This window comes from Psittacula echo, assembly GCF_963264785.1.
Source record: "Psittacula echo genome assembly, chromosome: 14".
In the NCBI taxonomy this organism is placed as follows: Eukaryota; Metazoa; Chordata; class Aves; order Psittaciformes; family Psittacidae; genus Psittacula; species Psittacula echo.
Window position 1 is genome coordinate 10,424,672 of NC_137750.1, and position 137,140 is coordinate 10,561,811.

Sequence of the window (137,140 nt, forward strand, 5' to 3'; positions counted from 1 at the left end):
TGCAAAACCACCCGGCTCACCTCTTGCTAACAGGCAAATGGTCCTCACTTGTCCCCATTAAAATCCCCCTGCTGTGAGCCTGGCCTGTTGCATAATGTGCTTGTTTGCATGGCTATTTATGGCTACCTGAAATCCCACCGCTGCTCTTCAGCATGTAATTGCTCTGAAGAGGGACAGTTTTCATCTACACACACAACTACACCCATTACATATATGTATATTTTATTAGTGGCTGTAAGATGCACAGTAAGGAGATGATGAGAAGCATCACAGTGCTGGGTAGAGCTGTGCTTTGGAGCCTTGAGAAGAACATGGCACCAGTGCCAAAGGGCACCTCCCAGAGGCCTGATCCTGTTCCACAAAGGTACAATTCACCCTGACTACACCAGGAGAGACGCTGGTACCTGGTCCCCAGCTCCAAAAGGAGCTGAATGCCCTGGGGAGCTGTGCTGCAAGCTCCACTCCAGTAATGCTCACAGAGTGAAATCCTTGTGCTGGAGGCACTCGTGTGCTGAGCAAGTGCTGAGCTCATCCCATCTATTCGCCACTTTACGGAGGTCATGGCTTGTGGACACAGATCCGTGCTCCCAGAAGCACATCCCTGTAAACAGCCCTGTAGCCACATGGCACTGGATGGATATTTAAACTGCCTTTTCCCAAGGGCAGGCTGCTATTTTCCCACCCAATGGTCCCTTTTAGCTCTGTTCTGTTCCTTATCCCTGAGGGTGATGCCAAGGAATGCTCAACCACATCAACACGCCACCCTTCTGATTAAAGTGATGCTGTAGCGAGCAATTAAATACTGGTGTCAAGGTCAGGCTGGCCCAGGGGAAGGTGGGCACTGGGAGAGCTTCTTTGCCTGCAGCTCTCTCATTTGGAGGCAGGATAGGAATAGTTTGTACTTCCCATTGCCTAGATCCTGCTGCCTACACCTCAGGATAGCGAAGAAACCGGGCAGGGATGAACAGGCTCCCAGTGCATCCCTCAGCCATGCACCACCTGAATGCCCCAGCCTCATCCCAGCTGCTTCCCAGGGGTTTAGGGCCATTTACAAGGAAGATCCCAGCAGGCCTGAGGAGAGGGGCTCTGCTCCCTCATGGGGTGGTGAATCTTGGAGGTGAGCACGGGCAGATCTCTCTCCTGGTTGCTTTTCCTAAAAGGTGAAAACTTGAAAGGAGAACTGATCCAGCTGAGCAGAGTATCCTCGCATTTCGGATAGGGGGAGGGCAAGAGGGAAAGCACTGCCCTGCAGCTCCTGTTTCCTGCAGCAAAACAGGTCAGGCTAAGGATTCTGGCATTTTCCTGATATTCCAGACAATGCTGCACAGGTGGGGAGACCTAAGGAGCAAAGGATCTGTGGGTAAAGGACAGACAGTGATGGCTGATTTGGCTTCCATCAGCCCTTCACCAGCCAGAGCAGTGGAACCATCTCGAGAAACCATTTCTATTTCAAAATTCCCTGGAGACAGAGGAGGAAAAACCCCTTGGAGTCAATGAAGTAAAATAAAGTCAGTGACCAGGGACATGGGGATGGTGCAGTGCTACCCCCAGTGACTGAGGACACGGGGATGGTGCAGTGCAGCCCCCAATGGTCAGGGACACGGGGATGGTGTGGGGCTACCCTCAGTGACCGTGGACACGTGGATGGTGCAGTGCAGCGCTCAATGACAGGGGACACGGGGATGGTGCAGTGCTACCCCCAGTGACCAGGGGCAGGGGGATGATGCAGTGCTACCCCCGGTGACTGAGGACACGGGGTGATGCAGTGCAACCCTCAGTGACTGAGGATACACGGACGGTGCAGTGCAACTCTCAGTGACTGAGGACACGGGGATGGTGCAGTGCAACCCTCAATGATCGGGAACACCGGGATGGTGCAGTGTAGCCCCCCGATGACTGGGGACACGGGGATGGTGCGGTGCAACCTCCCGGTGACCGAGGACATGGCGCAGTCCAGCCTCCCCCAGTGACAGGGGACATGGTGCAGCCCAACCCCCCCCCCAAGTCCATGTCAGCACCCGCCCCCTCCCGCGCGGTGGGCGTGGTCTGGCGGTGGGCGTGGTCTCTCTTGGCCCCGCCTCCCAGCCCGTTACTTGCGCGCGGCCCGCGCCGCTCCGCCCCTCCCCTCCCCCGCCCGCCGAGGCGGCCGCGCGCTCTGCCGTGACTCCCGGCGCCATGGCGGACCTGCCCGCTGAGGCGGCACCGGCCCCGGCTCCCGCCCTGCCGCTGCCGGCCCCGCCGGGCGGCTCGCAGCGCCTCCTCTTCTCGCACGACCTGGTGTCGGGCCGCTACCGCGGCTCCGTGCGCTTCGGCCTGGTGCGCCTCATCCACGGCGAGGACTCGGAGGAGGACTCCGATGAGGGCGGCCGTGGCACCGGCGGCGGCGCCGCCAGCTCGGGAGGCTCCGAGTCGGGGGGGCCCGGCACCGGCGGCGCGGAGGAGGGCCGCGCCAGCCCGCTGCGGCGGGGCTATGTGCGAGTGCAGTGGTACCCGGAGGGCATCAAGCAGCACGTCAAGGAGACCAAGGTAACCGGGGCGGCCGCGGGCTCCGCCGGCTCCCGCCGACGTGGGGGCTGGCGCGGCCTCTGCGCCCGCGTGTGGCCCGCACTGGGGGGCCAGGCTCCGCCTTGGAGGCCTCCCGGGGCAGGGGCCTGCGCGGGCTGCCGGTGTCTGCTCTCCCCTCCCCTGCTCTTCGGTCCGCGGGCTGTGGTGTCCGCTGCTCCGGAGCCCCCCGCCGAAGGGGGTTTGCGTCTTTCCTTGCTTTACCCCGTCCCTGCCCGGTGTGGAGCCGCGGCCTGAGCAGGGAAGGTGGACGGGGTCCTCCAGAGGTTGAAATCCTGATCCCTTTCCCTTCCTTCATCGCGCTCCTTCTGGAAGGCCGGCGTGAACGCTGCTGCTGCCCTTTGCTGGTGGCAGAGCACGGTTGAGGTGCTGGGATTTAATCATAGAATCGTATCCTAGAATGGTTTAGGTTGGAAGGGACCTTAAAGCTCATCCCGTTCCAACCCCTCTGCCACAGGCAGGGGCACCTTCTGCTGTTTAGTGGCATAGAGAGAGGCCTGCCTGTGAAGGTGGTTAGTGTGAGCTTCCAGACCCCTCATGCTGGGAATGTGGGCCGGTATCTCTGCCTTTATGGATGGTGTCGTCATTGCCTGTTTTCAGGGAGTCAACAGCTGAATAGGGAAACCTCGACGTGGGGTTTCCCCATTCAGATTTCAGCGGGGAGTAATTGTGGTCTGGATCTGCCCTTGTTGACGTGAGCAGGTACCCCCCGCCGCTGAGCCATGCGTAAATCTGTGACCTCTTAATTCCATCTGAAGAGCCACAAGGTGTAGGTGGGTGTGTGTCAGAACATTCCCACTTCCCAAAGTTCGCTTGGTGTACACTGACTGACAGTACAGAGACAAAAGCGAGCGAGGGGGCACTGTAATATAACACAAAGGGGCCTGCCAGGAATGGGCGTTGCACTGAGCAAAACAGGCCTGCACTGTCCTTGCAGTGGGTCCTGGCCCTCGTCTGGGGTGGCAGGCGAGCTGGGAGGCTTCTGGTATGGTGTGTGCTTTGCTGGTGCAGAAATGGCCTTGTGCACTGAAGGAGAGAGGGAAGAGCAAGAGGAAGAAAGGTGTGTTGCAGTCCTACAGGCATCAGTGGGATTGCAAGTGCTAACGGAATGAGCTAAATTTAGGTGGTAGTGTCATTGCACACGTGACCGGTTGGAGATAAGGAAAATGAAAACAGGTATTCAGAAAAGACACTGCCACGTGATGGGTTTCTACCTTGGGAAAAGAAAAGTCTTCTTTCTCTAAAGAGCCACAATTCAGTCACTGCAGCTTTCCAGTGAAATCTTTGTGTGCTGTTGCAGCAAGGATTTGTCCCAGGGTGAGTGTGGTTTAAGCACCTAAACAAAGCCACCTAGGAGTTGTTACTGGGTTCTCAGATCCAGGAGTGTTAGCTCTGACTTCTGTCGCTTGGTAACTGAACCTTTTCCAGTGTTAGGAAAAGCTAGACTGGGAAGGATCAAAAATCAAAGACAGTTATGGGAATAAACTGTCTTTCCTCTTCATGGTAGTTCTCCTCTGGTGTAGGCATCTCTACCACTTTAACCTGCAGAGAAGTCTCCTGAGTGCTTGAGGAATTGAGGTGTACTTGTATTGATTTTTCCATCTGGAAAGCTGCCCGCTAACAAAATTGAGAGGCATTGTGTGCCATCTGCACTGCAGCTTGGGGTTGCTAAAAACAAACCTGATGCCATTGGAAACATGTTATGGGACTTACCATTTTGTGGTTGTAATCAGGGTTTTTGGCTGTCTGCTGACCCAGCCCCCTTTGGGTTACACTGATGTGTAAGAACCAGCCAGGTAAGCCTGATGCGCTGCTTGTTGTCTGTGCCGGAAGGGGTACAGACTGTGGGCACTAAATGGCTGTCCTGAGCCTAAAGTTTGTTGCCTTTTGGGTGCTGTTGCCCGCTGTTACCTGCAGGTGCTTCTTTTAGTGTCTTTGACTCTTAGCATCTTTGACTGTGAGGCTCTTGTTTGACATCCTTAATGTTGACTTGTGGTGGTCACAGCTAAGCCATAGATTCGAGAGGGTGCTTGTTTCATCCTTGTATTTTCCTGAGCGCTTAATTCTGAAATGGGTAGAGGTGCTCGTGGTGCCAGGGCTTCCACTAGCCCCATCTTGTGCCATCGTGTGTGTGGTTTGTGTGTTAGGTTCATTCCCGCCGCTCCCCTGTTTGTCAAGCTCCTGAAGATCTATAAGCCCTGGTGTATGGATTGGATAGAGTTGAGTGTTGTTATTTGAGGGTAGTGAAACACCTTCAGCTTCCAGTGCAAAGGTTAAAAGCAGCTTTCTGTACCCAGTTACAACCCTGAGCTTTCCTGGCTTTAAACTCTGGGCCAGTTACATGTTGTTTTTCAGCTAGGGAATAAGTAGGCCAGTCACTCTTACTGGTGCTTCTAGAAGTTCAGTGCTTGCTGTTGCTCTTTCCTGTTGGAGGTGGTAGGCGCTTAAACCCCAGCACACCATAACTGATGTTAATAGGTAATAAAACTTTGTCTTGAAGAGAGCTCGCGGTCAGTACAAAAGCCCCACCAGCTCCTGCTGTACTAAGTGGTACATCTGAGTGCACTCCTGCCTTTGGTTCCTGTGTTGATAGTCATGAACACTATCATTGACAATAATGTGGATTTACCCTCTGGCTCCTTATGCTCCTTTCTTGCCTTCCATGAGCCCTGTTTAAAACACTGAGAAAGCATTGTTGCTGAATATTGTAAAACCCAAGCAGTCCTGGAAGGAGCAAGCTTCCCTTTACAAGTGTATTTGCCATCCATGTCTTTTCTGACCCAGCAAACCTGAAGAGCAGTTCCTCTGAGTGGTTAAAGCCTTGTCTCTTGTCTTCACGGTACTCTTGGGTGCGATTACAACACAGGTTGTGAAATGCTGTGACCTGGTGTGAGCACTTAGGGCTTTCTCTAACATGCTAGCAGGAGCACTTGAGCCCAGCTGAATGTTAATTCAGGATTTCTCAGCTGCAGGTTAGCTTTCCTGCTGCATGCTTGAGCTGCCTTTGGGAACCTCACAAAGATGCTGGGATGGATTGGGTGTTAGTAATGCTCATAGGGTGCTTTAAAATGCTGCTCCTCTTCCTCCTGCCTCTCACCCGAAAGCGTGTGAGCTCTCTGCCGCCTTTCCTGTTCACAAAGCCTGTGCAAGGCAGCCTCTGCAGCTGGGGAAATGGAGAGTGCAGGTGTTGTGTTTCAGCACCTTATCTACAGGCCTTCAGCCAAGCTCCTGGCCTCCAAGATCCCTGCTCTGTGTCCACCCTGGGAGGGGATGCTGGCACTGGTGGCTTGGTGTGATGCTGTGGTACACACACAGTGCTGATGGGTTTACATGTAGGGACCTTACAGGGCCCCAGGGTTGCTCTAAGTGTCAAAGTACAATTCTGTTGATTTTTTTTAGCAGCCTTTTGTTTTCAAGGTCCAGGATACAGCTTGGTTTGAGTGGCTCTGACTGTGTTCAGCTTTGCTTTGGAGGCAGATTCAGACTGTCAGTGCTCCTCAGACACAACCCAGTGGCTGATGGCTTGTTAGCTGAAATTATCTGATGTTATTTCTGTGGATTCAACTCTGCTTCGTCCCACACAGCCCTTCTGTCCCTTTTTTTTCACTGCTAGAATTTCTTGACCTCAAATACTGAGTCATGAATATAAGATTGCAGAAGTTTCTGAAGACTTTATACTCGCATCATTTCAAGGTTTTCATGAGTAGCTTGTTTCTTGTCTGAGTTGTGCCATGTAGTTACTGCTGTGACCTGGACTTTTCAGCTGTGATCTTCCTGTGCTTATACATAGGAGAAGGAAATAAATCTTTCACTGAAGGTCCGTGTTTTCCTTCTCCGTCCCTTTGCAGACCCTCTCGGCCCTCGTTGCTGAGATCCCAGCCCACACTCTTCAGATGTTAATCCTACCCAGTGAATCTGTGGGAACTATCAGCAGTGGAGGGATGAAAACAGCCCAAAAATCTTCCATTATCCAACCTGGCAAGAGGTTCTCTCTCTGGAAGTACAGTGATGCAGCATGAGTGCTTTGCAGGTCAGGAGAGAGAGCTCTGCCTTGCATAGGCAGGATCCTTTTCAAGAGCCATGAGGAGGTGCTGGTCACAGCCCAGAACTCCAGTTTCATTGCAGCACACAAATTCCATGCTCATAAACTGTTAAGACTGGGGTTTACTGCGTGAGGAAGCTGTATGTAACCCTCTTCTTGCATCTGACATTTCAGTTAGTTTCCCAGGGGGGTTCTTTGGAACCACCTGATGTTTGTAGCCATTAGAGACAGGAGGCAAGAAAAGGCTTACTGGAATTTTTTGCACTTCTGTATAAAATAGAACCACTTTAATGGGTGACCTTTCCATCCTGTGAGTGTCTGTTGCAAGGTTACTTACCCTCGAGTCGATTCCCCATTTTGCTTTGATTTGTTTGACTTTTCCAATATAGACTTGGGGATCATCATGAATATTTTACTGCAAAAGCAGACTCCTGCACAACTCATGGGCTGGAAATCTCAGGAGTACTAAATAGTGTATGAATACAGCACTAAATACTGCAGGGAGGGTTGGTTTGTGTACTGTGTGCAGAGTGAGTTGATCATTCAGGAGTTGCAAGCGGCCACCTGGGCTAAGCAATGAGTTAGAACTGTTCCAAGCCTGGACAGGAGGCTTGTTTTTAGAAGGATAAAACCTGTCCCCAGGCAGCAGGTTTTGTGGCACGATCTCTTCCAATGTGCTTGTATAGCTCCAAAAAAAGAAACCAAAGTAATAATGCTCTTAGGACCAGTAAACAAACTAATGTGCACTAAAAGCTTTAGCAGGAATCGATCAAAGCCCGTGACAGGCTTTGAAATACCTGGTGAGTGAGGCATTTACTGCAGCATTCCCATACAAGCTCTTCCTTCACTGCTGTGCTGCAGCTCCAATGCAGGCTGTTGCAAAGAAGCAGCTTTAAGCAGTTCTATCCAGTTACCTTTTTTTGGCTGAATGTTCTTCATTGCAGTTAAATGCAGAAGCTTGGACAGTTGCTTTTGGGGGCCAGGTTTTTCTTACAGCAGCTGCCTTCAGCTCCTCTCTTCAGAGGAAAGACACTTTGTAATGTTTAGCATCTGTGTTGGTGCTGGGAAATAACTGTGAAGCTAAAAGCCTCTTCTCACTTGAGTCTTTGACTATTTAATTACTTGGGGGATTTCAGAGGCTCAGAAGGTGATGGCACCTTCCTGAATGCTACTAAGGAAAAACCTGCCTCGTTGTTTCCACTCTCCTGTTACCTCCTAGAGGGTTCTGCTGAGTTTTGGACCAAAGGGGTTGTTGTAAGCACAGGAGCTGATGCTTTAATCTGGAAGCTTTGAACTTGCTTTTAAGGTTGTCAGTCCTGAGTTTCCTGGTACTGAGAGATGCGAGATGATAGCTTTGCTGTCTTCATTTTATGTAGTGCTCAGAGCACTTGACCTGTAACTCGGTTCAGGCTCTTTGCGTAGCTGGGGCGTGCCACTCCTGAGACCTTTAGAGCTATGGCAAGGTAGGTGAATGCTAACTCCATCTTCTGGAAGAACAAAAACCCTCGCAGGGAGACTCCATGGGAATCTTTGGGCTTTTTTTTCCCATTTGCTGTTGGCTGTTTCATTGCTAAGGAGATCTGTGCATGTTTGTGTCTGAAACCAAGATATTCTGCTGGCTTCATTTGTGAAGTTTCAGTTTCACCTCAACACGAGGAAGAACTTCTTTACGCTGAGGGTGGCAGAGCCCTGGAACAGGCTGCCCGGGAGGGTTGTGGAGTCCTCTTCGGCAGACATTCCGGAGCCACCATGGCCATGTTCCTGTGTGACCTGCTCTGGATAGCCCTGCCTTGGCAGGGGTTGGACTGGATGATCCCCAGAGGTCCCTCTGACCCTGATGGTTCTGGGGTTGTGTGGAGTTAAACTTCAGCAAAAGCCAGTTTCTGTTAATGGCAAGGTCCTGGGACTGGGTAGGGGATTTACCTTTGACAGCTATGGATAAGGTTTCTTCCTCTCTGAATGTTGTGTTTCTGTGAAGGCAGCAGACTACATAGGGGGGGTAGAGCAATAATGAGTGTAAAGGGTGATGAGCAGCATCAAATGCTATGAAAAACATGTGGTTTTGTTAGTGGAGGTGGTGGGGATTACTGATGACTGTAATAGCTGCTTTCAGATGTGCCTAGGTTTCAAGTTGACAGGTATCCTCTTAGTTTTAGAGCTGCTCTTGGTGTGAGCTGAATGAATTGCATGGAGGATCCTGTGCCTGCTGTGGGGAGCCAGAGCACACGCAGCCCGACTTCATGCAGGTTGGGGTGTTGTGTTTCTTGATAGGAAGCATCTCTCATTGTGCACTTCAGGATTAGTCTTGGTTACCTTGTACATTTGACTGCACATCTGGCAAAAAAAGCGAGCTATGGAGTTATGTCTGCTGTGCTTTCTGCTTTGGGAAGTGCTTGGGCTGGGCACTGGAAGTGGCCCAGGTGGAAACTGTGAGCATTTAATGGGCTGAAATCTTGAGAGTGTGGTGTAGATGCAAACAAATACATTGATGGTGGATAGGACTTGAGAGCTTTATGTTGGATGTGTGCTTGTCAGGAGAGGTAAAGGGAAGTACAGGTGATATTACATTTGTCTTCTGCCCTTAATTGTGTAGGGTTTAAAGCAACTCAATGGAGAGAGATCCAATAAGCACTTGCAGATGGAATTCTTCCCTCTTATAGAATGACATGTAGATTGGGGCCAGGAACCTGGGCTGAGAGTAATCAGATTTTAAGACTAAGAAATCTGTACCTTTCTACACTGGATTTTGCTTTTTGAGCTGCTTTTTTAAAGGAATGACATCACCATTATGCTTTGTTCATCCTCTCTGTCAGTTGGGTACGTGCTGCACTAGAGAAGCTCTGTGGTTGTGGAGGAGTTTGCACTGCGGTTCAGGTTATGGGGAAGACTTAAGCTAAACAAGCATTGGTGCCTGTATGCTGTAAGCTACTAACCTGCTGGTCTAAATGGATAGCTGAGATGTGTGGAAGTGTTGTCTAGAGCAGGCTAGTTTTTGGGTTTGTTTTGGGCTTGCTCCATTAGCCTCTGGCATGGGGCAGAAGATGGCTTGGGAGTATAAGGGGAGTAAAAGGAAGCCAAGATACAAACTGCTTGTTTTGCACACATGCCAAGATCACAGAATCCCAGACTGGTTTGGGTTGGAAGGGACCTTAAAGCTCATCCAGTTCCAACCCCTGCCACGGGCAGGGACACCTTCCACTGGAGCAGCTTGCTCCAAGCCCCTGTGTCCAACCTGGCCTTGAACACTGCCAGGGATGGGGCAGCCCCAGCTTCTCTGGGCACCCTGTGCCAGCGCCTCAGCACCCTCACAGGGAAGAGCTTCTGCCTAAGAGCTCATCTCAGTGTCCCCTCTGGCAGGGTTAAAGCCATTCCCCTTGTCCCAAAGGCGGGACACATCAAGCTACGTCTTAAATAATTTGCCCCGTTTTTCAAGGGGGTTGAACAACCAGCTCCCTGCTGGGGAGGTACACTGGGTGCCATAGGTAGGCTGCTTTAATTGCAGAGCCGAATGACTTCCCCCTGCTTTTGCCATTGTCTTTAAAATCATGACCTCTGTTTCTTCCTTCAAGAGCTGGTGCTGTAACTCTTTGTGAAAGGAATGGGCAGTGTGAAGGCTGTTGGTCAGAGGTGAGACCAAGGGCTTGCAGCAAGCAAGGAGAAGCCAGGAGCACTTGCTATCTTACCAAAGCTTTCAGACCAAGGAGAAGCTGAATTCCCAGGAGTAAATTTGAAACAAGGAAACCTTGCTCGGCTTGCATGGTATCACTTCACAGCCTCTGGTTACAGTCTCTCCAGCCTTGCCCTTTGTCCATGAAGCAGCACTGCTTTTGTACAGTAACATTGTACCATATGGTTCTGCATTCAGCACACATCAGACCCAGCCCGGTGGTTTGGCTTTACCACTGGCTGTAAAGCTATTAAGCTTTTCTGCTTGTGAGGGAGGGGTTTGGAGGCTCACAACTGAAGAGGCTGTTTCATCACCAGCTGGGAAGATCAGGAGCTTAAGGCCTTTAACTGTGTTTCTTTGCCCAAAGCTGGGAGTTCCTGGTGCATCATCCCAGTTGAAGTGACTGGGTGCAGTTTTCATTTGTCAGTGATGGTGAAGCCTCTGCTTAGTGGAATGCACTGATACTGGGAGAACTGGAGTTAGTTCTGTCATGATCGATGTATTTTTTTACCTGCTTTTGAAAGGATCTAACTTCTTGGAGAATAAAAGCATTTTGCTTTATGAATCATTTTGGTTGTAAGAAACAGTTATGCTTCTCTGCTGATAAGGACACTTAGCGAGTAAGTAGCAGTTTTCATCTTCAAAGAGATAAAAAGGCTCTGATGTGGCAGTGCCTCTTTGGCTGTAAGTGTTGGAAAGGTGGCAGAAACTTCCCTCTTAGGTTACTCTGGGTAGTGCCAGGCCCTGATGGTGCTTTCCTGGGGTGTGCTCAGTGCTTTCTCTATCTGAGCCTTTCTGATCAGGGCTGGAGAGCATGAGTTGTCTGCTTGGTGGAAAAGCTTTTGACCCTCCTCAGTGGAGTTACGGCTACAGTCTTCTTTCTGGGCAAGCTATTCTCACCTCAAACTATAATGCGTTGGTTATTTGGCATACGTGTAAAGTATGATGCTTGGAAACCAGAAGACATGCTGTATCTCTTTCTATTGAGGAGCTTGAGTTTGATTTGGTTTTACTCGTGTGAATAGCTATCGAGTAATCTAGTATTGGTGAAAGTTGGTTTTTAGGTCTAAATCTAGTGAGCTGTGGGTCTTGGGAGGCAAGGGTAGAAATGTAGTCAGTGAAGACCTGTAGAAGGTGGCTGTTAATTTAGTTCATAGCAGTGTTTCTAGAACTCAGTGGGTGTTGCAGGCCTCTTGGCTCAAGAGAACATTGATAAAGAGCTAGCCCTAGATCTCAGTCCTCAGTGAAATAGTTGGCAGCAGCCACACTGAAACACGGTTGGAATTGAGCAGTGCTATGGTCTCCAAGGAGCCTCTGTATTGCCCTTCATGTAGCTTTACTCCATGTGCACTGATGGCCACTTCTGCCTTACCTGCTGCTGGGGAGGGGTGGGAGGTCTCAGCTCTGCAGTGTGGGGCTTGTCTCTGATGGCTGGTGCTGGTCTCTGCCTTGGCACCTTTGCAGTGCTGGAGGGGAGTGTGCGTGGGGCACTGCTTGCTGTTGCTCGGAGTTGACCAGGCCTCCAGCAAGGCTCTGCTTGTCCTTTGGCTTTGCCCTTCTGTCTGCTGTTGAGGATGACAGTTGGGTTTTCTGCTTGGAAGGTGGGTTATGTGTCTAATCCAAGTGAATAATTCGCATGGCTGTTGCAAGAAAGATTCATGCTTCTGTTCAGCGCCTGAGTCCAAGTTCCTTGAAACAGCTTTAGTCTAGAGGCAAAATAGCCACATCTTCTAAATTTAGAGTTACTACAGTTGTGTAACAGGCTGGAAATGGTACATAATGAGCTGCATCCTCATATCTGTGTCCTTAGCACATGTGGCTTCTGTCAGAAGCCTGTTCTCTCTCCTTGTGCCACAGGTTGTAAAAGCTGCTGGGGTTTCCCATGCTGAAGTACAACCTTGTCTTAGTGAATTGCCTGTGGGTTTCAGTTTAAAGCAGAAAATGGGAGTGGGGGAGAGGCAGGAATCTCCATCCTTCCTGGAAAACCTCTGCGTTTGGTTGTTTCATTTTAGAGCCTGCAGATGTGGATGAGTCATTTGTAAGAGGTGGGCTGGCCAACGCTGTGTGTGGGAAGCTCTTCCTAAGGAGGTGTAGTAGTACATGGTTTCTTCCTTGAGGTATATTTAATGCCGTTTGCGACTGAACATGGATTTACCCTGACTGTGGAAGCGTTCTAAGCTGGAGGAAAGTCCACGGCATGAAGCAAACTGCTTAACGGATGAAGCAAACTGGTTCCTAGACTACGCACCTCTGTATATTCCTGGAATAAGGAAAGAAGAGAGCACCTTGCCGAATTACGGAGCAGGGAAGGTGACACTGCAGAGAAAGAACCAGAATTCCCGGCTGCTTCCATTAGGAAGAAACTTGAGGGGTTTTAAGTCCATCATCCTCGTGTGTCAGTGTTCTGAGGTCTCGCCCTGTGTGTAACAATTGGACAGTCACGTGCAGTGTTACTGCCTCGGTAACTGCCCTTTCACCCCGAACATCCGAGCTGTGGAGCTGACTTGGCTGGTTTGCCCTTTTGCCTCTGGGGCTGGAAACTTCCTCTGTTTGGTTTTGTGTGGGTTTGGGGATTGTGCTGGGACGTGACAGAGAATTTGGTTCACAAACAAAACCTTCCCTGTAATGATAAAGCAAAGTGCTAAGTGCACGGCGCCTCTGCTCTAATGAAATGTGTGCTGGGCAGGCACGACCTGGGATCACTCCTGAGCACTCCTAGGTACTGCTGAGGGCACCCTGAGCAGGCCCCTGCTGTCACATCAGGGAAGGTCTGTCAGAAAGAGTTAACTGTTTGCTTGGATGCCTTGAGTTAGGAAGCTGTCCCACTCTTGAGGAGCAGATGTGTAATTTCCAGCATGAACATGCAGGCAGTTTACACCCTTCTCTTGCTAAAAGCAAACCTGGCTCCTAAGTAGCTTCTTGTCTTTACAAATGTGCTTTTATGTGGTGAAGCACAACCATTTTCTCCCTTTCACATGCTTTCTAGATCAGAATTGGCTCTGACTGCCCTGCTCAGCCTCGAGTACCTTGTTGAATGGTATTAATGTTTCCTTCCTGAGGCTGCTTTTATCTGAGCCCAAGTGTTAGATGAAAACTTAACACTTCCCGTATCATGCACTCTTTGGATTTCACAGGAGGATTAGTGATCTGCTCTCGTGTTTCTTGTTTTGGTGCGGATCTTAGAGCAAGATTAATAATTTATAGGGGGGAAAGAATCACAAATATGGAAACTGATGTGGTCATCGTAATGCATGTGTAAAATCTTCAATTGGAGGAGTCTGTTTTTCCTCCAGTGTTGACACTTTGAGATCTGGAAGAAATCCAGGCTGAGTTGCTGGCTTCCTCCTAGTTGTGCTGTGTGGATGTTTATTTCTGCTATTCTCAGTAATATAATTTCATAGAATCCCAGCCTGGTTTATGTTGGAAAGGACCTTGAAGCTCATCCAGTTCCAGCCCCTGCCACGGGCAGGGACCCCTTCCACTGGAGCAGCTTGCTCCAAGCCCCTGTGTCCAACCTGGCCTTGAACACTGCCAGGGATGGGGCAGCCACAGCTTCTCTGGGCACCCTGTGCCAGCGCCTCAGCACCCTCACAGGGAAGAGCTTCTGCCTTACATCTAACCTGAACTTCCCCTGTTTCAGTTTGAACCCATCACCCCTTGTTCTCTCCCTCCAGTCCCTGGTGAAGAGTCCCTCATTTAATACGAGATCACCATCCACGGATACTGGTTACCATTTAGAATCTATCTTCTCTTGCACAAGGGTTACAATAATTGAGTTGCATTATGTCTTAGTGTAGCGAATGGAGCCTGAGTGTGTGTTGCACTAATTCTGTGTATTCTGCTGTTTAATTGGCATTGGGGTGCAAACACACAATGTGTATTCACACCTAATGTGTGTATCTCACGAGGATGCTTTGGCTTCTTTTGTTTCTGCCCCATGCAGTTGTTTTCAGATTAGCATATGTACAACCATGCAAGCAAGGCAGTTTTGTAGAGAAGATACTCTTATCTGAAGCCTCCCATAGCTGGCACACTTGCTGTGAAATGAGCACACACTGTAAAAGCTGTTTTCTTTTTCCCTTTAGCAGTTGTGGAGATGGTTGGAAGCTGATGGGGAGCCCCTACATGTTGGGCTTGACAGCCTGCATTTGACCTTCTTGGCCACCATCCGTTAGGTAGTCCCATCTCATCACCCGCCCTACCTCTGAGAGTTACTGTTGAGTGCACTTTACTGCCCGTGGTGACTGACATGAACCTAGACTTGTGATAATGGAATGAATCTCTCCTGACCTGCCATTGGTGTTTGCTGTCAGGAGAGCTGTGGTGAGAAATGAAGGGACTGAACAGAGCAGCTTTTAAAGGTGGTGTTTGTAGGACAGATTCCTGGCTTCCAGCTCGTGTACCTGCTTCTCTAAATGACTGTTGTGCCCTTAATGCTGCAGAGGGTGAGCATGCGGAGGGGCAACAAACTCAGGGGGGAAAGCTCTTGCTTTCCACAACTTGGCTCTTTACAACTGCTTAGTAGAGTTTGGCAAGCCATTCTGTAGCAGCACTTCTGAGCAATGCTCTGCACCTCCTGCTCCTGTGGAAGAATCCTGTTGATGCAAAGATGGCAGCGAACCCAACACCCAAGGAGCTGGAGAGTCCAAGGGAGTGGTTTTGGAAAGCAGCTGAAGAAATCCTTATGAAATGCCCTTCGTTCTTGTTGGCGCTGCTAACTTTGCTGCGGTTGGGTTCAGACTGCTGCAGTGCTGGCAGTGGAGGTGTAAAACAGAAGATGAAGGATCAGACACAGAGTGATGTTGGTAGCATCATTGTCCAACCTGTGTGTACTCCTGAGCATGGCAGAAAAGACACCAAATTGCAGTTCTTGAGTGCTGGCTTGGCTCTAGCTAGTCCCTGCTGTGCTGTAAGAGGATGGGGTGCATTACTGCTGCTGTAGGCAGAAGTTTGGTGTGATAACAGGGCTTTCATAGTTCTTTCTTTCAGTTTTATGCCATTTTATTGCTTCAGAGGCCCTTAAGTGTTCATGGCCCTTTAGTGTTAAGTGTAATCTCTTTGATTAAGTTTAGCTTTCTTCTCATACCAGTCTCAGGTGCCTCAAAGATCCTTTCTCCCCACACATTTATCCTCCCATCCCTTATCTTTGCTATTTTCATTTTCCCCTGGGAGTTCAGTTACTCAGAGCAGTAGCATGTTTGTTGTTCTTCAGAGAGTGGTCCATCCCTGTGCTGGGTTGCATCTGACCAGAGGGGTGATGTTGAGCTGGGTTTTAGGTTTTCCTGCCAGTGCACAACCACTGGTATGTGAGCTAAAAGGGCATTTTCCTCACTTAGTTGCTGTAGGGTATTTGAAATGAAGCAGGGTTCTCTGTGTTCTGAGGAAAAGCAAAACAAATGGTGTTTATGTTGCCATGTAGAAATGAGGCTCCAGTGGGAGCACCACAAGGTTAGTAGGGGTATGTGTATAGCTGGTGCTGCTCCTTGCAGCTTAGCCTCATCCCAGCAGTGCTTTTATCTTGTGCTTTCAAGAGGAGAAGGTACCTGTCATGTTCAACTACACCCAGATTTAGCAAAGTGGCAAATCTCCATTAGAGACCAGGAAGAGCTTTTAATCAGAAATGACAGGTGTGGTCTGTGATTTGCACCCAGGCCTCGAGTGCTGGGTGAAATTACCTTTCTTGACACCCACCTTGCTATAAATAGCTGTTTTAACTGGAGGCACATGTCACTTGGGTGAAACCTGAGTGATGGGGGGAATGCATGTCTCTGAGCAGAGGCATTGTCTTGCTTTATCGGAGGTATTGAAAGCTGCACATCTCTGCCAAGCGATGCTGTAATGGTGAGGCAGCTATTGATCAGAGCTGGGCTCTCAAGTGTTTTGAAGCTGTAATAGTGTCTTGAATCATCCTGGTGCTCCATTCACAAAAGCTGCTGCTGCTGTTAGTGTCACACTGATAGATCTGTATTGGTTTTATCCCACCTGACTTCCCCATCATAAGTGATTTATACTTTTTTCCAAGAAACTCCATACTTTTTCAGTTCCCTACTTTTGTGCACATCACAAAGGGGTGGTTTTCCTGTTACTAAGTGTTGTCTGAGTGCCCAGACTGTTGGTAACATGTAGCAATATGCTTTTTGGTGCAGTGTTGGAGTATCTCCACAATCCTCTCTTTATAATTGTCCTCTTTCAGAGGAAGCTGTAGTTACTCCCCTGCTTGAAGCGTTTATCCATCACACGCCATCTCTGCACCGTTGCTGTAGGACTTGGCTTCTGATGCTGAGGTGTTCTGCAAGAGGAAAACTGCAGTTTGTCTTGATGCATTCAAGCCTGGAGTGTTACTTGAACTTTGTGGAGAGGTCTCTGATTGGTGCATGTGAAAGAAGAGAAGTAGGATTCAATTGCAGATCTCACTTGCCATTATCATGATGGCTTTCTGAGATGAAGAACTCTGCCCATCATCAGGTCCTCTTGAAAGGAGAGCAGCAGCTTCTTTTTAAACTTCATTTTCTTTTAAAGCTGCTGTATCAAAATCATCTTTGCTAGATGAAACAGAGCTGGGACTTTTGAATTACAGGCTTTGATTTTGAAGCCCATTTCTGATCTTTGGGCTGTTCCTGTTCAAAAAGCATGTGATGCTTCAAAGCTTTAACACTGAGGTGCTTGGAGGCTTCAGGTGGCTGGGTGGAGAACGTGACTGGAGGGTGTCTATTGCAGTTACCATTACTGCTGAATCTCCAACACCCAGAGCCTGTGGAAGCTATCTCTGTGTTTGTGACTGTTAAGGATGCTTAGTGCTGGTCCCTATGGGTGGTGTAGCTGTGGCAGTGTAATCCTGAAAAGGTTCTGGAACATGGCTGTGGCCGAAGACTCGAGCACTGATGGGCAAGCACGTACCACACCACCACATCAGTGTTTAATAATCCCCATTTTTGTGTTACCATCTCAGTTTGCTGAGCAGACTGAAATCTAGGAAGAACTCTGAATTTGGGGCTGAAACAACATGTATGCTTTGTGCATGGGAGAAGGAAGCGTGGTAAGAATAGAGGTGGAGGCTCCATCCTGAGGGCTCAGGAATTGGGGTGATAAGAGTTGGAGTTCCCTTAAAATCATCTCGCCCAAAAAGGTGGCGTTTGCCTCTTGGGTTGGAAATGGAGATTTATGGAAGGAGAACTGCACACAAATCATCAGTGCGAGCCCTGCAGGCAAGGGATGGCTTCAGAGGTGACTTCTGTTTCTGCTGGGACTCTGCCACAAAGGGTTTGCGTTACTGCTGATCAGGTACCCAGAAGGGGAGACCCTTCTTTTTATCTTTCTAGCTTAAATGTAAGTGGTGGCTTAGGTTACCCTACAAATCTGGGGTTAAACTTTGCTTCTAAAAGAGGTGCTCCGCTGTGGGCTCTTCCTATCTTGAGGTAATTGTGAAGAGTAACCTCATCTTGGTCTGAACATTGACAGAAGTAGAGAGATGAGCTGAGTGGCCCTTGAGGATGTCATACTACAGGCTCCACAAACCCTTCTGTATGGCTTTTCAGTGAGGTTGGTTGTTTCTTGTTGTGTAGAGGATTCAACCCTCATAGGTTGAAGCCTTTGGAGAATCTGCTTGTCTTGCCTCCCCCAGTGGCTTTGGCCCCCAGGCCAGGAGGAGTTAATGGTGGTGTACTCCCAGGTGAAGCCTCACTGGTTGAGATTTGAAAAGAAAACACTTAAAAATGGTGAGAGAAATGACAATTCAGCCAAGGGCTGTGTGAGGAGAGGGAGGAGGATGAGCAGACTTCACATCTTCATCCCTTGCCATGACTGTTATGCTCTGGTAGAGCTCAGTGTGTGCACTTGCACACAGCTGAGTCTGGGATCCTTGGTTCATTTCCTCAAGTCTGGCACACAGGATGGAGCAGTTTGAGAGAGGATGTGATGCTGAACCTCAGGACCCTGAGAGGTGCTGGTGCTGCAGTGGGGGGAATAGGATGTGGCAGCAGCAGTGCTGGTGGTGGGTCCTGCCGCAGCATTAGGCTCTGTCTGCCCTGCGGTAGGTCCCCAGCGTCTGGACATGGTCTGGCTGCTGCCTTAGTGCAGACAAGGCCTTTGTCACCGACATCCCCCAGCCTGTGTGTCAGTAGAGCTGCACTTGGGAAGGAAAGGAGTTTATACCCTAACAAAGGAGAGGGCGTTCTTGCTTCTCTCCAGTTGGAGGGAACTTTAAGCCTGATGTCTCCTCAGTTCTGTTTGGGATGATGTGAACAAAAGGGGGAAAATGGAGGGATTTCTTTTCGTCTGTGGCTTTCTTACCACGCCCCTGGTGATCTCATAGCTGCTTAAATCTCAGCCCTAGCGCAGTGCAACATAATCCTTGTCATTTGGTGACAGCTTATTGTATGCACGTTCTCTGTGCGCCTCCTCATCTGAACTGCTTCATATACCAAAGCAGGAGGCATTTTTATTGCTTCAGTGTTGGTGAGCTTTGCAGTGTTGGGTGTATCCTTTTCTGCATCCTGCATCAACAAAGCTAACAGCCTTTGGAGGGATCGGGGATCTTTATTGCTGGTGGTAATAGAGAGGGCACAAAAATGATGTGAGTCAGCTTGTAGAAACTGCAGGGGGGTTAAACAGCTAAAATAGACACAGGATTGCAGAAGGGTAAATCTGAAATGCTTCATCCTGATGGGGAGAGCACATTGACCTAATGAATGTTTTCCAAAGGCTGTGGCAGTGAGATGTGTTATTCTGTCACTGCTTTTCTGTTCCTGCTTGGTTCCTGTCACAGCCCTGATGCCCTCGGAGGGAGCTGTTGTCCCTGAAGCTGGATGCTCTGTGTCTGTGTCCCTGGTGTGCCAGGGGAAAGCCCTCAAGGAAGGGCCTGCCTCCCTGATATTGTTGCCCAAGAGCAGTTCTGCACAGAACCCTTCTCTGTTGAGCCTTTGAGGGTTCCTTTCTGATTTGGGGGTTTTCTTAGGGTGGGTTTGGGGGTGTGCGTTTTGGGTTGGTGTTTTTGCTGTAGGAGTAGAGGAGAGGTTGCATCTTGGAACCTCTTTGAGTTTCCCAGAACTTTGGGGTAATAAGGGTCAAGTGTAATCCTCACATGTGAGGTCCTGCTTCCTCTTTGTGTTTTAATGCAGCCGGTGAGTCTGGTTGTCTCTGTGCTCTCGTTACCAGTGGCTCATGGGCTCCTTTCTTTGGAGACAAGAGGTAAGGTTGGTGACTGCCCCAAAGACTGCTGGTTTCACCTCCCTCCTCAAACCTGATCTTGGCTTCAGTTTCAGCAGGGGACAACCCCTTGCACAACAAGGTAAAGCATCCGGTCAGGGCCATTGTGTGTGCAGGCTCTGTGTTCATCCATCCCAGGGGTCTCTGGAGCAGAGGGTGCTGGCCAGATCAGGCTGCAGGTACTGTTGCCTTCCTTGAACGTGATGGCTGTCCTACCACTCTCTCCTGGGGCTTCTGTAGCTGTGTGTTATCTGAAGAGATGTGAGGGTGCTCCATCCATCCCTGCTGAACCCTGAAAGACTGCTGGAGCTGATTAAAGAGGCACATTCCCTCTGCAGATTGGCCTCCTCCGAGCACGGGAATGTAGGTCATGGTTAAGTATATAAAATGCAAAAAAGACTCTATTGTAATGGCAGCATTTCTCCCAGATAATCCGGTGAGGTCCTCACACCAATAGCTAACCTGTTCTTCCGTACATGCTATTTAATATGACTCATTAAGCAAACCTAATTAAGTAGCAGCTTCAGCCCTACTAAATGCCATGGCACAAGTGATTCCTAAGGCTTTAGGAATCCTGACCTGTGCATCCTCCTGTCTGCTGGGCTTTCTCCATACAAATCTGTATTCTCAGCCTTCAGTGCCCAAGGCCATGGCAAAGGAAGGAAGCAGCAAGGTGTGGGACACTGTTAAGTACCTGATAGGATAAAGGGAATTTTGCATACATAGCTGGCTGAGCCAGGCACCTAGGTCCAGGGTAATGAGGAATGAATCCAGGCAGATGAATTAAGTGGGATGGAAGCTGGCTCTCTGTGGAGAAGGGGGTGCTCTGTGTTCACTGGGTGGTGGTGTAACATGCAGGAGATCTCCTAAAGCACACTTGAGAAGTGGTGTATCTAAAAAGAAATCCCTCAAAGCCGATCAATGCCCGTTGGGGATGAGTCTGAGGCTCACCTGATGCAGATGTTCCCAGCTGAAGACCTTTCACTACAGGATTCTGTCACTTTAGGTGCTTTCTGATGGTTTTTAGCTTGTGGTAAGAGCATAGCCAGTCATATTCATAGCAAAAGTATCCTTTTTGCTGCTTTCTCTGTATACTCAACATACTTTTTAATCTTGACAGTATCTTGAGTATGTACTGGAGTAGCTGCAGTGTACACCTTCAAATGGAGAAGTACCATGTTCTTGGCTTACTATTGCCCACTTATTTAACAGTGCACTTGCTTTTGCATAGTTACCATGTACGAGCAGTAGCTGCATTTCAGTGGCTGGTAACACAGTGCTTTCACATATGCACAGCCTGCAAAGTTGGCGAATCTTAATTCAGGTACAAAAATCACTGTTGTGAGCCTAGGAGCATCCTGTGCCTGGTCTGACTTGACTTGAGTTGCTGGAGGTTGCGCATTCCACTTGGGAACCTGCCCAATCTGAGGAGTACACAATGGCAATAATGAGCAGGGGCAGCTTTAAGGAAGATCCCAAGTTGTCTAATGAGGAATGACCATCTAATGCAGCCTGAGGCTTTGCAACCCATGGACCTTCTCAGAACACGCCTGGGGCTCAGCATCCTGGGGCAGTTCTGCTTATGGACGTGCTAATGCTCTTCAGTTCATGCCACGTGGCTTTTCAGTGACTGAAATCTGCTGTCCAGTTGCTGCCTTCCACAGTCACCAGCCTCCTGTCTCCTGCCTCCCCATGGCATTTTGGCAGTGCTGGTTGGAGGCAGAGTTCTGTTAACCTCCATTTTAGGGGAAGCAGGGAGGAGAAGGCTGAGCGCTGCTCTGGCTGTCAGGGGAGCAGAGCTCTCTAAATCATCTTGTGAGGGTGCTTTACAGTGTTTGCAAACCTATAACTGTGTTTATGGCTCAATGTTTCACCAGGGCTGTGATGGGCTGAAATCCCGCTATTATAACTGAAGTCATTAAAGCAGAGAACATGTTCTGGATATGGCACATAACAAAGAGCCTGGTATTAAAGCAAAATATGCACTTACCTACTGTATATATGCATCGCAATCTATCCTCAAAAAAAGGTTATTTTAGGAAGCACACATCAAGTGAATTACAGTTCCGGGAAATATGGGCTCCCTGTCAAGGGTAACTGGCTGGGTTTAAGACGAGGCTATTGATTAGTTGTTCACCAGACTGTTTGTATGCTTTGGTGCAAAGATATCCAGATGCACAAAGCACACATTTGGAGTCGTGGCACTGTAGGGACAGGGATCAGTGGCTTTGTACTTGATTAGCTGCATCAGTTGTCCTTAGTGGTTTTCCTTCTTGGTTAAGGTATTCCCAAGAGGCTGTTAGCACAGGTACAATGCAACACCCAGTGTCACATCTGTGCTAAGGGATCTAGTGCCTTTCTGCTGTGAAAGGCAAATGCTTTGTTTTAATGGGGAAAGAAAAAGCCTCACTGACAGCCATGTGTCTGTTTGGAGCAGAACTGCTGACTTGAGGCAAACGAGCTCGTACTGCTTTCTGCTCATGCTCTCTAGAATGAGCACTTACTCCTCTACGGGCATCCTCAGCCGAGCTACTTACATCCAGTCAGGTTATACCTGAGAGAGTCCATGGTGGCAGTGAAGATGCTCAGAGACGAAAGACCTCAGCTCATCTCAGGCCTTGGGCTGAGCTAGCAGCTCTGGGGGGGGGGGGGGGGGGGGGGGGGGGGGCAAGGTTAGGGGGGACCAAATGCACTTTATACCTGTGCAGTATTTGTCATGTGAAAAGGAGGAGATTGTCTCCACCCCTCGTGTTTGTTCTGTCTGTCAGCATCCCAGGGAAGCCAAGACCTTGTGCCCAACCAGTGTGTCAGAGTCCCATTGTAGGGACCCTTTCCTGACCAGTCCTGCTGGACTGGGGGCAATTCCACTGATCAGGGAATCGCAAGGGGACCCCTCAGTGGCTCTTCCCACTTTGTGATCCACTGGCAGGATCACCTCCTTCAAAACAGTCTTAAATCCCAGTTAGGAAAATTCTGAGACTTTAGTCCTTGACATTTCTAGGAAGACAGTGAGCTCTGGGGTGAGTTTGGTAACACCCGATCTTCCCTTGCCTGTAAGAGGTGACCTTTTAGAGTTGTTAGTGAAGGGGCAGTTCCAGGTTTAGAATGGGGTACATCCGGCTGTATTGCTCCTCTGGTTTCAATGCCATTGATACAAGTATTTACTTATAGCTCAGTGACTTGTGTGAGCCATCTATATATGTGCTTTTTGTTGCCAAGGAAGGGAAAGGAAGAGAAAAGAAGATTCCCAGAGCTATAATGCTGGAATTACTGTCACATCAGATGTGCTGCTGAATAACTGAATGGATACCTGTGAAGTGACATGGAGAGGAGAGCAGTGTTTGGATGCAGATGCTGGATGTTCTGCTGGGCAAATACGGTGTTGTTTTAGGTTGCTGGCACAGATCTGGAGAGCTTATGATAGATGATTTAGGTGTCAGCCTAGAAAACACCTGAAGGCAAAAGGATGTAGTAGTGTCGTGTGATCACATTGATGGGGTTTAAATACAATGTTGAAAGCTTTGTGCTCTGGCTGAGATGGTAGGGAAGGAAAAGTCAGTCCACTGGACTTACCTGTGCAAGGGAGTGAAACCGGGCTTTGCTCTGGGTTTATCAAGACAGACTCTGAAGGCGTTTGACATTTCTGTGTCCATATTGCATCATTGCTGTCACCAGCCCTGGTGAGATTGTCTCAGAGTTATTATAAGGAGCTACAGGTTGGTGGGTTTTGTGTTATAGGATGTAGGAGGCAGTGGATTAAACCTGCTCAGGCTGAGGATGTTTCAGTCTTCCCCAGCCATTCCACAAGTGGCAAATTCACCCCTTGAGTAAACAGGCATGTTCCAGTGCAGTGCTTGCAGAAATTCAGTCCTTAAATAACTGGGTTTTGTAGCCTGCTGTATGGATTCAGTAGGGACTGTTGCTGCTTTTTGTAGTGCCCAATACAGCATTTATGTAGGAGGGGGGATAATTGAAACCCTGTCAGTGAATAGAAAATGCAGCTGAGGTTTTTTGGGCAATGATGCAATTGTGCTGCATTGTCCCAGTAGCATTCACACACTTCTGCAGTGTGAGCTGGGGGAGTGGCTTTGCTGTTTGTCTGGAGTGAATGCTCTCATGGGGTACCTACACTGCACTGAATGTGAGGTGGGCTGTCTGTAGCGTTCCAGAGGTTGCTTGAACTGGTTGTAAAGGCTTTGATTACGCTCTCTGAAACCAATACCTGACTTAGGTGGTTCAGGAGGCATGTTATTTAACAGAAGGCTTTCACAGAACGCGTGCTGTGTCTTGCAGCTAGGCACTGTACCTCTTAAACCAGCTCCTGCCTTGGCTCTGTGCAAGGAGGGACTGGAGAGATGACCCTAAAACTGCCCTGGCTGGTCCTGACAAGGAGACAGTGATGATATTGGTGTCCTTGTGAGCTAAATCTGTTTCCCTTGAGTGCTCTTAATCACCAACCATGGAAACTGCCCCCATCTCCAGCCTGAGCATCCCATATTTCTCAGCTCAGTTAGCAGGTTTACCCAGGTCCTCATCTGCTTCATGAACTTCACTGCTCTGCCTCTTCTCCTTGGGCTTCAGCCAGCCTGTCTGTCCATGCAGCATTCCGTATGTAGCAGAGCACTAAGGCACTGCAGCGTGTTTGGGGAGTGTGTTCTGCCTGTGAGACCAGCCAGGACCCTTTCTCCAGGGGGATGCTCTGGTTCAGAGCAGGCAGGACACTCAGGAGCTACGAGAGATCAGTCAGCTCCATGCCCTCGCTGCCCAGGACTGACTTGGCACTGTGGCATGACACAGCATTTGCTGTGCTTTCAGCTCCAGCTATTTATAAATGGCTTTTCAGTGGTATTTTGTCTCCTCTAGGAGACTCTGTACTTGATAAAAGAATTCTGCCTAAGTTTGTTAGATTTGCTACAGTTCCTACACCTCAAGGAGTATTTCGGCTCCATGGCAGGGCTCTGTCTCTGGGTCTAAACATGGTTGAATGCAAGGGAGTTGTTCCTTAAGGTACGTCTGGAGTCAAGGCCCTAAAGTGATTTTGCCCTGCAGGCTGGACTTGCACTGGGTCTTATGTGCAAGCCAAAACTGCCACGCTAGGGATTTAAGGCTAATCTCTTCCCTCTCTCCTAGGAGAGAAGAGTGCAGCCACTGTGGAACATTGCTGTCTGCAGAGAAGGGGCTGCTGTGAGGGTGGTAGAGGAGGCTCTGGGCTGTACCACACTAACCAGCCTGTGTCAGCCTCCCCCTGTTCGGGTGTTGCATGGCTGACATCCTATCAAAGAGCTCTGGCTGTGTCCAGAATCTTAAGCAGCTTTATAAATAGTGTTGCTTAAACTGCCTGTGTGTGCAGAGACTGTGAACGACTGGGGGAGACCAAAATATTATTGCTTCAAGTTGTGAACCAGTCCAAAAACTGGAGCAAGGGAGAGTAGAAACCTTGGTTATCATCCCCTGCAATGCAAAGCACACATCTGGGGGGGCTGGCTGTTAGAGAGGCAGCACTGCTGGAGATTGCAGGCTGTGACACTCAGAAAACATGAATATATGAATCTTCTTAAAGCATCTTAAACCATTCTTTGTCTCTTATTTGCCTGCTGCCTTAAAGCTGCTTGCAGGTTATGCTGTCTCTGAATAACTGTGAACAATTAGAAGCTAATTTAAATGGCTGGTTTGTATTTGCAGCAGCAGCACATGAGCTAACCAGCTGGAGAGCAGACACAGTGATTCTCTGTTGAGATGTCTCCTTCTTGTGTTCCCTGGTGGGTTTGGCAAGGTGGATGTTTGCTGTGGGCTATTAGGAGTTCCTCCCGCACACACTGACCTGATTGCAAGGGGAGAGAGGATGCTTCATTCCCTAGCACACGCTTACCACCAACCCAGCAGAGACCAGCTTTGGCTCAGCAGATGAGCTCTTGCTGGTTTGCTCCAGGAATACTTTTCATGGATCCACTCTTTATTCCTGCTCCCAAAGATGTAGGAAGGTGGGTGCACTGTGCCTCGGGAGGGAGTTGGTCAGCAGTAGTTACACAGGTCCCCTTGTAGCATCCTGTTTAGCCTCTGGAAAGGCAGATGGAGGTTCAAGCAGCCCCACTGCTTCCTCCAGGCCTGGCAGTGTGCTGCAGATGCGACTCAGAGTGGTGAGTGACTAATCTCCACACTACTGATGGTGTCCAGATGGCAACTGCAGCATGGTCCAGCAAGCTGGAAAACCCTGCTGCATTGTAATGCCATCTCCCTCCCAGGGCAACAGCCTGAGGAATCCTTTTGCTTCAGGTAAAGAAAAGAGCTACTGGACAGATCCTTCTTGCCCACAAGGAAGAGCACAGCTTAACTGGCCATGGGTTGTTCGGAATCCCAGGGATCTGCGCTGGTGGCTAAAACGAGCTTCTGTTCTGTCCTTGTCCCACTGGTTGGTGTTAGCATCCAGGTGAGCTTTTTAGGGGAGTCTCTTCTAGTAGGCAAATGCATCTCACTTAGACCTTGTCTAATGTCTAAGGTACTGCAAAAAAGCCCAGCACACCCCTGCTTCCCCCCTGGATGGTGACGTGTTCACCGAGGTTTGCAGGTCCTGCTTAAGCTGCGCCTGGGTGTCCTTAGAGATGATGTGCTCCTCACGGCTGCTTTCTGCTGGCTCTGCCCCGGCTTTCCTGAGGGAGTGCTGAGACAGCCTGTCTGCGACAAGTGTTGCCTGATGTAGATATAGGCAAAATGTTGTCTCCTTTCCTGCTTACTGCTTCCAACCAGCTTCTCCTGTGTCTGTAACCACGGGCTGGTGTATTTTCAGGTAACAGTGCCATCTGGTGCTAGAGCACTGCTCTTACCAAGCTGCTCTCACATTCTTAGGCAGAGGTAGTGGGACTGTATTGCTTTTAATCAGCCATCTTACTCTGAAAAAACGGGAGGAGGGGAGTCCTGTGATTATCTGCTTTTGGGACACTAAAAGGGGAGATGCTTTAGGCCTGGCTTGCCTTTCCTGTTAAGGAACTGATTTTCCTGGAACTGCTACACCCACAAGACTGGGTACACAAAGCAAGAGTATACAATGCACCGAGAAGGAGGATCATAGCTTTTACTATGAACTGCTGCTGAGAAGAAAAATCCAATGTTTGCATTAAATCTTGTCACTGGGGACATCTTTGAAAGATTCCCTGTAGGAGTCTGAGTGGCTTCCTGCTGGAATGACTGCTGAGTAAGTCATAGACTGGTTTGGGCTGGAAAGGACCTTAAGATCATCCAGTTCCAACCCCTGCCACGGGCAGGGACCCCTTCCACTGGAGCAGCTTGCTCCAAGCCCCTGTGTCCAACCTGGCCTTGAACACTGCCAGGGATGGGGCAGCCACAGCTTCTCTGGGCACCCTGTGCCAGTGCCTCAGCACCCTCACAGGGAAGAGCTTCTGCCTAAGAGCTCATCTCAATGTCCCTTCTTTGTGTTTTTGCACATTAGGGTTTGCTTTGCATTCCCAAATGTAGAACCTGTTGATTGATTGATGTAAGTACATGAGATGTAAGCCTGTTAGAACAAGTAGAGCAGCACTTGATGACAAGATTGGACACAGTCAGACTTCTCTGTAACTCTTCCTAGTGGCACTGAAGCTTATTCATGCCTGTTGAGTCTAGAACAGTGTCTCTGGTGAGCAGGCTGCTGAGGTCCTCATCCTTCCAGCCAGAGCTGGCACTTGAGGTACCAGGTTGTCTTTGCTGCTTTGCCCCTTCTTCAGGCATGTAACCCAGGCTGATGTGCAAGTGGGTTCCCTGTTGCTGCATCCCTTTTGTGATGAGTGGTGGTGCTCAGAATGTGAGACTGAAGGTGCTGAGAAGCCAAGTTGATGGTTATAGGTGGGATTTGCCTCCAAGTGAGGGAAAGAACAAGGTGGATTTATGCAGCTCTCCTTGTTCTGCTTCCAGTATCCTCCTCTCACAACTGCATTGCTGCCTCTGCTGGGAAATGATCCTAAACCTACTTTTTCTTCCTTCAGATAATAACCCAGTAACCTTCCTGTTGGCTTGTCTTCCTTCCTGTGAATCACTGCCTTGTACCTTGTCTTCATTTGCAGACCGGTGTGTTCACCAGGCCAGGCAATGTGGCTTGTGGTGTTTCCCAAACCAGCATGCAACTTTGCAGAGCTACAGAAGAGATTTGTTGCCAGTGTAACAAATAATACTTGGCAGCTTTGGACAAGGCAAATCCAAGTGAAAGATTTACTTTTGCTAAGCAAAAGACTCACATTGAAGCCAGATTCCTGTGCTCCGAAGCACAGCATTTGCCCATTATAATTAATCTTGAATTTTTGTTGTATGCAGTGATTTGTTCTGACTCTTTAGCCAAATTCCACTTCTTGGAAAAAGAAAGTGGAGCCTTTCAAGATCTTTCTGCCAGAAGGTTCAAAGGTGGTATTTCGGGATAGGGGGAAGATGCTGCAGCAGCACGTGGCTGTGAGTGAAGGACTGGAAGGAACTGCGCTGTGGTACTTTAAAGGATGGAGAGGTACTGTGCCACCAAGGAACTTTACTGCCCAAAAATAATGGGAGGGGTAAAAAATCCCAGCAGGTATGGTGCTCAGAAGTGCAAACAGGGGCAAGAGTAGCTGCAAATCACTGCAGGTAGGTGTACAGAAAGGAGAGGCTCAGGAAGCTTCAACTCAAAGCTGAAGTTGGAAGGAACTCAGCTGAGTGGCACAACTTCAGGTCTCTGTGTCTCCATAATGAGAGGCAACAACAACTTAGAGCTGTGGGTCCCAGGGACGGACGGCAGTGTTGGGAGGTTATAAGAAGGAATGACACAGCGGGATTTTGAAGCTGGCTGTGTCACAAACCTTCACTGCTAGCAGTGCTGAAAGGGAGCAGGGATGTGCAGCCGGAGATCGGATTCCTGCGTTTCAGGCTGCCTGATCTCCTGTGGGTGCTGGGAAGGTTTCCCTCCTCTGCTGTAAACAATTGGTGTGTAATTTGATCAAGATTCTTGTTCCCTTAGTAAAGGCGCTTTGAAACTGTTGTAGGCATTCAGCTGGTAAATTTAGAGCAGTGTGTGATGGCCTGAGGATGGAAGCTGCTGTATTCATCCCTACCAGCAATGAGATCATCGAGTCATGGAATGGTTTGGGTTGGAAGGGACTGTTGAATCACAGAATGGTTTGGGTTGGAAGGGTCCTTAAAGATCATCCAGTTCTAAATCCTGTGCCGTGGAGGGGGGTTCATTACCAGATCTTCATGAGCTCTTTAGGAAATCCTACTTTAGGCCATGCCTTTTTTTTTCCTGACAAGGTGTTGCATCCACACTCTACCATCAAACTCACAGCAGTTTGCAGGCACCAGGCACTGCTAGGGGTAGGCTTAGTGGTGAATCTGAACTGTGCGCTGCTGGCTGTGCATGTGCTGAATGGTGGCTGATTGACAGATTTAGGGCTGTTGGGTGCATGAACAAAAGAATGGGAATAGGTTAGCAGCTGGCTGCCTGCAGGTAGTGCTGCATGTGATGCCAAGTGGCTTGATTTCATCTTGGATCTGTGCTTTCCTTTAAGCTGTTCATTTGAGTTTTGGGGAGCCTTTTAGCATCTCCCTGCCTCCCTCTGCTCTGTCCTTCCTGCAGCCGAAGGAAGGGTGTTTGGCCCTGCCCACAGCAGCCTCATGAGCAAGCTTTTGGACTCTTGCACTAAATACAGGAAACAGAGATGCCGCTCACTGCCCTTCCCGTGCTTTGACCAATCCAAATGGGGAGCTGGTGGTTCCTGAGTCACTCAAGGGATTTTTGAGTTAAATACAGGCCATGTTGAACTTGTTGGTAACTTTAGATATTTTCTCCTTTAGTAATTCTGAGTGCTTTGAGATGACGTGAGGTCATGTTATGAAAAGGCAGAATGATGTTAAAAAGCAAAGTGGCTAAAACCCAAAATGCATCTAAAGGCATTGGTTATGTGGCAGAGAGGACCACGTTCTGTTGTAGGGTGCTGGGAGCCACACGCCACTGACATCTACTACTTGATCAGGCAGTTCAGACTGTCCCAAATGGGGGTATTTCTTCTGTAAGTAGAGCGGGAGTCTCCACTACCTCCTGTCTCACTTTCTGTCTGCAGGAGCTACGCACGACATATGTTTGCTATGTGGGAGTAGCCAGGAGCCATCACAAGCATGACTTGTGTGCTAATCAGTGCAGAAGACTTATTCTTACAGTTCTGCAGCTGCATCCCTCAAAGGTTGCTTTGAAAACCTTCTGTGTTGTGCAGCTCTTCTGGGTAGTAGAATTCCAGTTCTCAGGAGTTTAGGTTTCTAGTAGCCTGTTTTCTACCCATCTTCCTTCCCATAAAACCCAATGTGGCTGGAAACCTCCAGTTGTTAGAAGTGAAGCAAATCTGAGCTTCCATGGAATTCTCAACTCCTGCTGCTTCATCCCCTCTCCTCCTGCTTTGCTTTTCAGACAGTGTGCAATGCAATATGATCAATGTAGCGCAAGTCTTGCAAGGGAAGTGAACTCTCCACGTGGAACATGTTTTCCCCAAGAGTAGTATGTGATGCCACGGGTAATGTGTTGCTACTGAAATGATATTTAAAATATCTTGGCTTCGGATCTTCCGGGTCTTTGAATTTCTGAACCTTTTGTCGTCTTAATTCTGTGTGTAAGCAGGCTATATTTGGGAGCTCCCGTGCTATTTTAGATGTTTCGTTTGGGTTGAAATAAATGCAGTTTTTGTTGAGATGATTGCTGCACTGCTGTGTTAGCTGAAGTGGATTTGGGGGTGTGAGCAGGCCTTAGAGCTAAAAACAGCACAGTGCCGGGGGACACTGACTTGGGTTGGCTGCTACCATCTCCCTCCTGTCCCACCTCCATGCACGCAACCCCATGGCCACCCCTGCACCAGGGCTGAGCTGCTCTGTGTTATGGTGGCCACAGCCTCATTTTGTTTTCTCCTAGTGCATGGTGCTGGAGCTGCTGGTGGCCAGAAGCTGCTGCTCGTTGTAAGGAAGCTGTCCCTTAACCTCAGGGCCCTGCGGTGGTCCCGGTGCCCAATCAGTGCTGTCTGGTGTAGCTTTTGAATCACAGCTTCCCCATTGGAGAAAGCACCTCCCTACTTTCAGGTTCAGAAGCCAGCTGTGGAAACAGGGTGCACAATGTCCTGCTTCACATGGGCTTCAGGGCATTCAGAAGATGTGTGAGGAGCCTATCTGCCAGCTGAATGAAGCCAAGTTGTATTTTGTCACAGCATCAGGCACTTGGATTTAGCTTTATCTGTTTATGGAGCATCCTCTGAGTGTATCCTGGGGTCTGGAGAGCTTTGTGTGCCCTATATCCTGTTGCTGCAGCAGACTGCATTCCCTATGGTTTGCTCTTCACCTGGAGTTTTCCTTTTCCCTCTGAGTGTTGCTACTGCAGGTTTCCATGGCATCTTCAAAGCCAACACATAGGTGCCTGTCCCTTCAAAACAAAATGTGGTGATTGTAGGACACTGTCCGCTGGAATGGGTGACCTGGAGGGATATCCCATGGACCTTGATATGTGGCACACTAAGATTCTGTTAAATTTGAACAGCAATCAGACCTGGTTCATCTCTCCTCATCACAACATTTGTCCATTGGCACAGAATGGTTTAAATGAGATCAGTTACACAAGGTGTGTGAGGAAAGTGCTGGGGGACCATGTGAGATGGAGGAGCAGCCCAGAATGAAGAGCAGGGGCAGGTCTGTGCAGGTCAGAGCCTGACTTCCCTGCCCTCCAGGTGATGACCACCAAGTACTTGCTTAACTCAAATGGCAGGGCTTCCATAATGGATAGCTTACTTCCAACTCTTAGTGGGATCAGCATCTCGGCCATCATAGAGTTTCATCTCTAGCATTGTGATTCCCTCCATTTCCTTGCAGTGTCTTGTTATTCCCATTTCTATAAGCAGTTACCAAGGGAGGGTAGGTGGGTGTTGCTTTTTCTCCTCCATCCTTATGTGCTTATTCCCAGAGCTCTTGTTTTGGAGGATAAAATCTGGGATGCGTCTGGAATAGAAACTGATGTTCTCACCACAGCGACTGTGTTGGAGGTAGAGGCTATGGGATGGCTCTGGCACCCATGAGCGAATGTTACTCTTTGTTGATCAGACATTGCAGTTACATAGACTCCCAGGATGATTTAGGTTGGAATAGACCTGCAAGATCATTGAGTCCAGCCCAGCACTGCTGACATCACCCTAAGTGCCACAGCTACATGTCTGTTAAACCCCTCCAGGGACGGTGCCTGCAGCCCTGCCCTGGGCAGCCTGTTCCAATGCCTGAGCACCCTTTGGGGCAGGAATTGTTCCTCAGCTCCATCTAAACCTGCCCTGGTGCAGCTTGAGGCCGGTTCCTCTTGTCCCATCCCTTGTTCCTTGGGAGCAGAGCCCAGCCCCTCCTGGCTCCATCCTCCTCTCAGGCACTTGTAGGGAGCGATCAGGTCCCCCCTGAGCCTTCTCCAGACTGAACCCCCCAGGTCCCTCAGTCGCTCCTCATCAAACTCATGCTCCACACACATGAGACAGCACTGACTGAGTGTGAACTTCAACAGTTGAAGCTGGTATTGGCAAGCTTTGTACTGGATCAGGTGTCACCTCCCACAGCCAGGACACACTCCGCATCACTGGGTGGCTGAGCAGAGGTGTGCTTGTAAAGCCGGGGTTGATCCAGGTGAAAGATGTGCTCCCATTGCCCGTAGGAGTTGAAGATCAAGGAGCAGTGATCTGAAGTTCAGCCTTGGGCAGTGGTGAGTCACAGTGACACAGTCTCCTGTCCTTCCTGGTGACCAAGCATAGCTTGAGCCTGACAGAGTAGTCAGCTCCTCCGAAAGGGAGCCCTAGCAAAAGGCGTGTGTTGGTGTGTTTGAGCCTGAGCAACCAGTGTCTGCCTGTGGCTGCATTCAGCATTTAGAACTGTGGATCCCATCTGTGATTTAGCTTGTCCTCAGCTTCTGTTCTGGGGCTGTTCAGAGTAGGGGATGGTTTGTTCATACTCATCTCCTGTTGGCCACGTTGCCCACTTGGAGTGAAGTGTGATTATAACAAAGCAAAATCCTATTTGTAGGCAGAATTCCCTTGTTTTTTTCTCCTAAAGTAAAGTATCAAGACTCCTGCCCCAAGCAGAAACAAGGCCATATGGGAACAGGGAAGGAAGAGATGTGCAGGCAGCGAGTGGGTGCATGTTGTCTTTTCCCCTTTGTAGTTCAAGGAGAGGGATGACACTGGTGGCTGCAGCCTGTGTAGAGGTGTTTCTGTCCACTGTTGGGTACCACTGATGTTACAAGCCAGCCCAACCACCTGATTAGTGAATTTAAGCTCTGCTTTTAACTATGCAGATAGTACCCAGGGATTTATGCCACTACTGCGTGCTTCCAGTACTGGTTTTGTTTGGATGCACACTAACCAGGGCTGCTTGTCCCTATGTCAGTCTCAGCAACTCCTGTGTTAGCTGTCACTAAACTTCAGAAGTAATTGCTGCTTATTTACCTGCCACAGCACTTGGCAATGGTGGCAAGTCCAAATCATCAAAAGAAATTGCTCTGGGTTTGATCTCTTGTCAGAAGGTAGTTTTGGAGAGGAAAATTGGGCTTATGTGTCTCCCATTTGCTTTATGGAGCTGAGAGGTTAAATCCAAAGAGTTAGAGTTCAGCGCAGCCCTGCCCAAGGATGCCTACACCTACCTGCTGAGCTGCTTGCTAAAGTGAGGATCCAGTTATTGTCACAGACATAGCTCCCAACCTCTGCACAAAGATGCTTCAAATGAACAGTTGCTTTCTGATAAAAGGGTAGACAAATGGTTTGAAGCAATGAGATGCCAATTCTTAATGAGCTAGTGCTCAGTAACTAGGCTGAAATCCCGGGCTGCTTTGTATTGGAAGGGACCTTAAAGCTCCTCCAGTTCCAACCCCTGCCACGGGCAGGGACACCTTCCACTGGAGCAGCTTGCTCCAAGCCCCTGTGTCCAACCTGGCCTTGAACACTGCCAGGGATGGGGCAGCCACAGCTTCTCTGGGCACCCTGTGCCAGCGCCTCAGCACCCTCACAGGGAAGAGCTTCTGCCTAAGAGCTCATCTCAGTCTCCCCTCTGGCAGGTTCAAGCCATTCCCCTTGTCCTGTCCCTACAGGCCCGTGTCCCAAGCCCCTCTCCAGGTTTCCTGCAGCCCCTTTAGGTACCGGAGCTGTGCTAAGGTCTCCCTTTAAGGAGCCTTCTCCTCTTCAGGCTGACCCAGCCCAGCTCTCAGCCTGTCTGTTCTTCTTTCCTTGTACATCCAGCTTCAGGTAAGAGCCATGATGTTGCCTTATTTCATTTGAGGCGTGCGGACTCAGCTGGGAAGGGGACTTTACTCCTGTTGATGCTTGTTCTTACGCAGAAATCAAATACTTCTGTACCCCTCCTGCTGCATGTGGTACAAGAGCATCTTCAGATGTATTGAAGTATCAGATGTCTCTAGATTGCAGCTGGTGCCTTTTGGCTGGTAAGTCTACTGTAGAGCTTAGGTATTGATTCCATGCTGGGCACCAAGAGAACATCTGAATAGGGGAGGAAACAAATGGGTGCCAGAGCTCTTTTGCAGTCAGTGTACTCACCAGTGTAACAGAGTCCAGGTGAGTGCATCTCGGGTGTCCCTCTTTACCTGGGTAAAATGAGTGTTCACTGATAAATGTCCTTGGTTTGCCTTATTTAACCTACAGGAATGTAGGTTTATTCCTCATGCCTTGTGTTTGAGGTGTTCGGAGGGTGTGGAGCCCAGTGTGGCTCACAGGAGTGCAGGACTAGCTGAGGGCGTTGCTGGGAACCTGGTATTTATCATTCTTGGGGCTATTATCAAGATGCATGGTTAGACCATCAAACTCATGTTAACATTGCCTTTCATAGGGGTAAATATAGCAACTGAGCTGTAAGTACCTATTTTAAAAGACCTCAGTATTGAGTTCTCTCACTGCTGAGTGAGGAGGCTGACCTGCTGCTGATGATCACATCACTCTGGGTATGACAGGCAAGAGGAGGAATGACTGAAGTGTCATTCTGGCTTCCTCTGGTCGGGGTTCTTCTGGCATTTCACAGTCTTTCGTGTGATGACAGACCTGCCGAGTATTTATTGTTGACGCTGGCATCCTGCCTCCTATGTGGCTTGCTTATCCTGGCAACTTGAGGCAGGTGGGTCTGGCACATGAAGCTGAAAATAGTGGTGCTGCCTTTAAAAATAGTGATCTGAATGTAGGTGAGATGTAGGCCCCCTGCAGAGGAAGCATTGTGCCTTGCTTTGGGAAGGGTTTGTGTGGTTATATCCTTCAGGAAGGATCACAGAATGGGGATGCTGCTCATTTACAACTGGAGTTGGCTGGTGCACAAGTATCACCGCTGTCAGGTAGCATCGGATCACCTTGACAGGCTGGGTTCTTCAGGTACTGTTTAATACAGAGCAGAACGGTATGGCTCAGTGGTATGTTGAAACATAACACATCAATTTAAACACCATGTGTCAGAGATTAAATTGCCCTAATGCATGTTGAAGTGAAAGTATCATTATACACTCGGAGCTCTGCAGGAAGAGAACTTCAGTTCAAATACCCAAACTGCTGCTTGAGCTCGAGTCCTTCCTGGAATGTGAATGTTCTGGTTCTGGATGGTAAGAGGCTATCTATACCGTGCTTATTTTAACAAACAAGTTTAGAAAGCTCTATAAAAATTGATGTGCTCTATATACCCTGGTGGGATGTGAGAGGCAATGAAAACGCTTCCAAAGTCTGGAAATGGGCTGTGGGCTTCAGGTTTCCCACTCTGGTGAAGTTCTGACTGCAGAAGCTGGGTCTAAAAGCCTGGCTGGCTGGCTCCCTTCCTGTCTTACTGAAATATACCATCAAGAAGGCCATAAATACTCAGGTACTTTGGGTTGATTCCGGATCTTGTCCTTGAATTATAGATTTATGTCTAATTTAGTAAAGCAGGCTGGGAGCCAGGGCATGGGTTAGGATGAAACGCTGACAAAGCACAGTAGATTTTAGGCTGGAATCCACAAGAAAAAGCAATGAACGCAGCAGCAGTGGAAAGGTGGATGCTGAAGGTGAGATGTGGAAGAGGCTCTGTCCCTGACACTGCACTCCCAATGTGTAATGAGTGTGTCTGCAGATACGCTCTTGACCACTGAAATGCAGACGGAACTTCTCCCTTCTCCTATTCAGCAGAAGGACATCTCAGCTCAGTTGCTGTGAGGCTGAGCAAGCCTGAAACTGGAGTTGCGGCCTCTCTGTTGGTATGCTCAGGGCATTACTCCTTGTGTAGCATTTTGGTGTTAGTGTATTCAATGGCAATGGCGTGTTGTAGTTTTGAGCTGGTTGATGACACTTGATGGTCTGCAGGTACCCTTGAGGTCACTGAAGCAGCTTGATGAAGGACCACTGTTGGAAGGCTACCATTTAGTTAACTGAATCACTGAAGATTGAACAAGTGATACCTCCCCTTACCAGTAATGACTCCTGGTGCGCCAGCTGTGCATGAACAAATGCAGAACGTGTAATGATGGTCCAGTCACCTCTTGTTGCCAGCTCTAACTCTTTGCCAGCAAGTACTTTAGCAGGAGTACAAGCAGTGCTTTGGCTTTTTCCATGTTCTTACCACCATTTTGTGTTACCTGCATGGACCTGGGGGCTACTGAGTGTTGCTGCACTTACTTGCCTTTTTTCCCCAAGGCAAGTGCTTGCTGCAGTGAATTCAACGCCAATTCCCCTGCTAGCTAAGACTCCTCACCATATAGTACCTTGCTTCAAATGTAGCTGGCCAAACATATCCACAGATATTTGGAGGTATCTTGTGTGCGAGAAGAGACACAGGACTGAGGTGTGATGTGCTGCTTCCTGTGTCATCTTACTTCTCTGGTACGTAGACTGGGTGTGGGTATGAAAGGATGTGTGGTGCAGATGGAGGAAGAGGAGAGGGAGGTTTGAAGTGATGAGCGAGTCAGGATGTCTGCATCCTTTTTGATACATCTGCTGATTTAGAGCACGGTCATGGACAGAGCGCCTGGTTGCTGTGGTTTGGATCTGGCAACTGGATTTCATGCATGTGCCAAGGGGGTTAACTCTGTATGGAAGTGCCTCAGCATCCTCTGCGGAAAACCCTCTGTCTGGAGGATTGGGATATTGTGCATTGTATTTGTCATGTTATTTCTAAGTATCATCTGGGGTCACTAAATTCAGTCTCTCTCTGTTTCCCCTTAGCTGAAGCTTGAAGATCGCTCTGTGGTCCCTCGAGATGTGGTCAGACACATGAGCTCCAGTGTAAGTGCTTTTTTCTTTGTCCTGTTTTGATTGTGATACTGCTGCATAGATTTCCAAGGCTTGCCAAATTGCCCGAGTGGAACTGAACAGGAATGCTTTGAGCATGTTCTATTTTTAGTGTGTTTGATAGACCTAGCTGCATCCTTTGAAAATGAAATGCTGATAAGGCTGCCTCTCTGCTGTTGCATATCTGCAAAGGGCTCCTGAGCAAGCAAGCCTGGTAATGAGACAAGAAGCTCATTTATCCTTCCATCCTTTAAGTATTAAGTCAGTCCGTGCTGGGATGAGGAGCATGGATCTCTCCTGGACCTGACGGGGGGGCTGAAGCAGAGGCAGATCACATCATCACTGCTTTGCTTGCCTTTTGGTGTGCTGCGGTAGAGAATTTGGAGGGAATGTTTTCAGGAAGACCTCTCAACCTGCAATGAGCACCATCCTGTCCAGCATCTCCTGGACAGACCTCAAATCCCAACACTGCTAAAGCATCGGACACAAACTGACACAAAGCAAGCAGCCTCTACTCCTTACCTGTACTCTTTCTGCACACTATTTTGAGTCCTACTCGTTCTGTTGTAGCTGTGCTTAGCAGAGATGTGTGGATTTGGGTTTTGTGTTCAGTCTGGATCATCAGCTGAGTTGTGATCTCTTGAGGGGCTTAGCTGGGCTGGCAGTTTCTTACTGTAGCTCACATCTAACCTGTAACCCCAAGCCATATGGCTTGCCATGTGCCTGCATCTTCTCTTGACTTGCTTCCAGCAACGTGGCTACCAAGGCTGTGATGAAGCAGGCAGCTGGCCACTGGCTGCTGCAGTTGCACCACATGGTGCCCAGCCTGGTGCAGGGATGGGGAAGGCCATTCTCTGACCTGGGTGTTTTGAGGTTTTAAATAAAACCTTTTTTTATCAATTAAAAAGGAGACCCACCCCTTTTTTACCACCAAATGTTCTGAAGAGAAGGGAGGAGGAACTTGAAGGGTAATTTGAAAACTGCTGAAACAAAGCATTTCCTTAAGAAATTGCATTGGTTTTGAAATGGAAATTTAGAGTCAATGGATCTTATTAAAGCTGCAGCTTGATGAAAGCACTTTAATCCCCAATAATGAACAGCAAATTGAAACATCAGCTCTTCACACCACTGTACCTGGCACAGCTGGACTCTGTAGTGTACCCTCCTCACGCAGAGGGGTGCTCTGAGTGCTACCTCTCAACTCTCTGTTCTCTAATGCCGCTTACAGACATTTTAAGCTTTGAGGACAGCAAATTGTTCTCCTCTTGGCAAACACAGATGTGCTGCTTTTGTTTGCAATTTCCATACTCATCTGAGCAGAACTTGGCTTCTGTGGCTTGCTGCACGTGTGTCAGCAGATAAATTACCCAGCAGTTGTTTTGCACGCTCCTTTATTGTCTGTTTGCATGTTTAAACACTGGCTTTTGCTTGACCATTTGTACTGGTGGCTGACAACTTCGTTTTCTTTAATTGAAAGGGTATAACTCAAGTTATTCCCTCTATTCAAAAGCATGGCAAGCCTGAAGATGACTTATATTTCACCTTCCCCTCAAGCGTGTTTTAAATGTCAGTGGTAAACGAAACAAACCCCTTCTATCCCAAAGAAAGCCTTCGCTGTTAAGCAGAATAGAAATGGAAAATAGAAGGTCTGCAGGTGTCAGCGTGCCAAGTGCAGGATGTGGGATGGCTGCCCTGCACCAGTTGGCCTGGCAAATGCACAGGGTGGAACTTATTCTGTATTCACCACACACTCTTAGGGCTTGTTTTTAACCTTGAGCGGGAAGGACTCAATCCTCTGTTCCTCAAGAGAAGAGCTGACTCAAATTCATGTGCTTTGTATTGAGCACTGAGTGTGGGGAAAGGCTGCTTCAGGGGTAATGCAGAAAGTGAGATCATTCTCTCTGGATGCAGTTGGGCCTCTGAGTCTAATCCAGCTGGATGAGAAGTGCTGGAGGTGGCAGAGTTCATTTTTCCAGGTGATAGGCTCATTTGAGGAAAGAGTATATAGAATCATAGAATAGCTGGGGTTGGAAAGGACCTTAAGATCATCCAGTTCCAACCCACCTGCCATGGGCAGGGGCACCCCACACTAAACCATATCACCCAAGGCCTCATCCAACCTGGCCTTGAACACCGCCAAGGATGGAGCATTCACAACCTCCCTGGGCAACCCATTCCAGTGCCTCACCACCCTCTCAGTAAAGAATTTCTTCCTTAGATCCAATCTAAACTTCCCCTGTTTAAGTTTGACCCTGTTACCCCTTGTCCTGTCACTACAGTCCCTGATGAAGAGTCCCTCCCCAGCATCCTTATAGGCCCCCTTCAGACACTGGAAGCTGCTCTGAGGTCTCCACGCAGCTTCTCTTCTCCAGGCTGAACAGCCCCAACTTTCTCAGCCTGTCTTCATACAGGAGGTGCTCCAGCCCCTGATCATCCTCGTGGCCTCCTCTGGACTTGTTCCAACAGTTCTGTGTCCTTTTTATGTTGAGGACACCAGAACTGCACACAATGCTCCAAGTGAGGTCTCATGAGAGCAGAGTAGAGGGGCAGGATCACCTCCTTCGACCTGCTGGTCACGCTCCTCTTGATGCAGCCCAGGATACGGTTGCTTTCTATTCTGCGAGCGCACACTGCAGCCGGCTCATGTTCATTTTCTCATCGACCAACACCCCCAAGTCCTTCTCTGCAGGGCTGCTCTGAATCTCTTCTCTGCCCAACCTGTAGCTGTGCCTGCGATTGCTCTGACCGAGGTGTAGGACCTTGCACTTGGCATGGTTAAACTTCATCAGGTTGGCATCAGCCCACCTCACAAGCGTGTCGAGGTCCCTCTGGATGGCATCCCTTCCCTCCGGCGTATCAACCGAACCACACAGCTTGGTGTCATCGGCAAACTTGCTGAGGGCGCACTCAATCCCACTGTCCATGTCACCAACAAAGATGTTGAACAAGACCAGTCCCAACACCGATCCCTGAGGGACACCACTCGTTACCGGTCTCCAGCCGGACATGGAGCCATTGACCACAACCCTTTATGTGCGGCCATCCAGCCAGTTCTTTATCCACCAAGTGGTCCACCCATCAAATTGATGTCTCTCCAATTTAGAGACAAGGATGTCGTGTGGGACAGTGTCGAACGCTTTGCACAAATCCAGGTAGATGACGTCAACTGCTCTGCCCCTGTCCCTCAGTTTCGTAGCCCCATCATAGAAGGCCACCAAATTGGTCAGGCAGGAGTTCCCCTTAGTGAACCCATGCTGGCTGTCACCAACCACCTCCTTGTTTTTCATGTGCCTTAGCATGCCTTCCAGGAGAATCTGCTCCAAGAGTTTGCCAGGCACAGAGGTGAGACTGACTGGTCTGTAATCTGGATTGTGCTGCTTCAGGGGGTGCTGGGCTATGCTGGCCCTTTTAAATAAAAGAATAAGAGGTTGTTATAAAGACCTCCTTTTTAGAAAAGAGAGTGATGAAGGAAAGAGTAGAATGATGGGAGGTAGAAGATGCAGGATTGAAGCCTGTTATTGCTAAGCCACTGTTCTTTCAGGTTGGAGTTTGCTGCTCTGCCTCAAAGCCTTGTCTCTGGTGAGGAAGGAAGAGGAAGAGTCTTCTCCATTTGCTGCTTAAATATTCAGTATCTCCAGTGTGGTGCATGCTGTCAGGGAGCCAGAAGCAGCAGGAAGGAAGTCTAGGGAGTGCACTTGATTCTGGTTTAAGTGGGACTTGAACCCATCAACTCTTCTTCAGATCAGTCCCTTCCCTTTTCCAGTTCTGTTGTTGGGGTTGATGGACATTGATTTTTTTTTTTTGGATCAGAACTGTGAAATGTCAGCTCCTTCCATCCTTTAATGGGAGCATCTAATGAACAGGCTGGGCCAGCTGTGCTGGAGCAGGCTGCTGGGGAGCCTGCCCTGGAAGACAGGAGACATGGTGGTGACTTCTCGCTCTGGGACTGCATTGCTGAGCTGCTGTAATGGGAATGATTCAGCAGAAGCCCTCAGCTGCGGATCTGCCTCCCGTCGCAGGCTGTGATGCTTCATGTGACAGGGAAGTAAATAAACTCCCAACAAACACAGGTTCAGTGGCAGGTGAGGGAGGAGAGCTGTGACTCAGCAGCTCCCAGCATTGATCTCTGCTTTCCTAACCACAGCCAGGGCTCTCTGCTCACTCAAGTGCCGCTGGATGATGAAGCAAGATGAACTAAGCCCATGGCTAATAGCACCCGACTGTGTTAGATGGGGGGCTGGCTTGTAGGGTGATGCAGGCACCTTCTGCATCTGGAAGCTGTCACTGAAGTATAGGCAGAGGGTGCTGGTGTCACCCCAGTCCTGGGTTTATCACTTTCAGTGTCAATAAAAGAGGGGGTTTAGGCCCAGAGACAAGATGATGCACAGGAACCTCAGGTGTTGGATTGCTTCATGTCTCAAAGCTGCTGTCATGTTGGCTCCTGATAAAGGGAAAAAGAACTCTGAAATCCTCAGCATGGAGCAAGGAATTTTGTTGCTTGAGGGGTTTTTTGGTTTGGACTATTAAGCAACCTAAACCACAGGGCCTGAACTGCAGGGCATGGGCAGAGGATGGACGGGGCATGCTTGATTCAACTTCGTGTGCAGGGGAAGCAGGGTGGTGGCTGTGCTGTAGCCTGCAGGAGCTGTGGGCTTGTGGAGCAGGTGCCACTTCTGAGCTGGCCTGGCTCATCCTGCAGCTCCAATCCTGCTGGCAGCGGTTGTTGTGGATCTGGGGGAGTTCTGGCAACTCCTTTTCAGGTGAGAGATACAGAGCAGCTCTGCTGGGCTCTACCCTGGCAGCCTGTGTGGGCTGTGAGCTGCTGTCTGCCATGGCGGAGCTCCCATCGCTTCCCGGCCTTTCTAGACAGAAATGGGAATGATACATGGACCAGATGGAGGGAATGGTCCCAAGTGCTTCAGGCTCTGCCAGGCCTCCTGGCCGTGCTGGCACAGCTTTGCATGGGCAATGCATGGGGCAGGACCCACTCCTCGTCATCACTGCCTTAGGAGCCAGGAGGCTGCAGAGCTCAGCTTTAATGGGATGTGAGGAAGGAAGGCTTGCAACAGGCAGGTGGAAAGCCAGCCAGCCAAATGGGCTGAGCAATCTGTCCAGGAATTATCCTGGACTGCGGGTGTCTGTAAGGGTGTCTTTGCTCTTAACTACCAGTTCCCAAGATGGGGCTGGATGTGGTGAGCACCAGCAAGCTGCCGAAGTCCCAAAAGGACTGCCTTGGGGCTCAGAGTGAAAGCCTTGAATAAGTATTTAATGTAACAAAAGAGCAGCATGTTTAGAAGTGGGACTGAGCAAACAAATCCACTTCTCACAGGGTTTAAGCCCTTCAAGTGTTTTGCTCGAGTCCTGTTGGAGCTTGACGCTTGAGATAAGGACAGCTTCAGAAGTTCTGATACCAGGGGGTTTGTTATGCTGGCCCTCAGACAGCTTTTATAATGGACTTGTAGTCGTTAATAAATCAGTATTGGTTGTACCAGGAGGCCAGGGCAGCTGCTGCTCTGACAGTGTTTGGGTTAGCAGCCCTTCCTCGCAGGCCTCCACCATATGTGTGAGCAACATGCACATTGTGTGCTCCCTGCCAGACCACTCCCAGGAGGCTCTTGACAGCACGTATCGGTTTCCTGGGGACTAAAAAGGTTAAAACTTTGCTAAGAAATGAGGAAGATAATGACAGCCACCTCCTGATTGGAGCAATTGTGGATGATCTGCCTTGAAACCTGACTAAAGGTGCCAGGTTTAGATTAGTTATTTTTTCAGCATGGCAGCATGTGAAGACCATTTCTCATGTCCTGCAAAATTGAGCTCGACATGAAAAAGGCACAGCTTTAAAGAATTCATAGAACTCCAGTCTGGTTTGGGTTGGAAGGGACCTTAAAGCTCATCCAGCTCCAACCCCTGCCACGGGCAGGGACACCTTCCACTGGAGCAGCTTGCTCCAAGCCCCTGTGTCCAACCTGGCCTTGAACACTGCCAGGGATGGGGCAGCCACAGCTTCTCTGGGCACCCTGTGCCAGCGCCTCAGCACCCTCACAGGGAAGAGCTTCTGCCTAAGAGCTCATCTCAGTCTCCCCTCTGGCAGGTTAAAGCCATTCCCTTGTCCTGTCCCTACAGGCCCTTGTTCAAACCCCCTCTCCACGTTTCCTGTAGCCCCCAAGTAGCTGGAAGGCTGCTCTAAGGTCTCCCCAGAGCCCTCTTTTTTGCACCGAGGTTGATGATCTACCTCTGCCTTTACTGTCTCAGGGCAGTACCTGCAGGAAGGTTCTATGGAGTTGCAGAGGTCTTCTCCCTTGCATAGACCAAGGCGCCAGGCAGGTTTTAAAGCAAGGACCTGACGCTGTGTTCTTATTTGCCCAGATGCAGCATTTTCTGGGCTGCTGCTTCAGCAGCTGTATTAACTGGGAAGGAAACATTACAGGTACTTAACAGTGATCTCACCTTCTGAGTTGCCTTAGGGTCCTCTGAAGTGCCCTTTCAGAATGAGGGCCTGAAGGGTAAGACTGAACAGGCTTGAAAGGCTGCTTGCCTCTGCACTATGTACGCAGAGCACATATATGTGTGTGTGTGTAAGACCTTCCCTAGGTGATGAATTCTTTTTCTCTTTTGCCTTTTCAGGACAGCCAGTGTGGAACTGTAATTGATGTCAACATAGAGTGTGCTGTGAAGTTGGTAGGAACCAACTGCATCCTCTACCCTGTAAACAGCAAAGATCTGCAACATATCTGGGTGAGAACACAGCCCAAATCCACGTGGGAGTCAGGGCCTGGTGGTTTGGAGGGATGCTGCTGTATTCCAAGTAACACATGCAAGGGAAGAATCCATATTGTGCAGAAAGCATCTGCAGCTTGGTTTTATTTTAAACTTACTGCAAGCATCCTCCCTGGAAGAAGATGATGCAGCATCACCTCATCTCCCCATCTGTTCTGTGTTTCTGATCACATTGCTGAGGCCAAATTGACTTGAAGGGCAAGGCTGACATTCAGTTGTGTGAGAACTGAGATGGGCTGCTGTGCCAACCTGATTGGGGCAGCCCCATGGCAGTGGCACAGAGCTTTTGAGCTGTTGGTACTGTTTAAACAGGCTAATAAAATGCTGAAAGGAGTTGAGCATCTTTGTGTTGAGCTGGAACAGTCTGAACCAGATCTGGTTCTCCCCTTGAGTGGGTGGATGGTTTCCAGAGACCAGGCAGGATTTCATCAGTCTTTTTCCTCTGAGATAAAGGTAATTTGGGAGCGAAGAGCTGGAGTGTTGCAGCCTTTCTCAGGACCATAGCCTATGGAAAGGCAGTGGGATACAAGTTTCTCTGAGATGGAAAGTTAGTCTCAGGGATAACAGTTGCTAATATTAACTGAAGGCAAGTGTTAGTATGCATCTACCTTGCAGAGCACCTCCTGAACAGGACACTTAAACTTAAGATGTGAGGGGAAAAAAATCCCAGAGAGAGCCTGAGCTTTTGAACTGGAGAATCCAGGCTCTGTGCTGACTGTGAAACAAACTTTGAATCACCTTAATTCCAGTTTATAGGAAGATCTGCAGTTGCTGTGAGGAGTCCCTTTGAGATTGCTATCTAGTCTGCATGGTGTAAAGACTAATGGCTCAAAGTACAAGGGTTACTATGAGTAAGGTTTTGTTTCCTGTTTTCTTCGCAGCCTTTCATGTATGGTGACTACATAGCCTATGACTGCTGGCTGGGCAAGGTCTATGATTTGAAGAACCAGGTTATCCTCAAGCTTTCCAATGGAGCCAGGTACTTCTTGCTCTTGAAGACTGTCCCCCTGTGGCTTTCACAATCCTGATCTGTTTTAGGACAACCAGCAACAGACTTCATTCGCATACTGATGAGTTATCTGCCTGCTTTGTCATCAGATGTAGAGTAAGAATGCATCTGTCTCTGAAAACATTGACATTCATTGGTCACCCTCTGGAAAAGCTGTTGTCTGGAAGGTGACAGTTTTCTCCAATCCCAGATCAGTGCTTCAGAACTCAAGCATATCGGTCGTTAAACCGCACTTCTCTTCTGGACAATAGCTGTTTAATATGGGCTGCTGTTCCAGACCTGTTCTCAGTAGGAGAGGAAAACTCCACTGAGAGGATTGTTACCTTAAGAAAGGTCTGTGAAAGTGTAGGAACTTGGAGGCTGGTGGGTTTTATGAAACCAGGACCGAACAGCTTTGCTTGTTCACTGTTGTTTGCAACTGTAGTAGGAATGCTTTTTCAATGAAGACCTAATCCAAAGTTATCTCTAGAGAGAGATTTAACCAGAGGTGTTGAAAGAAATGTCTGGTTACTTTCTGCAGAGCCAGCAGAAGGATCTGAATTCTGTTCCTTCTGCATGTTGGACAGTTACTTGGGAGCTAAACCCCTCTGAATTCACTACATTCACTGGCACTGAAGCCTGTTTTGTCCAACAAACTTTACTGATGCAAGGGAAGGAAGGAACCAGTGGAGGGCCAAGAGGCTTATGGGCCTGGAAGCTGGGAAATAGCCCATCTGTCTTGGCAATGGAGTGTTGATGTTTAAAACCCCAAACCCACAATCCTGCAGGCAGCTCTGAGCCTTTCTAAGAGAAGCAATGTGAGAGCTATCACAGATGACTGGTGGATGTGTCTGGTTTTGATTGTTTCAGCATTTGTTTCAGGCTGGAAGTCTCTTATGCATATGCTAAACTGGGAGTGAAAAATAGCTCCACTTCTTTATCTGTATCTCCTGCAATTACTGCTGCAGCTTTAAACCTTCTTGCTGTCTGTTACCAGCTCATACATAGCTATGTGAAATGAGGTAACTGTTTCCAAAGTCTCTTCCTAATGAATCATTTGAAATCCCGTCAGAACTAACTCTGGAAGTGAAGCTGTTGCTGAAGCAAGATACCCCAATTGCCTTGAGGTTCCAGCATCAGTATGGATAACAAATGGGATCTTTAAACCAAATATCTAAGATTCCTTGAATTTATTATTCCTTAGTGATTTTACTTCTTTTTACATGCTGAATGGAAAATTTAGATACCAAGCAGGGCTTTTAGAGCTTGTCTGTAACCAGCTTTGCTCTGGACCATAAAGGCTCAGTGATACACTGCAGGGTGTATGGACAGACCCCCTCAGGCAGTGTCAGTTAATTTGGTGGGGTTTGCTTTTGAGGTGTTTGGCTCTGGAAATGTGACTGTGTCTCCTGTCTGTTTTCCAGGTGTTCTATGAGCACAGAAGATGGAGCCAAGCTGTATGATGTCTGTCCTCATGTCAGTGACTCGGTGAGCTTCTGCTTCTCCTGAGAGTCTTTTTGATCACCTTCATCTTGTAAGCTTTTTGTGCAGGAGGGAGGGAGAAGACAAAAGTGTAGCCATTTATTAATCCTAAAATTAAACGATGCATCACAGCTGAAAAGCACTTCACTAGCTCTTCGCTTGAAGTAATTGTAACAGAATGTAGCTTAAAGGTGATGTTAGTAATGAGCAGGTTTTGTGGAGGTATTACAATTCATGAATCCAACTGCTTCCTTTGCAAGCAACTTGCATAACATGTAGTCAGATGGCTGATGTCAAGGCAGTTCACTGCTCATTAGATCTGTACATGCTTGAAAAGGCTCTTTACTCCATTTAGTGCTTTCAAAATTGTTCCCCTTCTGGAAAAGGGCATGTTGAAAAGGTGTTGTGCTAGAAGCACATTTCCACATCACATAAAGCACTGTCTCTCTTGTTATTGTGGTCCGTCATGTTCTCTGAACATGCCACCATACTGGCATTTTCCAAATCATGTGCTGGGGATGGTTTTGCTAGCTTTTGGGCAGATCAGAATTCCCTGTGTGCTGATGGGATCTAACCTCTGTCACCTTTAAAGGGTGACAGCTTGCTTGTTCTTCCAGTGCCAGCAGCAGGGCCTTGCTGTACTCCTGCAGTGATACTGGGAGTTGACTGAGAACGGTGTTTAATTCTTAGGAGCTAGCAGTGCAGTCAGCCCCTGTCCATGCCAGCCTTCAAATCCAAGGTCCCTTTGAACTAAGACAGCACTTCTGCCAAAATCTGATGCCTGTTTCTTGAAGAGTAAATGGAGTATCAGTTTAATAGGATGTGCTGCTGCTGTTTTCTTGTTCTGTGCAGAAAAGGAGTGGTCTGCTTCTAGCTATTCTCCAGTATCTTCCTCTCTGCTGCTTTGGGTTGTATGATTCCAGTATGTTTGCTGCTTGTAGTAGCATCTGCTTTCTGGTTACCCAATTTTGAGCCCTTGTTTTGAGTCAGGCTGTGTTTGAGTCATACGTAGCCCTCTGGAGACTTGGGGTTTCATCTGAAACAGGAGTTGTCTCCAGTGTTACTCTTGTTCCCATTCTTAGAACTTACCTGACTTAGATCTTGTCACACTGCTCTTACCCTTCCTGATAACTTACAAGACTTGATCTAGGTTTATGTGCTCAGTATTTTATCTGCCCTACACTGCTCTGTCCACTTCCACACTCTGAGTCTAAAGTCACTCTGAATATCAGAGGGAAAGAGCTCTAGGAGAGCAGTTGTTGTGTTTGTGCTGGTTTGCTTTCAAAGAACTGTCATATTAACTAACCAACCCAAGACAACTACTGCTTAGCAATGAATATGAGGAGCAGAGGAATGAAGGCGGGCATCCTCTGGCTCTGAAAGCTATAGGTGCTTGAATCAGGGCATGGAAAAGAGATGGTGCTTGCCCAGGGCTCAGCCCACCTTGGCTACCTTGAACTGAGAGCGTTTGTGTGGAAATACACACCTTTTGTTTCTTGCAAGTTCCTTTGCTTCTCCTCGCCTTGAGTCATAGTCCTGTTCAGATGTGTGACAGAGCAGGTTGCTATAGGAACTGCTATAGGAGAGGAATGAGCTTTAGGAGATGGGCAACTTGCAGACTTTACCCTTATGGTTAATCTTACTGATCACAAATGAGACGCAAGCAATGCTGGAATCATAAATCGTACAGACCTTTATGCTGTTTTTTCCACCTCCTTTCTCCCCACAGGGTCTCTTCTTTGATGATTCATATGGCTTCTATCCTGGGCAAGTCCTCATTGGGCCTTCTAAAGTCTTCTCCAGTGTGCAGTGGCTGTCGGGTGTGAAGCCTGTTCTGAGCACAAAGAGCAAGTTCAGAGTGGTGGTGGAAGAGGTAAGGACGGAGCAGCAGACATAGAACCACCAGCACAGGCCCTGCCTGGCATTTTGGAGCAGTCAGCTTGCTATGGGCACCTTCCACGAGCACATGCACTGTGGCTGTGTTCTCCTGAGGTGACAAAATTCCTCACTGTGGATTGATAGGACTGTTGAGCATGGTTTGGCTTTGCCATCCTGCCAGCACCCTGCAAGGTGATCGTGTGCCAATACACTTAGAAGCTGATCATTAGGACAGTGGAAGCACCTCTTCTATTGGAACTCAAGGTTGCATGCTATCCAGAAAGGGAGGAATGTTGCTGACTCCCAAGAGGGAGCAGCTCCAAGTCCATTAGCATGTCTCTGTGACATTGGGCTGCTGATTTGTATGTATATAGCTTCCTTCCCAAGCCATGTGTCATCTTTCTTGAAGTGAAGAACTCTAGAAGCTCTTGGTGCTGCCAAGAGCCAGGCTATGGGAGCACAGACAGGTTTGCTGCTTTCCTGGGTGCAAGGATTCAGATCCGAGACACTGGTCAAGGAAAGGCTTTGGGAAATTGAATTGCCTTTTCTCTCTTTATGTTGTAGGTACAGGTGGTGGAACTAAAGGTTACCTGGATCACTAAAAGTTTCTGTCCTGGAGGTACTGACAGTGTGAGCCCTCCTCCCTCAGTAATCAGCCAAGAGAAGCTGTCCAGGTGAGAGAACCCTTTTCACTCCCAGCACCCAGTGCCTGCACAGACTATGGGTGACCTGCCTGCTGACTGATCAGACACAATGCTGCTCTTCCTTGATCTGTGCCTGCATATTCCAGAGCTTCAAAATGTCAGAGAATAGCTTCCAAATCAGTTTAGCAGATGCTTGAGTTACCAACACAAGGACTGGCATCTCCAAGTACTCTCCAGCTGACAAGGGAATAGAGGAAAGCAGTGTCTGGCAGGCAACAGGTCACTTCTACCCTCATCCTTCCACTTGTGTCTGGAGCAGGGGGCATCTGTTCTCTGGATGTGTGCAGTAGGCATCTGAGGTGTTCTCTCCGGAGCCAGGCTGGTGCTGAGGGAGCAGCTGGTGCCCTCTGCGGGCCGCAGCTGCAAAACTGGCCTGGACACAACACAGCAGGGAAAGTCAGATGAGTAATAGCTCAATGCAGTGGGGTTCCTGCCTGGAGTTCATAAGCTGGAGGAGAGCAGCTCTCAGATGATAGCAAAAAAAAACCCCAATGCCCACTTCAGATGTCTCTTGGCAGCATCTCTGGGAAGGGGAGCTGGAGGGAAAGGAGTGACTGGTATCCCACCCAGTCCCTGGTGAGATCCTCACTTCTCCTTTAGAACTGTGTGCCTGGGAACAATCTGATGTGGTGTTCAGCTCCTGCCACCCAAGAAGAGCCATTGGTGTGAGCCTTGCTGGGCACTGCTAGGTTCTGCTACTGCTTTTGCACTTTGCTCATGGCTGTTCTCCTGTCCCACCAGGGTAAAGCGGCTGGGGTGCTTTGACCATGCCCAAAGGCAGCTTGGAGAAAGGTGCCTCTATGTGTTCCCAGACAAAGTGGAACCTGCTAAAATCACATGTGAATGTCCCGAGAGGAACTGTGTCCTGGGTGAAGGGTCAGTTGCCAAAAAGGTGAGTTGAGGACTCGAGGGAGTCATTGTCTTCTCAAAGTATTTCTGGTTGCTGTGGCTTTTAAAGCAGAAACCTTCCGTGCTGTCATGCGGCCTGAAATGTGACTCCTGAAGTGGTGGCTGTAAAGAGTAACGGCTCCTTGTTGCCAGCAGCCAAGTCACCTTATGCGGCAGTCTGACTGCAGTGGGTGAAGCATGCAGCTAACGCCATGAGAGAACACAAACAGGACCTTGAACACACTCGACACCTCGCAGGGGTCGAGCTGTGTCAGAGCTGGTGTGCTCTGACAGCCAGGGCCATTAGACACACATTGGTTTCATTAGCATGGCCTCAGGTTTCTCATGGAGCTGTGCTGTTTGGTTAAATCCTTGCTGCAGTGAGACAAGGAAGAAGCCTTTGCATCCTAGGCCAAGTGAGTCATGCTACGGCTTCTACATGCTGGCAGCAGAGCAGCGGTGTTCCTAGAATAACAGGATATCATCAGTGGGGATGGTGACCTCCCTGCATAGCTCTGTCTGCTACATAGATTAACTTGTGACCTTCTGTAACAAAAACTTCAGAAAAAGCTTAAAATAGCCTGCAGGAGCAAAGCTCACTGTCCTTGGCCTAGCCCAGTGCTGCTCTCCTTGGTTTGCAGGACACTCTGGGGCCCGTGAACTGTGCAGAGGCCTGTGGGGTGCTGTGTTCCTCTGTGTGCAAAGCTGGCTGGCAGCTTGTGGGGTGCCCAGGTGTTGTTTGACTCAGCTCTGCTTTCTGTAGGTGAGGCGGCTGCTGAAGAAGCAGATAGTGAAGATCATGTCCTGCTCCCCAGAGTCTCAGGGTAACAGTGAGTCCCCTGACAAAGAGGCTGCTGCAGCTGATGACCAAAAATCAGAAGAGCTTAAGCCTGAATCCAAGTGTGAGCTGGATGACTCCCCCACCAGTGCACCGAGTCCTGGGGAGAGCAAGGAGGAGCAGCCTGAGGAAACAGGGAAGGAGAAAGAGGGAGCAGCAGCACGACAGCAGCCTCCCTTTCTGCTGAAAGATGAAGGGTTGTCCGACTACCAGCTTCAGTCCATGGAGCAGGATGCTGATGATGAAGCAGCTGATGACACTGATGACACGAGCTCTGTCACCTCCTCTGCTAGCTCCACTGCCTCATCCCAGAGTGGCAGCGGCACTGGGCGCAAGAAGAGCATCCCTCTTTCCATCAAAAACTTGAAGCGGAAGCACAAGAAGAAGAAGACAAAAGTCTCACGGGAGTTTAAGCCAGGAGACAGGTGAGTTGGGTTTCCAAAGCCTGGTAGACTTGCCAGAAATCTCCCTTACCAAGGTTCCCAGATGTAAACTACCCCCAGCTTAGGTGGAAGGTGATGACATGCCTCACGATGGAACACCCCTTGGTAGTAACCAACAGCGATTCTCCTGTGATGACTGTGCAGTGGCCTGTGTGGAATCAGCTTGGTCCCTGTCCAGCTTCTGATGAAACTGGGGCCACATGACGTGACACTGATGCTATTTTATTTCAACTATGCCTCAGGGCATTGGCAGAATGTCTGTGCTGCATTAGATTCTGTATGCAGCAAAAGAGATGGGTGAATAAAGATCACACAGCTTGAACATGACATGAATTGGTTACCCCATTGGCAGCTTCGGCAGAGAGGCTGAGGACAGGTCATGCTTGCAGGAGTGGACAGTTTCTCCTAGAGCTGTCTCCAGGTGAGCAGGGAGCTCTGTGTTGGCAGGGGTTCACACTGCAGTGGTCTCTATTAGCTTTACCCTGCTCTGGAGAGAAATGGGCAACTTTTGCCAGCAGTATACTTTATATTGGGTTTTTAATGAACAAAGTGCACTCCTTGAGAGCCTTGGAGGGATTGATTTCATAGCCTGGGGGAGGAGAAAGCATTGCCTGTGTCTGCCCATTTCTAGATAAAACTGGATCTCAGCAGCTTTTCCCTTTTACCTAGTTTGAGAATGTTTAAACTCTTCATGGGATGCAGAGATGTCTGGCAATTGGCTTCCTTGGGCTACTTAGTTGTATACAGATCCTGCACCAGAAATGAGCTAGTGTGAGATACGTGAGAATCCTGGCAGAAAAGTGGCAGGATCAGGATTCGAGGGACCCAGTAGTTCCAGAATGCCATGAACTTCAGTCACGTTTTGGTTAGGTGTTTTAGCTGTGCCTGCATGCCAGGAGAGCTGCTCCTTTAGTCCTTGTGGGGTTTGGAGAACCTGGATTTGAAGGTCACAAGTAGTATTCAAGTGACAGAGCAGGAGTGTGTGATGGAGATTCCTGGGAACTGATTCTGGCTTCACTTTTCACCCCTTTGCTGGGGCCTCCATTTCATTGTTAAAGAGAGCTTAGCTGGTGAACCTGGCAGCTTTCTGCACCATACAGGCACTAGGAAGAAATCCCTGTGCAACACAGATTCTTGGGCTGGATCTGGGCAGCTCCAAGAGGGAAATGCAGAGGTCAGATGTTGGGGCCCTTTGCAGAGATGACCATGCTGCAGAGAATAGGGAACTAGAAGCTTTTTCAGCACAGAATGTGAACCCGCAGCTGATACTGTACAGGACACGTGTGGCAGCTGGTCACAGCTCAGCAGGAGGGGTCTTTGCTGGTTGAACATCCAGCTGAAGCTGGTGCCCATCAGTAGATGCTGCCAAGCACTACTGAGAAGTGCAGGGTGGCTGGGCTGGCTGCAGTCAGTCACCACAGCTGACCTGTCAGCTCATGGGCATCTCTGCCTGCAGGAGTCAATGCAATGTGTGGCTTTCCCATCATTCCTGAAAGTCCTGAGCTTTCCAGGCAGCTCACAGACCTCTGGTTGTTTTAGTGAGGATATAACTGGGGGTTTATTAATGTTAAGTCATGATTTTCCTGTTTGTGAAGCTGCATAAGCTGTGCTGCAGACAAGGCTGGAGCATTTCCTTCCAGCCTCTCCACTCTCCTATCCTCAGCTTCGCATAGTCCCACTTTCTCCAAGGAACCATCTCTGGGCATGTCACCCACCACACATGACCTGTTGCAGACTAGTTCTCTGATACTCTGCTGCTGAGTGCTGGTCCTACAAGAATCTTCATCTTATCTCCACTTCAAAGTATTTCTCTGACATTCCAGACCCCGCTTTGATGCTGTTGGGTCCTCCATGCATAAAAACAGGGCTGGGAAAAACAGTGGTATTTGCCTGGTGTATCTTCTTGATGGATTGACTTGAAACCAACACAAACGCAGCACTTTCTTTATGTCTGGAAGGCCTGGCCAGCAAAATAAAGACAAGGTTTAAACACTGCAGGAGCTTCAGTTTGTTCTGTGCTGTAGGAAGGATGGAAATGGTGGACGGCTCACTAGAAGAGGCGGTCCAGCTAAACTGCAGCTCTTCAACTTCTCAACTTGCCTCTTCAGGCAGTTTAGTCAAGCTCTATAGCAGAGGACCAGCATGTGGTCCATTGTTGCATGTGTGGGTTTGATTTCTGAGCTGCAGACACACATGGATGTGTTTGAGCAGCTGAGAAAGGAGCCTTTTCTCCTTTCAAACAAAATCCTTTTGCTTTACCCATAATCAATGTGTTGCCTCTGGATTTTTGTTTGGCTTTTTTTCCTTTTTTCTGGAATGGCTGAGATGAATGCTGCTTTAGCTTTCCTTTCCAGTCCCATGCTCTTTGGCTTCAAAGACAACTCGGAGCTGTCAGGCAGAAGGTGCTTCACTGGAGAAGTTCTTAAGGTTCAAAGTATTTGAAGCTCCTGTTTTGCCTCTGCCAGGGTTAGAAAGTGGGTGCTGGCGGATGTTAATGGGCTCCTCCACTAAGATTAAAAGTGAGCTCAGCATCAGCTCCGTGGAAGGGAGGAACTCCTGTAATGCAGACTTGCAGCAATGTAATGTCTGCAGGATGATGGAGAAGCTGTCAGAACAAAGCCACTGGGAAAAGGTGGGGTTTCTGACATCCCAACCTGCTGATGAGCGTACCTTTGTGTTGCTGAGATCTATCTTGATTCTTGAGGTTGGCAGCATCACATTCTGGCTGTGATCATGCACATTCCCTCTGGTAACTCATTGCCTTTCCATGTTCCCAGGGTTGCTGTGGAAGTGGTGACCACAATGACTTCAGCTGATGTGATGTGGCAGGATGGCACCGTGGAGACAAACATCCGCTCCAACGAGCTGATTCCCGTCCATCATCTGGACAACAACGAGTTCTGCCCTGGGGACTTTGTGGTGGACAAAAGAGGTATTGGGTGTGAAAACAGTCCTCTCCTTGAGGAGCAAACATGCTGTTAAATGCAAAGTATTCTTCAGTCTGGATCTCTTAATGTACACTGCAGCCCTCTTTATGGTAGCCTTAGTAGTACTGATTGGAGATAGGTGCAGGAGCCAAAAAGGGACAGTGGTTCAGCCAGCTTAATGCGAGTATCAGTAGAGAACCATTATTTAAACACCATTATTTAAACTGTTGAACTGTGATAACAGGCGAGATGTGGAAGGAAAAAATGCCAAGGAGCAAAGCTGGGATCCTCAGTGTTTCTGTAGAGTAGAGGTGGCCACCTTCTCCTTGAAAGCCCTGAGCTCTGTTACAGAACACGAGGAGAAAGGAGCAGCTCACTTCAGGCTGCTTCCTCTGTATGGCTTGTTTGTCATGACCCCCCGATTTTTTCATGGAGGGGGTTGTGGGATCCAGAGGTATCTTACTTCCCTTTTCTTCACCAAACCAACTGGTGACACTGGTGAGGGTCACAATACAAGTTCAAGGACACTGACAGCTTTTGGCCATGAAATACTGATGGCACACCATCTGCTTTCAGCTCCTTTTCTATCAGGGATAGTCCCTCAGCAGTAGAGAGCACAAAGTATGGTCAGGTTGGACTCTGACAGTCTTTGTGTGGTGCTGAAGAGGTACCAAAAGGCCCATGGAGATGCTGCGAGGGCTGGAGCAGCTCTGCTCTGGAGCCAGGCTGAGAGAGCTGGGCTGGGTCAGCCTGGAGGAGAGAAGGCTCCTGAAGGGGAGACCTGAGAGCAGCTCCAGTGCCTAAAGGGGCTGCAGGAAACCTGGAGAGGGGCTTGGGACAAGGGCCTGTAGGGACAGGCCAAGGGGAATGGCTTGAACCTGCCAGAGGGGAGACTGAGATGAGCTCTTAGGCAGAAGCTCTTCCCTGTGAGGGTGCTGAGGTGCTGGCACAGGGTGCCCAGAGAAGCTGTGGCTGCCCCATCCCTGGCAGTGTTCAAGGCCAGGTTGGACACAGAGGCTTGGAGCAAGCTGCTCTAGTGGAAGGTGTCCCTGCCCATGGCAGGGGTTGGAGCTGGATGAGCTTTAAGGTCCCTTCCAACCCAAACCAGTCTGGGATTCTGTGGTTGTATGATTTGAGAGCAGAGCACTAAGGGGACAGTGTGTTTTCTCTTGGTGATAGAGCTCAAAAGTGGTCCCAGAGTGGATGTGTACACCCTGTCCATTAATCTTATTTTAACATCACTCTGTGCCCCATTAAAGTGCAGCTCATTAGCTGAGTACAGTTGTGACTGTGCAGGAAGAAGTGTTTTTCCTCCTGCCATTCACAAATGGAAGGTTTCAGCCACGAGAGCCTGGGAGCTGACAGCCTCAGTTGCTGTGCAAAGTCTCTGCTCCTCACTTAACCTTGTCTGTTTTCTTCCATACCATTGTGACCCAAAGCTCAGAGCTCCCAGGACCCTGGGTTATATGGAGTCGTGCAATCTGGTGACCATATTGGCCGTACCTGTGTGGTGAAGTGGTTCAAGTTGAAATCCAGTGGAGATGATGTGGAGGTAAGTGCAGGAGCCAGTGCTTGTTGGAGCCAGCTAAGAGAAAGCAGCCACAAAACCCACAGGCTACACAGATAAGCCTGGGAGTCAGCTCCGCAGTGGAGTTTGTCCTTGAGGATGGGAACAGCAATGTGCTTTCAGCCCTGTGAGGCTTAGCTACATATTTATAGATGCCTCCAAGGCAGTGAAGACCAAACAGAGGGTTTATATCACATAATCAGTATCAGGCTGAAGGTTATTGCTGAAATTATCAGAGACAGTTGATTTGTTAAGTTCACTATAAGAATTTTTCCTTCCCATGGCTTTGCTAGCTCATGGAAAGAGAATCAACCTATTGCCTGTTGTCCTGCTCACTCTGCTGGGCACTATTGCCATAGTCAGCCTGATGCCTTTTTCTCAGGGCTTGTATGAACACTGTTTTGCAGAGTCCTGATAGACTCTGGTCTAGTGGGAGATGAGGGGGATTCAAGCCACACAAATGGGGTGTACTGATTTCTGCATTAGGGTGGGAGACCACGTTGTCAGAACTGAGCAGGGCCCTTTACATCTAGAAGTCGAACATGAGTCAGGCCTGGGGTCGTGCTCCACTTCACCCATTTCTCATTAGTTGTGAGGCTCCTAGCTCTCTTCCTTCAGGAGGAATCAAAGGAAAGGTGTTTCCTATTAATTGACAAGGCTTTTGTCAGGCACTTCCCATTGCCTTGGATCATTTCAGAAGTAAACTAACCCTTTGGGCCCCAGCAAACTGCTTTGAGAAATCAGGATGTTCAGAAGGGGATAAAATGCTGTGCTTGCATGTCTTGTGATCATAGTGATATAGAGCCTGAAGTAAAGGTGAGGATGAGCAGATGAGACAGAATATCTGCTTCCTTTCACTGTTGTACCTTGACTGATGTGCTGCAGGATGAGGTGACAGGAAGGGACATCAGCAGCTCCTTGCAGGCTGTTGGACAACTGAAAATTGACCCCATATAACACAGTACTTTGAAGTGTTGCAGACATGTTCTGCAGGTCAGTGCAGCATCCTGGGGCTGACATGTTCTCTTTCTGTCTGTGCTGCAGCTGATCGGGGAGGAGGAGGATGTGAGTGTGTATGACATTGCTGATCACCCAGACTTCCGCTTCCGCACCACTGACATCGTGATCCGCATTGGCAACTCGGATGGAGCCACGGCTAAGGAGGATGAGGTGGGTTCTGGGCACGGTTATGTGACTACATTGTCACCAGCTACTAGTGGAGACACTTGAGAGAGTCAGTCAGAGGGCCTCAGGCCCCGCAGGAGTATCCTAAGCTCCTCTGCTTGCTAGCTTTGTATTGGTGTTCCCTGCTGTCATGAGTAACACATCAGACCTCAAAGTCTGGAGGTAACCTTGAAATCCTTTGCTTTTTGGTGACAGAGTCTATAGCAGAGCAAAAACAAAGTGGAGACAAGAAGCAAACATGCCTGAGTGGGTTTAGTAAGAGTCTTGCTTAAGATTTCAGGGTAATCTCTGTCATGAGGATATTCTATGGGCTCCTGAGCAAGAGTGAAGGTGGATTTGTTATTAAACCAGTTTCACTTGGCAACAGAAGACTAGGGTTGTGGTTTTCATCTGAGCTGTTATGTACATGTTGATTCTGTTGAGCTGGCTGATCTCCTGGCGAGGAAGAAGGAACAATTTATATTGTAGAGGACACACTCTGCTAGGAAAGCAGCATCCTCGGTGTGCAGGGAAGACCTCCAGCTTTTGAGACTGCTGTCCTAAGTTAAGAGTTAAAAGGTGCAGTGTGGCTCTTCCTGCCGCTCCAGTTTCAGCAGCATGAAGTGCATCCCAGCTTGCTCAGCTGACCTGCATAACCTCCTTCCAGTGCAAGGTGCTGCTTGCTGTGCACACCCTGTGCCGGTGGGGACTTGCCTGTTCCCTCCCTGCTGGGATCCCACTAGAGGGCAGCCCCATTCCAGGGAAGGTCCTGTCGCCTGCCTGCCACAGCCCTGCAATGGCCCTGGGCCTGCTCAGAAACCAGATCTGCCAGAGGAGCCCTCCTGGTTCCTCCCCTCCTTGGGCAGTGAAGGGGAGAGTGTTCCCCTTCTCTATGGCAGTGTTGTGGGATTTCACTGTGATTCTTCTCCCCCTCAGCATGGGAGCCCAGGACTGCTGCTGCAGGCATGGCTCTAGGTGCTTATCCAGCTGGGGAATATCTGTTTCTCAAACCTACCTGCTCTGCACTGCTGGGAAAGGAAAGGGATTGACAAACTGCTCTTGTCTCCACAGCCTTCAGTCGGACAAGTGGCTCGTGTGGATGTCAGCAGTAAAGTGGAAGTGGTGTGGGCTGATAACTCCAAGACTATTATTCTGCCTCAGGTGAGGTCCTGTTCCAGCTTGAGATATCCCTGTAGTTGTTGACTGAATGATAAGTCTTGGGTTTAAATCCTGGGTGCAGAGAGATTCACTGAGTAAGGGAATCTTGCTCCATTTATTGCTGCCTTCCCATATCATAGGATGACTTCCCAATTCTGTTAGCACAAGCAAATCCTTTGTCAGGAGGACTGGACAACTAACTGGCCATCACTGCTCTTGAATATAGAGACCAGGAAGGTATGGGCAGGCTGCTGCTCCCTTCACACACTGCCCTGCATGTTCCTAGCTCTGAGCACAGCCCTGCTCCTGGCCTCTTGCTGCTCTGCACTTGGGGTTGCAGACCTCAGGGATCATCAGTTCTGACCTGAGCCCAGGTTCCCTGTATTGCCCAATTAAGGCACTGCTGGAAGGTGATTGTTTGTTCTGTCTTGCTTGTGAAATAGCTCCATAGTTGTTTGTTTGGGGTTTTTTTGGCTCCTCCAGAAGCTGGGCCAGAGTCACAAGTTCTCACCTCAGCTAAACTAGGGATCAGACCCAAACCTCTTCCCAGGGCAGGGAGGGAAAAGGGGTGAGTGCAGGCTTAAAAATAGATACAGCCACACTGCTAATCCATTTAGCTATGTCTTCTGCATTGTTCTAAGCTTTTCTATTGTACTGTCTTGTAATCGTCTTCACTACTCCACGTAGTTTCATCCCATGTCTTTTCTCCTTGTTGCCTCAAATGAAGGCAGACAGCCTAAAGCTAAGAGAAGACCTGTGTCTGTAGGGTCCTGTCTCTGTCACCATGGCAGAGAACACCACTGCAGAGATGCATTTGGGAGTAGAAAGTACTCGCTCCAGATTCCTTTCTAAAGCAAGCAGCTCTGCATTAATTACAGTAGAATAGTCAATGCCTGCACTATGGCAGTGGACTGGAGCGTCACAAAGCAGGCTGCTGTCTCCCTTCCCCCTGGTGTCACATGTGCTTGGATCACAGGCGCAATCAGGGGGCTGATGTGTGTTCCACAAAGGGCTGTTCTCACTCGGCAGGGCTGGGGCTCTGCAGCAGCTCCTGCTGTGTCACGCCAGCCCCTTCCATTCTGCTCGGCTGTGTAATGATGGGAGTTGGGGAATGTCAGGAGCGTGAGTTATCGGTTGGTGAAAGCTGGGTTTATCAATGCCTATCCGTGTGCCCAGGGAGGAGCTGGCTGGGAGCTTTCTCTCAGCTCTAAAAATAAAGATGGCATGAATGGCTAATTCCCTTTCTGCCTCAGATTTGGATTAGCTTTGAGGTTTGATGGCTCTTCCTGCCTGCAGTCACTTGTGTTGAACCCAGCTAACCTCTGCTGCCTGCCTGTCTCTGGGTGGCACAGAACAGTGCTGGTTCAGTTCAAGGCTGTGACAAGATGATTGAGTGGCCATGGGCTTTAGCCTCTGGGTCATATCTTGCAAAATTAAGAGGATTCTTGGGCCATCAGTCAAGTGTCAGAAGCTTGTGGATAAAATGTTCCATCCTCACGCAGCCCTGTGAAGTTGTTCTTGCTCCCTGCCTCTGTGTTGGTGCTTGTAGCTGGAGTATGTCTATAAGCCTCTGCAGGGAGCCTCGTGAGAGACATAGCATGTGCAAAACTAGAAGAGAGGAGGCCAGATGGAGCATGGAAGGGTTCAGCTTCCAGTAGCAAAGGGGAAAAGAACATTTTATGTAAGAGCTTATTCAGCAACTTGGGTTAGACTTCATTGTCCCAGTTGAATTTTAAGCAGTAGTGACATACAACAGCCAAAGCAGCATAGCAGGGCTCTGGTGGTGAGCAGTGTGTGCCACAGAAGAAGAAAGCTGGTATGGGAATGTTTTCCTGCTTCCAGCATTGTTTCTGTAGAAGAACGGAGTGTGGAGGCAGCCAAACCAGGGCTCTGTGCCAACACAGTTGCTGGTACAGAAGCAGGACCAGAAGAGCTAAGTCCACTCACAGTACATCTGCATCTGGAAACCCTGGGGCATCCAGGTAGCTGTTTGGTGCCTGTGTGCTCTCCCTAGCTGGTCCCAGCCACTGGAATGGCTGCAGCCCACCTAGAACTTGCCTTAGTTTTGCCCATTGAAAAGTGGAGGGTGGGGTTCTGCTGATCCGTAATCTGTACCAGCCACTGAGCATGTTATTTAGATCAACCACAGTCCTCCCTGTAGAGATGGAAGGGGTTGAAACAGCCCAACCAGTCCTAGATGCAAGCTCCCTTCTCACGGGAAGAACTGACTTGCATTTAAAACCAACTTAACATTGTGCTTCAGCCGAACTCTGTTGTAACTCTGCTCTCCTTTAGCACTTGTACAACATAGAATCAGAAATTGAGGAGTCAGACTATGACTCTGTTGACGGCAGCACCAGTGGAGCATCCTCAGAGTGGGAGGATGAAAGCGACAGCTGGGAGACAGACAATGGCCTCATGGAAGATGACCACCCAAAAATTGAGGAGTTAGAGCCTGAGGAGCCAGCAGCAGAGGAGGTGAAGAAAGTAGAGGAACAAGTCCAGGGAGCTGTGGCTATGGCGGTTGCAGATCTGGCTGCAGAAAAAGGCGTTAAGGAAAGAGCCCCGAAGAGCTTCCGCGAGCTAAAGGAGGCCATCAAGATCTTGGAGAGCCTGAAGAACATGACTGTGGAGCAGCTGCTGACTGTGTCTCCCACCTCCCCGACTGTGGAGCTGGAAAAACCCACTCGGGAGAAGAAGTTCTTGGATGACATTAAAAAGCTGCAGGAGAACCTAAAGAAAACCCTGGATAACGTGGCTATTGCAGAGGAGGAGAAGATGGAAGCGATGGTGGAAACAGAAAAGAAAGAAGAAAAAGCAGAAGCACAGACACCAGTGAGGTCAGAGTGGCCCAGTGAGACACCAGTGCTGTGCCAGCAGAGTGGAGGCAAGCCCGGAGTCACCTTCACCAGTGCCAAGGGAGAAGTCTTCTCTGTGTTGGAGTATGCTCCAGGTGAGTGTGTCAGGTCAGGCCACTGTGGCAGACTCCATCCTTGTTGTCCTGCAGTGTTCCCTTCTCCAAAACCTTTGCTTCCAGGCCTTTTGGACTGGCTCTCCTCTCCTCTTCCTAGTCCTTTTCGCAGCTCATTAACTAGGGAGGAGAAATTAAGACAACTTCTGTAGCACAGTCTGTTCTGGGACATAAACCTGGCTTTTAGGTGGCATCTCTAGGCACTACTGCAACATCTCAAGCCCCAGGAGTGTGCTTCCCTTTTGCCCATGTTGGTAAGTAATTTTGGAGGGCTGCAGAGAAGAGCTGCTCTCCATTGCAAGTACTTTCTTGAGAGCTGCAGGCTTTGTTCAGGCTTAGTTGCAGGGATGAATTGGTTAAGCAGAGCAGGAACAGCTTGTGCTGGGTGTCCTTGGTGGGTGAGAGTCCTTGCTCACTTACACCAATGTTAATCAGCCAAAAATACAGAGCAGCATCTGTTTGTGTGGAACAGTGGTGACAGCAGAGCCCAAGGGGCTCGGGAGCCAGCCTGCCAGGCCAGAGCTGACAAGAAAAGGAGGCCAAAGTGTTCAGGACCTGCAGGGTGCATAGGTAAAAATGGGGAGCCACGCTTAGGGTTTGCAGAGAAAGGGTCATTACCCCAGCTGTGGGACAGGGCTCCTGGCTGGGGCACAAGGACAATGTTGTGTGGGACCATGAGAACAGGAGATGCAGGTTGTGGCTGCTGTACAGTGTGGGAAAAACCAGATCATCTCCAGGCTGCCTCCTGGCTCAGCACCAAGGCGAGTTTGACTCTTCTCATCCAGATGGTACATTTATAGACTTGCCTTCACGAGAAACCCGTGGCAGTTCCCAAAGGCAGGCTCTAATCCTGTTCTCTTCCTTGCCCCACAGATACCCATGCCTTCAAGAAAATGGAGTTCCAGCCCCCAGAAGCAAAGAAGTTCTTTAGCACCGTGCGGAAGGAGATGGCTCTGCTGGCCACCTCCCTGCCTGATGGCATCATGGTGAAGACCTTTGAGGATCGAATGGCAAGTGCCTGCTCTCAAATGCCTGTGTGTTAGTGCTGGGCTCAGCATCTACATCACTTTCTTTCTGGAATTCCCTGCTTAGCCTTAATCCTTTGCGTTAGAGCTGCAGGAATGTGTGCAGCGTGTGAAATACAGCTGTAATTACTGTAAAGGGCTACTTGTGCATTCCTAAAGTCAGGGTGGGAAACAACCTGGAGCTCCTCATTGTAGGAAGCTTATTTCAGGTGCTTTGCCCCTGGGCTGCCTGTCCTGCTGAGCAGGAAAGGCAGGTGGGCAGCCACAAGGGGCTGGTGTAACCAGTGAGTAGCTTAGGGCTTGCTGGCTGTTCCCAAAGCCCTGCTTCAGATCTCTTTGCACACTCTAGTCTCAGGCTGTAGTACAAGTGCAGCTTCTATGGGGAGAGGTGCCTTGCGATGTGTTGTTTGAGCTGAGTTAATCGCATCTCCTCTCTCCTTCTGTGTAAATATAGCCCTGCCAAGGTAAGAGGATGCTTCACTGGCTTCTGTTGCCTCTCTCCACAGGATCTCTTCTCAGCACTTATAAAAGGGCCCACACGCACGCCCTATGAAGATGGGCTCTTCCTCTTCGATATCCAGCTCCCCAACATCTACCCTGCTGTCCCTCCTCTCTTCCGCTACCTCTCCCAGTGCAGTGGGAGGCTGAATCCCAACCTGTACGACAATGGCAAAGTGTGCGTCAGCCTCCTGGGGACGTGGATAGGCAAGGTAACGCTTCCACCCCCCCGGCCATGGGGAGCAGTGCTTGTGCCAGGAACAAGCCACTTCTTACCAGGCCCAGAGTCCTGGGCTCAGGTGATGCTTGAGCTCAGGGTGCTTTGGGCTCCGTTGTAGGTGTCTGGAGCAGGTAACTGGTGTAGGCTGGCTTCTACAGGGACTGTGTTTGGCTCCTGTCCGTCCTTGATGAGAAGCCTGCGGTCAGACCAGCCAGGCTGTGTCACACTTGGACAGAGCAGAGATGCCAACACCAGCATGGGCTGTTTTCCCGTGGTTTGCGTCCCTGTCTCCCACACTATGAATGAATCATGTAGTGTAGCACAAAGTCCAGCTGGAGACTTGGAATAAACACAGCCAAGGGGATGCTGTGCTGTGAACGGGTAGATCAGCAGGGCACGGGGAGGGGTTGGAACTGGTGTCTGGTGTGTAGGGTTACACTGTTCCATGCAGAACTGGCCTGATGGGGTGTAGTGCTGGCACAAAGTAATGGAGAGATGGATTGGTACAATGGGACACCAGCACCTTCCTGCTGTGAATGTAGAGAAACTGGGGCCTTGCTTCCTCTAACATTACCACAGAGCAAACTGCTGGTGCTTGAGCCCTCTAAGACATTTCTATGTGTGTTTCAGGGGACAGAAAGGTGGACCAGTAAATCCAGCCTCCTTCAAGTACTCATCTCCATCCAAGGTAAGGTAAATGCTCTGCAGAGCCTGCGGGACAGGGAAAGGCCGGGGGGGGCACCCAGTTGGGATCTGCCACCCAGCTGGGTTAGCGCTGCCTTTTGCTCTTACCTTGCTGGACAAAGCAGTGTCCTTATCTCTCCAGTTCAGCAGTTGGAGCAGGTTCAGGCTTTCCTCATGCCCTGAGTTTTGGCTGCATCCCGGGTCTGTGACAATGCTTTCCCTTCTTCTCACTGCATCAGCTAAAGCACAGAGCTGTTCTGCTGCTTGTTGCAAGCTGACAGGGGTGAAGCACCGTGTCCTCAGCCAGTTACCAAAGTTAGTTGAGGTTGCTAAACTGGGCTTCCTTTGCAGGTCTGTTTTTATCCCACTGAGTCACCTGCCCATCCTACATTGTACATGTTTTTGCACATGATGCTGGTGTTTATGCTCCTTCTATGTACAGAATAATGCAGGGTGTGTCTAGACCAGCCCCAGAGCTTCCTGCCATAGGGCTTTGCTGTATCTGCTTTGGGAACAGACAGGCTAAATCAAATCTCTTCCTCAAGGCCACCTTTCTGTGTGGGGAGCCCAGGCTTGTGACTTGAGAAACCTTTGACACAGAGCAAGGCAGCTCCTGCTCCTCTGAAGTCTCACAGACCTGAGGGAGAACAACGCATGAGAAAAGCCTTTTCTCATTTCCAAAGCTGAGGATCCAGGTTTAGGCAATCAAAGACTCAGTGTTTTACTGGAGCAACGTGGTATTAGCGAAGGAACCTGCTCTCCCCCTGCGCCTGCCTGGGCTGGGAGACGCTCGTGGTCTCACCTCCAGCAGCTCTAATGCAGTTAGTGGCAGGCTGCCAGCAGCCTGGCAGCGTTGGTGCCATTGCTACATATGTGTGATTGCATTAGACCAGCGGCAAGCAGGAGAAAGCCTGGAACGGGTGACCTGTCCCACTAGTTCATGTCTCAAACTGTGCTGTCTGATGGGACTGTGCTGGGCAGGACGTGGCCAGCTCAAAGCCTCTTACTGAAGATTGGCCTTTGTTCTGATTAAGAGGAGGAAAGAAGCCTAAGGGAAATAGAAAGCTTTGGGTGTGTTGATGGAGTTTTTTGCTGGGCGGGGAGGGAAAGGAGATGTGAAACTTTTCCCCTTCTGCCCTTTTGACCTCCTGTGCTGTTGTGTGCCTCTGCATCACACTGGTAGAAGACTGTTCTTGCAAGCCAGGGGTCTTGAATGCCACTCTTGGTAGTATCCAAGATCCCTACTGCCCTAGCAGAAGGCCACAACCCATCCATGTGAGCGCTCCCCTTGTGATCCCTGCCCACTGCACCTTCCAGGTTCCTGGTTTTCCAACCTGGCCTCTGCTACCTGCTTGAAGTCAGAGCACAGCTTCCAGCCTGGGGCTGCCTGCATCACTGAGCCTGGGGGGTGATGCCGTGCCCCTTGAACCTCCACCACCTTGGGCAGTCCCTTGGCTTGGGATTCAGTGACCTTCCCCCCCTTCACCCCTTGGTGCCCCCTTCTCTTGGCAGGTCTCATCCTGGTGAACGAGCCCTACTACAACGAGGCAGGCTTCGACAGTGACCGGGGCCTGCAGGAGGGCTACGAGAACAGTCGCTGCTACAACGAGATGACGCTGATCCGGGTGGTGCAGTCCATGATGCAGCTGCTCCGCAGGCCCGTGGAGGTCTTCGAGCTCGAGATCCGGGAGCACTTCCGCTGCCACGGCTGGCGCCTGGTGTCCCGCATCGAGTCCTGGCTGGAGACCAACGAGCTGGTGGAGCGGAGCCACGAGCAGGCCAACGGCGCGGATCCTGCCTCCCTTTTCTCCGCAAGCAGCGCCCTGGCCGAGAGCCCGGGGGACCGTGCGGGGTCGCAGGGGGAATACGGGAGCAGCTCAGAGCAGGGAGCGGCCGCTGAGCTTTCCGACTCGGCGCTGGACGGGAAGGAGGAGCTGGATGACTCGGAGTTCACAGCCTCAATGCCCAACGCTGCTGATGCCCAGCAGTACTCAGACTCGGAGAGCACAGCCCAAGCCAGGGGGGCAGACCTGGCCAGAGACCGAACGGACGAGGGGAAGGCTGCCCAGGACTCTGCCGTGCAGCCCAGTGTGAAACCAAAGAAAAGGAGGAAGAGCTACAGGAGTTTCCTTCCGGAAAAGAGTGGTTACCCTGACATTGGGTTCCCCCTCTTCCCTTTGTCCAAGGGGTTCATTAAAAGCATCCGTGGTGTCTTGCAGCAGTACCGGGCTGCCTTAGCAGGGGCCAATATCCCAGAGTGGACAGAGGACAAATAAACCATCAGGTTAGGGACAGGCAGGTGCAGGGGAGAAGGGAAAGCAGCAGAAAGGAAATAGGCAGATGCTGTCACCAGTAAACTTGCTTCTCCTTCCAGCTTTTCTTCCTCAGCTTGGTTTGTTCCAAAGAAGGTGGTAGGCCTGACTGCTCCTCCCAGGAAAGGTTGTCTAAGCATGAATAACTCTTTGCCCCAGCCCTTCTTCCTTCCCCCCCTCCCGTGTACGTGTTCCTTTTGCAAGTTTGACCCTGCACTGGTAAGATTTGAGACCTGCACAGAAGCAGTTGTGCAGCCACATTCCCTTCTGCACTTTCATCTTGGGGCACCTTTCCACACAAGGACTCTTCCCACCCATCAGTTTGGTCTGGTGGGGTTCAAGCCAGGAGAAGTGGTTGCTGTAGGATCTGGCAGTGAAGGGCAATGCCCTCCCGGTCTTTCATTTTTCTCTGCGTTACCATGGGTTTTATGAAACCTGCCCCAGCTTTCCTGTTCTTAGACATGGGATTGTGTTTGCATTGAGGTTGTCTCCACCATACACAGTTGCTCTGGTCTTAGTTCACAGATGGCTACGAGGTTGTTGCAGTCAGGACTTGGTAGGCAGAACCAGAGCTCTGATCTAGCACTTGTGCTGCCCTGGTAGTGCTGCAGGGTTTCCATCCAGTTCTGCAACTCCTTGTCAGCCTCCTGGAAGCAGTTCTCGCCATCCCCACTTCTTTTTGGCCAGGGTAAGGCAAACTTCCCTTCCCCCCCCACGCATGCTGCCTGTCTTCTAGAAATACATGGGATTCAGGGTTCTGCCCTTGTTACTTGCTTCAGTAGCAGCATCCTTCATTCGCAGCCAATCCAGGCTGTCACACAGCACAGCACTAACCTAGCCCTGGATCTCAGCCTCGCCTGGGCAGCAGCAGCGAGTGGTCCTGGGGCACATTGTAGATCCAGAAGCTACTCTTGGTGGTGAACCTGGTGTGGCTGCTCCTTCCCCATCAGCTGTAGATGGGTATTTTGGAGCTGTTGGAGCCAGGGCCCCCACGGGACAGGAGCTGTCATGTGGTGAGGAGGTCCTGTCCTAGCAGCAGCAGTTTGTGCCTGTTCTGTGCGGTTACTCAGCAGCTGGGGCACTGTTATCAGTTCCTTCCCTTGCCAGCCGCTTCCCAGGGTGGCCTGGGCCCGCTGTGGGCAGAGCACATCCTGTCCCTGATCTCCACGGTCCCTCTCGGGACACGGCCGGCGAGATCAGCCCCTGCTTCAGCAGTGAGAGCTGCTGACCCGGAGCACTTTGAAGCAGTGACTTTGCCAGAGTGCCCTGCTCAAGGCACCTTCCTGAAGCCTCTTTTCCTGCGCGCACGCCCTTAACCTTCACTTCTGGAGCTGGGACATCGCTCTCCAGCACCACTGCATTGCCCAGCGTTAGGCATTGGAGAAGCTCCCACTTGGCATCCCTGTGGAGCACAGCCTGTCAGGGAGAGGCCGCTGGTCCTCCAGCAGGGTCAGGCTGAGGAGATGGCTCTGCCACAAGTGAGGATGGAGCCCAAACCCTCCTTTGCTCTTGCTCGCTGTGGCTCTGGTCCCTTCCCCTTGCCCAGGCCAGGCTCTGGCCTCTTAGTTTGAAGCAGGGAAGCGCAGGTGCCTCTCGGCACGTTTGCACGGTGCTTCCTGCTCCTTGACCCACCAGAGCCTGCACCCGCTGTCCCAAACCCCCTCCCGTGTCCCTGTGCCTGCTCTTTCCTGCTGCCCCCATGCTCCGGGCAGCACAAAGCCCTTGTAGTGTCCCCATCCTCTGCTGGGTCTCGGGAGGCGCATCCTGCACTTGGTGCTCTGCAGGGAGCAGCCCTGTGGGTGGATGGGCTGAGCAGCAGCTCTGGCCCTGGAGCAGGGGGCAGACCCTCACTGGGGTGCAGGGGGTGCTTTGGGGCACGGGCAGTGCGAGCCGAGCGCTAACTCCCGGCCGCGTTCTGGTGCTAACTGGATGAATCCCTTGAGCGAAGAGCGGGGGCATCTCCACCATGGACGGGGTCAGCTGGGGCAGAGGGCTGGGAGGCTGCTTGTGCCGAGGGATGAAACCTCTTAAGAGACCAAATTGCTGTTGGTCCTCCCCAGACACCGACCTCCTCTGTCCCCTGTGGCTGCCCCTATAGCCCCAGCGGCCAGAGAGGGAGAAAACCCTTTAGGGCTGGGGATGGAGCAGCCCCTGGGCTCCCTGCTTTGCCCACCCTTTGCTCTCATCTCCCAGCGAAGGCCGTCCCCTTCGCCCAAGAAATCTCCTTGTTTCCTCTGATCTGAACCAAGAGCTTTGCACAGGCTCCCTGCACGGTGCATTGGCCGTGGGGTGCATTGGCCGTGGGGCAGGGGCCGGTGCCCCCCGGCACTGCCCCACACGAAGCGTGCACAGAGGTTTACACGTTTTCTAAAGCTTTTGATAATGTGAAGCTGGGGGCAGGGTGCTGGGCACGGTGATCTATTTTGTGTATATGTAATATTTAAGGAGAACACTTTAGAAAGCTAAAACCTGGGGAAAAAAAAAAAAAGTGGGGGAAAAAAAAAACCCAAAAAAGCCAAAAAAAGCCAAAGCATGATGCTTATTGTCAGCCTTAACCCGGCTCCGGGCTCCGGGATGATGTACGATGAGAGCGGGCTGGAACTACAGCGCGGGGCGTGGGGAAGGAGCGATTGCAAACCCCCTCTGTAGCCTTGGTTCTGTACAGTATTTAATGAAGACAACAGCCCCAGCCCTGCCCTTGAGGCCATGCTTAGAGGTGTCGTCCCCGTGCAGATGTGGGTGCTTGGTTGCTTACGGTATCTGTATAAAGTGCTGTGTGCCCATTCAGACTTTTTTTACCTGCAGAACTTGTTTTGTTTGGCTAACCCGGGTGTAATAAAGGAGGGAAGATGACTTGCCATTAAATCTGCCTCTGTGAGTACTTCCCATCCCTGTCTCTTTCTTGCTCTCCCACCCTGTCTCGGGATCCCACTGGGAAGGAAGTTGATGGCGTGGAGAAGGTGATGTCCTGAGGGAGCCAGGTGGATCTGGCAGCTCAAGCTGGCCCTGGGCCTCCAGCAGCTCCTGCCCCTCTGCTCTGCTCTCATGAGACCCTGCTTGCGGCCCTGTGTGCAGTGCTGGTGTCCTCAGCATGAGAAGGACACGGAGCTGCTGGAGCAAGTCCAGGGGAGGCCATGAGGGTGATCAGGGGCTGGAGCACCTCCTGTATGGAAACAGGCTGAGAAAGTTGGGGCTGTTCAGCCTGGAGAAGAGAAGGCTGCGTGGAGACCTCAGAGCAGCTTCCAGTGTCTGAAGGGGGCTACAAGGATGCTGGGGAGGGACTCTTCATCAGGGACTGTAGTGACAGGACAAGGGGTGATGGGTTCAAACTGAAACAGGGGAAGTTCAGGTTAGATCTAAGGCAGAAGCTCTTCCCTGTGAGGGTGCTGAGGCACTGGCCCAGGGTGCCCAGAGAAGCTGTGGCTGCCCCATCCCTGGCAGTGTTCAAGGCCAGGTTGGACACAGGGGCTTGGAGCAAGCTGCTCCAGTGGAAGGGGTCCCTGCCCGTGGCAGGGGTTGGAGCTGGATGAGCTTTAGGCTCCTTTCCAACACAAACCCCTCTGTTGGTTCCCCAGACCCCTCCCTCATGGAGCATCGTTATTTTCCATGCCCCCCCAGCACATGAGGATGGACCTGGGATGATGGAAACCCTTTGTACTCCCAGCCTGGCAGGGGGTGGCTCCTCGGCCCGGCCGCACTTCCCAGCCCCTCTCCTCAGCTCCCAGGTAGGTGGAGGATGGGACCCAGCGCAGCCACATCCGGGCTGGGGCTGAGGGACTCCTGCACCTCCCGGCTGCTGGGGCGGTGCTGAACCCAATCTCCTGCTGCTGCCGCGGCTGCAGCCCTGGTTCTGCCTGCACGGAGAGGCTCGAAGGAGGTGGGAGAGAGCAGCGTCAGTGCCCTGAGCCCTCTCTGGAGTCATTCAAACCCTGCTGAGGGCTCGGAGCTGCCGGGGCTGTTCTGGAAGCAGGGACGGGATTTGTGCGGCAAAGCCTGGGCCGGGCAGGGGCAGCCCCGGGCACCTGCTGCCATGGGCAGCAGCCATGGGAGGCCCGAGGAGACCGCACGGAGCCTTTCGGGTGCTGCAGACCCAATGGGCCCTGCTCTGCGCGCATCCCCTGCCCTGGGCTCTCCCTGCAGCCTCCTTGCGCTCTTGGATGGGGTTGGGGTTCATTGAAGCAGCGCTGAGCCTGTTCCTGCACCCGACCCGGGGCCGCTTCTGCTGGGCTGAGAGCAGGGAACAATGTGCTCTTCATTCCCAGCCCTGCCAGCCTCCCTGCAGCGTGCAGCTGGGTGCGCGCCAGCAGCGGCACTGATTGCTCTGCTGCCTTGGGCTGGGGCACTGCAAATGAGGGTTAATCACAGCAGCTCTGGACCAGACCGGCTCAGTATGCACCGACCCCCTGTGTGAGATCCCCTCGCTCCAGAGCCCTTCCTCCAGCCTCTTCCACGAGTGCCCCTGCCCTGGCCTGAGGCACCAAACCTTCCCCAAAGCATCACTTGGCAGCTCCAGTGCCTAAAGGGGCTGCAGGAAAACTGGAGAGGGGCTTGGGACAAGGGCCTGCAGGGACAGGCCAAGGGGAATGGCTTTAACCTGCCCGAGGGGAGACTGAGATGAGCTCTTAGGCAGAAGCTCTTCCCTGTGAGGGTGCTGAGGCGCTGGCCCAGGGTGCCCAGAGAAGCTGTGGCTGCCCCATCCCTGGCAGTGTTCAAGGCCAGGTTGGACACAGGGGCTTGGAGCAAGCTGCTCCAGTGGAAGGTGTCCCTGCCCGTGGCAGGGGTTGGAGCTGGATGAGCTGTAAGGTCCCTTCCAATATAAACCCCTCTGTGGTCCCTGTGGGACTGAGCTGCCAGCATTCAATCAGCTCCAGCATAAGCAGGAAGGCACCAGCACACCCCAAAATCTAGGGGAGGGGGACAGCAGCGCCCCATGTCCTGCCTCTGAGCCACCTTCCCTGGGAGCATCTCCTGGGCCATGGCTCCGTGCTGGTTCTGGCTGGAGGAGGCAGTGCTGGGATGGGGGAGCAGAGGGCATTGAGAGCGGCTCTGACCACGGCTCCCAAGCCTGGCGCTGGAGTTTCTGCAAACACCGGATCTTTATTGCCTCTCTCACAAGAATAAACTCTGCTCCTGCAGGAAGCTTTGGGTAGAAACATCCTTACAAAAAGTCAAGCTCTTGTATCAAGAGATCTTGGTCCTGACCCTCCCTGCGGGTGGCGCTGGGGACACGAGCGATGCCACCGTGTGCGTCTGAGCCAGGGAGGGGACCGGGCTGCGCCGGCACAGCCGGGACCTCGTACCGGGGTAGGACACTGGGCACCGAGTACCTGATGGGGCTCATGGCTCAGGTGCGGGACAGCGCTGGTGGCTGGCCCGAGGGGTTAAAGCTAAGCGTGGGGGCAAGCGAGGGGACGAGCACCCGTGGCCCCCGCGAGCTATTGCTATGGGCGGAGGAGGATGTTCCTGAGTGGGAGGAAGGCTCTGGCCCCCCCCGGCTGGGCCGTGCCAGCAGCTCAGCGCCGGGGTGGGTGAATGCAGCAGCTCAGGAGCCGCAGACAACGCGGCAGAGGCGGCTGTGGACCTGCCCCTGCACGGGCTCAGAGGGCAGCGCCTCCCCGTCCACCGTCATGATGCCCGCGGCCGTGCGCGGCTCCAGGCGGAAAGCCCGGACGGGGACGTAGCAGAGGTGGGGACAGTTCAAGTCCAGGTGGGTCCCTCTGGCCATGGCCAGGAAGATCCTGAGCAGCGCCGCGCGGCTGATGCCGGCCTTCAGGTAGAAGAGGTGGATGCAGCCGTCGTGCAGCCGCGCCGCCGGTGCCATCAGCAGGTTGGTGCCCAGGTGGGACTGGTAAATGGCGTAGACGGTGACAAACTCCTCCTCGGGGACCACGGTCCAGTGCGCCGGCACCGGCTGCCCCAGCGGCACCAGCAGCGAGTCGGGGGGCAGTGCCCCCGGTGCTCCGGTCCCCGCCGGCAGTGGGATGCGGCTGTTGGTGACGGGCTCGGGGGGGTCCCGGGGGGTGCCCTGCGCTGTGGGGCCAAGGGGCAGGTAGGAGAGGCGGCCCTGGTACACCCGCAGCTTGGCCAGGCACTGCAGCGTGCCCAGCGTGAAGCGCGCATTGCCCAGCCAGCGGTACTTCTCGCTGTCGATGTCCACGTCCGAGATGAAGCCCCAGCCGAAGCCCAGGAAGGAGAAGAGGCGCTTGCCCGAGGCTGTGCTCAGCGAGACCAGGTCCATCTGCGTGTGCAGCCCCTTGCACAGGATGAAGGCGCAGTTCGTCAGCAGCTTCTTCTTGGCGACGTGATCGTTGCTGTGAGGGATGGAGAAAGGTGAGTTTGGGCTGCACCCAGCACTGGTGCTGTATCCGTGTATCAGAACGTATCCCAGCTGGGTGACAGTGTCCCTCGGGGACAGCTGCTGGGAGAGGTTTTGCTTGGGGTGGGAAAGTATAAGCCAGCTCCAAAAGACAGACCCGAGCTGGGGCTGCTGGGTCAGGGCAATCCCGGTCCTGCAGCGGGATCAGCTCTGCCTGGGGTGGATCCTTTAGGGAAAAGCTTTGCCAGACTCAGAGCCTGGAGAGGAGGAAGGATGTGGGGGGATGCAGCCTGATGCTCACAAGGACGAGCTTGCAGGGAGGTGGGGACCCACAGGATCCCTCCTGTGCTGGGGTCAGCTGGGATGGAGCCTTTCCCCCCCCATCCTGCTCCCCATGGGGCTCACCCTGCGTAGTAGTTGATGGAGGCGGCCAAGGCGTTCCCGGAGCCCCCCGGCAGGATGCACAGCGGCTTCTTCATGGCCTCATCCCAGTCCGGCCGCTCCATGAGCCCATTCACCACCTACAGGATGGAGGCAGCTTGAGGCAGGGACCCGGCAGGCCTGAGGCCACACTGGGTCCCTCCATGAACCTGTCATGGTGAGCTTGCCCCTCTCCAAGCACGGCGCCAGCTCCCCTTTGCTGTTCCCTTCCTGTCTCAAAGCTCAGCTCCGGCCCCAGCACCCTGTTGTGCCCAGCCCGGGCAGGGGATGCCCCGTGGTGCCCCTCACCTCGTACAAGAGCCCATCCCCGGACATCACCACCAGCGTGTCCCACTGCGACAGGTCCTCGTCCCGCACCTTCTCGTGTGCGTGGTGGGGTCTCTCTGCGGGGGAAAACAGAGAGAGTCGAGCGTCACCCCCCTGCCCCTGCCCTGCCGCTGCCAGCCCCGGGCAGTGCCCCCGGCCCCAGTGTCCCCAGGCAGGGCTGCAGGAGGTGAGGCAGCACCAACCCACCCCTCGTGCTCATCGGAACCGGGCGATGCTGGGGGTACGAGCGCCTTGGAGGAGCCCGTCCCAGCGCAGCAGCACCCAGGTAGGGGCCCGGGGCAGGAGGAGGGGACTCACCCGTGATGAAGACGCTGGCAGCGACGTCGGCCTCGGCCAGCATGGGCTGCACCACGGCCTGGAAGTCCTCGAGAGCACGGCCAGCCCCGCTCTGGGGGTTCAGCAGCACCAGCGCACGGCAGGGCCGGGGCAGCACCCCATAGCTGTCACCTGTGGGGAGGGACAGGGCTCAGGGGGCTTTGTGAGCACAGCCCCACAGCGGGAGGAGCTGCTCCTCGTTCTTGTAAGCTCCATGGGCCCTGAGGACATGGGAGGTGAGCAAGGATGGAGAGGAGATGGGGACAACGGGTCCTGCAGGGACTCATCCTGTGCTGTCCAACAACCAGCAGAGATGTTACCAGGGGAAGTTCAGGTTAGGTATAAGGAAGAAGCTCTTCCCTGTGAGGGTGCTGAGGCGCTGGAATGGGCTGTCCAGAGATGTGGTGACTGCTCCACCCCTGGCAGTTCCAGCCCTAACTGTTCTATGATTCTGTGTTTGATGCCCAGGCGGGAGCCCCGCAGCACCCGGTGGAACTGGGGCTCTGCAGTACGGAGCATCCCAGAGCATCCCTGTGCCGTGGATGCTGCTGGCTCCGCTTTCAGACACAGCAGGGAAAGAAAGGTGGAAGCGAAGGGGAGGTTTGAAACCCAACCCTGGCTGACCTTCCCCTGCTGAGCCCCACGGCTCAGTCCCTCAGTGTGCAGGGAGCCAAGCACGGGGGGATGAGGGCCAGAGATCCCAATTCCCAACATCCTGCCAGACGGAGCGGGGCCAGGACAGCCCCTGCACTGTCAGACAGACACCTCCGCCTCCTCTGCTCCCATGGGGCTCAGGTTTAGTGGGAGGGCTGTAATTACCAGCCTGGCAGGGCTCCACATCCCTCTGCCCCCCCCACTGCCCGGTGCTCCCTGTGAGGGAGGACCCCTGGGTGCTGCTTGGGCACCATAAGCAGGGCTCCGAGCTCCTGCAGTGCCTTTGGACCCCTCTGGCCCTGCGGGATGAAGCAAGGCCGGGGGTGTCCCCACCAGCTCTGGGCCCCCGCAGCCATGATCAGGTCCTCGCGGGGAGGTGGGTGCCTGCCCAGGGCTGCGCCTGCTGACTCAGCACAAATCGCTGCTCCGTCAGGAGCTGAGTCAGGAAAACAGGCACTTCCCAGCACCATCCCAGCACCACCCAACCCAGGCAGAGCCGGCCAGCTTGGGGGGGCTGGGGCTGTCCTCCTGCCCCCCCCCATTCACACAACGGGGTGATGTGAGCTGTTGGAACACACGAGAAGCTGAACCCCCCCGGAGCTGCCCACACCAGCCATGGGGGCAGGGAAAGGGGAGCCTGGGGATAAGGATGTGGCACCGGTGCCACCTCCCATGGGTGACACCCAGCATGACAGCGGGGCCTCCCTGGTGGCTGGCAGAGCCGCACACGCTGCCCTGTGGCATCCCCTCCCCATGCCCGTCCAGCCCTGGGAGCATGGGGAGCAGCGCTCATTCAGCGTCATCAGACTGATGTCTTTGGCCCCAGGAATGCCCCGGTGATGCCGTCACCCTGCAGGAAACCTCCTTGTCCCAACGCCGGCTGCTTAGGACCTGCCGTCGAGGTCACACCAATGCTCTGCCCATGAGAGCCCCTTCAGCCAGGGCTGAGCCCGGGTTCAGGCACTGGCCCAGGGCTGGGGGGAGCATCAGCTGCCCAACACCTTCCCCGGCCCCTTATCAGTGGGTGCCAGACGTTAGGGACCTGCTGCCCTCAGGACAGCAGCGGGGCAGAGGCCGCCCCAGCTCGGGGCAGGGATAATGGGCAGTGACCCAGGGCTGGGCTGGACACAGTCACTCCTCTCCAGTCACCACCAGCACTAAATCCCCTTGGATCAAGCAGCCGAGCCCCCAGGCAGGGACTGTGCTCCAGCCCCGGCTGCTGGAGGCAGGTGATGGGGGATTTTCTCCCTCTTTCTTCCCCGCCGACGCTGGAGGATGCAGTTGGAGTATGAAGCACTTCAGGAACCTCAATGCAGTTTTGAAACCCACACTGTCTCTAACCAGACACATCATTCCTGACCTGCACACACGGGTCTGGCCTGAAAATCCTGTGTGGACCTGTGGTGTTGGCCCTGGGCAGGGGGTTACAGCTGGGATCCCAGGATCCGCTCCTTGGCTGGGTGGGGAAAGGCATCAGGGACACAGAGGGATGCCACAACTCCCTCCCAAGGAACAGATTGCTGGGATCAGGCTGTGAGAAGGGCCTGGGCCATGGTCCTGGTGTGGGATCAGATACACCAGCAGCACCAGGCAGAGGTGGTGAGTGCTGGTTCAGAGCCAGAGCCCAGCAGCGTGATGCTCGGGGTGGGACGGACGTCAGCAGCATCCCCCTTCTGTTGCAACACACGGGCCGGCCCCTGGCATCCCGCAGAGCTCAGCCACTTCCCGGCCCCGTGCGGCTGCCTCCAGCCTCAAAGGCTGCGGTTGAGGCTGAGCAGACGTTGAGTCAGCAGAAGGAAGGGGCTTGAGCTGCTGCCAGTGCAGGCTCTGCTCTGCCCCTCTGCCCACATCCCCACATGTGCCACGTGTCCCCACTGGGCTCAGCAGGGACCACGGCTCCACCACCAACAGCTCCGCCGCATCCCTGCATCCTTCTGGAGGCTCTTCTGGCACAACGAACAAGGGTGCTGGAGGGGACAGGGAGTCCTGCCCTGGCGTGAGGCCGGGTCAGGATCACCTCTGCATGGCAACGGGGTCCCCCAAAACACATCCTGCAGCCATGACACCACGGCAGGTGCCAGCAGCTCAATGGCAGCTTCCTGCCACAGCCAGGGCTGGATTCCCCCATCAGGACACAATCCCGGGGAGGGTTTGCAGGTGGGAGCCTGGGTTAGAAACTGCTGAGGGAGGGGGTTTCCCCCTTTGGGTGAAGTAAGGAGGGGGAAGCTTCACTCCTGCCGTGGCTCTCCCCAGGGGATGCTGGAGCTGACCCCAGGACGGACTCTCCGAGTCCCCTCACTGCAGGGACAGGGCGGCAGGATTGGCGTGCACGGACTCACCCGCAGCTTCCCCAGCTCGGCCTTATCTGTCCCGCACAGGCCTCGCTGGGGCAGCGCAGGGTGTGGTGAGAGGCATTTTTAGCTCGTCCCGACCTGGGGGAGGAGGTTTAGCAAATCCTTTTGGAGCCCTCAGCTCCGCACCGCCTCCTCCCGTCCTCCTTCCCCGGGCTCCCCCGAGGCTCCTGCCCCAGCACCTCCCTCACGCTGCCTGCGAGGGATTCCAAGCGCTTGGAGGCTCCCAGCTGCAGAGTTCAGGCTGGAATTGGAGCCGGGGAACTGGTTTTGCCCCGACCCCGATCTCCTGGGTTTTTGTTATTCTGTATGAAAAGTAGCAGAAAGTTGCTTTGTAGCTGCAGGTCATGTAGAAAAGCTGCATTTTCAGAGCCGAGCAGGGAAGAGCTGGGCTAAATGGGATCTGACAGGATGGATTCCCCCTAAACCACATGGCTCTTCCTTCCCAAGTCTGAGCAGTGCGACTGGGCAGCTGGATAAATGAAGTAGTGCATATAATTGAATCCCTGCTCAGATGTTCCAACACACAGCAACCTTGCCCTGACAGCCAGAGCTGGGGACCTGGGCCCCAAACCAGCATCTCCCCTTGAAGCTGGTGGCAGCTCCTGGGGGGGGCTGAGAGTGCTCTGGGACCCCCGGGGATCTCAGGGGGAATTCACCTGCTGGGGCCTGGCTCCTGTCTCACCTGCGTCAGCACCGATGGCTTGTTTGGTTTTCTTGCTTAATTCTGCCCTTTGGAGCTTTGAACTGAACCAGGGGCGGTAGGGGGGGAAGGACGTGCAAATGGACCCCGTGGGGCCACCACGGCCCTGCAGCCCCTTCGATTTAAGGGTGAAAGGCGGTTAAGGCACCCCAGGGGCTGTCCCCGTGTCCCCACCCTCCGATCCAGGTGACTCCTCGGGGACGCGGATCCCCCCTCCCCGTCCCTTCGGAGCTCCCGGGGCTCGCTCCGTCGGCCCCTGCAGCGGAGCGGGGACGGGTCCGTGTCCGCGTTCCCCGCGCTCCCCGCCCGCGGCACTCACCGTCCTGCACGGGCACGGCGGGCACTGAGAGCTCCCGGATGCGGCGGCTCCAGGCCTGGGCGATGCGCAGGTTGCCCTCGGCGTCGGGTCCCCGGTAGACGCGGAAGGTCCGCTCCAGGCGCTGGCGGGCGGGCGAGCCCCAGCGCGGGCCGCGGAACGGGTAACAGACGAGCGAGAAGCAGGCGGCGGCGGCGGCGGCGGGGAAGGCGGCGGAGCTCACGCAATCGGCCAAGCGGAGCACGGCGTCGGGGCCGGCCGAGCCCCCGGAGGAGCCTCCGGCCCGCCGCACCTGCAGCTCCCGGGCCGTCAGCACCAGCGAGCAGGAGGCGGCTCCGGGGCCCGGCCCCGCACCGAAAACACCTTGAAGTAGCACGGGCCCCCCCCCGGGCTCCGGGGGAGCGCGGCGGCCGGCGGCCATCGGCGCTGGAACGGGGAACGGGACGCGCCGGGGAGCGCCGCCCGCCGCTGCTCGCTGCTGACGCCCGCCGCGCCGCACGGCTATGGCAGGCGGGGCGGCCCCATTCATAAAGTGTAACCCACCCCCCTGCACCGCTCCTCCCGGCGGCGGGGACCGGCCCCGGCGCTGCCCCGAGCTCCACGCACCCCTGCCCGCCTGCCTCAGTTTCCCCAAGCGCCGCCCCGGGCAACAGGGAGGTGTCACCGGAACGTCCGGCTGGAGCAAGGGATGTGCGAAGGCAAAGCGATGCCGTGGTGGCTCTGCCCTGCGGGGGGGGTGGTGTCCGGTATGGTGCTGCCGTGGTCCCGGGGCTGGCGCGGCACCGACCACACGGTTCTCCCCTGGGAGAGCAGCAGATCGTGTCCAGCAGCGCAGCGATTGCCGCGGGCAGGGGTCCTGCCCCGGTCCCTCGACCCCACGCTGCATGAACAGCGTTTAGCAACATCTCTCCAGCCGGGACAGGGTGAGAGGAGCGGAGTGGGGAAATCAAGGCACAGTGGAGGGCAGCGGCACAGCGGCGGGATCACCTCCGGCAGGGAGGATGGAGGGGGATGATGCCACTGGTGAATTGCCATCAGGTATCCGTGAGGGTCGGAGGGTGCCATGGGCACCGCGGAGGGAGGTGGGCTGCGCTGTGAACCCACCGCGGGCACAGAGCGCTGCGCACAGAGCCCAGGGACCTGCCTGGAGGGTGCTGGCAAGGCTGGGAGCCGCTCGGTGCCAGCAAAACTCACTGACAGCAGCTTTTGATGGCGACAGGACTGACCTCACCCTCCCGAGGGGCTGCCGGGCTCCAGGGGGTCTGGCCCAGCTCAATAATGGATTCTTTCTGTTGCCAACCGCTTCCCCCTGGATGCAGCTCTGCTCCACATGCTCCAGCTGGTGCTTTGCTTGCAGGAGGCCCTCAGAGCTGAGCCTCTGCACAGGGAAGCGGGTGATAAGCACTCATACAAGCCCATGGGAATGGTAAGGAAGGCAGAGAGGTGCCCCATTCCTTCCCTCCACCTCCCCTGGGCCTTCTTCACCCCCTCCTCACCCTCACGCTTTATGGCCGTGCTCACGGTGGTTTCACACACCATGTGCTGCTGGGCTGGCAGCAGCCTGAGACCCCATAACCTTGAGCTCACACCTCAGGAGGCATCGCTCCTCACACTCACAGCAGTTTAATTAACAGCGAGCCCTCAGCCCTGCTTAATCCTGCTGGAACTGGCCAAAAACTGCAGGGAGGGCATGGGATGACACAGTCAAGTCTTGCTTGTGACCTAAACAGGGCCCAGATGCCATGATTTGGAACACTGTGCTTCCCAAAAAGACTTCCTGGGTGCTGTGGGTTCAAAGAGATGCTTAGAGGAGAGGTGGGACAAACCCTGCTCCCAGCCTTCTGCTGGGGGATGCCTTCAGCCAGGGCACTGCAGCAGCCACAGCTGATTTGGGGTAAGGTTTGGGCATAGTCCAGTGTTTGTAAACAGCCCCGAGGCCCTGGGCAAGGTGTCATGGGAGGAAATAGCTGGCTGCTGGGTGTGCAGCGCCCTGACCTGCCCCTCTCCCTTCTCGGTGACTAACGTGCTCCTGATTTCCGCTCAGGAAGGCATGAGACGCAGTGGGAGGATGTGAGAGCAGAGCTGTCACACTGCTTCTTGCAGGTGCACGGGGTGATGGGGCAGCTTCGGGCTCTGTCCTCTCCACACCACATCCATCCACGACCCCGTGCCGCAGGGGTCCCCTTACCCTGCCTGAGCTTTAAATAGGAGTGGAATGCCCAGCCGGGCTCTGCTGGCCACAGCTGTGAGCTGGGAAAGGGGCTGAGAATGGCTTCCCGGTGAGTTGTTGAAGCGGGCAGTGGCATAGGAAGGTTTAGGGCAGTGCTGCCCATGGTGGGGATGCAGGGAATGAGGGGGCTGCAGCCAGGTTTTCCTCAGATGGAGAATGGGACCGGCACAAACTCAACCTCCATGATGAGCTTTTCCATCTCAGTGCTGGTCTATGGGGACTCCACGTGAGCCCATCCCAGTGCTGTGCCACTCTGGGTGGATGCTTTGTACCACGGACACCCCAGTGCCCACCACCAGCCCCACGTGGGTCCCTCTGCTCTGCTTCCACAGCCATGCATTGGTTCAGCTCCATCCCACGTGAGCACCACTTGCTTGCCTCCAGATGCGATGTCTCATACGGAAGTGGGATCACTTCCTTCACCCTCAGCACTGATAAACAGTCGTCTGGGCCTATCTTAATTACAGGAGCTTTAACAAGCTCCTTTGACCCAAGCAGCACCTGAAGGGTGCTCAGCAGTCTGCAGGTCAGGTTTGTCCTGATCCGCTCCATTCCCAGTGCTGCAGAGGCCACGTATGTGGGAGAGCAGTGCGGGAATGCGGGATAGGGATGCGGCATGGAGCCGGTGAGGACACAGGGTGGTGAATGCCCCCCCGCCCCACTGCAACGGGTGCTCAGTGCAGGGTGTCCAGTCCAGCCATGACCATGGAGACCACCGGTGTCTCTTCAAGAGCAAACACCCCTCAAGCTCCTATTCTGGAGGGCCTGTGGGGTATCCCAGACCTCACTGATGCCATTTGGGGAAGCAGGGTTGTACATCCAGAGCGCCGTGCCCCTGCAGAGGGTGGTGGATGCTCCTGTGGTTGGGGAAACTGAGGCAGAAGCAGCAGACAAGGCTTGCCTTGAGTTGTGCCATCAACCAAGGGTTAAATGTGGCAATCCAACATCCCCTCAGCTCCCTCCTGCCCCAAGCTGCTTAGAGGAGCTGGTGCCCATAAACAGCTTGTCATGGGGGAAGAAAGCTGAGGCTGGGGGCTTCCTGGCCCTGCTTTAGCCCTTCACCATGCTGATGCATGGCTCTCCATGCCAGGACAAGCCTGGATTTCAGGCTCCTGCTGCCTACACAGCAGCGACAGGCTCTGGAGCAGGCGTGCAGAGGACACAGCTCTGCAGCAGGTTGAATGGCAGCGTTTCCCTTTGAGGCACACAGCAGCTCCTCCAGCTCCCTGCCTGCTCTGCTGCAGCTGCCTGGGGACGGGAATGGGATGCACTCATCCTGGATCCGTCTCTTTTAGCATCATTCCCGCTGCTGAAGGTACGTGTCTCAAGGTGGATCCAGAAATAGCGCAGCTGTGTGCTGCAGCGGGGCTGGCAGGGCTGCAGGGCTTGGCAGGGGGACAGCCACCCACTGCAGCAGTGGGAACGTTCCAGGCAGTGCCTGCAGGAGTGGCCAGGGCAGGGATGGAGCCACTTTGGGGCAGACCCAGGCCAGGGAATGCAGCTCAGCCCCTCACCATTGAGGTTCATGGGGAGCAGTCACCCATGGAGATACCAGTGCTGACCCATGGGACCAGCAAGGGTCAGGAGGGGACAGGAACAACAGGTATCTCATGGGGGAGAGCGATTGGGATCACATCCCACCTGAAGTGCATGAGCCAGGACATAGGTTTTGGGTCTGCCATTGATTTGGGGTAAAACTCTGGCAAGCGGCTGCATGCTCAGTGCTGGCTCCATGACCCATAGGAGTGGGTATCACCCACAGCAGTAGGTATCACCCATAGCAGCAGGTATCACCCATAGCAGCGGGTATCACCCATAGCAGTAGGTATCACCCACAGCAGTGGGTATTGCCCATAGCAGTGGGTATCGCCCATAGCAGTGGGTATCACCCATAGCAGCGGGTATCACCCATAGCAGCAGGTATCACCCATAGCAGTGGGCATCACCCATAGCAGCAGGTATCACCCATAGCAGCGGGTATCACCCATAGCAGCGGGTATCACCCACAGCAGTGGGTATCACCCATAGCAGTAGGTATCACCCACAGCAGTGGGTATCACCCATAGCAGCAGGTATCACCCATAGCAGCGGGTATCACCCACAGCAGTGGGTATCACCCATAGCAGTAGGTATCACCCACAGCAGTGGGTATCACCCATAGCAGCAGGTATCACCCACAGCAGTGGGTATCACCCATAGCAGCAGGTATCACCCACAGCAGTGGGTATCACCCATAGCAGTAGGTATCACCCACAGCAGTGGGTATCACCCATAGCAGCAGGTATCACCCATAGCAGCGGGTATCACCCACAGCAGTGGGTATCACCCATAGCAGCAGGTATCACCCATAGCAGCGGGTATCGCCCATAGCAGTGGGTATCGCCCATAGCAGCAGGTATCACCCATAGCAGTGGGTATCACCCATAGCAGCGGGTATCACCCATAGCAGTGGGTATCACCCATAGCAGTGGGTATCACCCATAGCAGTGGGCATCACCCATAGCAGCGGGTATCACCCATAGCAGCGGGTATCACCCATAGCAGCAGGTATCACCCATAGCAGTGGGCATCACCCATAGCAGCAGGTATCACCCATAGCAGCGGGTATCACCCATAGCAGCGGGTATCACCCACAGCAGTGGGTATCACCCATAGCAGTAGGTATCACCCACAGCAGTGGGTATCACCCATAGCAGCAGGTATCACCCATAGCAGTGGGTATCACCCATAGCAGTGGGTATCACCCATAGCAGCGGGTATCACCCATAGCAGTGGGTATCACCCATAGCAGTGGGCATCACCCACAAGCCCAGCTTCACACAGGGCTTAACTCAGGCGGTTTCTCAACCTCTGAGGAGCTCGGGGTTACAGCAGCTCCTAAATCACAGCCAGGCTTTGTGACCTGCTGGGGGCTGCCACCCCCCATTGCCAAGCTCTCAGCACAGCCCAGGACCACAGGGGCTCACTCAAAGCAGCTGAGCTCATTCCTGATGCTTGACTCAGGGATATTTCTGAGGTCAGGGCCTGTGCTTGGGGAAACACTCCCAGATGTCCCACGAGAAGCTGCTGAGTCTGGAATAACCCCACACACACACCCACACACCACTGGCCCAGGCACGAAGTCACCCCCATGGCTGTTCCTGGCATCAGAGCGATGGAGGCCAATGTGCTGCTGTTTGATCTCCCCCCTTGGCTGGGGGAAGCCAAGTTTCAGGCCGTTGTCGCAGGGTTTCACCACTTCCCTGCAGCGGTTTCCTGCATGATGTAAGCAGAGGAATTTTTGGGAGGTGAGTCAGAGGCTGCAATGAGAACCACTGGGCTGGGGCAGAGTTATGTATGGGGGATACGGCATCCCACCACAGCACCCCGTTTCTGGCCTGGGAAAGCAGAGGAGGGATTTGCTGCAGCAGTTCCCACAGCTCCTCTCTCCCTGCTGGGTTCCAGCCACCCCAGCCCGGCTCCAGGGTGGCATTCGGTAAAGGAGAAGGGGCAAAACCTGGTTCTGCTCTGCGTCAGCCCCACACACGAACCCACCCCACAGCAAACACCCTGGTGTTCTCTGGGATCAATGCAGGACTTGGCAGAGCTCAGAAACCGCCCTCCCTGGTGGCTGACACTCAGTGTATAAAGCTGGGGTTTGGTATCAAAGCCTCCCAGCTGGATCATTTCTTGGCTATGCCCCCCCCTGCCCACCCCTTCCCTGAGTGCTGCTCGAGCCCCTCCGCTCAGAACACAGCAGCGAGGGAGGCTGAGCCTGGATAAGCCTTTCCAAAGGAGCTAAACCTGCCTAAAGCCGGCGCTGTTCCCTGTCCCGCCCTCCTAATCTGCCCTCTGATAATGGAATAATGAAGCACTGTAAGACCTTGCTCTCTGCCGTGCTCGGGGGGAGGGTTCTGCTGCCTCTGAGCATGCCAGGAGCTGGGATATTCCTTGCTCCCTAAGTTAACAATGGCTCCTTTCTCCTTTGCCTGGCTGTAAAGGCAGGTGGGACTGTCCAGGAAACTCTTTTCCTGGAGAAAGGTTGGTTGTTGCAGTGATAACAGCCACAATCTCAGCTCCATAGGGCTGATCCCAACCCCACCCTGTGGGATCCACCCCCGGTGGGTGGCTCTGAGCATCCCAGGAGGCAGCAGGAGGATGGTGCAGGAGCAGAGGCCACAGCATCAGCACCAGGCTGCTGTGTTGAGCTGCCGAGGGAGGAGCGAGCTGGCCGCGGGTGGGAAGGGGTTAACGAGCCCTTCCCTCCTGCTCCAGCACACCTGATTGCTGGCAAGCCAGGAGGGAAGCACTTTGGAGGAGGGCAGCAGCAAATCCCTGTGCTATGGCCAGGGAAGGAGCTGAGCACCCTGTAGAGGTGCTGGGTCCCTCTCCCTGCCCTTGGGGTCCGTCCCTCCTTGCTCCCCCTGCCTGGGTTTGTCCCTGCTGTCCCCATCCCTTGGGTGCCGCTGCTCCCCTGGGAGCTGCCATTTCCCTGGTGGGAGCAGGAGGGCCCTCAGCACGCAGCCAGCTTCTACACCATAGAAATAGCCTGTGCCCACCCAAATGGTTTCCTTTTTCACCTCCTTCCTTTAGAAGGACAAAGCCAGCGGCTTGCGACAAGTGAAGCTAGGTGCTGTGCCCACTGGTAATGACCGTGCAGGGCTGGCAGCAGCCATCACTAAACATGCATCTATGGATGCAGCTGAGGTTGGCGTGCCCATGAGGGGGTATCTGGGCCCCCCAGCAAATGGATGGTGCAGCTTGGGATGGTTCATCAGGTAGGTAACTGTGAGGTGGTTCTGAGGGATGCTGGGGGGAGATGAAACTTTCCACCCTGGTGCTCGGGCAGTGCATACGAATGCATTTCTATCTCATTTGAATCGAGGATGCTGCATCTTAATGAAGGCTGGAGAGAGACCACCTTTAATGAAGTGTTCAGCTGAGGCGGACTGACAGCAACGCTGCAGCTCCCAGCCAAGCACGGAATGTTTCTGACAGGAGCTGAGGCTCGAGGCATTGCTTGTGTCACACACACGTGCACCAGAGCAGTGGAGTCACTGCTGAGCCATGGAGGTGTGCACCCCCCGTGTCCTGACTGCACCCCCGTGTCCTGACTGCACCCCCCGTGTCCTGACAACACCCCCCGTGTCCTGACTGCACCCCCCGTGTCCTGACTGCACCCCCCGTGTCCTGACTGCAGCCCACTGTGACTTCCTCCCCCTTCTGTCAGGAGATGGCACCTTTGCAGTGCCTGGAAAGAGCCTCTCCCTCCAGGGTGGACAAAGCCATGTCCTGGTGATGAAGCTGACGCTGCCTTCCCTCCGATGTGAAGCACACTCACTGGGTCCCGAAGGGTGAGCACAGGCTTCTGCCACACGGGCTGGGGCACGAGTGCTCTGCTTACACAAGTCATTTAGTGCCTGTACCCGACGACTGACTTCGCCCTCACATCCAAAGAGCCCAGAGGACCTCGGGGTGCCTGACAGTGCGTGTTCCCTTGGGAGACGGTGCCGAGAACGGGCTGAGCGCCAGCACTGCCTCCTCAGGGCCGCCATCCCCGCCATGGGGTGCTGAGGCTAGGCCCAGGCCCAGGGCACGGACTCCCGCTTGCCATAGAGCGAGACTAGAGCGCCGCCACAGCGCATCCGCCGGGCCGCCATCTTAGGCGCGGGCAAGTGAAGCCGCCGCGTTGAGGCCTCGCCGCGCTCTGGGGGCAGGAGCGGGAGGGACCGCGCTGTCAGCAGCACCGGGGGCTGGCGCCGCCGCCCGGCCCGGCCTGAGCAGGGGGAGTTGTCACCGCCCTCTCGCCTTCTCTTCAGGTACCGGAGCTTCCCGGGCAGGAGCTGGTACCCCTGTCCCGCAGTGAGGGGGGAGCCAGGCCGCTGTGCCCTCACCTAAGATGGCAGTGGGGGTGGTCTCTCCTGCGGGAAGATGGCGGCTGAGGGGAAGGGCGGTCTGGCCGGTGGTGGCACCCGCTTGGCTGGGTGAGGGGAGCGGGGAGGCTCCGCGGCCTCCTAGGGACCCCTTACACCCCCTTCCGGCCCTGCTGCCGTACAGGGCTCCCCCTTTCCACCTCCCCGTGCCCCCTTCCATACCCCGCCTTCCCAGGGGGCCCTCTCTCTGCCTTGGTACCCCCCTTCCCCGTTTTTTTTGGGGGGGGCAGGTGGGGAGTGTTCTTCGCCGGTGCATGAGGGCGGGTTTGGGTTTGCTCTGCAGGCAACGCTCCCTCCTTTCCTCCCCATATCTCCTCCCACCCCCCCGCTCCATTTCAATAGTTATATTTCCATCTCCCCTTTCACACTTCGCCACAGGAATGGGGCACCAAGACCATAGGTAGGAGAAGGGCTCTCCTCCTTCTCCTCCCTCTTCCCCACCCCTTTAAGGGGCGGTGATCGTGGCGGAGAGGAAGAAAAGGATGCCACGGAAGCTGTTGTTGCCTTATAAATCTGTTTTCTCTCACTTTCGAGCTCCGCGGGGCTTGCATGACTCTTTGGCGATGAACGCAGCCAGAAGTGGCTACCGGGTCTTCTCGGCCAACTCCACGGCAGCCTCCACTGAGCTGGCGAAGAGGATCACGGAGTAAGTTCCCTCTCGTTCAAGTTTCTCCCCCCGCCCCGCGCTCCGAGCTCCTCCGTGCAGGCTGAAGAGGCTTTTGGCATCCTCCCGCCTTCCCGAGCCGCAGGCGGCTGCTGCAGACACCTTTGCTGCAGAGGGTTTGCCCTGGGAGTCTTCAGCAGTTGTGCTCTTCTCCTCAGCACCAGCTCATCCCTCCTGGTAGCTCAGTTTGAAAACAGACCCTCTGATGTCTTTGACATCCATTTCAGGGCTGGAAAGGCCGGGGTGCAGCAGAGGCTGTTACTTTTGGGAAGGGAGGAGGTGCAGCTTAGCTGAACAAACCTCAGAAAGCGTTTTGACTGGCTTGGGAGATGCTCAGAGCTGTCTCTGCTGCCTTTCATGGGCACAGGCTGCTGACCTTGTTTGCCCAACAGCTTCACTGCTTGGGGTGTGCGGAGCGTTGCATGAGTGGACCTTGGTGCAACAGCAGCGGTTGCACCAAGCAGAGTGGGTCTTGGTGGGGTAGGAGAGGTGGGCAGCACATGCTCACAAAGGAGGCTTTAGTTCAGGGATAGGAACGTGCTCCTTGTTTCTTAGCCCATCAGTTGGGGCAGAGTTTGGATGCGCTGGATGAGGGTGTGACAGCTGACTCCAGAACGGGGCTCTTGTGCACAGAGGAGCACTGAGTCCCCCCTGACACTTGATCTTCTGCTTTGGGTTAGTTTGGTTCAAAGTGGGTTTGAACTGGGGGTTCAGACTCCCAGCTGAAGGGGTGTTTCTGAGACAGGCATCTGTGTTTTGGGGAGCTGCCATCCTAAAGCTGGACTTGAATTTCCTTTCTGTGTCATAGCTACAGTTCATAGAAAGCTGCTCCCAAAATCGAGGGGGCTCAGTGTGTGTTTGCTGCAGCAGAGCAACCCTAAGGCAACTGCTGGCCTGATCCATCTCCAAGGGGTGCTTAAATTGTGAATGTTACTAAAAAGAGGTGTGCTGCTACCTTAAGCACAAGAGCATTGTGCTGTTTGTCCAGCTAGTTTAATAAACAGATTATCTCCATGACGCTGACTTGGCTGTCTGGCTGGGATTGCTGGTGTTGATGGGGTGTGTGTTGGATAATAGCGATGGACTTCATTATGTGTGAGGCAGAGAGGGAAGTCCTCGTGTTTGGGAGTGAAAAGCTTTTTTTGATTCATGTATTTTTGCTCTTTTTGGTCAGTTCTGTCACTGACACAACTGGAAATAAAATCTCTAAAAAAAAAAATAGTTCTGCTGCAACAGATGGGACAAGGTTTTACAGGACTTGTCCTGTTATATCAACGCAGAACGTAACAGAAGTCCCCTGGGGGTGAGTGGACCTCCATGGGCTCCATGCTCTCAGGACTGAACGAGCAAAGGGACAATCTTTATTCTTTGCTCTTCATCTTAAAAATAGCTCTATTTTTAAACAGATGTAATGAGAAGAGGCAGGGAACGGGCTTCCCCAGGCCATGGCTGTACCATGTGCTGATGGAACCCTCTGCAGGGTGCCCAGTGATGCTCTGAGTGACAGCAGGATCCAGACAGTGACCTCCTGGCTGTCCTTCATGAAGGAAACTTCTAATAGAGGAGATGGGGGCTTCTCACCTTGGCTCTAACACCAGTGAGGAGTTGGGGTGCTTGGGTGGTGGTGTGAGCATCACAGTGTGCTGCACTGCTACTGCTGAAACTGAGGCTTGGGGACACACAGCTGTAAACTGGGAGCAATGACTGAGCTAAAATGGGAAGGTGTGAAGGATGAGAATATGTGGATGAGGTTTTGTTGGAGAGGGAGTGCAAAACGTGGAATCATCCTCCTCCCAGAGGAGGCCACAAGGATGATCAGGGGCTGGAGCATCTGTCGTAGGAAGACAGGATGAGAAAGTTGGAGCTGCTCAGCCTGGAGAAGAGAAGCTGCATGGAGACCTCAGAGCAGCCTTCCAGTGTCTGAAGGGGGCCTACAAGGATGCTGGAGAGGAGCTCTTCATCAGGGACTGTAGTGATGGGACAAGGGGTGATGGGTTCAAACTGAAACAGGGCAAGCTCAGGTTAGATATAAGGCAGAAGCTCTTCTCTGTGAGGGTGCTGAGACGCAGGGTGCCCAGGGAAGCTGTGGCTGCCCCATCCCTGACAATGTTCAAGGCCAGGTTGGACAGGGCTTGGAGCAATCTGCGCTGGTGGAAGGTGTCCCTGTCCATGGCAGGGGGTTGAAACTGAACGAGTTTTAAGGTCCTTTCTAACACAAACTATTCCATGATTCTATGAATAATTGGGATTTGGCCACAGTAAAAAGTCTCTCCAGAATAAAGGTGTTCTTAGCATCTTGTGCAGTGGTTTGGCTCTGACCTCCCTTGGGAGCTCAGGGGCTGTTTCAACACCTTTGTAATGCATTCCTTGTTTTTTCAGGTTGCAAAAGCTGTGTGACTGCTGCCTTTGCCACCGTGTCCCATCCCAGCCTGTGCTTTGCTGGGGATGTCAGTTGAGCCTTTTAATTGAGTTGGAGCAGTCTTAGAAGGGTGAGTGTGTCCTCTAATATTGTGCGTGCTTTTTAAAGTTTTTTTATGGCCTTTAGTTTAAGTAGTAAAAGAACTTTAAAACAACACACAATATTAGGAGTAGGGCCCCTGGAGACACTGGTCTGAGGCTCTGTTGCTCTTTTCTTGTAGATGTGATGGTGAAAGTGGCACTTGAGGAGTCCTGGCTTAGCCTTTTTTGACCTCTCAACCCTGGGGAGGAGCACTGGGACATAAACCTGTGCAAGCTGTTCCGTCTCCTCACTTCCTTTAATACAGAGCTTCCAGAGCTGCTTTTGATTCAGGCTGTGATTGTGGAGTTCTGATCTCTGCCATTTCCCAGTGCGATTCTTATCTGGTTAGGCGATGGGTGACTAAAGGGATAGTCCAGCGCTGAGCTTTCAGAGCTCTTGTTTCTGTAGCCGTGCCAGGGAGAGGAGATGGTGCTGGTTTGTGAGAGCCAGATGCCTTCTGAAACTTTAGATGGTAAAGATGCTCCTTAGTCTCAGAATACTGAAGCATAAATAAATTCATATGTTTACGTGTATCCTAGAAATTAAGAGCGATGGTTTTTAATTCCCACATAGAAAGAAAAACCCTACTGCAATTAGGACACTTTGCACATGATCAAAAGCTGCTTTTACAGGGGAAACAGCTCATTTTTGGACCTGTGCTGATCCCTAATGGGCCTGTGTGCTGCTGGGGGAGAGGGAGGGAGGAGGTCTAGCAAAAGTCTTTTTGGGTCTCCAGAGTCCAACAGATGCATTTAGATCTCCCCGTGACTGCAGTGCTTGGTTAGCAGGGTGCAAACACTACATTCCACTCCCTGCTGGTGTGTTTGGGTTGGAGGGATTTGCTGGTTGAAGCTTGCTAATGCTTCCCCAGTGCTCCTGCATCATGATACTGTGGTAAACCCATTGCAGGCTGTGGATGGGAGTATTCTAGACATTCTTTTGCTTGGTAGCAATTGGAAATGCTGGTGATGTGAAGATAAAAGCAAGGCTGTAGTGCCTAAACAACATGGAGTGATGAGGGAAAGATGGAGCCTTGTGTTGTAATCTCTGGTTGTAGGGAGTTGGGTACCCAATGCTACAACAGGGTGGTGGTTTCTGTGGATGAGCAGGAGGTCAGTCTTGTTTTTGGAAGGGACAGTGTGTCAGGAGGACTTGGAGCAATCCCCTCAGCTGAAGGAGTCCTCATGGGGTGGAGGAAGAGCAATGTCAGCCTTCCTCATTGGGCCGTTAGGATGATGACGCAGGGGAGTCACCTCATCCTTCATCCTTCAGCTCACCTTGTGATGCTGCTCTGCCTGATCTCCAAACCCGATCTCCAAACCCTTCAAGAAAGAGCTCTTGTGTGGTGCTAAGGGAGGAGAAGAGGTGGCACGAGCTCTCCTCCATCTCAGAAGATGCAGCACTGTGGCGGGAAGCTAACAGATATTACAGGGTGAAACTGCATCAAAAGGTTTTGGAAAGGGATCAAAGGTAATCAGCTAAAAAGTACAGTTGGAGAGGGTTACAGGAGGGGGACAGTGCTGGAGAAGGGTGTGCATGGAGCAGTTGGGCTTTGAGATGTTCTGTGCAGCTTGGGCATGTAACGAGCTGAGCAGACTGGCTTCCCAAGGAGCATTTTGGTAGGAGCAGAGGAAAATCTGTGTGGTGTTTGCCCGTAGTTCAGCTTCATGGCTTGTGGCATGGCTGGAACAGGTGATGCAGGTGCTGCATGGCTCAGGGTGCAAGTCACAGATGGGCAGTAGGGATACTTCTTCAAGTATCCAGTTGTGATGGGTGGATAGAGAGAGGTGAAGGAGCACTGGGGTAGTTTGAAGGTTCTCTGAACAAACTGCCTTGTATCCAGGAAGCTGCAGTTTCCTTTCCCTTTTCCTGGCTTGTTTTTTGTAGTGGGAGATTAGGAAATACACCCCAGAGCTGCATTGTGCTTGCTGGATGAGATGCCTGACCTTTAAATAAAGATCTGCGTGAGTCTGGAAAGCAACTCCAAGTCAGGCTGTGGCTGTGGTTAAGCATGGAGCAGATCCTCTGCTCTCAGCTCCAGCTCCTTCTGGATCTGCAGCTGGTGGAGGCTGGAGTGTGGGGAGAGTCAGGTGTTAGCAGAGCTGCGACCAGTGATGGTGTTTGTATTGAAGAGGATATTGCTAAAATAAAGGGCTTTCTTTGTGTGCAGATTTCTCTTCAGATTTCATGTTTGCACTGTGAGCCGGAAGCTTCCTTTGGAGATGACTTTCCAAATGTCTTTTGGTGCTTGTCAAAGGGGGGAGAAGGAAATGCAACCTGAGCGCCCTTCCCAGCAGTACTGAGATGTGCTCTGGTGGCATGAAATCCTGCAAGTGCACTTGTCCCTTGAATGGTGATTCAGCTGGGCATCAAGTCTCTCTTAACTGCCTGTCCTCTCTGTCTGGAGCCTGGTACACTTGGTTTTGGCAGACTTCAGAGAAGCATTTTAAAGTACAGCCTGATACAGGCTCATAGTTTCCTATGTCATTTCCTCTTTGAGGTGTAGGTGATTGCTGAGCTGTGCTCTTTGAGGCTGTGAATTTGAGACATTTTCTAAACACTCTTGTAGCCACAGCTTAATATCCTCTTGGCATGTGGTGAGACTGCAGAGGGTTAGATCATCTTCTCTGGGCAACTTTACAGAGAGAGAGAGAGATTCCAGATCAATAAGCTGTTCTGAGTAGGTTTTTTAAAACTGTAATGAGAACTTTTCTCTTAGATGCCATCAGGTCCTAGAGGAGTCACTTTAGTGATGGAGCTGGCGAGAGGACAGCAGAGTGAGGAGCAGTGAGTGGTCACACTGGGAAAGCTTGCACTGAGCTGGCATCACGGACTTGAAAAGCTGGGAGCAGCCTGGAGTAGTAACACTTTGATCTCAGCCCTCTCTGCTGGGGTTATAGGTGCACACTGCTGCTTTTAAAACCTAAACCAACACCAAACTGAGTTTCTATCTCCCCTGGATGGAGAAGGGAGCTTCCAGAAGTAAATATGTGCTCATATGTCTACATGGGGCTGGTTAACAAATGAGATTTTGGCCTCAAACACTTTGGTGTTGGCAAAAGCCTCCAGCTCCCTGTGGCCAAATACTGTAGCACACAGCAGGGCTTTGGTCAATGGAAATCATTTTGCTTGAAGATGTGATTTATCTACAGGACCTGAAGAGCTCTTTTTCCCAGAAGAAGCTGTATCTCTGCATGGCTGTGTGCTCTGGGTTACTTGTGCAGCCTTTTCTTTCCTAGTGTGAATCTTCCTGCAGACAAGTGACAGCCCCTGTGCTGCTGGACCTGAAGGTGAATGCAGGCAGAGTTCTTGCTGTCAATTTAATTTCTCTATCACTTAAAGGAATGACTGGTTGGGAGTTCTGCATGGAAAGGGCTTTGGGAGAAAAGAGTTGGGGATGGAAGGAGGCAAAGGGAGAGGTGATGGGAAGGAAGGGTTGCTCCCAGGCTGTGTGGTGGCTACGACCATGCCCTGCCCTTGACTTCTGGCCAAGTTTTCCTTTTGACGCAAGTCCACTGGAATTTGGTGCTTTACAGCAGCAGCTTCAATAGTATCCTTGGAAATAAATGCAGGTTTGATCAGGTGCATTCACTGGCTGAAGCCTCAGCTCACACAAAGCCTTCAGGAAGAGACTCAGTGGAAGGTGAACTGGTGGAGCTGCCTGTTGGTCATCTGCAGGGTGCTGCAGGTCACGTTGATTGGCACCTTTCTGGGCAGTTTCTGCTGTATCCTTCCCATTGCTGCTCCTCTTGTTGCCATCAGCAACTGGAGCAGAGGTTTACTGAGAGAGAGATTTATTGTCCAACCAGAGCAATCTGCTGCTGCTCATTCCTTTAAGTCTGCAGCCGGGTTTGACCAGCTGAGCTGTTTGTGGCCCTCTTTCCGTTGGGAAGCAAACTTCCCTTTCTGATTTCTTGTTTCAGCAGCACAGAAGCTGCATTGCTGCTGTGCAGCCTGAGCAGGGGAGCACTGGCCTGTGGTTTCTTCTTGCCAGCTACATTATAACAGGTTGGAAAAGACCTTTAAGATCAAGTCCAGCACTGCCAAGCCCACCACTAAACCATGTCCCTCAGGTACACATCTACATGTCTTTTTAAATCCCTCCAGGGATGGTGACTCCACCACTGTCCTGGGCAGCCTGTTCTAGTGCTGGATAACCCTTTTGGTGAAGACATTTTTCCTAATATCCAGCCTAACCCTCCCCTGGTGCACTTTGAGGCTGTTTGGAGCATCACAGACCTCTGTGGTGCATGTTCGCCATCACTTAGCATTGAAAGCACTGTTTTCCAAGGAATGCTTTGCTGTGATGTGTGTGGCTGCACTGGTTTTGAAGCTTTCTTTCCTGCTGTGAGGTGCAGGCTTGACTAAAGGCATTGCACAGTGTTGATAATGGATTCTTTCTCCCGGCAGTGAGGTAGGAACGTGCTGTCTGCAGTGAGCTCAGGGCTCACATGCCTCCAAAGGGAGCTTGCGAGACGTGCTGCGTGGTTCTGGAGGAACAAGTGTGAGTCACTAAACGTTTCCCCACACACACTGTTTGTTTTGTGTGTGTGATTCTTGAGCTGGTTTCGACTTGGCAGCGATAAGGCCAAAGCTTCATGGTTGCAGATGCCTGACTGTCATGGGAAAGACAGCAGGATCCCATCTGGAAATCACCTTTACTGTGTTTCCCTCCCTGGGTTTGCTTTTTGTTGCCCAGCTGCCAGCTCTGGTTGAAGACACTTGAAGGTACTGAGGATGCCCATATCGCAGCTGTGAGGTTTAACCAAGTGGGGCTGGTGGGAGAAGAGATAGAGATTTGGGTGACTTGTCTGCTCAGGGCTGCATGGCCCCTGGGTGATGCTGCAGCTGGTACCCAAGCCAGTCTGCTTCCGACCTCTCATGGAGAATTCTCCACACAGGAGTTCACTCACCAGCCTCAGCCATTGCCACATGTACTGCCAGACAAAGGATCAGGAATGTGTGTGCGCCAAACACATGCTTAGAGGCCAGCTAAGCAAATACATCATGTTGCATTGAAGTAGCTGTTACGGCAGCTGACCTGGACATGCTTTCCAGGCCAGCTTCCAGCTGAGACCTCTAGCATGTGGGCTCAAGGCCAGGGTGGCCACAGTGTGGTGTGGGGCTGTCCCACTCACTGGCTTCTGAAAAACCAGATCTGTGTGACAGTTGAATACAAGGCTGCATCTGTGGCTGAGGAGATGGAGAGAAACCAACTGCTGAAGGCAGTAGAGTGGGGGAAAGCCAGTGACAGATGTGGGCTTTTCATTTAGGGGTAGTCCTGATTCACTTGTGTCCGAGTGAATGCAGACAGAAAGCTACCATGGTAATGTTCATGGAATCACAAGCTGGTTTGGGTCAGAAATTACCTTAAGATCATCCAGTTCCAACCCCCTGCCGTGGACGGGGGCACCTTCCACTTGGTTGCTCTAAGCCCCTGTGTCCAACCTGGCCTTGAACACTGCCAGGGATGGAGCAGCCACAGCTTCTCTGGGCACCCTGTGCCAGCGCCTCAGCACCCTCACGGAGAAGAGCTTCTGCCTTATATCTAACCTGAACTTCCCCTCCTTCAGTTTAAACCCATCACCTCTTCTCCTATCACTACAGTCCCTGATGAAGATTCCCTCTCCAGCATCCTTGTAGCCGCCTTCAGATACTGGAAGCTGCTCTGACATCTCCACGCAGCTTCTCTTCTCCAGGCATGCTGAACAAAGGCATTTTCCAGACATAAACTGTTTCCTAATCCATGGCATGGCCACCAAGCAGAGCCTGGAAGAGAGGGCGAGGAGGGTGTGTGGGACTAATCTTTGTTGTGATGAATGTTGTAGGTTGAACATTTGAGAGGAGGAAGGAGTAATTTGAAAGAAAATCAGCAGCCTTTCGGGTTTTTGGCATGAAAATCTCTTCAATCAGATGAGTTATTTCAGAAAGAAGGGTTGGGGGGAAAAATTCAAGATCTGGGAGTCAAAAAGAAGTGACTCGTTTGCCTTTCATCAAGTCTGAGTAAATCATTAATGTTTGGTTTCCCAACAGACCCACCTAAGGTGTCTTTGCAGAGGCCTGCAAGGTGTTGTCTGCCATCAGGAGACAGTCACAGAGGACTGGCTCTGTGAGCACACATCAGCCTTCCCCAGGGGTGTCAGAAGGAAGGAGACCCTGGGGCAAGGAGGGCACCAGTAGTTCTGCAGCCTGAGGCAATGCTGTGCTTTGTGGGTGTGTCCTGTTTGGTCCAGTCTCTGCTCTGGATCATGAACTGAGTTATTATGAATGTTGGGTTCCTGCATTTTTCATTTCCTCTTTTTCTCTGCAGGCGTCTCGGTGCTGAGCTGGGGAAGTCTGTGGTGTACCAGGAAACCAATGGAGGTGAGAGAAATGGTTACTATTTGCAACTGGTTTGAGGTAACCTGAGGAATACTGCCTCATTCCATCAGCTAAGCCTGGCTAATGAGGGCACTGATTCAGCTGTGATGTTACTGCTGCTCCTGGCACTGCTAAACCTCATGTCTGACCTTGGACAAAGCAATTTGAATGTGTTCCTTGTGTTCTCCTCTTGCTCATTTGGCTGCCCATCTCTTCTGAAGGACAGTCCTACCTCAGGCATTAGGAAGAAGTTCTTCCCTGTGAGAGTGGTGAGGCGCTGGCACAGGGTGCCCAGGGAGGTGGTGAATGGCATCCAACTCCATCCCTGGCAGTGTACAAGGCCTGGCTGGACAGAGCTTTGGGCAGCATTGGTCTAGTGTGAGGTGTCCTTGCCCGTGGCAGGTAGTTGGAACTGGATGATCTTATGGTCCTTTCCAACCCAAACCAGTTTGTGATTCTGTGATAGTGCTGCTGCTCCTATAGCCAGAATGGGCCACGTGGTGCATAAGCTGCCATGGTTCTGGTGGGGCTGGCCTAGCCCTTTAGGGTTAGTTTTAAATCAGGTCACTTGCTGCAAGGTCTGAAGACATTCTTCATCACTGCACAGCCTGCTTTAAGCAGTGTCCCTTAACGTTACTGCCAGTGCCAGGCAGTTATAGCTGGGTAGACATTTCTCTCACTTATTCCTGCCCTTTAGTTCACAACTACGTGGGAAATGAATGGCTAAGACAGTCACCTCGGGGAAACTTTGGCTTTGTAGAGCTGCTTTGGAGCTCAGCTTTTGCATGTCGGTCTGGGACTGTAGGAACTGGGTTCAGCAGAGACGCAGCACATGTCAGTGTTGAAATGTCTTGACAGTGAAACTGGGGAGCTCTCCCAGCTCTCTACTTCTGATGTTGCCTTAGGCTGACCCCTTGGTAAACCACAAAAGGAGTTGCCTCGTTGGTGAGTACTGAAGGTTGTTGTGTTGGGTGGTTCATTGTGCACTAATGAATGTGGTATTGACAGCTTCCAGCACTCAGTGTGGAGAAGTGAAAAGGCTCTTTCTCACTCAGAGTTAGGTAATTGTCTTCTACATGGGTTTGCATTGTAAATACAACTAACTCACCCCAGCCTTTGGAAAATCCACTTAGCTCATCTGTGTATAGGGGGTGTATGTGCAGAAAGAGCAAGTCCTTATCTGCCCTGCCCAGTGGGCAGACGCTGCTAAGACATGGTGTGTTATCACTGGAAATGTGATGTCTGGAAACAAACCTGACTGTGTTTTCAATCCTTTTCAGAAACAAGAGTTGAAATAAAGGAATCTGTGCGGGGACAGGACATCTTCATCATACAGACAATCCCCAGGTAAGGGACTTGCGGCTCAGTTTTACAGCTGGGGTGTGCTTTGAACTTCTGGTTCAGCAGGTTGCTCCATGGGTTTGTTTGCCATTAGCCAGCACAATAACCAGCCTCTTTCCAGTGCTTAGACTTACATTTAAGACATCACATAGTGTTAAGTTGTTAAAATTCCCAGGGGATCTCTTATGCCACAGCAAACTGAGACGCTTCCCATCAACTAGCTGAAGTGTATTACTTGAAGCCAGTCATGCTTTTTCTTGCCTTAGGTGACACACCTTTGCTCTGTGTGTCCTTGCAGCTCAGTTGCTTGGTGATTCCTGACTGGCATTTACATTTTGAGCTGTGTATTTTCCGCTGCCTTCCCATTACCAAGTAGCAGAGACAGCAGCAAACAGCAGCTATTGCTTTCATTACAGGCTGCATTACTCTTCCCTTTCACTATAGTGATGTGAAACTGAGCACAGTTTCTCTTACTGATGTTGGCCTCTTTTTGGCTTTTATTTTGGGCTGTTCTAGCCTTGAAGTAAGAGGAAAAAGAGGTGCTGCAAGTAAGCAGGGGGCTAAAAACCCAGCTGCGACCCCCAGGAACCTTGCTGCTCCCTGGCTGAGGAAAAGTGCAGTGAGATAGCACTAGTGTCATGGGAAGGAGCCTCTTTGTAATGTTTGGCCTGTTAAAGAGATCAGTAGGACTATCAGATCAGCTTTCTCACTCCTGGAATTCCTCTTGCAGGCTGAGACATTTTCCTAGACCTCATCTCTCTCCAGAGAGATGCTCCAAGTGTTTCTTCCCTCAGGGAGCAACTAAACCTCCAAACTGAACTCCACTGATGCAGGATTATGTTTCAGGTGAATAGTGCCCTTCTGTTGTTCCTCATGAGAGAGCTCTCTAAAGTAACTTGTAACTGAGAGCTCTGAAGGTGAAACGGATAAAGTGTTCAAAGAAGATAACTCGTAGCATTAGGGACAGCAATAGTTTTGGGAGGGGAGAACCTCCTCTGCTTTGAACTTGTTGATCCCCTTGTTTATCCATAAACTAAATTCAGTGTTGTGGGTGAAGAAATGGGTCCTTTTAAGCCAAAATGTTCAAGGCCTTTCAGGTGAGGAGCTACCATTATGCAGCTAGTTTTTGCTGCAGCTGTAGCTGGCTGCATTGCTTGAGAGGACACATTCAAGGGCATCTCAGATTTGTAGTGGGTTTCACAAGAGTAAAACCAACAACTGTGTTGAATAATGTAAGAATAGGATTTCTACATTCAGTAGTGGTTTGAAAAGCGAACAACATATTAGGACTTAGAAGGAAGAAAGTAGAGAGGGGAAACAGCCTTGTTATGCTGCAATGTGAATTCAGTCTGCATGGAGAGAGAACAGAAAGACCTGAATATATGATGCAAGCTGACTGTCCAGAAAGCACAGAGCAGGGCTGAAGAAGCTACAAAGACAGGTATTGTCCAAGAGTGGTGAAGTGTGGACTAGCGTTTGGATGAGGGACAAACAAATAGCTCAAGTTCATACTGTAGAGTATGAAAGAGTTGGTGGTTTAGTGATACACTAAAAGGGAAATGAGTCTTTTTAGTGCTGACTCTTGGTGCTGGTTATTGCAGCTTCACATAAGCCATTTGCTCAGCCCTGAGAACAGGGATCTCCAGGGATGGCTTGGGCAGGGATGGAGAGCAGTGAGGAGGCTCCAGGCTGCTGGAGAGAGGTTTGGGGGAAAGCAGAGCTGGCGCATAATGTCCTGGTAACCAGCTGACAGTAGTGACAAGGGGTGATGGGTTCAAACTGAAACAGGGGATGTTCAGGTTAGATATAAGGAAGAAGCTCTTTCTTCCCTGTGAGGGTGCTGAGGCGCTGGCACAGGGTGCCCAGAGAAGCTGTGGCTGCCCCGTCCCTGGCAGTGTTCAAGGCCAGGTTGGACACAGGGGCTTGGAGCAACCTGCTCTAGTGGAAGGTGTCCCTGCCCATGGCAGGGGTTGGAACTGGATGAGCTTTAAGGTCCCTTCAGCCCAAACCAGTCTGAGATTCTGTGATATGGCCACCAGTGCCTCACAGCAGCAGCACAACTGCAGGTGCCTTTTGCAATCAGTGGTAACTCTTTTCTCTCAGGAGCAGTCTTGTTCTCTTATCTGCTTTCCGTGTGAACATACCTCTTTTTCAAGAGTGGTTTGAAAAAGAGGTGTGGAAAAGATTGAATTTGAGGATAAACTTTAAGCAGGCTTAAACTTGTCCACTTTGTTTTTACATAACACTGATAGTAGCATCTTTTTCTCCTCTCACGGCCTCACTGGCACAGCTGAAACACCAAAGGGAAGAAACAGCCCTTTGTTTGCTTGTTGTCCTGTGTGGCAGGGGTATGTTTTATGTAATTCTTGGCTGGGTGCTTCAGACCTAACAAAGCTTTCTGTGTGTCAAGGATACTGTGGTGGGGCCAGAGAGGGAGAACAGAGACCTAGAGTGCTCCCAAACAAGTATAAGTGGAGGTTCATTCCCAAAGGAAGGGGAGAACAATGGGGAAATGGGAATGGTTAGAGCTTGGTCACGGGTCCCACATATTGGGGCTTGGAAAATGGGATCTTTAAACTCTTGGGGAAGGTGTTTCCAGTGGTCAGGAGGAAAAGAGGACATCAGGCAGTGTCCCTGCAAAGCTCTGAGCTGCTCCATGCTGTGTTTTCCTCTGCTGCTCGGTGGAATGATGGCCCTGTCAGCCCCTGCTCTGCCATCATGTGCTCCTTGGCTGAGCCACCACCAGCACTGCCCTCCTGGAGACCAGTCTGGGAAGTGGTGCTGACTGTGCTGAAACCCCCCAGGCAAAGCTGGCTGCACTGCAGGAGCATTGCTGTCCCTCTGTCTCCTCTGAAGTGTTCTTCAGTTCCCAAATGGGCTTGAGTCACTCCGTGGTGATGCACAAAGTGTCTCTTGGTGCTGGCTTTAAGGGACTAAAAGGGTTTGGCTTTGGTCCCCCCTTCCCAAAATGAATTAAAATGCAGCTTAATACACTCCTCCTGGGGCACAGCAGCCATAGAATCACAGCATCAACTAGGTTGGAAAAGACCTTTAAGATCATCAAGTCCGACTATCATGGAGAAGCCAACTGAAAGGGGGGGTTTAGGTTGTTCAACATTTGCTGTGCTGTCATTCCTTCCATCTCTAGACAATAGCATGGAGACGCTGACCTCCACCCAGGTGATGCATCTGGACTTTGTACTGCTCCAAAATGCAGGTTTTCTTGAGGCAGGAAAATTAACCTGCCTTACATTAAAAATACGCTGATAAATCCAGTGAGGATGAAGTTGTGTTGGCTTCATGTGTGCTGCTGCTTTAGAAGACTATTTTATTTCAAAGTACACTGTATGAAGTGACATTTATTCCAACATAAATGAAGAAAAAAGCCTTTTTTTGTTGTGCTGATGGAGGGAAATCATCATATACCTCATATGAGGATACAGGATCAAATTCTGCTCACAGCTCTTGAGTGCTGGAGTCATGTCCTGTCCACGTAACAGCCAATTGTAATGTGCTGTGACACGATGGAAGGAGCTCTGTGAGCACAAGCTGGGTCTTGCGTACATTAGCATAAGCTGTAGTATTATTTGCTTGGAGGTTTTGTGAGAGAAGGTATATCAAAGGAAAAGGAGTTACACTGGATAAACACTAACATCTGGAATGGGTTTCAACTCTAGAGATGTGAACACTGCGGTCATGGAGCTGTTGATCATGGCATATGCACTGAAGACTTCCTGTGCCAGGAACATCATTGGGGTCATCCCTTACTTCCCCTACAGCAAACAGAGCAAGATGAGGAAGAGGGGCTCTATAGTCTGCAAGCTGCTGGCTTCCATGCTGGCCAAGGCAGGTGGGTGTCACAGAGAGCAGCAGCATGGCAGGAGGGTGTCTGTCCTTCTGTTCTCCCATCCAGTGCTGGGACATGCTGGTGAGCTCTCCAGCTGCTTTGGGCTATTCATGTTCTTCAGCTTAGTGTTATTTCTCTGTAACTCACACCTGGGAAGCAGCCCTAGAAGTGACATGTTGAAATACAGCATCAGCCCAGTGCTGTGACTTACCACAGGCCTGGTTCTCTTTATGTCTTTGGAACTCTTTGCATGAACCTGTTGATGCTTATTTTAGCACATGGCATGTGTGAGTAATAGCTGAAATAGTCTGGTAATGAAGCTATTGAGGATCTCTAGCTGTGTGGGACTCATCTCCTTTCTTTCCCCTTTTCCTTAGGTTTAACACACATTATCACAATGGACCTTCATCAAAAGGAAATTCAAGGCTTCTTCAGCTTCCCAGTAGACAACCTGAGAGCATCCCCTTTCTTGCTTCAATATATACAGGAAGAAGTGAGGTTACTCTAGTTATATATATATATATATATATATATATATATCTCAACTTGTCTTAATGTGCCAGCAGCACTGGGCCTCTGCTTATGCAATTTGTTGTCAGGCTGGGTCAGTTGTTCTGTTACTGAACTCTTTCTTAGGGAGTACCTATTGCATGTTTCTTAGGCAAGTGAGAAAATATTCTATTGTATGATTGTACGTGGATAGAAACCAAACTCTTCCCCATAAGATGAGCTTGTTCTCTGTAAAGTCAGTGCCATTTGAGAGCTCCTCTTCATCCTCCTGCCTCTAATCACCTTTTAAATCCTGTCCCACTGTCTCCCCTCACCCTTTGTTCTGTGCTGGATGTCTGACTGCTGTGAATTATTGATAGACTTTGTCTGAGGCTGAGTATGCTGAATGCTGAGCGCAGCAGGGCTGGGGCAGGGCATGAGGTTGTATTTTCCATGTGCAGAAGATGATGATTTATGCCCACATGTTGGGATTAAGGTTTCCTCATATGGGGAACCTTCTCCAGACAGAATTGGCTGCAAGGGTTGGAACTGGATGATCTTAAGGTCCTTTCCAACCCAAACCATTCTGTGATTCTAGCCACAGAATGAAGATTTGGATCTGGGGAAGGAGAAGGGGGTGTGATTATTCATCCATGTATCAAACCTCTACCAGTAAGATCTTTACTTAAGTAACTTTTTATCACATCCAGATTCCAGACTACAGAAATGCAGTTATTGTAGCCAAATCTCCTGATGCAGCTAAAAGGTAAATGGATGTTTTACTGACTGGTTAAAAGTAACTTGGAAAAAGATCTGGGCTGATGGAAATACACCAGGAAAGATATGGGAGGGTAACACATGGGTCAGCAGTCTGGTCTATAAATCCCTTGTGCATGGAAATGGGATGAACATCTGTAGTGGTGCAGATGGGCAGCTGAATTCTACAGTCCCAACCCTGTGGGAGTAAACTCTGGAAGTCTGAGTGGTTCACCTGGGGTTAGGATCAGATTTGCTGCATGAGTTTCAGGAGTGCCTGATCATCTCAGAGAGCATTTGACAGATGGAGGGTGGCCAGGAGACCCCTGTGCTGCAGCCAAGGGGACTTTGGGGTGTTAAGTTTGCTTCAGGTGAAGTTTCCTGCTGGGGGTCAGCCACAGAGGTGTGCAGCCTTTGCTTGCCCTGTTGGGTCTGGAAGAGGTGTGCTCCATCAGCTCAACATCTTCCTGATATGCTGTGGTTGTCCTGCAGGGCTCAGTCCTACGCTGAGAGGCTGCGGCTGGGACTGGCAGTGATCCACGGGGAGGCTCAGTGCACAGAACAGGACATGGATGATGGACGTCACTCCCCTCCCATGGTCAAAAATGCAACTGTGCATCCTGGCCTGGAGCTGCCGTGTAAGATGGAGCTTCTCTGCTTTCCTGTGGGCAAAAATGAGGGAAGTTTGGTGGGAAACTGCTGTTAGTTTAGGCATGTAGCTATAACCAACCTAATGGCAGTTGGGCCAGTGGGAAGGCTGATGTCAGCAAGTTGTGGGAGAAGGTAGAGGGGAGGGTTTGTATTGAACTCTTTCTGACCATGCAAAGCATCAGTCTTGTTCTGCTTGGCTGTGCCCTCTGCTGAAGGTGGTGCTTTTACAGTGCTCAGCAACAAAACTTGTTGAGCTCATGAAACAGAAAACAAACGCAGAAGTGTTACTAATGTGAGGACAGGCACTGAGGCTGCTGTCCCCAGCGTGCAGGCTGGCCTTTGTCTTCCCCTCCTGCTGCTGCTGAAAATCTTCGTCTTGACAGCCAGGTGATTGTGTTCCAGTGTGTTTTGACACGGTTTTGGGGTTTGTGTGGCTGCAGGAGCATTGCTGTGCTGCTTCCTCAGCTCTTGCCATCAGCTGGTAAGCTGCTGATTTGGGAGCATGGTGCAAAGTCAATAGGAGGATACCTATGTTCCAGGAAATGCCATCCCCTTTGGACTGCTTGTGTTCCTGCAACAGCAGCAGTCAGGACAACCAAAATCCAGCTCGCTCTTTGTAGGGTTTTTAGCTTTCTAGGTAGGTGGTGGTAGGACAGGAACTGAGTGCAGTGAATGTGGCTGAGAAGCGATGGTGGGAAAAGCTGTGAGCTGCTGTGTGTGGTGAGGAGCTATCCCTCATGCAGCCAAGCTTCATATACCAGCAGTGGCTATGGCTGCTGCTACGTGTTTCCTCTTGAAGTTCAGAGAGAGCATCCAGCCAGTTTGTGGGCAGGTTGTGAAGGGCAGGCAGGTGGGACTGCAGGCATTTTACCTTACCCCATCATCACTCACTGTTAAACAGTACTTATGTTGCTGGAGAAAACCCTGCTGGGCCTTGGGGACCAGGTGAGGTTTGGCGGTGGAGCTTTGGACTTCGTCCTGCTTGTCCCCTGTCCAAAGGGGGCTTTTTCATGCCCTTCCAACAAAACAGGAATGTATGTGGTTACCCTTGGCCTTTTCCTTCCCCACCTACTCTGAAGAGGATGCTGTCCTCCAGAATGTCACTAGCTGGCATTTGCTGCCAGGGCATTGATGTGCCTGCGTTCTTACTTCTATTTCACTTCAAGGAAGCTCAGCTGTGGGAGCTTGTGCTGCTGTAAATGGCAGCTCAAACAGAGATGTGCCATTGTCCAGTTTAATTATGATTCCGGTGGAAAGTGGTTTTCAGTCCTCACACAACTAATCTGCTGTGGATCACCGCTTTCTTAATCCATCTCCTGCAAAAGCTTGACTAATGACCTTACATCCTGCATGCCTAAGGCACAAATGTAACACAGTCAAGCTGTGGCTTGGTAGCTGTCTGTCAGTGGGGTGGATTATGGGGCCAACTTGTCCAAAACTCTCAGGAGAAAGTTGCTTTTGTCTCTAGCTGTCCAATCTGATAGATCCCTGGCTTTGAGTGAGCTGGGCTCTGCTGCTGGAGGTGCAGAATACTGAGGTGCTGTGTGTCTAAAAGCAGTCTGGGAGCTTCTAGTGCATCCTGGTTGTGTTGCAGCCTCTGTCGTGGAGCTGCGCTCTGCCAGGCAGAGGTGGAAATGCAGCTAGCCAGGGATAGGGATGGCAATGCTGTGAGTGTCTGCATTTCCCCTCTTTTATATACCTCTCTTCTTGTCTGATTCAGGCATTGGAGAAGTGTCTTCCCACCTCAAGTGGCCCATAAATCAAACCCATTGGCCAGCTCTTCCTGCCATGTGTGCCACCACCAGCAATCCCAGTAGTGTAAGGTGTGATGGCAGAGTGAAGTAGGGTTCAGCTGTGTCCCTGTGTGGTTTGTAAATGGTAGGATACATGCTACTCAGAGCTGTATGCTTCTTTACAGCAAAGCTGGCCAGAGAAACCTCTGGGTATCAAAACAGAAGCATTCTGCCTGGCTCAACTACCACAAGCCTGGGTCTGGGCAGTTAGAAGGTGGCTGTGACTAAACCCTGGAGCACCCTGCTCTGAGCTACAACCACATTGGTATGGAGCAGCCTGTCCTCCCTCTCGAGACTCTGCAGTTCAGCATTCCCTGGGTTGTATTCCAGCCAGAAGAGAGGTGAAACTGCATCTGGGAGCAGCCCCAGAGCCCTGCAGTGATGACTTGTGCTTTAATGCTATTCTTCATGGGCTTCCTAGTGAGTTGGCTGAGCTCCTGCCTCCTGGTGTGCATCTTTTATCCCTATTCTAGTAGAGATCATGCACCTTTAGTGAGTCTTCTATAGTGTAATAGCTTATTTATTGTCCTGAGAGTATAGTCTTATCTGATGCTCTGGTTTGATGTCATATAGAGCTGTAACAGAAAAGTGCCAAAGGTACTTCTAGTTGCAGTTCTTCAAGTGCTGTGCTGAAGCAGCAGCAACAGCTCACACACTCACAACAGCCCAGAAATCAGAGCCTTTGGGACAGGATGACACTCCAAGGTTGTTCTCTTCGATCGTGTGCTCTTTGTGGCTCCAGACTTGCAACTGGTTTGGGGCTGTGCGTTACCAAATGCATGTGGACTCTGCATGTTTCCTAGAGAAAAGGAGTCGAGCACCATCTGTTATTTCAGTTCTTTCTATAGATAGCTGCTGGTCTGCTTCCAGCCCAGAGCCCAGCAAACTGGGGAGGGAAGAAAGTCTGAATGAGGAACAGGACTGACCATAGGTCTCTTCCTACTTGCCTACCCCTGTCTCTTCCCTGTGTTCAGGCTGGGCTTGGGGCTGTTATCTCTCCTTCCAGGTCTATCTCTCTCACAGAATAGCTTGAGCAGCTTTTTGCTCATGGACTGTGTTGCAGATGCGACATTCTTCTTCTTGGTAATTATCACTTTAATCCACATTGGCAGCTCCAAAACAGAACTGGGTTTAGCATTTACCATTGGAGTTGGAACTGGATGAGCTTTGATGTCCCTTTCAGCTCAAACCATTCTATGATTTCTTAATCCATTTTTGCCTGTAACAGGCTTATGCACCTGGGAATGCTGGTTCTTTGTGCCAGTGATAAAACTGCTTTAATGTGAGGTGCTTTAGTGTATATTACATCAGAATGAAAGTGCAGGTTCGAATGTTTGGCTGATGAACTTCTATCCCCACCACCCCTCCGTGTTCTTTGATATTCTTGTTCTATAAAACTGGTGGTTGGTTTGAGTTCTTTTCCCCTCTGTTCTGTATCATCCCCCCCCTGAAGCTACAAGTACCACAGGCATCTTTTCTGACTCCAGAAAAACCCCAGCAACTCTTTTAACTTAAACCTCTGCATAATCCAAGGGGTTACGCCAGGCAGAAGTACAGCTCTGGCTTCCTTCTGTTGCCCTCTCTTGTCTACACACAAATAGAGGATTTTGTGTCTGAGAGGGAAAAATGTTCTTTATTACTTGAATCATGTTTTACCTTTTCGTAGCACATCTTTATGGTCAAAGATGTTTGAAAGCAAAAGAAGCTGGCTGCAGTAACCCCTGTGTAAGCTCTCCTCACACTGGATTTGATGTGGTTGTGGGTAGATCTTTGGCTTGCAATTGTTTTCTCTTTTTTTGCAGAGAAAATTGAACAAGAAAAAGGGAGAACATCTCTTTAGGATCCGGGTAGGTCCACGTGTTGCCTACCATCCCTGAAAACTAAAGGAGAATTGAAATACAGCATTTAAACCCCAAGAGATGGGAAGTGCTGCTCAGGTTGTAGCTGCTGTGTTAGCCTTCGAGCATAGCAAGGAATGGGTCTGCTTCCTTTATGGAAAGGATTTACTGAAACTTCATGTGTTTCTGGGTAAAATAGTGCTGCATTTCAGCTCCTTGGGCCTGTTTTTTGCTTAGAAAGGGTTTTTCCCTGCCCTGGCTGTTGGAAATGGGTCTCATCTGCGGATGCCCACCAAAGGTGGGACAGCAGCCACGTGGAATCCTTTTGGTATTCCACAGCTCCTGCTGGGAGTTCTGTTAGTGCCCAAGCTAGATAACAAGCTAATAAGTAATCCAAGCAGGTAGGTAGTGCCTAGAATTGAAATGTATGGTCTGCTTGTCTCTTGTGATGCTTAATCTTAGTTTTTCCTTCTCCTAAGAATATTTTCCCTTCAGGATTTAGACGTGACTTTGCATTTGATAGACTCAGGAATCATGCAAGGAAAGCTGAGAATCTGCTCCAAAGAGCAGTTAACTCTTCAAGTCCAAGGTAGCTGTGACTTTACCTGCAATACCCAGCAGTGAGTAATGTAACTTTGGTCAAACCAGAACTTTTGGCCACCTTCTGTACAGTTTTGGTCAGCTTATGGAGAACCAGTCTGTGGAGTTGGTTGTGTGTGTGAAGAACAGCCCTCCACATGAGTCTTTGGAGCTGTGGTCCTTATAATTGCCTTCATCACATCCCTCAGACTGATTCACTCAGCATTCCCAGGCACTGAGGAGTTGTGGGAATAGTGCTGCAGCAGCCTGCTGTGCAGGATGTGGAGTTTTGTGCGGGACGTTTTTGACTCAGGAGGCCAGAAATCACTTTTCAGACAGGGTTTTTGATGGGTACTGGCTTGTGTTCTCACGCTGCTCAAGTATTCTATCAAAGTAGGTTATCTTAAAGGAGAAAAATCTCCCTCTTTAGAGTGTCCAAAACTCCTTGGCATTGGAGAAGCCTCTGTGGCCTTGGTAGGACACTTTGCACTCCCTATAGAGAGCATAAAACCTGGGAAGTGCAGGTGGGGCAGGTAAGTGTTACAAATGCTGGATGTTCCTCTTTGCTTCAGTGGTTAGATCAGCCCAGATTGTCACCTAATGGCCCACACATGCCCGCCCCTGTGTCCTTTGTGTGCTGCAGTCGCTGTATAAACCTCTGGAAGGTGAGAGGTTTGGCTTATGGACAGCAAGTCCCTGGCCTGTATCAGAGGCTGATTGCAGTCTGGTGCTACATCTGGACATCCTCAGTGCACCCTAGTTCATATCTGTTATTTTTCCTACTGCTTTCAGGGTAAAGCCTGTTACAGATGTACTTTTTGCATGACCCATGTTAGTGCAGTTACGCAGGCAGGAGCAGAACCTGCTTTCCCAGTACATCTCTTCACCATGTGTAAACCAGCTCATCAGTGTGTCCTGTCCTTTTGCTTCCAATTATTGCTTGCACTGAGCTTAAAGAACTGGGTTTGAACTGGGTTTGAACTGGGTTTGTCCTGCTCTTTCCATTAATCCCCTTTAAAACAAACATCAGAAAAGGAAGTTTGCAGAAGCAAATTGCAGAGCAGATATTTTTAAGGTCCTTACAGCCTCTGAAAGAGCCTCGTGTGTTTGGTGAGATGAGAAAGCAAGCAGGCTGCAGTGTGGGTCCCAAATCCTTCAGAGGAATTAGTGGGTCCAGCAGGTGAAGAACTGTGCTTATAAAGCCCTTGAGAGGTGTTGCTCAGAGAAACCCATTTGACGTTCCCACTCAGGAGATACCCCTTTTTCTTCAAGTCCTGTTCTGAAGCACACAAAGTCACTGATACTGCCCATAAATGAGGTGCTGCTTTAGAGCTTCCCTTGCACAGGGGCCTGTTGAATATTCGGATTTGGTTCCTGTCTCTGAGGTCAGTACAAGGTCCCTACAGAAACAGAGTTTCATCTTTGTGCAGCACTGCTGTTTATTTCCGGGGAAATGGAGGAGGGGAATGGTTTTAAACTGGAAGAGGGTAGATTTAGCTTAGATCTTAGGCACCCTGTGAGGGTGCTGAGGCGCTGGCACAGGGTGCCCAGAGAAGCTGTGGCTGCCCCATCCCTGGCAGTGTTCAAGGCCAGGTTGGACACAGGGGCTTGGAGCAAGCTGCTCTAGTGGAAGTGTCCCTGCCCGTGGCAGGGGTTGGAACTGGATGAGCTTTAAGGTCACTTCCAACACAAACCAGTCTGGGATTCTATGAAAACAGTGGTTAAACCAGTGGTTACCTGTTTAGGTGGGTGTCAGGATAACATGAAGCACGTGTCCGTGCACCAGCGTAAGATGTAGTTAAAGGCTGGGCCTCTTGTGTGGTGGAGCTGTTGTGGCTTGACTCAAGGGTAACTGACCTGGGCTTTTCTTTCTTCTTATTCTTTAGTGATGATGGCCAAGGAGAAACCACCAATAACTGTGGTTGGAGATGTTGGAGGAAGAATTGCCATCATTGTGGTATGAGTGTGATGGAGAGGAGGGTGGGAGGGGGCTGGCTTCCTCCCAGCATCTTCTGTTGACCTCTTTAGCCTAGAGAAGAGGAGGAACTGCTGGGGGAGGGTTGGGCATGCGATTGTTGCCACTGTTTTCTCCAGTTTTCCTGGTGGCTTTGGTTATATCAGCTTTTTGTTGAAAACCCTTTGTACTTCAGTGCTTTAAGCCCTGAAATTTCCTTGCTCCTTTGAAGCTACAAAGGTCACGTTTCTACAAATACTCCCCAAATCCAGGACACGCAGAGAAATCTTCTGGAATGTTAAAAAAACCCCCAACCATCCAGAAAGTCTTGCTGAGCTTCTCATCCTTGCTGTGCCATGCTGCAGTGTAAGTCATCAACACACAGCTAGTGTTACCGTGATAAAACCCACCTTGCTGAAGAGATGCTCTGTTGGGGTGTGTGCAGGGACTCCTTTGTTTCCAAGACACGATGTTTGTTCTCCATACCAGCAAAAGGGTCTGTCCATGAGGGAAATGGCATTCACAGGTGGCTGTCCTCACATCCAACAGCAGCTGAAATAGCTAGGGTTTCTGTTTTACACATGGCCAAAGCTGCAGTGCCTTGAAGATCCACTCTTGGCCCGCAGGCACAGTCAGCTTTGGGTTTGATGGTATTTCTGTGTCTTCTCAGGATGATATCATTGATGATGTGGAAAGCTTTGTTGCTGCTGCAGAGATCCTGAAAGAGCGTGGAGCCTACAAGATCTTTGTGATGGCTACTCATGGGCTCCTGTCAGCAGATGCCCCCCGTCTCATCGAGGAATCCTCCATCGATGAGGTGGGTCTGCTCTCTGACTTGGGCTCTGGGGGCTGGATTGATGTAGAGCACCAAAACCCGAGATCAGATCAGTTCTGTGTACATGAAGAGGATACTTCAAACCTCACACTTGATAACAAATGTCAGCTCCTGCAATCGTCACGGACCCCTCAGCCTGTGTGGAGGTGGCTGTTGTGGAGTTGGTGATGCTGGTTCCCTCAGCAGTAACTGTCACCTGGGGGAGGCCATTTCTTTTACTCTTTATTCAGACACACAAGGAGCTCTCCCCTGACCTGCACAGGAGTAGCAGTACCCACCACCTGGGGAGCTCAGGGAGGGCGAGTGTATCAGCGGCACGACTGATGCTCTTCTTTCTGATACTCCATAGGTGGTAGTAACCAACACAGTTCCTCACGAGGTCCAGAAGCTGCAGTGCCCTAAGATAAAGACTGTGGATATCAGTTTGATTCTCTCTGAAGCCATCCGACGAATCCACAACGGCGAGTCCATGGCGTATCTCTTTCGCAACATCACTGTCGACGACTAGACCTGGTGCTGCCCCTGGCCTGGCTTCCACAAGAGAAGGAAACGTGCGTGAAAAGGCATCAGTTATAGGCAGAAGACAACTTTATTCTTGTAGGAGCATGAAGGTTTTCAGTCAGGGCTGGAGCCATTGCATTTTGTGAGCTTTGGGTCATTCTTGTTCTGCAGGGGCAAAGCACATGGGGGCCTCGGTCCTCACTTGAACACTTGTCTGCACTGCAACCCCAGGCACTGTTCCTGGAGCTGCTTGGTGCTGCTGAGTTGTGGCAGAGTCTCGTGCGGATGGGGAGTTGGAACAAGATCTGCCTCTAATGCAGCTCTGCTCTCCAAAACACTAACACTGACCCTGCTGCCAAAGCAGAGGATGTTCAGGTTTGGTGCCTCATGTGCAGCCCGTCCCCTCTGAACAGCCGCTATGCCTGGCCTGTGGGGCTGTTGCTATAACCAGGCTCACTTGGCAGCTTGCAGCCCCTTCCACAGGGAAGCAGGACTGGCAGCTTGTTCCTTTCTTCTGTGATGCTAATCCTTGGCTGGAGGGGACACTTGAGAAGGCAGCACAAGGGGCTTGTGAAGGGCTTTGTCTCCAGGATGGGGGAAGAATAAATTCCCTAACTGTGATCTTTCCCTTGCTGAGGCAGACAAACACTCCAGTAAAACATGTACCACTTTCCAGCCTGCTGAGGAACAAATGACTTGCTTCCAGAGTGCATTGCTGTCACTAACAGCCCCTTCTTCCCTTTTGCTTCTCCTTCAACTTCTGCCCAAATCCTTCTCTTCCCCTCCAGCATCTAAATGTGTTTGAGGGTGTTGAGGGTCAGGCAGTGCCTGGGCAGGGCCAGCCTCAGCAGCAATAAACAAGTGTGCCCTGCACCAGAGTAGCCAGGCTCAGAGCTGGGGAGGGGACAGGGGGGGTCGGAGCGGGTGGATCGTCTCCAGTATCTCCAGCAGGGCTGGGTGAGGGCTTAAGGCTGGGGCTGGGTTTCCTGTGTTTTCCAAGTACTAGGAACAAATCCCAGCTCTGGTCTGGGAGCACAGTGCGGTTCCTCAGCCTGCTCCAGGCACACAGTCCTGTGCTGGGAGGGTTGTGGAATGGATCTCCTGGAGCATGTGGAATGCTTGCAGATGTCTGCATGTACCCCCTTGCTCTGAGCTAGCATTGGACCATGCTTTTCCTCCTGGAAGATGTGAGCAGCGCTGCTCTTCTCTCCCCACTGCACGTCACACCTGCCAGAAGCAACGTCAGGGCTTGTTGCCTGCTCTTGCCCCGTTTGGGCTTGCTTTGGGTAGAGAGCATGGAACCACAGCCCCAAGTGAGCAAAGGGTTGAGCCGTGCCCCGTGGGTTGTAGCCAGCAACAGAGCCCAAGCTGTCCTCAGGCTTCCCTTCAGTAGAAGCCAGAAGCTGTATCCAAATCCCTGCCTGCTTTAGGAAACCCCACAGGTCAGGGGGCGATGGTGGCTGGACGGACACAGTATCTGCCTGGCCTGACGGAGCCAGGGCCTTGGCTGCCATCCGCTCAGCGTGGAACCTCACCCCGAGGTCCTTCCTGCCGGGCTGGGATGGGGTCGCGCTGGTTTAGGGCTGTGACCTGCCCCTGGGGGTGTCTGCGGAGCTGCAGGCTCAGAGGGAGCTGCGTGCCCCGGCTGTCCCCATCCCTTCACCCCTGGGGTCCGCCGCTCCCGGCCGCGCAGAGCTCAGCGCACGGGAGCGGGGCCGTGCCCGCAGCTGCGGGACCGGAGGAGGCCTCCTGGCGGCTGGGGTGCTCCGCAGCCCCGCCCCCTATGGACGGGCTTGGCCAATCGGCGTCGAGGAGCGGCTGGCGATGGCCAATAAGGAGCAGGCGGGGCAGGATCGCCGCGTCCCCGGGAGCAGAGGGCCGGGGCAGGGGTCGCGCTCCCGTTCTCCTCTTAGCCCAGGTCTCCTCCTGGTGTCGGCCGCAGCAGAGCGGGCCCAGCTGAGCCCGTCCCGGTGCGTGACCTCCCCAGCGCTGTGCAGCCGCCTCGGGCCCTGGGCCAGGGGGATGTGCCCGCCACAGGCCGGGAGCAGGCGGCGGAGGGGACAGGGCCGGGGCCGCTGCCTGACACGGACCCATCGCAAGGCAGCGGCTCCCGGCTTGACTCTGTGGGTGGTAACGTGGAGCCGCTGGAGAAGGAGGAAGCCAACGAGAGCAGCATCTCCAAGGTAGAGGCTCTCCCAGTTCCCTTCTCCAGGGCCACGCTGCCTTTAGACCAAGGTCTGTTTTAAGCCCAAGGACCCGGCGGTGCGTGGGGCTTCGCTGCCGCTGGGGAAGGGATGGAGTTTTGGGGAGGAAGAGCTGGGGCTGAAGCACTGCTCTGGGCCGTCCCCGTGCTGACACGGGTTGTCACGCTGTGAGCTGTGGGTCCAAGGGAGCCAGTGCCCTCAGCTCTGCCGGCTGGAGGCTCCGCGCCCCTGGAGCTCCGGCTCCACCACCCTCTCCATCCCTCCCTTCCCCACTCCTGACCTGCGGCTGGGAACTGTGTCCGCTCCTTGGGCAGCAGAGAGGCTCCATCAGTCTAATGGGCCTCATCTCCCATCCCAAGTCCCCTTGGCTCATCCAAGGGCTAAACCCAGCAGTGGTGGGGACCAGAGAGGGACCTCACCCTGCACGGCACCGAGTGGCACAGGGACATGCTGTTCCTGGTGTCCTCTGGGGCAGGGACCAATCCACAGGGACCCTGCCTGGGGCTCACCCCTGCCACCCTCCTCTCCTAGGCCATGGCTCTCTACCAGCATCTTCCCAAGGAGATCACTCAGGTGAAGGAGGAACAGTGCTGCATGAAAGAGGAAATCTGGATGAGCCGGAAGCTTGGCTTGGGAGCTGCGGCTGGTATCCCTGGGAGGGAGCTTGGCCCTTGCCCCCTGTGTCACCCAGCGAAGGAGGACAAGGAAGAGGTGGAGGAAAACCAAGAGGATGAGGGGAAGGCCAGTCCGCCCCTACTGACACCCCAGAACCCCGGTGGCCCAGCAGCATTAAATGGTGATGCTCAGCCCATGTGGGGGGACCCTGGCTTTGGACCTGCCCCTCATGCACACAAAGGGGTCAGCAGCATCCCTTGGCCCACAGGCACGTGTCACTGGAGCAGCTGAAAACAGCCCCTGGTGCCCCCCTGTGCCCGGGGTCCGTGCCCCCCCACAGACTGTGCTGCCCTGGGCACCCCCTGCCCTGCACGAACCCGGTGTGGGAGCCCATGGCCCCACCGTGGGGCTGGGGGTACCGGGCAGTGCAGCAGCAGCAGCGCCTGGCTCCTGCCAAAGGCCAATCCCAGCCCAAGGCGCTGATGCTGCAAGGGGTGAGCAGCACCCGGCTGCTTTCCAGCTCCCCTCATGGGGAACCCCCTTCATCCCCCTCCTGCCCCTCTCGCAGTGCTGGGAAGGCAGCACCGACCCCGCTGCTTTCCCGTCTGGAGCACAGCACCAGAACCTGCCCCAGCCCCGGGGGAACAGCCCCCTCCTTCCCCTAAAGGCAGCTGGAACCTGCTTTGGGAGTGCCCCCAGTGCCACCCGCACTGGGGTAACTGGGAGCCAGCCAAGGCCCCTCCTCAAGGTGTTGATGGGCTTAACCCACCCCTAGCACTGATTTGCAGGACAGGGCGCAGAGGGGGGTCACCAGCCCCTATGAACACAAGCACCAGCCACAGGCCCCCCAGGTGCTGCCTGGGTCCCTCTGGTGAGCAGCCCCAGCCGGGAGCTTTCCCCCTTTCCTCCCCATTTCCTGCTGTGCTGTGCCAGGTCTGTCCCACCCCGGGGCTCTCCTGGTGTCCTGGGGGATGCTTTGCTGCTGCCCTTCAGCCCCCAGCCCTTGCTGGCATCTCTGGAGCTGCTGCATTCCCGGCTGGCAGGATTCTGACCCCAGGGGCTCGTGGCGTGAGCGGGGTGGCGGCGGGGCTGGGGGTTTATTCCATGGGATGGAGTTGGGCTATGGGAGCACTAAACCAGGGGCTGGGTGTGCCGCTGGTGTCACTGGATGACACTGATGTCATTGCAGCCCTGTGTGCAGTGCTGGTGTCCTCAACATGAGAAGGACATGGAGCTGCTGGAGCAAGTCCAGGGGAGGCCATGAGGGTGATCAGGGGCTGGAGCAGCTCCTGTATGGAGACAGGCTGAGAACACTGGGGCTGTTCAGCCTGGAGAAGAGAAGCTGTGTGGAGACCTCAGAGCAGCTTCCAGTGTCTGAAGGGGGCTACAAGGATGCTGGAGAGGGGCTCTTCATTAGGGACTGTAGTGACAGGACAAGGGGTGATGGGCTCAAACTGCAGGGGGTTGGAACTGGATGAGCGTTAAGGTCCCTTCCAACACAAACCAGGCTGGGATTTGAAGGCTGGAAGCACAGGGAATGGCTTGGGAGGTCAGGGCCCAGGGCTGAGCAGCTCCTGGGCTCTGCCCATCCCATGGTGGGCACTGGGGGCTGCTGACCCGGCTGCAGTGAGGGACAACCTGAAGGCATCCCCTGGCCCTTGGGCACAGCAGCACTGGGTGTCCCACAGCGCCAAGGCACAGGTGGCTGATGGGCTTTAGGGGGTGCTGCAAGGCACAGGATGGGGTCCCCACCTTAATGACTGCAGGCTCTCCCCTTCCCTCTGCTCCCCCTGCCTGAGGGGGCAGCATCCCGGGGGCTGTGGCAGCTCCTGCGGGGCCCCCCCATGGACCCCCATTCCCAGTGCCCTGCCGGGACATGCTCCCAGCAGAGAGACCAGGCGGGACAGCTGCTGTTAAAAACGGGATGTCTTCTTTTTGCCTTTTTTTTATTATTTTTAAGTTAATAGAAAACTCCACCCTGGGCTTGCCTTTGTCTTTTTGCTTTTTTTTTTTTTTTTTTTGTGTCTTTTCTCTGTTTTTTTAAGCAAGATTGATTTGAAAACTAAAAACCCCCCCAGCTGCCCCCTCCCTGGGCAAGGGCCATGAACAGCACCCACAGGGACCTCACCGTGATACCCCCGCAGGCCCTGGGGGGGGTCAGGGGGGTCTGTGCAAGAAGCCAGGCTGGATTTTGGAAGCCAGAGGAGGGGCGCGTTTGCTGTGGGTGCTGCAGGAAGCACCCGGGGAGTCCAGAGCTGGGGGGGGGGGGGGGGGCAATGGCTCCGTGCCCCCATGGCCACCTCCATCCCTTGATTCTGTGTTATTCCCCCCCCAGCTTTTCCCTCTCCTGCCCTGCTGCAGGGATGCTGGGGGAAGCCAGAGGGACCCCCCCACCCAGCAGCTGCCTCCTTCTCTCTGGATGTATATACATTAGATATATTTATATATTATAGCTATAGATTTAAAAAAGAAAGGGGGGGTGTAAAGGCCCAGCCGGGGGCTCCTGCAGGGGCTCTCGTGGCCCCCCCCCAAATAATAATAAATCCTAGAAAATGCTTCCAGTGCGCTGCTCAGGGAGCCCCCGCTCCCAACGCCCTGGCCCGGACCCCCCCCCCCATCTCCATCCCCCCCCTCCCAATGCCCCCCCTCCACCATCCCAGTCTTATCTCTGGCCGTCCATGGTGGCCACGGCTTTCTGTGGGGGGGCAGCGGGCGGGGGCGCGGGGGGCCAGGCGGGCTGCCCGTGGTGGAGGTGGTGGTGCAGGCCATGGGCGGTGGGTGAGGAGGGGGGCAGCCAGGCCGGCTGGTGGCTGGGGGGCGAGGAGGCCCAGAAGGGGCTGAAGCTGCCCGGGGGGGAGCAGGCCATGGAGGTGATGGGGCTGTTGCTGCTCTGCAGGCTCTCGGAGGTCCGCAGCTTGGAGAACATGGCCAGAGCGTCCGGGAAGTTGGGTGGCGTGGCTGGGGTGTTGCTGGGGGTGCACATCTGCGGGGCAGAGGAAAGGGGGGGGTCAGATCGGTCTGGTTTGGGGTCCCAACCCCATCCACAGGGACCCATCCCACAGCCGGCACCCCCCAGCCCCAGGGGATGCTCGGAGCCTGGCTCTGGGTTATCGTTGGGTGCCCAAGGCTTTGGTGGATCCCTTAAGGGCGGGGGTGCTGCCTGGGGAGGGCCAGCAGCCCAGGCTGGGAAGGACATTTTGGAGCATCCTGGATGCTGGAAGCCCTGCAGTGAGGCAGGTTTGGGGAGGAGGCCACTGCGCTGGTGCCAGCTGCCCTCCAGAGAGGAGCAGTGGCGACGGGGGTGATGCAATGGGGTCTAGGAGCCCCCAACTCCCCTCCATACCCTGTTGCAGCAAAGAGAGTGAAGGGCAAGCATCCCCCCCTGGCAGATGGGGACCCAATTCAGCAAAGCACTCTTGAATATGGGGGTGTTTATATATATATATATATATATGTAGAAATGTGTGTGTGTATATATATATGTTCCTTCTCATCCCATCTGTGGGATGTTCCCGGGATCAAAGGATCAGCCAGGAGTCCTGCAGGTCCCACTCCCCCCAGAACCCATCACGTTAAGAACTGCCATGTAGTCATTGCCTTCCTCCTCCAATGCTTTAAGGTTACGTTGGATGGGGCTTGGAGCAAGCTGCTCCAGTGGAAGGTGTCCCTGCCCGTGGCAGGGGTTGGAGCTGGGTGAGCTTTAAGGTCCCTTCCAACCCAGTCTATGGCTCTATAAAGGAGCTGCTCGAGGATCAGTCCCTGCCCCACAGCTGGATCCTGTGGGGGTTCTGTGGGGTGCTGGGGGTGCCGGTGACATCCCCCCTCCACCAGAGCACTGCTTTGTCCTCTGCTGCTGGGAAAAGAGATGGGACCTGCACCCATCTGCCCCCAGCTGTGCGGGGGGGCTCAGCTGCAGAAGTGAGGGTGCTGGGGGGGTGAAACAGCCAAAACCCCCCCAAACTGCAGCGGTGTCTGGGGAGAAGGTGAGAGGGGCTTTGTGGGGCGGGGGGGGGCTGTCCCCTGTGCCAGGCTGGGGAGGCAATGGGGCACGCACTGGGCAGCGGGATGGGTTTCGGCAGAGCTGGTTCACATCCTGCTTCCGGCAGTGCCCGACGGGAATCGTGGTGTGAAAACACAGGCGAGGCCTGGAGCCGGCCCCACTCCCACCGGGAAAGGCGGTTTTGCATGGGATGAATCCCTGCAGGCTCCCCAAAGCAGCAGGAACGGGCAGGGGGCGCAGGGATGGAAATAGATGGGGTTTAGGCAGGAGCCGGGCACTGAAATGACTTTGTCCAAGGGACCAAGGCAGCGATGCCGGCTGCCGATTCCCTGATGGAATGAGAAAGGGGTGGGGGGGGGGTGGAAATCGGCTTAGGCCGGATCCGCTCCTGCCCCCGCGCACGGCACCGCCGAGTTCCTTCAACAGGAAAAAGCCATCGGAAAACCCAAACCAAACCCAACCAAAACGGCCCGGAGGGGACGAGCTTCCTGCCCCCGGCCAGGGGCCGTGCCCTCGGCCAAGGTCAAGCGGTGCCCGGGGACAAGGGGGGGGCAGCAGCGGGGCCGCCCCCCGGTTCCGAGGGCTTCGGGGGCCCAGGTTCCACTGCGATGCTCGCAGGACAAGCTGCTTCCTGGCAGACATCTTAGCTCGTGTTTACATTCGCGGTGCTCCGGGCCCCAGCAATATGGCTGGCAGGGGAGCCCAGAGCCCCGCGCACCCCGGGGGGGGGGGTCCTGGGGTGAGGGGTGGGAAGGGGGTTTGGGGGGGCTTTGGACGCTGTTAGAATGGGTTTAAAGGGGGTTTGGGTAGGGAGGGGATGGGGTGCGGGCCCCACTCACCATCTGCGGGGGGTGGTGGCTGCTGGGGATGTTGGTCTCCTGGAAGAAGGCGCTCAGGGCTGTCTGTGGGGACAACGCTGTCAGCTCCAGCACCCGGACACCGGGGGGACACAGCACCGTGCCCCCCCCCCCGTCACACACCCCCCACCCCGGCGGGACCACCGCAGGGTGCACCCATAGGTGCTTCCCCCCCCCCCCCCAACCCCAAGCCAGGCCTAATGCAGGGGGGGCTGGTGCTGCCCTTCACCGGCCCACTCGGGATCGTGTCATTCCCCCCGTTTCACGTCGGGGGCCCTATGGACGCGGTACAGCCCACCCCGTGTTTACAGCCTGGCCCCCCCCCCACCGGCCCCGGGCCGCGCTCGGGTTACGGTCAGGGTATAAATAGCCCCGGGGGAGCTCGGAGCCGGTTCCTCCCCGCCGCGTGTGTGCTGGGGGGGGGGGGGGGCGCAGCGGCCCGGCCACGCGTGTCGGTGGGCCGCGGATGGGCCTGCACGCACCGCCCCGCACTGTGCTCTGCGGGTGCCCCGGTTCGGGGTGTCCCGGTTGAAGGTTGGGGGGGGGGGGCTCGGTCCCGGATGAGTTGGGGGGGGGGTCCCGTACCTCGAACTGCCAGTGGGCCGCCTGCAGCAGCTGCTTGGCCTGGTCGGCGGCGCACCCGGCCGCCAGCACGAACTGGTTGATCATCACCTGGTGCCGCAGCTCCTCCATGTTCACGGACATGGCGGGGCGGCCCCGCACGGCCTCGGGCCGCGGGGCGGGGGGGGGGGCACACAGAGAGCACCGGGATCGACCGGGGGGGGGGGGGCGAGCACCGGGAAGGCCCCGCCCCCGCACGCTGATTGGCTGCCGCCGCGCCGCCCGCCCCGACGGGCGTTCGGTTCGAATCTTCCAGCTGCCCCAGCGCCGCGCCCCGCCCCGCCGCCTTCGCATTGGCGGACGCTTGTGTTTTGGCTGCAGGCGGCGCTGCTATTGGTGGGTGAGCCGCTGGGTGGGCGGGGCGGCCGCTGATTGGGTGCGTGGTGGCCTGCTTTCAGGTGGCGCTGTGACGTCACGTTCATTGAGGAGGTTCATTGCTGGCGCGGGGTGGGCTCGGTGCCCTGCGGGTCCCGGGGCACGGCCCGCTCCGAGCGGAGGGACCCGCACGGGCTGGAGTTAGGGGGCGGCCAACGGGGTGAGGGTCGAGAGGCAAAGTGCGGGTCCTGCACCTGGGCCACAACAACCCCTGCAACGCTCCCGGCTTGGGAAGAGCGGCTGGAAACTGCTCATGGGAAAGGACCCGGGGGTGCCGATTGATGGAGCTGAACAGGAGCAGCTCGTGCCCAGGCAGCCCCCAGCATCCTGGCCTGGATCAGCACCAGGGCGGCAGCAGGGCCAGGGCAGGGATTGTGCCCCTGTGCTGGGCACTGGGGAGGCTGCACCTGGAATCCTGTGCTCAGCTCTGGGCCCCTCACTGCAAGAGAGACATTGAGGGGCTGGAGCGGGGTCAGAGAAGGGAATGGAGCTGGTGCAGGGCCTGGAGCACAGTGTGATGGGGAAGGGCTGAGGGACCTGGGGGGTTCAGTCTGGAGAAGAGAAGGCTCAGGGGGGACCTGATGGCTCCCTACAACTGCCTGAGAGGAGGATGGAGCCAGGAGGGGCTGGGCTCTGCTCCCAAGGAACAAGGGATGGGACAAGAGGAACCGGCCTCAAGCTGCACCGGGGCAGGTTTAGATGGAGCTGAGGGACAATTCCTGCCCCAAAGGGTGCTCAGGCATTGGAACAGGCTGCCCAGGGCAGGGCTGCAGGCACCGTCCCTGCAAGGGTTCACACCCCATGGAGACGAGGCCTCAGTGCTATGGGTTAGTGGTGGCCTTGGCAGTGCTGGGGAATGGATGGATTTGATGACCTTAAAGGTCCTTTCCAACGTGGCTGATTCTGTGATTCTGGGATGCCCTCTGTTAACTCCCCATCACCCCTGGGGCAGGGAGCAGGGGCCGAGGCTGCAGGCCAGGTTTATTGGGCCAGGTCAGGCCCCCAGGTTTGGGGTTTGAGGGTTTGCTTTGTAATATTGTGTTTAAAATCCTGGTGATCCCAAGGCTCAGCTGCAGGCTGCAAGGGTGAGAACCCCCGAGGGTGTCCCCCCCACTGCTGGGTTTGGGGAGCGAGGGGACTGGTGCAATGCACGCCTGGAAGCGCTTCATTAAAGTAGGAAAAGTGCCTTCTAAACCCAAATGAATAAACCGGGAACTTTGCCCATGGATGGCGTGAAAACATTGAGCTGGAAAGCGCCATTGGGGTTTGGATGTGATGGGGGTAACCGGTGGGTGAGGAGAGGGAGGGAAGAGGTGCAGGGATGGAGGCTCATGGCAGCGGCTTGCCCCCAGCAGCCAGTGTGCGAGGGTCCCAGTGGGACACTTGTGGGGTGCCAGTGGCCCCGTGGATGTGGGACAGGCAGGCAGTGGGCAAACTGTGCCAGGTGGAGGTGTGGAAAGAGCAGTTCCAGAAGCGGGGATCCCAAACCCGCCTGGTTCCTGCGTGCAGCCCTGGAGTGCGCCCAGGACCTCCTGCTTGCCAGAAACACCCACATCAGCATCAAGCTGAGTTAGCAAAGCTGTGAGCAACCGGCCCTGGGTACAGGGTGCCTGTAAAACCCATGGGAATGCTGCTTATGAGCCCTCAGTGGGCTCATGCAGGCAACAGGGAGCTGAGGCTGTGGTAAAGCACAGTGTTAGTGGAACCTGGGAGACCAGGCAGGACCTTCAGAGCCTGGCCTGGCTGCAGGGCCACGAGGCTGCTGCACACACCTCGGGATTCCCACCAGGCAAACCAGGTGGTGGAAAAGCCCCTTTTGGGGCAGGATTTGCAGGGAGGGCAGAGAGGAAGATGCTGCGAGGGCTGGAGCAGCTCTGCTCTGGAGCCAGGCTGAGAGAGCTGGGCTGGGGCAGCCTGGAGAAGAGAAGGCTCCTGAAGGGGAGACCTGAGAGCAGCTCCAGTGCCTAAAGGGGCTGCAGGAAACCTGGAGAGGGGCTTGGGACAAGGGCCTGTAGGGACAGGCCAAGGGGAATGGCTTTAACCTGCCAGAGGGGAGACTGAGATGAGCTCTTAGGCAGAAGCTCTTCCCTGTGAGGGTGCTGAGGCGCTGGCACAGGGTGCCCAGAGAAGCTGTGGCTGCCCCATCCCTGGCAGTGTTCAAGGCCAGGTTGGACACAGGGGCTTGGAGCAAGCTGCTCCAGTGGAAGGTGTCCCTGCCCGTGGCAGGGGTTGGAGCTGGGTGAGCTTTAAGGTCCCTTCCAACACAAACCAGGCTGGGATTCTGTGATTTGCCTTTGGCCCTCCCTGATCTGATCCTGCCCAAGATCCTCTTCCATCCTCCCTGCGCTGCCACCCCACTGGGACCCCATGCAGGGTCTGGGCTCCCACCTCCCAGCCAGGAGCTGCTCTGGGAACCAGCCTGGGGGCTGATGCCACGTTAGGGCTCAGCAGCCACTAACGAAGGGGCCACCCTGCAGGGCTGCAGGGCTGGGGTCAGAGCCCTGGGGTGGGTTTGTCAGCACATCTCAGTGACTGTGGAGGAACTGGGAGCACCGGGTGCATGGACAAACATTTGCTGCCATGGATGAGCCATTCGGTCTCCATTGAGCATACTGCTGTGCCCTCCCATGCCTCAGTTTCCCTCTAAACAAGAGGAGGCAGGAGCAGGATACTCTTTCCCTGCCAAACACACACCAGATCCCACAGCTGGGCAGCCTGAGCGCTGCAGCCTTGTATCTTGCTCAGCTGCGGGTGCGTTTTGGGGTTAAACATTGCTATTTCCCCGTGAATTCGATGCCCCTTCCCCATGGCCCTACTGGGCTTTGTCCTGGCTTTATGTGTGCAGGATGTGGCCAGGCCTGGGAGGACCCTGCCCTCGAAGCCGGATCATCGCCCGTTCCTGCCTGCGCTCCCGTGCTCCACTGCGGCACTGTCCTACAAAACCCTCTGCTGCAGCAGAGACGCAAAACCCACCCCGCGAGCTGTGCATGCACACAGCAGCTCTGCGTGCGGTGACTGCCGGGGCACGGATCTGCACAGGGATAACCTGGAATTACGATGTGCACTAGCCCCTGCAGTGTGCTGTGTGCTGCTCCCAGGCTCACGTTTCCCACTGGCAGCTCAGCAGTGCTGGGTGCTCTTCCGATGATCCATGTGCACAACGGGTTCCCCAGAATGTGTTGGGGTGAGCAGGGATCAGCCCCTAAGGGCTGAACAAGGCTCCTGGTTGATGTGGCCCTCGGCTTCTCTTTGGCCAGTGCTGGCACCCAGCAGGGCGGTGACATCCAGCAGTGTGGACACTGGCACTGCGGGTGACACTGGGGCTGCGAGGCCTGCTGTGATGGCCACAGGCTGAGAACTGGGGTACAAAGTGCCCCCGGATGGTGGTGGCTGCTCCTTGGTTTGGCTTTTCTCAGCCAAAAGATGAGAGAGGGCAAGGAACGCGTGGTCCCTCTGTGAGGGGGGAGCCCCGGGGTTGGCTCCAGGACACGGGGCAGCGGATGCCTCCCCGCACATCTCCTGGTTGATATTTATAGCACTCGAGTTATCAACTCGAATCAACATCATGTGATGCTCCGCTAACTTCCACCGCAGGACTACTTAACCACCACGGTTTAAGCGGGCATCAGAAGGGTCCCTCCTTCACCTTCGTCTCCAAGGGGAAGATGTGAAGGTGCCCACTTGCTTCCCAGTAGCATAATGCTGGGGGACCTGGGGGAAGCTGGGGTGCACTGGAGCGAGCAGGCAGAGGCTGCTCCCGGCAAACGCAGCAGAGCTGGGAAGGGGCGGGATGGAGGAGATGGAGGTGGCACTGAAAGGGGGGTTGATTCCACCCCCTTCCGAGTGCTGTGCAGCCCCGAAGGGATCCCAGGCTGGCCCTTGGGGTCCCCATGGGGGGCTTGCTGCTCAGTGTCACCAGTGGTGGGGCTGGGGTGAGGCGGTGACACTGGGGTGGACAGGGGGCACTGGGGTGTGAGACTGGGGGTGCAGGTGAAGGGTACAGGGGATGACACCGGCGGTGGCACCGGGGGCACGCGTGTGCTATGGGGAGGGAGCAGGCGCCACCTGAGGGGGGACACCGGGCTGGGGTGATCCCGGGGGCAGGGGCAGCGCCTTGTCCCGCAGCATCCCCGGGGCGGGGCGGCGTGGGGGAGCCCAGCCCTGCCCGGCCCCGCATTGGCGCAGCCCCGGCGCTAGCGCGGAGGCGGTATCGGGCGCGGCGCAGAGCGGAGGATGCTGCGGGCGGGGGCCGCCGCCGCCAGCCCCGGTGCCGGTCCCGGTGCCGGGCGGGAGGGAGCCCCGCCGCATCCCGCCCGCTGAGCCCGGCCCGGCCATGGGGGCTCTGACCAGCCGGCAAAACGCGGGCGTGGAGGAAGTGGATGTCCCCGCTAATTCAGTCTACAGATACCCCCCGAGATCCGGTGAGACCCGGCGGCGGGGGGGGGGCGGGGGGGGGTCCAGCGTCCCGGTGCCGTCGCTGAGCTGGGGGGGAAAGGGGCAGCGGGCGGGCCGGGGGGAGCCGGGCACGACCTTGCTCCGGTGGGAGATGTCCCTGCAGCCCCCGAAACAAACCTCGACCGCAGGCAGCGGGGAGGCACCCTAAAATTACCCGTGTCGTGCGGTAGGGCTGGGGTCACCCCTGGGGTCCCCTCCCTGGATGCCCTTTACCAGCCGAACCCGACCCCCAAACTTGGCTGAGTTGACGCTAAATGTTATTATTAGTAATAATAATAAATTACCAATAACAATAATAATTTTGGCCGTTGTCTGCAGCGCGGGGCTGGAGCTGGTTTTGTACCCGGTTGCTCCAGCGCTGGCTGCTTGGGGAAAACCTGGGTTTAAATTCCCGGGAGGCTGGGTGGGAGGGATTGGAGGGGATCCCTCCTTCCCAGGGCCCTGCCCCAGAGCAGCACCCCAGCCTCTGCCCTGGGGCGCCTTCCCCAGCTCCTCTCCTGCCCGCGATGTCGCTCCCGGCCCTGTCTCAAGCCTTGCGTGTGACCTTGGAAAATCCGTCCCTCCCCTCCAGGCCTCGGTTTTCCCTGCAAAGGGCCGGGATGAGCCGGTGTCGGGGCGGGGGGGTTGTGGTGGGGAGAGGAGATGGAGCCGGGTCCTTGGGTGGGCAGCGCTTCCCACCTCCAAAAATCCCTGTTTCCCAGGATGCTGACCTGGAGCACCGCGTGTGCGCAGGGATTGCCACAGGATCCTTGCGGCACTGGCTCTTATTAATAGAGAACTATTTTGGTAGCTAATAGGATAAAGTAAGCCCTTGGCTCGTTAGTGCTGTGATAAATGACTTGCTAATTACAAATAAGGACCTCCTCAGGAAGCATTGCAGCCAGCACAACCCTTGTTCTTGTCCCGAAAGCCTGTGCTTGGCTTGATTTATTATTGTTATTTGAATTCAAAGCTGAAATGGGCTGGCACATCCATGGAGATGCAGGTTAACCAGGACACTGCGGGGTGGAGATGGCTGATGCTCAGCAGTGGGGCTCCCCCTGCTCCCCCTTTTCCATTCATTCAAGGCCTTTGTCACCTTGATGCTGGCTGAAGCTGGACCACCCCATCCTGGGTTTGCTCTTTGCAGGGGCCGTGGCTCTGTGCATTAAGGGGTTTTGTCTTGAGCCTCCTTCTCATTTAGGGGCTCTTGAACTGTCTGGGTGTGGAGGGGTCAGTGCTGTGCAGCTCTAGGGGAGCAATTGCACCCAGCTGAGCACTTCCAAACTCATCTCAGCTGCAGAGGACACGGGGCTGATGCTTGGCTGTGGCTGTCAGGGAGAAGCTGGGGCTCTCGGGGTGCTCAGTGGGGCTGATCCCATTGACGGGATGAGAGCAGAGCTGGGGGGATGGTCCTGGGGTCCTCAGGGAGAGGTGCCCGGGTGCCCTGGGATGCGCCAGGGCAGGATGGTGACCGCGGGAGATTATGGCTCTTAATTCAAGCGGGGATTTGCCTTCAGCGCTGCTGGCAGCCGAGGGGACGTGCTGGGAGCGGAGCCGGTTCCTCCCTGGCAGCAGCGCTCCTCTTGCCTCGAATGCCGCATGGAAACAGCCACTGGCTTTGGGAACGTGGCCCTGGGGCGTCCCATGGGACCCCCGGGTATTCCCTCCTCTCTCTGCAGATGTGGCTTTGGCTGCTGGGCTGCAGGCTCACTCGGAATGGTTGGTGCAGCCCATGGCAATAGGGCAGCTATGTCTTGTTCCAAGTGAGCATCTCCCCTGCATCATCCTAGGGTCCCATCCAGGCTGGGGGCAAATGGGATTAATTAAACCAGCATTTTGAAGCAAAGGCTGGGATTTACTTCGGTGATTTTAATCTCGTGCTGGTAAAGGCAAGAGGGAGAGCAGAAGGGCGCTGTTTGTGGAGCCTGGCTTGGGGCAAATCCCTGGCTTCCAGCCCATGTCCCTGGCTGAGGTTGGCACCAGGAAGAGGGAACAGAAATGGAGCAAGGGGCTTGGCCATGCAGTGACACCCCGGTCCTGGGGTCACCACGCCAGGGTGGTGGCACTGCCATGGCACAGGGAGCAGCTCCGGGGCTGTGATGGGTGAGGACTGATGCAGCAGCGCTGGGGCTGGGGTTTGGCTTCGCCTCCAGCTGCTGCTGGCTCTGGCTGCCTGTGTTAAGAGTGCAGCCAAATAAGCCTCAATGTGCCAGCTCACCCATGGGGTGCTCCGGGGCAGGAGCACCCAGTGGTGGCTCAGGGGGTGATGCAGGACTTGTGTCATTGAGTGCCAGAGCCATGGGCACACACGGCGTGCATCAGGCTCTGTGCCCATGGGGTCCTTGTCTCTCTTGGGGCATCCAGGCAAGGTGCACCCCTGGAACTCATGGGGAAAAGGGGCTGCCAGTGTCATTGGCACCGGCTGGTGTCAGATGTGTCCTGTTGCAGGACACGCGTGGATTGCCAGGAGCCTCAGGCCAGCTTGGTTTATTGCTTCTTCCCAGCAGCCGCTCTGGTCAGCCCTTCCCGCATGCTTTTTGAGCCTCTGGAGTTTAAGATCTCATTAACGCCTGGCTTTCCCTTGGCGATGTGACCATCCTGGATGGGCTTTTCCTTCCCCTGGGGACGGGTGTTCGTTAAGGATTTATAATTAGCCAGTAATAAAGTGGCTGTGGCTGGGAAGGTGCCTCTCTCCTCTGCCACCCGCTGTGCCCATGGGGCCACCAGCACCCCAGGGCGCAGCTTGAGGCTCCTGTTTAATGGTGAAGCTTCTGGAGGACCTTCCCTCGGCTGCCTGCTGCAAGGGGGGAGCTGAAGCCCTCCTGCATGGGTGCCCGGGGAGCCTGCAGCACGCAGGGGTGCTCCCTGGCAGGGAGATGGGGTGGCAGTGGTGCGTTCCTCACCCGCTCCCATCCTATGGCAGCCCCCAGCCCCCACCAAACCGTGGCTGGAGCCATCTCCCAGAGCCCCTGCTCCATTTTCAAGCTTCCCTCGGTGCTGGAGGAGCTTTCCTGCAGGTTTCAATGCCGTGTCCCCACCTCCTGCTCTCACCCCCGGTCAGTGCCAGGAGAAGCTGCTGCTGGCCCCGCGGTGCCCCGGCCGTGCCGCTGCTGGCAGCCCTGCAGGCACTTTGCTCGTGGCTTTTCTCTTTCCACGTGGCCACGTCCTTCCCTGGGGAGCTGCCTATAAATTATGTACGTGGAAAATGGGACCAGGAAGCAGCAGGCATCAATAATAGATGGTTGACGGTTACTGCATCCGGGCATCCTTGCTCCCTGGGTAAAGCTCTACAGCCCCTCTCATCCCTCCTGCCCCCGTGTTACATCCCTGCGCCTCCTCCCCTCGGGCTTTGCCTCGGGGTTGGTTCTGAAATGCAGGATTAAGGCCTGATGCAGCCCTGGGCAGTCACTGCATCTGCTGGAAGCCAACTGCAAGCTCTGACTTCAGTCCGCACAAGCAGAGCTGAAGCCCAGGCTTGAGCTCCTTTATCAGAGGTTTAGTTTTGGGGTGTCCCTGGGGGGCTGTGGATGACTTCATGCTCTTGGGTTTGGGGGTTGTGTAGGCTGGACCCCATCCCCATGGCCAGCGGGATGCAGTGTGGTGCCCATCCTATGCCCATTGCCTCTCCTGACTCCTGCTGCTTCTGCTCTCCCCATCCCTGTTCTCCCCTCCCTTTCCCTTCCTTTTCTCACCTCGAGGAGAAGTCCAGACCCTCGTGCCCTGGTTGGCTCCTGTGGGGCTGCTCCCAGCTCTGAGGACACGACATGCCAGTGTTTTGGCTCTGTGCCTTACGCTGCGAGGGGAGAAGGGTCCCTGGTCATTGCCTGGTGTTCACCAGGGCAATGTGAGCACTTTGCGGGGGGGTTTGACCTTCTGGAGGGTCTGCAGCCCCCCCAGATCCTCCCTCCTTCAGGTGAGCCCTTCCTAGGGAAGGCTGCGGGCTGAGAACAGATAGAACTCGGTTCAGGTGTGCTCTGCCCGTGGTCACGCTGCCTTGGCTGCACATGAGGTCTGTGATGCTGGGCAGGAGCAGCCCTGCCTGCATGCCTGGTCCATGCTGCCCCTTCCTGGCTCCCCGGGGGCTCCCCGGGCTTTCAGTGCCAGCACCAAAGGTTGATGGTTGAAGGTTGGGGTGACCGTGGGTGGTTCAGGCCAGGCCAGGGCTTGCAGGGATGTCCCGGGCAGGGAAAGGGGCGCAGGAGAGGAACACAGCCCTGGGTATGAACCTGCTCCCATTCCATCTCTGCATCACCTCTCCCCATCCCAGCTCCGTCGTCCCGGAGTTCAGCCACCGGAGCCCTGCGCAGGGCCAGGATCGGGGGGATGCAGCAGGGAGGTGGAGGCAGGCAGGGAGAGGCAGCCGGGGAGGGGTCGCTTCCTGGCCAGCTCCTCCTTCCCCTCCGCCTGCTTCGTGTCTGCTCAACCCGAAGGGCTCCAGCGAGGTGCCCCTGGGGACAAAGCCACCTCTGAGCCATCGCACCGGGGGCTTTGTGCTGCTCCATTGCCCGGCTGAAGCCCGGTCCTCGCCCTGGGCTCAGGCTGTTTCTGTGTTTGCTTTCCAGGGAGCTACTTTGCCAACCACTTCATCATGGGCGGCGAGAAGTTCGACTCCACTCATCCCGAGGGATACCTCTTCGGAGAGAACAGCGACCTCAACTTCCTGGGGAACCGGCCCGTGGTGGTGGGCACTGGGGACACGGGGCTGGGGGGACACAGACGTGCCCCTTCCCAAAGGGATAGTGACTGCGTGTGTGTGTCATGGTGTGAGGCTGCTGGCTGTCACCGCGCAAGGGCAGAACCAGCCAAGCACGCCTGGGGTGGCCCAAGTGGATTCTCTGATGTCTAATATGAGGGTTGGCTGCTTGCTGCAGCCTGTCCTCCACTGGGCACTAACCCAAGTCTGCCTGCATCCACTCCACAGCAATGTAATCGTAAAGTTGAAGCCCGATTTGTGTTGAAGGGACCTTAAAGCTCATCCAGCTCCAACCCCTGCCACAGGCAGGGACCCCTTCCACTGGAGCAGCTTGCTCCAAGCCCCTGTGTCCAACCTGGCCTTGAACGCTGCCAGGGATGGGGCAGCCACAGCTTCTTTGGGCACCCTGTTCCATTGTTACTGCTCTGTCTCCTGTTGCAGGGGGTGAACAGGTTTGCGGGTGGTTGGGAACGGGCTGGGTGATTGTGTGACATCTGCCTGTGGGTGCTGCTCAATGCGGCTCCGTGCTGCGGGTCATTGGGTCTGCACTTATTCTTCCAGCCCACAGGGGCTGCTTGCACACACAAACCCACCAGCCTGAACACAGCAGCTGGTGAAGAAGATGGTGAAGGGTCAGGGCTCATTTAACTCCTTTCTTGCTCTCTGAGAGCCCCTTTTCTTAGGGGGACTTTTGACAAGGACAGGACAAGTTCAAGGACACTGACAGCTTTTGGCCATGAAATACTGATGGCACACCATCCGCTTTCAGCTCCTTTTCTATCAGGGATAGTCCCTCAGCAGTAGAGAACACAAAGTGTGGTCAGGTTGGACTCCGACAGTCTTTGTGTGGTGCTGAAGAGGTACCAAAAGGCCCATGGAGATGCTGCGAGGGCTGGAGCAGCTCTGCTCTGGAGCCAGGCTGAGAGAGCTGGGCTGGGTCAGCCTGGAGGAGAGAAGGCTCCTGAAGGGGAGACCTTAGAGCAGCTCCAGTGCCTAAAGGGGCTGCAGGAAACCTGGAGAGGGGCTTGGGACAAGGGCCTGCAGGGACAGGCCAAGGGGAATGGCTTGAACCTGCCAGAGGGGAGACTGAGATGAGCTCTTAGGCAGAAGCTCTTCCCTGTGAGGGTGCTGAGGCGCTGGCACAGGGTGCCCAGGGAAGCTGTGGCACCCCAAACACCCTGTGAGCTCCGGGTGGGCAGAGGCAGTGCTGGGCTCTCCACCCTCTGTGCTCCCCCAGAGTCAGCGCTTGGGTTCCCTCTGCAGCAGCGAGCACTGGGAAACCCTCTGGGTTCAGCAGCAGCCTCTGAACTGCCCAGCGAGCAGGGCCCGGGTCAGACACTGGCAGCAGAACCTGTGGGGAAGGAAAAGGAACAGCTTGGGAGCAGCAGGAAGAGTTAACGCAGCGCTGGCGGCTGAATTGCATCGCTCTGGTTCAATCACCAGCACCCCTGGGCTGCAGAGCTGCCACCAAGGTCCCATCTCCCTGGGGACCGGGGGTGTTTTGGGGCTGGGCTTCCAGGTCAGGCCAGTTTTGAGGGGTTGGGGAAGGTTCTGAGTTGCTTCTGGTCCAAGCTTGTGTCCAGGCACCGTTGTTTCGGCATCTCTGATGCCACCTCCAAGACTTGTCTTGAAGCTGCTTGGCTGCAATGCTTCCATGTCCTGCCTGCTGTGAGAGCCCCGGCTGGGCTGGAAGCGTTGGATGTGGCCAGTGCTGGTTGGTGCGGGGTTATTGGGTTCCTTGGATATGAGGAGCCAGGAAAAATGATGTCGCAGTGTCCCAAGTGCCCTGTGAGCCGAGCACCGTGCCAGGGCTGCCCACAGCCGCGCTGTGCAGAGCACCCGGAGGCGGTGCAGGCTCTCCCCTCCATGGCTAATCTGGGTTTTCCAGCTGGGAACAGGTTCCCAAGGGGCTGGGAAAGGCGTTGCAGGTTTGAGCGGCTGCCACCAGGCGGGCAGAGCCGCGCAGGGGCCGAGGAGCAGGGAAGCTCTTGTGGCACCCGCAGGGCTCCGGGGGAGCTGAGCTTCCCTGCCCGTGCGCGCCTGCCTGCCTCTGCTCGCACAGAAACCCCAGGGGAGGGCTTGGGGGGTGTTTTCCGCTGTAGCAGAAGGGGGCCTGGACCAGACGTTGCTGTAGCTCGTGGACGATGTTCTTAAGGGTAACGGTTGCAGTGAGGGGGTTTTCCTGTTGTTTTTCAACTTGATTTAAATTGAGGACATGCAAAACCTCCTCCAACAGCCCCTTTGTGATGTCAGGTCAGGCTTGCAGCATCTAATTCAATAAAAACCCCAGTTCTTCCCCCAAAAGAGCCCACACGTGGGTGTGAAGGAGCCCAACGGTGACATTTCTGCAGCACAAAATTTGCCTGTGGCACTTCCCCATCCTGCGCAGCACCCAGGGGACCCTTTCCTGCATCACCCACCCCTGGGGGCTGTGGTGCAATGGGGCTGGCACCCAGGGCTGCTTTGGGTATGGCTGGGCTGGGAGCAAAAGGTTGGATTGAGCAGAGGATCGTGACATGGCTCAGCTCCAGCCCGAGGCCTTTTCCCACTTGCTCCCTTCCAGCTGCAAGGTGTGATTCTGCAGGTGCACGTTAACAGGTTCATTAACACCAGGTTAATGACTGAGCGGGGGCAATCCCGAGGTGCTGTGGGTTCACCTGCAAAGCTTCTGGTGCCATCGGCCGTGCTGGGGCTGGCCCAAGCTTTAACCTGCTTTCCAGTGCCACCAGTGGGACCAGTGCTGTGGGATGATGGGACATGGGAGATGATGCTGGGTGGTGCAGGAGGGATGAGGCAGGCGTGTGCTTGTGCTGCCTGGTCCTGTGAGCTGTCTGTCCCATCCCATCCCATCCCATCGCATCCCTGTGAGTCGTGGACAGGTCCCCCAACCCATCCATCCTGCTCTGCAGGGCTCTGGGCCCAGGGCCGGTGATGATGGATTTGGGGATGGGGAAGGTGATGATGGATTTCCCACGCGAGGGCGCCAGGACCATGGGAAACGGGCACCTCGCTCCCCACAGGGGCCATCTGCAGTTCGGTCTTGTCCCCAGTATCAGGGTCCAGTGGGTGCTTCACTGCCTGACCTGAGGGTGATGCAGGGGGACAAGGGGACCCAGGCAGCCTGATGTGGTTCCCATTCCCTCTCCCAAGGCAGCAATTGAGCCCTTTGTCTTCTGAGCCATCTGCCATCCTGATGCCCTCCTGGCACATTGGTGACAGCTCACCAACGAGCCAGGCCTTCATCCCAGCCTCTGTGCCTCCAACGCATCTTTGTGTTGTCCCTTCATGGGGCTTAACCTACCTGGGAGATGGAGAGGAGGGCGATGGGTCCTGCACCCCTTCCCCAGTGCCCTCCTCTGGGTGGCTGCAGTGCCAAGGAGGGGGTGTCCCTGGCTGCCACCAGGTCCCCTCTCCCCAGCAAGCCCCGTAGCCCCTGTGCAGGTGAACAGGAGGGACCAGGAAGGACAAGGTCACCCTGGAGGATGCCAGGACACCTCTGCCTGTGGTGCTGCTGTCTGGCCCTGCCTGGTCACCCCTTTGCCTCCCCGATCCAGGCATGGCAGAGACCCCACCACCCAATTCCCATCCATCCCAGGGACGAACAGGGACACTGTGCCTGTTCCTTGGCTGTTCTTGTTCTGGAGCTTCAGCCTGCCCCTGCCCAGCCCCATCCAGCAGCTCCACACTGCAGCAAGAGCTCGAAACACACCGGCAGCCGCCTGCCTGCCCTGTGCCTGCATCTCACTCACCCTCCAGCCCAAGGGACAAGGAACAGCCCCTCTGTGTGTGTCCCAACAGTGAAACTGCCCCTTGCAAGGGGTTTTGGGCTTGCTCTTTGCAGAGGGATGTCCCTGTCATCACACTGCCTGGGACCCAAGTGCCAGCGGGAGCTGTGGGTCAGCACCCATCAGGCTGTACAGGCCACGCTGGGCCCCTGCATACAGATGTTGGGTTGGGGATGGTGAATCCAGGACAAGGTCCACAGCTGCTGTACCCCCCTGTGTGTCTGCCTTCACCGGTGTCTCTCTCGTCCTAGTTCCCTTACGCTGCTCCACCTCCTCAGGAACCCGTGAAGACCCTCAGGAGCTTGATCAACATCCGCAAGGACACCCTGCGCCTCGTCAAGTGAGTCCTGTGGGGACAGCAGGGATGGGCACCCCATGAGCCATGGCAGGGCAGGGTCCGGCTGGGTGCTCCAGGGGATGCTGAGCGCAGGGATGCTGAGCGCAGGGATGCTCGCACTGTGGATAGAGGGGATGAGCTTTTGCTGTCCAAATGTGCCCCATCCCCTTGCAGCTTGGGTGCTGGCACTGGCTACCTGTGGGATTAAAGGAGCTTAGTGCTGCCTTTGAAGTGCTTTTTCTTCCTCCCCCACCTTCCAAAGGCTTTGCTGCAGAGAGGCTGGGACGGGAGATGTGGGATTGCAGCTGGAGTCTGCTGCAGCACTTCCCGGTCCGCACGCCTGGCTTTGCCCAGAGAAGCTGTGGCTGCCCCATCCCTGGCAGTGTTCAAGGCCAGGTTGGACACAGGGGCTTGGAGCAAGCTGCTCCAGTGGAAGGTGTCCCTGCCCGTGGCAGGGGTTGGAACTGGATGAGCTTTAAGGTCCCTTCAACCCAAACCAGGCTGGGATCCTATCACTTGAGGCACTCTGGGCCCTCCTGCCGTGCCTCAGTTTCCCTTGGTGGATGGGGAAGCCCCTTTTCAGGGCACTGGTGCCAAAAGCAGCCTCGTCCACGGGGTCAGTCCTGGGGCACCCCGAGCCATGCCTGGGGTGTGCCCATCTCCCGCAGCCCCTGTGCTCCCCAGGTGCTCAGAGGAGGTGAAGACCCCGGGAGAGGAAGTCAGCAAAGCCAAGGTGCACTACAACGTGGAGTTCACCTTCGACACGGACGCCCGCGTGGCCATCACCATCTACTACCAGGCCAGCGAGGAGTTCCACAACGGGGTAGCGAGGTGAGGAGCCTCTGTGCCCCCCATGCCCTGTGTGTCCCTATGGCCAGGGTGTGTGGCTCCTCCTGACGGGCACGGACCCTTTCCTCCCTGGAGCATTCCCCCCCATCGCATTGTTGAGGGCAGAGGGGGGTCCTCACCTCCCCTGGCTGCCTCATCCTTCCCTGTCCCATCCTGCCCCTCCTGGTCCCCACCAGCTTGGCTGCAGAGACCCCTCCTGTCCCATGTTGGCTCCTCTGGGGTTATTTTAACCCTTCTTAGGACTTAGCTCAGCCCCAAAGGCATCCACAGGGGATGGGGTGTGAGCCCCCCCTTTCCCATCTTCCCAGCATCCCCATGATCCGGGGGACCCTGACTCTGTCCTCTCTCCACGGCACAGCTACATCCCCCGGGACTCGAGCCTGCAGTCGGAGACGGTGCACTACAAGCGGGGGGTGTGCCAGCAGTTCTGTGTCCCCTCCCACACCATCGACCCCTCTGAGTGGGGCGAGGACGAGGTGGGTCCCACCGGCGGCATCACCCGCGGGGCTCGGGTATGGCTGTGGATGCGGGGCGAAGCCTCCATCCCTGCTCCATCTCACCCAGCCTCTCCTCCTGTCTCCCTCCAGCTGGGCTTCGACCTGGACCGGGAGGTGTACCCCATGGTGGTGCAGGCGGTGGTCGATGAAGGAGAGGGTGAGGATGGGGTTCCTTGTGTGGGGTTGGCTTGCCTGGTGGCTGGCTTTGGGATGCCACCCGCGGGCAGAGCTTGTCCTTGATGCCGCCGTGGCTCTGCCCATCCCCTAAGCCCTGCGCATCCCTCTGTGTCTTGCAGAGCACAGCGGGCACTGCCACGTGCTGCTGGCCACCTTCGAGAAGGTAAGAGCCACGCTGGGACCATCCTCCTCCTCCCCTCTCACGCAGTGGGTGCAAGAGCCTGGAGGAGCCCTGAAGGGCTCAGGATGGTGCTGCTGGGATGGGGCTGCTTTGGGGCTGCTCCTGAAATTCTGGGACGAGCCGTTCATTTTAAGCATCCCTTTTGAGGTGTTCTGTCTCACCTCTCATCTTCCTTGCTCCAACAAGTCCCCAGCCTTGGATGTGAAATCCCACAGCTTCCTGGTCCCGGCTGTCAGGAAACTGCTGCAGAAGGGGCTGGTTGGGAGCGGGAACGGCTCCAGGGTGGGTGCAAAGGGGTCCCTGGGTGCTCAGCCCCGGTGCCACCCATGTGCTCTCCTCCCTCCAGCACAGTGATGGCACCTTCTGCGTGAAGCCTCTCAAGCAGAAGCAAGTGGTGAGTGTCCGGGTGTCCCAGGGTGGTGGCAGCTCCTGCCCTGCGCACCCCAGGGTGACGAGGGGCTTTGAGGGGCAGCAACCCCAGTGCGGGCAATGGCTGCCGCTGCCCTGCTCCTGCCTCCCAGGAGCTTTTCCAGTGCAATCCTGAGTGCATTGATGCAAATGGATGGAGCAGGGTGCAGGGAGGGCCTTGTCTCTGCCCCTCACCCCTTCCCCACGGGCTTGCAGGTGGATGGTGTGAGCTACCTCCTGCAGGAGATCTACGGCATTGAGAACAAGTACAACACGCAGGACTGCAAGGTATATGTGCCTGCATCCCACATCCCTTGGGCCTTCCCTTAGCCCCTATTCCCTCCCCCTAGCACAGGTCCAGCCACTAAAACATGTTTAGGGCAAGAGTTTGGAGCTGCTGGGGCTGTGCAGGTGTCCAGGGACACTTTGTGATGGCATTGAAACTGGTGGGGGCAGAAAGCTGCAAGATGGAGCCTTTTTGCCCCCTTCCTTTTTGCCCCTTCCTCTCCCCCATCCATTGTGGTTCCCTGGGAGGATGATGGCTGGATCTTGCTGGTTTAGGAGGGGACTGTGAGGCTCAAAGCATGGGATGTGCCTCACGCTCTGCTTTATGTATATAAAAGATGGGGTGAAGGTTGCATCCCGCTGTGGATGCTGATGCCTCCAGCCCCAGCTCCAAGCTCCAGGAGGGAGGAACAAGGTCCCAGGGCTGGATTTCAAGCACAGGGGCACAGGAAGGAGGCTCCCGGGGCACCCACCCTTGTGCCAATGGGCTGGGGACCCTGAGCTCGAGCTGGTCCCATGTGTGCCATGGGCAGGTGGCCGAGGACGAGGTGAGTGACAACAGCGCGGAGTGCGTGGTGTGCCTGTCGGACGTGCGGGACACGCTCATCCTGCCCTGCCGCCACCTCTGCCTCTGCAACACGTGTGCTGACACCCTGCGCTACCAGGCCAACAACTGCCCCATCTGCAGGCTGCGTAAGCACGGGCTGCCGGCCCTGGGAAGGGGCTGGGATCGCTGGGAATGGGCTGGCATCTCTCATGCTGGGGCTGGAATGTCTGGGAATGGGCTGGCATCCCTGGGATTTCACTGGCATCTCCCATCCTGGGGTTCTGGGTCAGCCCCATGTGCAGCGATGCTGTGCAGTGCAGGGAGGACCCTCTTGGGAAACGGGTGCTATTCTGGGAGCTGTCTCATTCAGTACCAGTTTTCCCCCAACCTCCTGTCCCCGCTGCCGCAGCTTTCCGAGCCTTGCTTCAAATCCGAGCCATGAGGAAGAAGCTGGGGCCCCTCTCGCCCACTGGCTTCAACCCCATCATCTCCTCGCAGACCTCCGACTCTGAGGAGCACTCGGTCAGTGCCCATGGGGCACGTTTGGGATATGTGGGCCCCCCGGGGCAGGGTTTAGTTATTTAATGCAATTGATGTTGCCACAAACTGCAGGTACAGGCTGCAAAAACGGCTTTAGCTTGGGTGGGAGGACCATGATTTGAGGCTTTCATTCATGCAGGGAGTTTGTCTGTTCCCTGGGGCTTAGCTTCTCCCTGGGATATCCTGATCCCAGCCTGGAGAAGAGAAGCTGCGTGGAGACCTCAGAGCAGCTTCCAGTGTCTGAAAGGGGCTACAGGGATGCTGGAGAGGGGCTCTTCATCAGGGACTGTAGCAACAGGACAAGGGGTGATGGGTTCAAACTGGAACAGGGGAAGTCCAGGTTAGATCTAAGGCAGAAGTTCTTCCCTGTGAGGGTGCTGAGGCGCTGGCACAGGGTGCCCAGAGAAGCTGTGGCTGCCCCATCCCTGGCAGTGTTCAAGGCCAGGTTGGACACAGGGCCTTGGAGCAAGCTGCTCCAGTGGAAGTGTCCCTGCCCGTGGCAGGGGTTGGAGCTGGAGGAGCTTTAAGGTCCCTTCAGCCCAACCCCTCTGTGACTCCCTGGTCTCTCCGCAGTCCTCAGAGCACATCCCCCCGGGCTATGAGGTCGTGTCCCTGCTGGAGGCTCTCAATGGGCCACTGATGCCGTCCCCGGTGCCTCTGCGCAGGCTGGGGGAGCCCCCGGGCGCGGGGCCCCTGCCCTGCTATGATGGGTCCCTGCCCCCCCTGCGGGCTCTGTCACCCCTCGAGCGCATCCCCGACTGCGGCCCCCCGGGGTTCAAGGTGAAGAGGAGCATCTCCAAGTGAGTACCGGGGCCCAGGGGGGCGCAGGGGTCTGGGGCTGTGGCAGGACTGAAGCCCTTTGCTTTGCCCCCTCCGGGCAGGTCCATTTCACAGAACTCCTCCATCCTGCCCGAAGAGGAGGATGAGAAGTCGTGCACCGAGTCGGAGCTGAGGGTCTCCAGGAGGAGATCCCCTGCCCGGTGCCAGGAGGTGAGCGCTCCCGAGCCATAGTGACGACCCAAGGCACTGGGAGGGCGGCAAGTCTGGGGGGGTTTGGGAGCTGCCTGGGGTTTGCCCCTCCTGGCTCTTCCTCCATCCATGAGGATGCCTGGGGGAGACGGATCCATCCCTGCTCAGTGTCCCCCATCCCGTCCTCCCCATGGGTTCTTCTTCCAGGAGTGTGGTGCGACACCGGAGAGTGAAAACTTCACCCTGTCATCGTCAGGAGCCATTGACCAGTCCTCGTGCACCGGGACACCCCTCTCCTCCACCATCTCATCCCCAGAAGGTAGGGCACCATGGCAAGGCAGCAGAGGGGTATCGAAATATGGTTTGGGTTTGTGTGGCCCCTTCCTACCCTGCCCCAGCATCACCCTTGCTTCATCACCCATAGACCCAGAGGGATGTGAGTCTCATGACGATGCTGGCAGCTTCCCACCCACCACACCTCCTTCCTCCTCCTCATTAGCCCCGTTGTGATTACCTGCTGCTAACTGACCACTTGCACGGGTGGGCTGGGGGGGTCCAGTGTCCCTGCTCAGCCCCTTCTCTCCCGCAGAGCCCGTCAGCAGCAGCCTGGCCCAGTCCGTCATGTCCATGGCCTCCTCCCAGAGCCAGCACTCCCAGCTCAGCACGGACACCGTGTCCTCCATGTCCGGCTCCTACATCACTCCTGGCACGGAGGAGGAGGAAGAGGAGGAGGAAGGGGAAATGCTCCCCTCGCCCGCAGGTGCCAGCGCCACAGCCTCTGATGGAGAGGTAGGGGCTGGGGGGGGTTTGATGGTGCCCGTCACCCCCAGGTTCAAGAGCTTCTCCTCCAAACCCACCAGCACCACGCTCTTGGTTGGTTTTTCCTTTCCATCTTTCCCACCTTCTTCCCGCAGTCGACGCCTGTGGAGTCCCCGGATATCAACTTTGTCAGCATCTCAGCCGAGGAGCGCGATGCCGAGGTAACCACAACGGCCTTGTGAGGGGCTGGCAGCGGCATGGCAGAGGGACAGCGGGATCTGGGTGCCCCATGGAGGGGAAAGCTGGGCGCTGGGCTGGGGAAGGGGCTGCTGGAGCACCCGTGTCCCTGCAGGGCCGCTCTGGCAATGGATGGGGCAGTGGGGCTGTCCCCTACCCAGAAGCATCCTCCTGCTCCCTGGATATCCCCGGGGCCAGGGATGTCATTCCCCCAAAGGGACACAGTGGTGGGACACGATGGGGTTGCTGATGCTCACTGCCTCTCGCAGGGCAACGACGTGCTGGAGGATGAGGACGCGTCTCCCACGCAGGAAGATGGTAAAAGGCCCCGGGTCACTGTTGTCCCCTCACTGTCCATCGGCTGTCACCGGTGGGCAGCCCAGCGAGGGGCAGATGCTGGCTGTGCCCAGCTCCCCTGCCTGCCCCCTGCCACCCATGGGTGACTCCACGGGCACTGGGGCTGGGAAAGCATCCCAGTGGGGTCACCCATGGGTGGGTTGAACACCAGTGGTGGGGGGAATCCAGGCGGCCGCAGGGACCCTGGTGAGCACAGTGTGGGATGTGCAGCAGGTGATGGCTGGCATGCAGCATCCAATGGTGTTTCCATTGGGAAAGAGGCTCCTCTGTGACTTTCCCTTTGCTAGGAAAGTCTTTCCTTGCACCTCTGAAAGTCTCCCTCTTAGGGGTCCATGTCTGGGCTGGTTCCCATAGGAAGGGGCTGCAAAACTTTTCCCTTTGGGATGCTTTCCTGACTTCTTTTATGGCCTGTCCTCAGCGTGCTTTCACAAGCCAACACACGTGCACTGAGGGCTCCTCTCACCTCCTCCCTTGTGCTCAAAT

At 53.6% G+C, this 137,140-nt stretch overlaps 5 protein-coding genes across 13 annotated transcripts in view; 3 read left to right on the forward strand and 2 right to left on the reverse strand.

Annotated features, from left to right (window-relative positions):
- Positions 1-2,147: 2,147 nt before the first annotated feature.
- On the forward strand, positions 2,148-68,256 carry UBE2O (ubiquitin conjugating enzyme E2 O). Its single transcript, XM_080629071.1, has 18 exons — positions 2,148-2,526; positions 36,662-36,721; positions 43,355-43,465; positions 44,389-44,486; positions 45,920-45,983; positions 47,707-47,850; positions 48,420-48,529; positions 49,301-49,451; positions 50,211-50,710; positions 53,506-53,660; positions 55,095-55,207; positions 56,267-56,392; positions 57,458-57,547; positions 59,840-60,497; positions 61,389-61,525; positions 62,047-62,250; positions 62,889-62,946; positions 64,455-68,256. Exons 1-18 carry the CDS (start codon positions 2,176-2,178, stop codon positions 65,216-65,218), a joined length of 3,894 nt encoding a protein of 1,297 aa, XP_080485197.1. The 5' UTR covers positions 2,148-2,175; the 3' UTR covers positions 65,219-68,256.
- Positions 68,257-70,114: 1,858 nt separating this feature from the next.
- Positions 70,115-77,319, reverse strand: SPHK1 (sphingosine kinase 1). The gene is made up of 5 exons (XM_080629550.1): positions 76,681-77,319; positions 72,636-72,785; positions 72,300-72,394; positions 71,976-72,091; positions 70,115-71,565 (listed from the first exon to the last, which is right to left on the reverse strand). The coding sequence occupies exons 1-5, from the start codon at positions 77,204-77,206 to the stop codon at positions 70,797-70,799; spliced, it is 1,656 nt and encodes a 551-aa protein (XP_080485676.1). The 5' UTR covers positions 77,207-77,319; the 3' UTR covers positions 70,115-70,796.
- A 6,974-nt stretch (positions 77,320-84,293) lies between these two features.
- On the forward strand, positions 84,294-109,639 carry PRPSAP1 (phosphoribosyl pyrophosphate synthetase associated protein 1). Of its 9 annotated transcripts, XM_080629562.1 has the most exons (13): positions 84,850-84,870; positions 85,354-85,465; positions 87,863-87,972; positions 91,136-91,273; positions 94,294-94,346; positions 95,624-95,690; positions 99,362-99,534; positions 99,909-100,024; positions 100,731-100,786; positions 101,269-101,414; positions 107,524-107,594; positions 108,262-108,408; positions 108,776-109,639. In XM_080629562.1, the coding sequence occupies exons 7-13, from the start codon at positions 99,381-99,383 to the stop codon at positions 108,932-108,934; spliced, it is 849 nt and encodes a 282-aa protein (XP_080485688.1). In that variant the 5' UTR covers positions 84,850-84,870; positions 85,354-85,465; positions 87,863-87,972; positions 91,136-91,273; positions 94,294-94,346; positions 95,624-95,690; positions 99,362-99,380; the 3' UTR covers positions 108,935-109,639. The 9 variants fall into 9 exon arrangements, 8 of the variants coding, with proteins under 8 accessions (XP_080485683.1, XP_080485684.1, XP_080485688.1 ...); XM_080629561.1 differs by lacking the exon at positions 91,136-91,273 and having other exon boundaries at positions 95,202-95,690; XM_080629560.1 differs by lacking the exon at positions 91,136-91,273.
- A 4,020-nt stretch (positions 109,640-113,659) lies between these two features.
- Positions 113,660-117,417, reverse strand: UBALD2 (UBA like domain containing 2). The gene is made up of 3 exons (XM_080629447.1): positions 117,189-117,417; positions 116,586-116,648; positions 113,660-114,729 (listed from the first exon to the last, which is right to left on the reverse strand). Exons 1-3 carry the CDS (start codon positions 117,306-117,308, stop codon positions 114,409-114,411), a joined length of 504 nt encoding a protein of 167 aa, XP_080485573.1. The 5' UTR covers positions 117,309-117,417; the 3' UTR covers positions 113,660-114,408.
- Positions 117,418-121,932: 4,515 nt separating this feature from the next.
- Positions 121,933-137,140, forward strand: part of RNF157 (ring finger protein 157) — a gene marked incomplete at both ends in the record, with an annotated part of 19,331 nt that continues 4,123 nt past the window's right edge. Inside the window, 17 exons of the mRNA XM_080629507.1 lie at positions 121,933-122,020; positions 126,599-126,717; positions 130,766-130,854; positions 131,536-131,682; positions 132,059-132,176; positions 132,288-132,354; positions 132,494-132,537; positions 132,902-132,949; positions 133,180-133,251; positions 133,782-133,941; positions 134,205-134,317; positions 134,909-135,135; positions 135,217-135,325; positions 135,512-135,623; positions 135,894-136,093; positions 136,219-136,284; positions 136,570-136,618. Of these exons, the coding sequence (XP_080485633.1) occupies positions 121,933-122,020; positions 126,599-126,717; positions 130,766-130,854; positions 131,536-131,682; positions 132,059-132,176; positions 132,288-132,354; positions 132,494-132,537; positions 132,902-132,949; positions 133,180-133,251; positions 133,782-133,941; positions 134,205-134,317; positions 134,909-135,135; positions 135,217-135,325; positions 135,512-135,623; positions 135,894-136,093; positions 136,219-136,284; positions 136,570-136,618 (1,828 nt within the window). The remainder of the gene's footprint in view (positions 122,021-126,598; positions 126,718-130,765; positions 130,855-131,535; positions 131,683-132,058; positions 132,177-132,287; positions 132,355-132,493; positions 132,538-132,901; positions 132,950-133,179; positions 133,252-133,781; positions 133,942-134,204; positions 134,318-134,908; positions 135,136-135,216; positions 135,326-135,511; positions 135,624-135,893; positions 136,094-136,218; positions 136,285-136,569; positions 136,619-137,140) is intronic.

What these genes read in the sequence shown, in the direction of transcription:
- UBE2O (XM_080629071.1), top strand. Translation starts at nt 2,176, where the DNA reads ATGGCGGACCTGCCCGCTGAGGCGGCACCGGCCCCGGCTCCCGCCCTG. An exon ending in GAGTTTAAGCCAGGAGACAG is followed by an intron (nt 50,711 to 53,505) that starts GTGAGTTGGGTT and finishes CCATGTTCCCAG; the next exon opens with GGTTGCTGTGGAAGTGGTGA. An exon ending in AGTACTCATCTCCATCCAAG is followed by an intron (nt 62,947 to 64,454) that starts GTAAGGTAAATG and finishes TTCTCTTGGCAG; the next exon opens with GTCTCATCCTGGTGAACGAG.
- SPHK1 (XM_080629550.1), bottom strand. Translation starts at nt 77,206, where the DNA reads ATGAATGGGGCCGCCCCGCCTGCCATAGCCGTGCGGCGCGGCGGGCGT. An exon ending in CGCCGTGCCCGTGCAGGACG is followed by an intron (nt 72,786 to 76,680) that starts GTGAGTGCCGCG and finishes CCCTCCCCACAG; the next exon opens with GTGACAGCTATGGGGTGCTG. An exon ending in TGCCAGCGTCTTCATCACGG is followed by an intron (nt 72,395 to 72,635) that starts GTGAGTCCCCTC and finishes TTTCCCCCGCAG; the next exon opens with AGAGACCCCACCACGCACAC.
- PRPSAP1 (XM_080629556.1), top strand. Translation starts at nt 85,302, where the DNA reads ATGCCACGGAAGCTGTTGTTGCCTTATAAATCTGTTTTCTCTCACTTT. An exon ending in ATCATACAGACAATCCCCAG is followed by an intron (nt 95,691 to 99,361) that starts GTAAGGGACTTG and finishes TTTCAACTCTAG; the next exon opens with AGATGTGAACACTGCGGTCA. An exon ending in TCCTGGCCTGGAGCTGCCGT is followed by an intron (nt 101,415 to 107,523) that starts GTAAGATGGAGC and finishes CTTATTCTTTAG; the next exon opens with TGATGATGGCCAAGGAGAAA.
- UBALD2 (XM_080629447.1), bottom strand. Translation starts at nt 117,308, where the DNA reads ATGTCCGTGAACATGGAGGAGCTGCGGCACCAGGTGATGATCAACCAG. An exon ending in CGGCCCACTGGCAGTTCGAG is followed by an intron (nt 116,649 to 117,188) that starts GTACGGGACCCC and finishes TTGTCCCCACAG; the next exon opens with ACAGCCCTGAGCGCCTTCTT. An exon ending in GCCACCACCCCCCGCAGATG is followed by an intron (nt 114,730 to 116,585) that starts GTGAGTGGGGCC and finishes TCTGCCCCGCAG; the next exon opens with ATGTGCACCCCCAGCAACAC.